Genomic DNA, 144,179 nt, shown 5'->3' with positions numbered 1-144,179 from the left:
TGTCTCGCAATTTTTAATTAAATATACTACAACTTCAGAATCAGCGTTTTTCGATCTATATGAATATACGTTTTTAAGCCATAATATTTTCCACTGAAATTCATTTTCCTAAAATTTTCTAAAACGTAATTTACTAACTCTTTACGCGTTACTAAGTTGGTATGGCGTTTAGTTTCCACCCAGGAGTCGCGTCGTGTGTTCCCCATCACGACACAATCAACATTTTCCGCTAACTGTGAAGCTAGTATGAGAATTTCAAATATCGTCAGGTTATTCGTAACCCGAGTGTTTGTATTCTAAAAAATATATTCATAAAAATATTATCTAATATTAATAGTTCATAAACTGCGCTTAAAAATGTGGTATATACCTCTATGCATATACGTACCTGCATGCCATTAATTGTACCTATATAAATTTAATTTGAATAAACACCTAACCATGTAATTTTGCGTTAATGGTTTCATAGGCGAATATTTGATAGTAAAATTGAATCCTGATAACACGTATTTGAGTAATCGTGGCTTCAATCAAATCGTGTCTGGCTTTGTTATCGGTTGTTTTTTTTAATATAAAACATATTACACCTACCCTATACTTAATATGGTTATTAAATCATTATCTCATCTCCAGCTAGTCGTGGTGCATTTTAATACTTTTAAATCGAGAACGTCTTACTTACTAGATTCTTACGCGCCTGTTTATGGTTGGAATAGTCAAGCCGGCCTTAAGCCCAGTTTAACGCCTTGGTAGGTAATTAGTCGAGCTTTTTACTGTTCGTAGTATGTACATACGCCGCGATTATAAGTAAGGTGGGGAGTGTGTTGTAGTAAACTATTTAAGAGCATTAAAGAATTTGAAGAGTGATGTTTGCTTTTAGACCGAATTCAACTATTGGGTTAATTAATATAAAGCAAAAAAATATACATTGTTAACGGTGATCTCTGGCTTTATTAAAAATGCACAGTTTCTGCTGTCTTCCAGAAACTTCCAGGACAACTTTCTCACACATGTTCACGCGGCGTTATTTAAAAAAATATATTACAAATACAGAAATTATTTTACACTACATTGAAAAATGTAAATGTCCAACTAGAAAATTTCCATCTTGTATAACAGTCAAACTGATGATATTAGTACTTATTACGTATGAACAAACATTTACACTACATAAATTAAATTATATGAGTTTAACTATGTACTATAACAAAATACTCTGTCGTACTATGAAATTCAATGTGTGTAAGTTTATTTTGATAAACTTTAAGAAATGTAAGATTCGGCCTTTCTTCATGAGTGTAATACATAAATAAAGCAGAAATAAACTATAATAATAATAAATTTACTTAATAGGTACGTACCTACGAGTACTTGTGATTTTTTCAGAAATTTGTGACCCCACAATAGCAGAGCCAACATATTAAAACACGTAAAAACTATACCTAAATAGTACATAATTATAAATTACAACAACAATCTCACCATCGTGAGATAGGAGCTTTGAAATATCAATTGATTCTTCTTCTGATGGTACTCTCTCCAAATCGGAAGCTGCATTTCAGGGCAATTCTAACCATACAAACTGCAGTTCGGAATAACTCAGCGGAACTGCAATCGTACCATTCACTGGATTTTTTTACCGTGAAGTACGGTGTGTAAGCTATTTATCAGCTTAAAATTCATTGGAATAAGCTCAAAACATGATTTTCATAACAATAATTTCTTCTGTCAATCATCTCAATTACTTCATAAAAATTGATCAAGAGAAATAATGTCAGGTGAAACTGGGTACTTAATAATAGAAGGATCCCTGTAATTTAAAAACGTGGTATTTTTTTGTAGAATAACCTAGAAGGTACATGTCGATAAGTAATATTAACGTAACATTTCAATTACTTTGATAAGATCCAAACAACTGGCCTCTTGGGTTCAATAAAATTAAAATTAATAACACTAGAGTAGTTGACATTATTTGCACCATAATAAAGACATGCCCAGCGGTTAAAGATTTAATCTCAAAAAACGTTAGCGAAAACAAATAATTACTGACCATAAAAACAAACGATGTCGAAAAACAATCACATTCTTCAAACAAAAATTGATAATAATTGCATGAGTGGAGATATGAACTTTTTTTAAAAACATAATTATATAATAATTCTGTATTCATAAATCTAAAATATGATAACTAGTAGTTCAGTGAACAGAAGACCAAGCGTCCAAAAAATAATGCTTCTAATTTTCTCTTATTTAATACATCAAAACCAAAATATTTTTTATCCTCTATAATCATAAGATTTGTAATTAGGTACCCAAATACCTGCCCACTTAATTATAAACCACAAATATTTTAGGTGACTTTAATTTCAAATAAGGAATTATATAATTTGTCCAAAGAAATGTCACCACCTCATGACAATTCTTTTTACAAACTTTTACAGGCGGTAGGTACCATAATATTGATAACTCGCAGTAAGAACCATGATCATGCGAACTCTAGCGGGATAAAAAGGTTGTATCCAACACGCAACCATCTTGAACCCGAACTGGAACAAACAAATTTACAGACAGTTGAAATGATAAATGGTCAAGTTAAATAGGACTTCAACGCTTAATCAATAATACACGATTGTAACGTATCAAACAGTTTAATTTGCAAGTACAACCGTGTATCCATGAAAAACGCGCCTTCTAACACTTTCAATCTCTTCACCATCGACCAGTAGGTATTTAATTCGAAAAGATTCGATATTATTGTAACATTAATTTTTCAACAATGTCATTGTTGCTAACTTACATATAGGTATTTTACTTACTAATGATATATTAAATATTCTGTAATTTTTTGATGAAATAAATAAATTTAAAATTACGTAAGTTGACTATTTCGTTAAAAAGGTGTTAATTTAAGGCCAGTTTTATTGGACAAGGGTTTGCCATGGCTGCTGAAAGTGGCGGCTCAGTTTTGTGGCATCCAGCTTTGGACGTGGCCTCCCTCAAATTACTCCAGTTTTGCCGTGGGTGGGAGTAAGAGTTAAACAAGAATTGGCCAAAGCGGAAGCATTTGGAGAAAGTCTTTATAAGAATATGAAAACATTTCTCACTGATCAGAAATAAAAATTAAGAAATGATAAACTAAAATGGACAAATGCGAAAGCTCTACAATAACAGTTCGACTCTAGACAACCTATAAAAATATATTTCTCAAGTGAAATCTTTGAACAGGCGGCAATAGACTGGTAGACAGAGGGGATGGACCACCAAATAATTCAGACTTGGCACACACTCCTTACTTCTTACCATTCATACATCGCTTTAAGCATACACTTATGTTATGCAGACATGACCGTACTTAAGTATTTTACTTGCTTGATCGTGCGACGTATCAAGTTCAAATATCGACTAGTAGACAACAGTAAAGAAGAGAGGTAAAATCAATTGAAAGGCCCATCACCAATATTGAATACAAAATTGCTGAATATACTGATGATCTATTCTTACTGGACAGTATGGCAAGTAACGCCCGAATCCGTTAAGGCAAGAAGAGTGGCAGAAACTTGACTCGTGAAGGACTTGTAAAGGACTACCCAGCAATGGATCAACAAAGACTATAAAAAAACACTAACCTAATAGTTTATTTTGATAAATAATAAATGATTAACCAAGTTATGGCGTAACTAATCAAGGCGGATTATTAAAATATTCATTATTCCGGGTGTACAAATAATTGATTACATTTTATACTTTTAATAATTGAACCAGTTTTGGCTATCTTCAATTAATCAACAATGATGGAAAATTATACACTTCGACACCATTTCAATTAAAATTCGTCGCCTCAATCAATTTCGTAGAGTCGTATTATATCTAGGTGCAGGCAGTGATTGAGAAGACACTAGATAGGATCTATCAACAAATATATCATATAGACCTTTATCAGCAAATTTTCAAAATACTGATAGAAACTAGAAACAGATGCAGAGATTAGTATTATATCTAGGTGCAGGCAGTGATTGAGAAGATACTAGATAGGACTTTATAGACTGAACGATACCTCGTACAGGTAGATAAAATACTGGTGGAAACAGACGTAGAGTTGTATAAGGATGAGCTGATGCAAGGATTGCGAATGACACAAGATGGTGAACTCATACTAGTAAAATCTGACCCATTTATGTTAATATATTACTGCTAGAGGTGAGTTTAGTTGTGGAAACTAACAATAACAATTATTTGGTATTTGATGAGACAAGGAATAGAATATGTCATTAAAAATTTAAGTAGGTTTTGATATTTTCATCTTTGTACATCTTCCCGCGGCCTCAATTTTTTCTCGAATAGCTCTGTCCAGGGCTTTTTTGGTTTATGATGTACCATATAGTGCGTATTGTGCTTATGCGGGTCACCGAAGTTATTTTAAGATTCATGCTCTACCATATAGTGCGTATTGTGCTTATGCAAGTCACCGAAGTTATTTTTAGATTCATGCTCTACCATATAGTGCGTCTTGTACTTATGCAAGTCACCGAAGTTATTTTTAGATTCATTTATTTATTTATTAATTTTTAAAAAAACATTACATATTACAGTGATCTTTGGCTGTCCAACTAGGAGATTAACCTGTTTTAGGACAGTCAGAAATAGGCAGATTTATTAAATGCGATTCTTGTTTTGTCTAGTGTATTGACTTTTACTTAACTATTGCACTTTATAAATAATTTGAAAAGTTTTCTTGGTTGATTCAAGAAGTTGCTGACTATATATTTTAAATAATATAAACGTAGAGCTCTACCATATAGTGCGTCTTGTGCTTATACAAGTCACCGAAGTTATTTTTAGGTTCATGCTCTACCATAAAGGGCGTCTTGTACTAATGCAAGTCACCGAAGTTATTTTTAGGTTCATGCTCTACCATAAAGGGCGTCTTGTACTAATGCAAGTCACCGAAGCTATTTTTAGATTCATGCTCTACCATATAGTGCGTCTTGTGCTTATACAAGTCACCGAAGTTATTTTTAGGTTCATGCTCTACCATAAAGGGCGTCTTGTACTAATGCTAGTCACCGAAGTTATTTTTATATTCGTGCTCTACTATATAGTGCATCTTGTGCTTATTCAAGTCACCGAAGTTATTTTTAGATTCATGCTCTTCCATTAGTGCGTCTTGTGCGTGTGCAAGTCACCGAAGCCATTTATAGATTCGTGCTCTACCACATAGTGCGTCTTGTGCTTATGCAAGTCACCGAAGCTATTTTTTATACAAAATTCAACCTATTCTATTATATTACAATGTGCATCGATTATTATTTAGTTTCACATTTTGTATTGTGTTGGTTATTATTATTATGAATTGATTGGTTTTATCCCAGTAATATTATCTATTTACAATCCAGTAAGTACATACTTCTATTATATGGTATGAATAGTACTCTAGTCTAGTAAGTTAACAACATTATGAATTCATACGGAAGACAAATTTTAATTACTCATTACTTTTTTATGCAAATAGTGCGTAGGTTTTGCGGAGGCCCAGTATCCTTTAACCTTTCTGATCCGTGTGAGACGGACCTTCCAACGATTAAAAGTTTATTATTTCCTTTTATATTTTGCCTCTACAATACAGTTGAAAGTTGTAATATAATATGGCATCGTCTCTCCTATAACATATTGCGTTTGTAACAATAATTCGTTAACAAATTTTTGATTTAAGTTGTAACTTTTATGTTCTTTATCACATTGTTCTTGTCGCTTTTTCGGAAACAAATAATAATAATATGATACATGGCTCCTGGAGGTAGAAGCGTTTCAATAAATATTAAATGGTGGAGAGACAAATGATGAAAAACTATAGAGGATGTTTCATTCGCTGATATGAACGCTTTGTATTGAACATCTGTTACATCGGGCGAAAACCCCTCAACAAACATCAAAATGTATAGATTTTTTTACTTGATTTTGTAACTAACATAATCTAATAACCACGTTATTTATTTATATCTAATCTTTTTTATGTACATTTACATCAGTTTTGTTGACACCTCACTAGGAGAACCTATTCTGAGTTGTTCGTATGTATTTTGAAAGTGTTACTTTGCCGTCATAAGTAAAAACACATCATCGCCTTTGAGGAACTCAAGGAGGATACTGTGGTTTCACCTATGGCGGCAGTATACATAATAGATTAATAGTTAATAAAACAAAACAGAAATAGATGATAATCAATGCAAGTATTTAAAACATTACCAAAAATTATACAACAATAATCTACTTAGTAGAACTAACAATATAATATAACTATCAAAATTTTATGAATATTCAATTTACAAAAACCAAAAAAATAAATAATAATAATAATTAAAATTAAAACTTGTAAAAAATAAAAACTTTCTTCTACAACACATAAATACTTGTCACACCTATACATAACCACGTAAACACCTCAGCACAGGTTCTCCTAGTGAGGTGTTCACGAAACATACAATATTAATCACATACAGTTTCACCTTCTCAAACCTACCTTTCACACAACATATTATAGTTATAAGTTTGAAATGTATCATGTACAAATATAAATAATTATCACTGTAAAAATCATATAGAAATAAATAAAGAAAAAATAAAAATATATATGTATATATATATATATACTTGCTAATTAAAACGTGTTATGTTTGGTTTGGGGTGAGCACGTTTTGGAAAAAAAATTATCTTTTTTTTATTTAGTTCTTCTTTTGTATCAAAATACCTATTTTATATCAAAAGGTACATTTATCTGGTAATTTGAAATGATCACTATCATCATTGCTGGGAATGAGTTTTACAATCATGATATATGTTTTCGACTATGCGTAGTCTGATATTAGATAAATATATACCTAATATTAATCAAATAAATGTACAATCATACTAACAGCAAAACAATCGATTTTATTTATATCAGTTGCTTTAAGTAGTAGGTACTTTTAGTTTTCATTGAAACTAAGTCTTTTGGCATGGCAGGATTCTTTTAGAACCCTTTCGTTTAAAATTCTAACAGTACCTACTACAGTTCCCATCGTTGATCTGCATACTACGAAGTTGAACAATCCAACGAGTATAGAAAAGTGGCCGCCTGGCCATAAATATCCATCAGACATTTTTTCCCGCCCGGGGATGCAGAGCGCGGGAAATTTGAAAAAATGGAACTCCGGAAAAAACGCCGCCATAGACAAAAGAAAAACGGCAAACAGATGGGCTTAAAACGTGATATTATTATTATTTGTGGTAAAGTTTTTGTGCCTGTGAATTTTTATGTTGATTAACTGCACAACATAATATGTTATGAATTCCACGGTATTGTAACTAAAACCCCTGATTTTACCAAATCAAAATTGTGGATACTCAGTATTATTCCCCTGGTAAAAGACGAACATTTAGCATCGAAACTAAATTACTTTAAAGCAGTGTGAAGTGACCTGGTGTGATACCTAATTACCAACCTTCCTTGTCTCAGCTCCATCCCCTTAGACTTAGCGTTCCCGTCAGAATCACAACATACCCCAAATGGGGACGTCATAGTAAAAAATTACGGAGCGAGGTATATTAAATTAATTAATGTGATCTGGATTTGTTTGCACCGGCGTAGGATGTGCTATCTGAAAATAAAATCATAATAATTGTTCATAAAAGATGAACCGAATAATGATGATGTTATCCTTAATATTACACGGAACTTGTTTTTTCAGACGAACGACCCATACTTACGTGTTTTATTTGAATAACCGACGTATTGTGTTACAATTACAATATAATGCATTATTCAAATACCATTATAGGCTACCTACCGTATGATCAATAATACATTGAAGACAATATTAGCGATTCTCAAACGAAAATTAGAAACAGAAAAATTAGAATTGTCTATTGAATATTACAATTTGCCAATTAAGAATTTCTTCAAATTATCGGTAGCAATACGGTTAACAACGGGATTGCAGGCCTATTTAATTACTTTATTATTTCACTAAAAGTTTATCAGGAAACCTGTTAATGTATTCGTTGAGGTGTGAAATGTGCATTCCCATTTTTAACCGAATTACCAATAATTAAAGAGATTCTGAATAAATTAGCAATCCTCATTTTTCTACGTGCATATGGTAAGTAATGAAATACCTTAAGAATCAGTTTTTTAGAACTTTGCCTGGGGTAATCAAATGAACGGCTTCCGTGTAATATTTAGTAGTGATTTCTATTTGACTGTCTTCAACTAATATCCTAAATACAAATTTAAGAGACTTTTTAAGGATAAAATGCATATGTAATGAATCAAAGCCAACCAAGTAGGCCAAGATAGAAAAGCTTTTAAACGACTTGCTGAAGCAAATCCACTGTAATAAGGTGATGAAAATGACTCAAAAGGTTACAAACCTTGAATCTTTCCAGTTGAATTTATTGTAGAGAAGTAGAGACACAAAAATTTATAGTAGTGAAGTAGAGACACATAAAAATTTATAGTAGAAAAATAAAGACACATAAATATTTATAGTACAGAAGTAAAGACACATCAAAATTTATAGTAAAGAAGTAAAGACACATAAAAATACACCCTAAAACTGAATAATTCTTACACACGCGGTTTTGCTTCTTCGCGTTCATAAATGGCGCCAATTAAAATATTTATGAAAAAAACACTTTTGGGCCCATTACGTTTTGGCGGGGCCTGCTTCATACAAAATTTTGATTTGGACTTATGTTTGGGTTCAGGTTGGCTGGTGTAGATACATACCTACAGAATATGAATACGAAGAAATAGTCTTGTCCGTATAAAAACTCAATTCTTTCGAGAAACAAATACAATATTTGATTGAATCCGGGGACTTTTAGACTTCTCGTGAATTGGAGTGGTACGTTTGAAAAATACAAAATTACTGCTGTTGTTGTAGTTGAAAAAAAACTTCCTTTCAAAATTTTAATCTTTTTCTGCAACAAAAACCTCAATAATGTCATATTTTTCTACCACTATTTATTTTATTTTTCTCCGTTTTTTATCACTCTAGCCCACTGAAAAGACACGGACCACCACTGATATTTTATAATATCATTTATTAACACCGTATGATTGTAGAATTGTCAGCTGATTTTCGTTATTCACACGTTATTATGAATCAAGTAATCTTCCGCTGTGATTTAAATGGGCGAGATAACGGGTCGTTATCGGCGCCGGGCGATAACGGAAGGTGCTGTTGCGGTATGGAGGTGGAACTGCGTCGCCAACGAACAATTATAACGGCCGTTAGACGAGCAACCTGCCAGTGCCTACCTCTGCTGCTTGGTCGTTATTTATAGCATATTGTTTCTTTATTACTGTTTAGAGAAACTCGTTAATTGGTTGTCTACATATTAACGACTAACTAACTGCAGTTTGTATTTAACTAATTTAGGGAAAAATAACTATGTACTTTCTCTTTTCACGTGAAAAATGAGCTAGTTGTAGGTATCACACGTACCAATAAGGTTTTAAAAGAAAATTTATTTATGATATATTATATACTATTTGTATAAATTCATGAACTTCTTATGGTAGATTTTATACTATTTGTATAAATACATAAACTCCTTATGATAGATTATATACTATTTGTATAAATACATAAACTTCTTATGATAGATTATATACTATTTGCATCAATACATAAACTTCTTATGATAGGTTATATACTATTTGTATAAATATATAAACTTCTAATGATAGATTATATACTATTTGTATAAATACATAAACTTCTTATGATAGATTATATACTATTTGTATAAATACATTATCTGGCAAGACTGTACAATTTACATAAACATCATTTTGCAAAAAACAAATCAGTTGTTACGAAAATAGAATCATCATTATCTTGTCGTCAATAGCAATAAGTCGGTGATGAACAAGCCGTACAATTTTTTTTTTTTTTTTTAATTATATTTATTCAATAAAAAAATTTACAATGTGTGATATATATTTCACTAGTAATAAGATAAAAATATATTATTATATGATTAATATTTATTATTTTTCAATGTTCTCCCATAATAAGCAATTGCTTGTGTGTATGGGATGAGGTATTATTTGTTTAGTTTCTTAGATGTTTATTTTATTTTTTAAATAAAAAAATACCAGCTGGTCTTTATTAAATTAATTTATTATTTATTTAAATTGAGCTAGATCTTTTTGATATGACTCCCTGTATGAATGGTCATTATAATTATCCAAGTATTACATACTCAAAGACGTGAATGACATCTGATAGTCCGACATCTGATCTTGGACATATGTACATACACCCAATAACTACCAAGCATCTTATTTTTCTCGTGGTACGAGGCGGCGTACCGGTACCAACAGTGGTACGATCATTCATACGCTTACGCTGGGGGGCCGGAGGAGCCGTATCGGGCGAGTATTCTCATTGCTCATGAGCTTTGAGTTCACAGGTTCTGTTCAATTGAGCCATCGTTCTTTGAGCCGTACGATATTATTGAGCTGGTACAGTGGCTCCGGCTCTTGACAAGATGAGTCATTACACAATGCGATAAGCACATGCACATGATAAATCAGTTGGTAAATAAACCTGTCTATTATTTGATCATCGTCATCGTCATCATCACGGTGCTACATTCCAGGGTGGGATTTGTGATGGCATTCTTCTTCAGTCTTTAGACCTTGTCTCGTCCTCCCTAAACTTCGTCCACGCAGACACTTCATATGTACATCAGTCTGCCTCTGGATTGCAGGCCTTTAAGGAATAAATTACCCCTTAAAAATATCTTAAACATCGAGTTGGTAATCACCGCATAATATGGATACGTATACTCAATGATAAAATATGGAATAGTTTTTTGGGGAAACTCAGTAAACGCCAAAGATGTTTTTATCATCCAAAAGAGGTGCCTACGAAAAATTACAAACTCTGATCACCGGGATTCATGTATACCAATTTATAAAAATCTCAAACTTCTGACAGTGACGGACATATATATATATATATATATATATATATATATATATGTAATGGAGTTATGCCTGTTAGTTTGATCATCTCCGGAAAAGTTCCCACAAAAAACATAAACACGCTATAAGGTTCACAGAAAACTTAATAATCCCAAAAGCAAACAAAACTATATTTCAAAAAAGACCACACTACATGGCCATTAAAGTATATAACAACCTTCCACGTGGCATTAAACAAATAACCGACATACTTAAATTTAAATCAACACTAAAAACATTTCTTTTAAAAAAATGTCACTACACCTTAAATGAATACCTTTGTTTTTATTTATTATTTATATACATTTGTTAACATGTAATTATGTATATGCGTTATGCATTTTCGAGGACCGGAGTAAAACCGACTCATGACCGTCACGAAAAACCGTGATCATTTCGCTATAGGAGCCTAGATAATATTATATACCTAGTTTAGGTCACTCTCCAAACTCAGCTTCGCGGTCTAGAGGCAGAGCGCCCGATTGTCGTCGTGAAGAACCGAGGTTCGATCCCCGCTTTAACTATTTTTTTTTCTTTTTGTGATTTTTTTAATACGAATAAAAGTGATAAAATGCTCTCGTGCTGCGACTTTTAGATATTTTGACTATATGATATTTTGGTCGAAATATAGCTTACAAATTGAGCCGGTAGAGTCGCTCGGTATTTTGATTAATTATTTTTATTTTGAATAATTAAAATTACTAATCAAGGCTGATAACGTGACTAATTACCCTCGCAGACGTGCGTGACAAGTTTTTTTAGTAAAAAACACAGCCGTAAGTGAGTTTTTCAAAATTTAGAAATGTTTTTCAAACTCAGACTCCATACGGGTATGAGACTGTTAAAACACTATAGATCTTTTCCGAAACGGATAAATATACGGTATATATCTTCGATTCGACCCTATATAAAGCGTTAACGAGACGTTATGTGATAGGAGTACACGTTGTATACGCGGTTCTCGTCGCCCGAGATACCTCTCCTCGCGGTCTAGAGGCAGAGCGTTCGACACTCGTTATGCAGGACCCGGGTTCGAATCCCATATTTTTATAACTTTGAATTTTTTTTTATCACATGCTACTTATAAATATGTCAATATTAGGAATCTAGTTAAACGTTCATTTGTTAACAACACGCCTATAAATAAATTTATGCTTTTTAAAACTATAATGTACAGCATTCTGAATAATAATAATATGAAATGAAAAGAGAGAGAGAAGAATACTAAAAGTTTCACTTCCGTCGTGCGTAGGCTTGCCACACACTGTATTTTTTATTTTATTAAATTTTTGTTTTTATTTGTAATTGAATGTGTATTTGTTGGATTAGCTGAAAAAATAGGATGTAACCTGTAAGCTATACCCTTTGTACACTTTGTGTACAATAATTATTTTTTATTTTATTTTATTTATTACTTGTAAATTAATTAACATTATAAATGATGACAATATGCAGACTTATATATATAATTTTTTCGTTATTATTCTACTACTCCATAATTTGAGCTCCAGGAGCTCGTGTTTATGGGAGGAGTATTTACCTTTAGTTCTAATGATTTTTTAAACAATAATCGAAAAAAAATTATATAAATACAAACATAATATTAACATAGGTACACAGATTAGAAAAGTGTGTTTTTAAAGATAATTTAAATAATATTGTTGCGTGTATATTATATTATTATTATTGCGTGTTCGATTCCTCGGCTGGCTAAGTCCTCCACCACAACACAAGTAACATTTTCGGCTTTCTGTGGTGGTAGTAGGAGATTTTCAAACATTGTTGGGTTATTCGTAACCTGGGAATGTTTGTCTTTCTTTTAAAAAAAAAATATATATATATATCTTTTTACAGATTAAGTAAGCGTGAGAAAATTAAGGGTACAATATATCAGGTAAACAATAATTTAATTTTTTTGAATTTGAATTAACGGGTTTCCTGATAAACTTTTAGTACATTACTAATACTTTATCACGATTTCGGAACACGTGTTCAGTGTGTATTAACTTGTTCATAATTTTCGGTTTCCTATCATCTGTCATTCTTTCCATTCATTTTTACTTTGTACCTTAAGAATCTTACTTTGGTTTCATGCCGATGAACTCATATAAAATGTGGTAAAAGAAATATTGACTTTTCATATACGGAGTCTTTAGGGAACACCTTTTAACCTTATTAACCCGGTTGTCACTGAACTAAACGTAGTTGTAAAAACTTAAACATGAAGCGGCAAAAATTCTCGAAATGCGATCTCTGGTTTTATGAAATTTGCGCAGCTATTTGAATGAATTTCTTATATCAACACATTATTTTCAGGTCACAATGTCATTTTTGTTATGTGTTATGGAAATTTCATAAGTACGTTGTTTCAATTCATGCATATTTTATAAATTGTCGGTTTACTGCCAGAAGTCATTAAGTGCCATTTTTGACAAAACTGCGTTAGAATTCCAAATCTACCTATGTTGTCATGCTTCATTCAGTAAATAAGTTATTATTTCGAATAACACATTTTTATAGCTAAATTAAGCACCCCGTTAAAAGTGTTACTAAGAATTACGCCTGAAAATTACTAAAAAATCTTGATGATTCGTTGTCAAACGATGTTTGCAAAAAGTCATTAATTGCAATTTTTTACTATTAATATGATAAAAAAACAAAAAGTTAAACTCCCATACGAAATCAGTTACAATAGACGAATAAAAGTGCATTTAAATATCGACTTTGTTATTATGTCAGTTAGGGTATAACTAATTAAAGGTAGCTGACATTTTAAAGTCGATTATCTGAGAATCAACGTTAGGTCACTTAATGACTTCTGACAGTAAACTGACGAAATGTTGAAAAAAAATCGATGGAAAAGGGTGGAAAATGAAACATGAGCGACTCCACACAATTACCTTCTGCGTAATACTAAATAAAATAAAATTCCCTGCGTCATGTTTACTAGGCCTAATCTTATTTGCCCAAATCAAGTTTCGGCTAATTGATATGCACATTTTGTTAATAACGTTTACGCAACAATGAGTGTTTGATAAATTTATTGAATCAACATTGGGCAAAGGTACACCCCTTAAATATGTGAGTCCCAACGTACCAGACCAGGTACACGGGTCCAATCAACTATCAACTGCTCCAGATAAGGGAATTAAGCAATTACAAGATTAACCACTAGAGCACATCGCGTTAATGGGTTAGAACTATGCAAACAAATCTCTGATTATAATTAAGGCCACTTGTGCGGAGATTTCTGGAAAATCAATGATGCATCATTTTTAATGGGTACTTGGGAATATTTTGTATAACATAGATATTATCTCTGAATATTCTTCTAATTATTCCACGATATGCATTATCTATTTACAACAGCACCATTCTTTAACCAAATGACGTCTGGACCAGCTGGTATTTTTTTATTTGATAATTAGCAGCAGATATTCCCAGTAATCCTGGTCGAAGACCAACTTTCAGATTCAAATTATTTTTGCTTGAAATGTCTTTAGACGGGTTTATTGATTAGTGGCCAGATTACTACGTAACCCACTCTACCCTTCTCCCCCCCCTCCCTTCCTTTTTTTTCAACGTCACAACATTATTTAAATACGTCCAGACAGTTCGAACTCATAGGAATTACTGTTCACCGTCAAATTCTTATTTTGATAAACGTAGACATATTTCAAAATTTTCGATGCTAATTCTATATACCTGATGGAAATTAATTACCACATCACGGTCATAAATATCCACCATCCCGTTCCCATGGCATTGGACCATAAGGGAAGGTGCATATCATAAGGTGCAAGCGTGCTGGCATTAGATTCTTGGCGACACGTGAAATCATTTATTTATTTTTTTAATTTAATAAAATATTATCATTGGTGACGCAATCACATTTTAGCTCCAATCAAACTCGCTGGTTAAAATCTACGGTTAAATGATACGTCCTGATGCACCATGTAGGTATAACCTCGGATGTTACGTGTAATCGGTATATTGGAATCACCCCTATTCCAGATTACAACTAGACTACCTACCTGGGGGTGATATCGCTGGGGGTAACTTACCCCACAAGGCTGATAACTCGGTAATTAATCAGATCAACACTGATTCGGATATCATTAGACTTTACTGAAAGCACAGGAATTTGTCTTTTGTAGGTACGATGTTATGCATTTGAAGAAAAGCAGGAAAGTAGATTTATACAATTATCTATGCAGCCAGCTAAAGGATGAACTAAAAAACATTTCTTGCATTGGTATCCCCAATATATTCTGTATGGACGTCTGTAATTGTACAAATGAGTACTTACCTACACCTTTTGTAAACGTAATGCACGCCGATATCTAGGTATATAATATATATATTTACATTCTCTTTTGATATTTTTCTTTTAGGGTTATAATTATATTTTAATTTTTAATTTTTATTTTAAATTTATTTTATTTTAATGTTGTTTTTCTTTTTTTTTAAATGTATAAATTCTTAAATTATAAAATGGGGGCCTCAGCACGGGTAAACAACCCAGTGAGGCCAACATTACTGAATTGAAATATGAAATATTGTAAAAAAAAATGTATCAACAATAAAAAATAAAAAATAATAAAAATATTTAGTATAAGTCAATTACAATAAGAAATTTTATCGTGTACATTAAATCAATTTAAACAAAAAAGTATGTTTCTAATTTTCTCTTATGTAACGTTTTTTTTTAAATTTCAAATAAATAATTTTACAATTTGTCCAAAGAAACGTCATTATCCAATGACAATTCTTTTTTTTAAATTTCCTTCGGGCATCTGCACCTGCCACAATATTGAGTAACACGACGATTTCACATTTGAAAAATTTTTCTTTACTAAGCAATTAAAACGGCCACCATCTTTAAACGGAAGCGGAACGTGCAGACGAATTTACAGACAGACGAAATGCAAAACGATCGAGATAAAATTGTCCGGAGCCAGTTAAACTATGAACTTGCCGATTTGGGAATGTTAATTAATGGAGTATATTGGGACAGAATAGAAAGAGATGAGAAAGTTTGGTAAAAATCTCGGAATTCAGATATTGTTTCTGAATTTTGGTCTCTGATTTGAAAGAAAATAGATGTCGCCGATTTATATAAATACTTTCTTTTTTTGCTTGCACCCATTAGGGGTGATCTTGGCCATATACAATTAACATTTATTCTTATTAACAAATACAACACATCCTAGAAATAATAAATAAAATATAATTACAACAGCCAATTAAATTATTGAATATCTGTACAAGAAAAAAATTCTAAATTTGAAAGAATTTTGATCAATTTCACTAGACGTAAGAAAAATTTGACCACACTCCAAAAACACCATACTTGCCTATAATGAGCTCCTACCCGATTTTATTTTCAGTATCTTTAACAAACAAAACATAACTCTCAGTAGAAGCACCTATATTTTTTATAAAATTTTATTATCACCTGGTAAGATACATTTTGTGTTGAAACATCCTGTATTCCCGTCAAATACTTATTACCACATTCCCATCCATTGTCATTAATGAAAACGTATTATTTAAAACAAGTTTACATTTCCCACTTACAGTAACACTTTTACCCATCCTCGTAAAACAATAATTTCCCACAATCACACCTCCATTGATAGTTTCACCTCCCTCCCCCGCACAAAGACCCCACGCGCCAGAGCGAGAGGGCCATGCCCCCAAATCTCAAATTGCTCCATCTAAATGCTAATAGGCGGATTAGTCTACCAGCGCTCCCAAATTGTTTAGTTCTAGAACACATTTTTTAAATTGGTTCGGAAATTCGGTGTTCTGTTCTATTTTTGAATTCAGATTGAAAAAGCAACACGCTTATCCCCCTGGAGGGATAAATTCAAAGATTTAATTTGACACCACCGGTTGAATTACAAAACTAAACATACAAAGTTAAATAGGTATTAATTATATATTATGTACAGAAAGTTTTTTTATAGATTGATATGATAGTTACTATCCATACCCACTGATACACGCCCGTGTGAGTACGCATGTGTGAGCTACCTAGACAAATTTATATATGACCGCTTCGTGCTGGAAAGTTAAGCAATTGTGTACATAACTCTTGGTCTGTTGTTTTCTGTCATGCTTTTATAAACATTGTTTTTTTTTTACCCCAATTAAAAAAGGGTTGTGATTGGGTATTTGTCTATGTGTCCTGGTTCGGCAACGTGATTTCCCATTCTTACATATACGGTGTCTGGAAACTCGTAGTACAAGCGGGAAACTAGAAATCTACATCAGAGATATGATACGATACGATTAGAATGTACCACTCGAGCCAGGAGCACTCGTATCCCGGTGCGACCAGTACACAAAGAGGAACCAATTTGTTAGGAGTTCGAACATACGCTCTGAGGATAGGAAGGATGTTGGAGTTCAATCGATCGGTATAGATGACAACCTAATAAGCCAATATTGGAAAAAAAATTCGAGCCAGGTCTGCACTTCGACGCACTTTAAAAGACATTGAACAACTGATAATATCCACCTAACGACCGAATTTCTTCCAAAAAATTTGAACAACGGACCAGGTTTACACGAAAAGCCCCTAAATCAAATAAAATTCCATAAAAGCGTTTCCAAAAGTGATGTAGACCAGTCTGTGTTACGAGTTTCCGGACCCCATGTATAAATTCCGATATGTAGTTATATTTAAGCCATTATATCATCAAAGCAGGACATTGTCAATATCTGTGAATTATCTATTCAATGAACAATTAGTTTTTTTTACATTAACCCCACACAGGAGGCGCTGAGGAAAATAATTTCCTTCAGGGCTTATGTCATATTTTGGGATGCTGTGTGGAGGGTCTTTTTTAAGGAAAGGAAGGAGAGGAAGTTCTGAGAAGGTAAAAGGTATGAGGGTTGGGTAGGAATCTAGGGATCAGTGTGTGCAGGAGTGATGGACATATGAATATATACCTCCGATTGCGATGCAAGGCAATATCAGTTGGAGAGGTCAAAGGGTCTCCCTAAACCAACCTCCCCAGATCTGGCAACACACGCAGCTGGTGGGCAGGCGGATACTGAATACGGATATTTATTAACTAACCTATATTTTTATTACTTTTATTGTTATTTTTTGGTAAATTACTAATATTTTTTGTTTAATTTAAACAAATGTAAAAATATTTTGTTGTCCTCTCCTAAACACAAGCAGCTGCTTTATTAGGAGAGTGATTGAAATATTGGTGTTTATATTTTTATAAAATTGTAACCTTGTTTATATGTTTCAATAAAAAATTTAAAAAAATAAAAAAATTTAAAAAAAATGTGTAAAACTGAATATCCCACAAGAGTTACAACTGCCCGATTGGGATATATTGTGATGGTGAAGGATGTGGGGAGGGGACGGAGATGAGGAAAGAAAGATTGAAAAGTATCTGAATTTTCAGATCTGGTCACCAAACATAGCTAAAGCCACTTCAAGCAACCTTTCAATCATTAATATTGGTCTTTCACCAGGGCGATACTGAGAGTATCTACCACTCTGGAATGGGTCACAAATATAGTATGTGTTAATTATCATGCATATCGTCGTTGCGCTTACAAAAACAGCAATGTGCAAGATTTCAGCAAAAATTTTTTTTACACCAATTTTTTTTTCAAATCAAGGATTCGTGCTCAAACTCGGCCAGTGTATAAATTTAACACTTCACCCGATGAACCCGGGCACCCCTGCTAAATCACCAAACGCAGCGAACCAGTTGGGGTGACCTATGGCAGAGGTGTTGGTTATCCAATAAATGGTTCCCGGTGCATCATCCTCTTTAATCCTCTCCAACTTTCCTAAATCTAGTTGTTATTTTTTTCCACTCTCAACACCCGCACGTGTCTCCTGAGGTGGCAATGTCTTGTTTCTAGTCCTACTAACTCCCTCAGTGGACATTCTTAACATTATTTATATTTTCTTCTAAGTTGACCCTTAAATTCGACGAGTCAAACATACTAATGTTCTAATATTTTTCTAATATTTTCCCTAGGTTCCCTCTCAGTAAGCATAAAAGACATAAAACGATTCCGCAGATAGATCTGCAAACGTTTAAGTGTTGTAAAATGGGAATCAAGGAGGTTGTTGGAGGCTCCACAAGCAATCGACGATATCTTGTATCTAAACGTTGTTACAGCAAAGTCGCTAGTTAAAAGCAATGTCTTCGTTTCCACAATCGCACCGAAACCGGGCTTAAAGAGCGAAATGTATATTCAAATTAAATTAGATATTTTGTGGTTGGAAAACAAACCTCCCTTCTATAGATGTATAAACGTGCCTACCCACCACAACAAACACATTAAACAACAAAACAAATGCCGCAGCAAACTCACCAATTTCCCGTATTCTCCAAACATTTAATAATCTTTGTCCCAACTCAATTCTTTGATTCAAAAACATTATTCGTAACTTAATCAATGCGCACTCACAACAACCCTCCACTACGTAACACAATTCGATACAAAGATACGCATTCACGTTCACATACACACCCACAAACATTTTTTATACTATATTATATCGTTTATCTTTAACTTTTTCCCAAATCATTCCTTTGCATGTACTAAACCCTCCCGGTATAATGTACACTCACTAAATATTTCATAGAGATGTGTCATTGGTAATAATTCCTATCCCCATTCCTCTTCCCATCCCTGTAATAATTTCTAAAACCTTATTAACTTCATTTGAATTATATACTGTTCGTTTCTAAAATATTTAAATTACATCATATTTTTTTTTTGTGATTTGTTTTTGGGGTGTTATGCCGTGTTGCGCTAACTCCTTCTTTAGCCTAAAGAAGGAGTTAGCGCAACACGGCATAACACCCCAAAAACAAATCACAAAAATACTTTTGGCCGTGAAAATCTTAAATCATATTACATCATATATGTTTTTTTTGTATTATTTTGTTTTACGCCCAGCTAGGCTTTTACACGGATTATAAGGGCAGAATATACTTAGTGAGCTATCGAAAGTTATACACAAAGTTTTTAAAGCATGAAATAACATTAAACTGATAAACTAAACATGAAACAATATTAGTAAAACATGTAACAGTGACATAAAACAAAATAGATACTAGAACAATGATACATATAAAACAAATCACGAAGGATGTGTTGTTTCATAAAATTTGAACAATTCATCAAATTTCAACGTCAATTTTCAAGTTCTGTGAAAGTCCAATAAAAGTTTTGTCATTACATCTCTATGAACCGTTTGCTTCACAGAGCTGAAATAATAATAGAGCTTGCTTAGGACTTTCACAAAGCTTGAAAATGAATGTTGAAATTTGATGAATTGTTAAAATTCTGTGGAACAACTCTTCAAGCTGAGGGTGTGCTACAATAATGCAATGCATACAGGCAGCTCATGCAACTACCAAGGTTCTGCAGTGCCTCCACAATGTTTACTGAAGGGAGGGTGCACTCATTCCCCGCCTTACTTCGCCACCGACTAGCCAGCTTCTGGGGTAGGACTCGGAAGTCAACCAACATCATCGTTGTGGCTGCATCCGAGTGCCTCAGTTCCCCACTCAATGAGCGATGGATGCAGATGATGCGGCGACCTCCCTGATGGACAGTTTCATTTTATTTAATCTAATTGTTTTTATTGTATTACCTATTTATATGACTATTTTATTTTTGATTTATATTTTAATTTTATGTTTATGTACCTGCCTAATATTTTTTTTTCTCTTTATTTATCTTATTTCCATTTTTTTTTTTTTTATTGTTTCCCTGTTTTACTGCATTTCATGTAATATGGCAGACTGGGATTGTACTATCCTCCCAGTCCTGCTGGATTAAAACTTTATTAAAATAAATTTTTTAAAATACTATATTACCAACGCTACTATAATTTATAGAATTCAATAAAGTGCTGGTATAGTTTTGTTCAAATGTATGCAGTTGTAGGCGTTGATGCTGGGGATGTGTAATGTGAATGCCAAAAGCAGTGCAAACAAATTAGTTAGTTTTTTTTAAATTTGTGCTTGTAATGATGGTAGAAGGATGAATTCAAATACTGTAGAGTTATTCGTTATCTGGAAAAGTCTATCAGTCGTTCTATAATAATGAAATAAAGTTCCTGTTTTAGTCGCCTGCACAACTTAGTTTTGTTCATCTGTACAAACAAACAACTATGAACCCAGTTTTGTACAAAAATAATCTTTCGAAGAATGGTTCTTCTAAAGGTAGGTTTATACTTTGTGATAAAATCATTTTAATTAATTAAAGTCAAATTACTTTGTTTACACCACTTTTTTAGATACAAAATCTACACGTTTCGAGAACGATGTGGTGTAAGTAAAGTCATTTGACTTTAAAACCACCGGGTCACTTAAAACTCATTATGTCTCCTTTTCTATTATGGTGAAACATATATTATAGACAGATTTAGAAAGAGGGAGTACCAAGCTATCATTTTTCGTTTAAAAGTTTACCACAGACGCTCCTGTATAATTTTAAATAATTCTATAAAACAGAAAATCGCTAAAGGTGTTTTTTAGCGACGTATAAATTATCTGAACGAAATATACAGTATTAAATTTGGGATACGTTAAAAAACAGCGAATCTTTTTGAAAGTGAATTTCGAGCGGGAATATTTTTTGATGGCAATATAATTTTTTGTCTAGACCTGAGGGGATAATTCATATAATAATCAAACAATAATAAAAATATCAAAAATTTCAGTAATATAGATAAGAAAAACGTATGAAGAGTTTCATAAAAAAATTACAATATTTCCTTAAAAAGTATTTATCTATAAAACATCATGCATTTGTGACAGTTAATATAAAAATACGCTCAGTTGAGTTGGTGACACTAAGATTGCGTGTGTTTACTGTTTGTTGACCAGTATTTCTTCTTATGTCCTACACAGGAAAGGTGCTTGAAATGGCTTTATCCGTTTTTAGTAACTATCTCAAAATATCTAGACACTTCAAAGACTTACTCTTCCTTATTTCTATCCCCTCCCGCTCCTTCAGCCTCAGACCTTCCCCAAATTGACAATGCCTTAGTACATCATAAAAAACCTTATTACTTACTTAAATTTATTTGTTATTTGCGCTATACGAATAACGATACTTGTATAAAAATCTTAAATTTAAAAAACAAATTCTAAAACCTTTTAATACCTTATTAACCGAACAACACTATTTACTATCTCATAAATAATTTGTAAAAAAACCTCCCCTAAATCCACAGATTTATCTGTTAATTTCGATCTTAATCGATTAGATTTGGTCCATATCCATCTGCGCAATCCTACTCTATGCTCTTTTGTAAGCTTTTGAAGAGCATAGATAAAAAAAATTATCATGTTAATTGCGCGGGAGAAGGTGACAGATTACAGTCCTAATGCGCGCCAATATGTTACGATTTTTGAATTTACAACGGGGAATGAAAGAATTAGGGAGTGAAACAAAATACAACGACGCTTCTACTGCTTTTATTTGAAATATGATGCTGCCACCGATAGATCCGTTCCAACCCCTCTTTCTAATACATGTGTCGTATATGAGAAGAGGGAGAGGTTACACCTGAGATATCAGCGGTATGTCTTTATCTACTACCCCGCTTGGCCCGAGTTTCAATATGTTTTTTCGAAAAAGTTTTCTTTCTTTATGAAAACGTCTTGTTTTATTTTTTAAATGATATTAAACAGATTGAAAATAGATTCGTTTACCTGGAAAATCTAAATAGAAAATCTGTGAAAATTTCATAACGCCAAAGTTCGCCGTTCAAGTTTAAAGGTTATAGGTATTTTCTAGTTGAAGATGTAGTTGCCAACATTACTAACTTACAGATCAGAGGTTTTTTGTAGTTGTCTTCCCCTACTTATAATTTTCCATTATGCCATCCATCTTACTATATTCCCTAAATTAGGATACCATAAACCTACTAGTTCCTGACAGTGAGACTCAAAAAAAAATTCAGTTACGTTCTCGCATTATTTTTTTTTAAATAAACCAATTAAATTAGATTAAATAGCCTACCATTTTATTAGATACACATTTATATACTTAATCGATCAGCAATTGGGTAGACACCATCGATTACCGACATGCGTTTAAGGTATAAATAAGGTGATAAAAACTAACGATAATTTATTATTCGCCCACTTACTCGATTATGTATTTATGCTATGTCCGTAATTAAGTTATAACACACGTTTTGGATTTAATTTTCATGTTATGCTACGCTATAACCTTTTAATGATCAGCTATACATATAAATATGCCTGCCTGCAGTGCTACCTAGAGCGTTTACGTGGTCAATTACGTGGGTAGATGTACGTTGTTCTTTATCATATAATATTATCTTATTGAAGAAACAGCATTATTTCAACTGAAATACTATCACACAAAGAATGTTGCTTTCGTGAGAGAAACTAACTAAACATCGGTCAGGTGGCTGATTTGACATCGCGTTTGGGTCCCACCCAGGCGTAGTGTGTTCAATTCCTCGGCTGGCTAAGTCCTCCATCACAACACAAGCAACATTTTCAGCTTACTGTGGTGGTAGTAGGAGATTTTCAAATATTGTCAGGTTATTCGTAATCTGGGAATGTTTGACTTTCTTTAAAAAAAAAACCATCCCATCACCCAGCAGGGGTGGGAAAAGAGGATGAAATAGAACGCCGGCTCAGAATATGAGACTTAGTCTGACTCGGGTATTTTTTTTTTTTGTTTGTGTTTTATGATCTTTTTTTTTGTGTAACAAATAGATATAATGATATCCTCACTGGGATCTCCCGTGCTGAGGATTTCATTTACATATTATGTATAATTTAATTATAAGAAATTTGATTCCCTTGATCGCTTAATCATGCTAGGGTAGACCGAGGCTATTCGGATCATTTTTTATGTTTTCTTGAAAAAAATTAAAATTAATGCATTTTCGGAAAAAAAAATTATTTAATTTTAAGCATTTGACATTTTTATATGTTTTAATTTTAATGATCATATCATAAAGTAACTTTAAAAAAACATATGACTATTACTGTAGACCTCTCCACTGATCCGAATCACCACATATATATGTGGTGATTCGGATCAGTGGTGGGGCTACTCGGATCAAACCCGAAAAAATAGTTAAGTATGAAAAAAAAACAAAAACCAAAAATAAGTTTTAGAACCCATAACTTTTATGAAAGTATCATGACTCTTATTACACTCTTATTGGCTTACCCACCGCACAAATAAAAACTTTATTAAAAACATTCTTGTCGTAACATTTTTCGTGGCACCATTCTTCGCAAGAAGAACATTGAATCCAATCTTCCTTTGGAGGATGTACAAAAGCTTCATTGCAATAAATGCAAAACCACTTTCTTGAAGCCCCAGCCGATGAAGAAGCTGTTACGGAAGATTTTTTAACTTTAAATCCCGGGGTACCTTTTCGTTTGAACTGTAATTTTGGGTGGTTTTTGGCGAGAGATCTTTTGATTTCCTTTACGTTCGAGGCTTTTATTTTTTCTTCAGTATCTTTGCGCAATTTGGAAACGTTTACTGGAGATGTAATATAAAAAATTGGCACCTATGCAACGCGGGAGTTCTTTTTAGTTGGCACATACTTTTCAGGAGGATGTGTCAACTAAAATTGTCGTGTATGGGATTCCGTAGCTCACAGCAGTACTGCGTAATCCAATTTCACCGGATTTTACTTTCCTAACGGTTTCATCCATTGCAATTTTCGACCATGATTGATTAGTCGTCTTTTTCACATAGTTGCGCACCATCTGTTTCAAATAAAAATATAAAACAATTAACGCATCGAATTTTAAAAGCATTAAGATATGATCCAAATAGCCCCCCCACCGTCGGTCCGTTTAACCTCACATTTATTAATATGATATTTATTCAAAGTAAAGTACAAAAACATACAAAATGCAATTTATTGCGCTTTAATTCTGTTTACTGTGCATTTGATTGATAAATATATAACATATAAACATGACTGAATAGCTTACCTTTTCAGAAAAAAACACTAAGAACGCAGAGAACAATATAACATCAGGCATTTATTTGAGACGTAACTTGTACGATCTTCACACATATCGATTTTTAGCAGTCAACGCACGCAATCTGTAATATCGGTAATTTTACTATTATGACATACGGTAGATGGGGACTCTATGTCCAAATTCTTTCATTTTTATTTGGTTACAATAGCCGAGATATATCCATATTGCTTAGCTTGATCCGAATAACTCACCCGATCCGAATAGCCTCGGTCTACCCTACGTCTTCCTGAATATGTATTTTCAAAGTTCTATTGCTCACAACGTATCGCGTACACCTATAAATTCAATTGATGCACTTTACATGTACATTGCAAACTTTATGACGCCAGCGCTCCCCGATAGAGACTTTTTAGAGAGACACACGACTAAGATAAATAGGTGTTCATCCAAACATCAAACTCTCTTAGAAATGGCCTGATAACTTAACTCGGATTAATATTAATATACCATTAAAAGTTATATCGATTCTTTAATGAATACTGCACGCCGTCCCGGCTAGCAGATGGGGGCCAGTGGCGTGCCCGAGAGAGGGCCGGGGGGCAGCGGTGACTAACGTTGTTTATGAGCCCCAGGGGCCCGCGCGGGACCCGGGGCGGGGGCTCGCCACCCCCAGTGGCGTGATTTTCGCTGTCGATGCAGTGATCGGGCGGTAGATGGTAGATGGCAGTGTATAATACCTACTTGTATCTGTCTAGTACTTGTAGTTTGTATTTCGTAGTTGCTGCGTTATGTATGGTAATGGATTGTATGTAGGGGAATGAATATAAAGGAATTTTTATTATTGATAGATGAATAAATTATTATTTCATGATTTATTCGTCTTTTTTATGATCTATCAAATATTAATATATACAAATCCTGTGGTAGAAAATATCGCTTTGATAAGAGAACACCGTTTTGCATTGAAAGGTTGCTTTGATTGGCTTTAACCATAGACATATGAATATTAGTAGACCTGCCCTAAGTGATTAAAAGCGTATTATTCCCCACTCCTCATACCGGTTCCATTGGCGCCGGCTGTGCTCGCTTATGGCCTCAAGTGAATTTAGAAAACGTGACGTCATCATTCTTGTGCGAACTATGGTCGAGGCATCATCGGTTCATTTTACGAAATAACACGGCAAAATGGTGGCTTCTGGTATGAAAACTTGTAAAAATAGATGTGAAAAAGAGAATAAACCCAATTGTCGTATTACATTCCATATATAAGCAATATTTTACTTTATTTTAAGCATATTCATATCGTATAATATGGATCAGTTGTAGAAACATATACTATCACACCGAGATACGTCTGGACGCGAAACACAAAGCTGGTTGGTTGCTGGGAAGTAAATTATGAACATTTATAAAAGTGTCTTAACTAAATACGTAAACGAAATATTCGACTCTGAAAATAGAAGAAATTTATTTTGCCGAATTTGGACTTCGCAAATTTGTTCATAACGTGGCGAGTAATTTGCGCTCCCATGTAAAAATGTCTATTCATTCAAAAGCAGATTTTACTTTTAAGAACTAAATGGTGATATTATAATGCGAGATGCCTATATACTGTCAGATTGATTTATTGACGAATCACAGTCAGCTTTACCCCCTTCGTTCTTCAACAGTTGATTTTACCCCTCACCTTTAATTTCTAGTCTATATATTCATAAGTCTGTTGCTTTAACTATGTTTAGTGATCAGATCTGAATAATCAGAACTACTCAAATTTCATCTTCCTCTTCTTCTTCAACATTAATATTGAGGATTCCATAGTCTCACTGTCTCTGAGCAGTTGACTGAGGATTGAACCTTTCCCAGGGACTGGAGTAAACAAAGCTAACACCTAAGTCAAATCCTAATTGGATAGTACTTATACTTATTTTCTAAATTAACTGCTGTCATTTTGTAATTATTAAATTTAATGTTTATATAATTTCCACTTCCAAAATTCCAATTCATTTATTCAATCAAGAAAACAATACCAGCATTCAAAAAGATGTATTTGAAAAACATTATAAAAATCACTAACTCATAATTTTCAAGTCTACAATTATTATTACTTTATTAAAGAATTACCTAGAATTGTGACAACAACATTCTTTCTACATAAATTGAGATTAATACTTGTTTGATCAACACAACTGATTTAAAATCTAATTTGAAATAAACAAAATGAAATAACCCTCCCGTTAATGACTGCTCATAATGAGGTAATCTAACAATAATAATAATTGTACATTCAATTCCATCTCCCCTCGCAACATTATTTCGACAAGATGATCTCGAGTAGTTAGTGGATCCACATCCCCATCAGGGGTGTATCTGCCTGCCCCGTGAGTGACGCAGTTCCTGATTAAGGGTAACCCTCCCCGGGGAGGTGGGAGGCCATATATCACCCAGCAGCAGCGCGATTCACGTGTTATTATTGGTGTTACACAATGTAGATGCAGAAACATGCAATGGATTCTACAACATTTGTCAAGTGGAATGACAAGTTTTGTGGAGAAATGATTTTTATAATGGAATTATTTGTGGATTTTATTTCAATAATCCACTTTACGATCTTGCTAATAAACGTGGTGTAAATTTTATTCAATTTATAAACAACCGTATATTTAAAAACCTTACTAATAAACTAAAAATCAGTTCATATTAATTAACAGCCGTAAAAAGTTATACACTTGTTTATACAGCGAAAGAGGGTAGTTTATTTGTAGTAAGAACTTAACACTTCTTATCGAATTTCAACACATTTGTAAGGTATTTTAAATGTTCTATATATGTCTTCGTTTTGAAGATGTCATAAAAACAAATACCATTTTTAGAAACTAGATGAAATTACCTTTTAAATTTTTGTATTTGAAATATACTTTAATATTTTAAAATTGGAATATTTTAATTTAAAACATCAAAAAAGAATTAAAAAAAACACAAATTTTCAATCCATAAATCGAAAAAATTTATTCATCATTTTTATTTAGGGTATCAGCAAGATAACTGTCTCTTTTTATCTCTTTTATACAATAAAAAAAGTTATTATATTTATTCAGTATATGAATACTGAATAAATATAATGATATTAGAGCAATATTAACTTTGATTTCTTAGATTTATATTTACCTACACAAGCATAATCTTACTAAAAAACACCACTTTTATGGAATTCTCGTTAAATTCACGCAGTAACAGGCAATTAAAAAATAATATGACAGAAATATCTTTTTTTCATGATGGGAATCCCATGTGTCTCTGCCAAAATACAATGTTGCCGGCTCTTTCACAGCCAGTTAAAGATATTTTTCATAAGTAAAAGAGTTCGAAACAGAAATTGTACAGTCTTTATTCAGTTTGCAACTAAACCGCTCAACGGTTGACAAGTATTTTGTTTATTAGTTAGGCTGCTAATGTTATGTTTGCGGTTAGTTTAACAATCTCTGAGGGAGTAGAATTCTCCATTATTACTATTTTATGTTTTTGTGATTAGTTACCTACGACATTACTTATTTATAATGGATTACGTAAATGGAGTACGTGAACACATAAAATAATTGGACATAGGATTAAGAATATAGCGTAAAGATTGAACATTGGTGTTCAATGGTATTTAAAAAAAAAAAAAAAAAATCAGTGTGAATTAAAGATTGGAGTAAAAATTTGTCATTGGGATATGGACATTTGAGTAAGAATTTAAACATTGAAGTAAGAATTTTGGATGAAGAACCGGATAAAACATTAGCCATAAAAAAATTTTGTTTTTATACTTTGATTTGACCGATACAACCGATTTTGTTGTCCGGGTTAAATCTTCCCCATAGGAAAAACTAAACCCTTCCACTCACTTTTCCACAAATGATCAGCTAGTCAATCAACACTATGTAAGTGCATTATATAAGTAAAATAAATACAAAACAATACAAGAACAACAACACGTCAACTCACCAGATATCAAATGGGAAAAAAATTCACCGTCTCCAGATATTTTCATATCAGAGGGTTCGGCTCGGTAGAACTTCTAACAGGGCCTATAAATCCTACTGATCCCTCAACATAAATATTTAAAAAATCTTTTGTTATCCTAGATGTATTCAAAATGACCGACTTTTGCATCTTTATATATAAATTTTTTGATAGATCTAATACGCCTAAATTTTTAATTAGAGAGCTAGGTATAATGCCAGTAGCCGAAATAACGAATGGTAATATTGTTATAGTCTGAGAATGCCAAATTCTGTTTATTTCATTTCCTAAATCTGTGTATTTTCTTATTTTTTCGCTAACAGATTTTTGAATATTACAGGAATTTGGTATAGCGACATCAATGATATGAGTTATTTTTTTAATTTTGTCATGTAAAACTATATCGGGTCTATTATGACTAATCGCTCGTACTGTTAGTATAGTTTTATCATAACATATTTTATAAAATTCGTTTTCTAAAAATGAATTTGGTTCATATTCATAATATGGTACTATATTACGGCAGTCAATCAAGTTATGTTTACCAAATTTTGGTGAATTATTTTTAAAACTTGATTGTGCCTAAATGTATACTCGGACGGTGCTAATATAGAACATCCCGATATAATATGTTCTATAGTTTCCTGAAAAGCCAAACATTTTCTACATAAATCATCAATTTGATTTTTATTTTTGATTATATGCTTTCTATAATTTTTAGTATTAATGACTCTATCTTGAATGGCAAGCATAAATCCTTCTATTACTGCGCTCAACTCTCCAATACTCAACCATTTGTTTGACGAAAATTTGTCAACATACGTTTGATAATAATAATTAAATAATAATAATTTTAAAAATATTTTTATTCTAGGAAATGCAAACCTATATTACCTATAGACAACTATGTAGGGCGTGGTCTTGAGTGAGCTTGGGCCCAGCGCTCACTCAGGAGTGGCGCATGGTGCTGGTAGGCTGCGGTCACCACCGTGTTAAAAAAAAAATACTTATATTAGAACGATCATTGAAGTGAGAATTGCACATTGAATAAAGAATGAGATATTTTTAAGTAGAATATAGCTAGAATGCCAAGAATTGTAAATTGGAATGAATATTCGATTTTGGTGTATGAATTAACATTTGAGTGAGAATAACACAAACGTGAGAATAGTATATTGGAATCAAAATGGACATTAAAACAAGAATTGTAAATTAGAATAAGAATATTAGGGTAAAGATGGGCGTAATATAGTTTCAGCTTTACTAATAAAAATCACTTCACAACCGTTAAACCGGTGTTTTTGTTACACATTGTACAAATTCTAATTCGAATTATTACTGACAGCTTTGGTTTGCAACTTGTAATGTGTGATTTAAAACATGGTTTCGTTAATCATTTCAATTATAATGACCGATTCACTATAATATTAGTATAATTCAATATATTTACTATTATTTGTTAATTCATTAATTTATTATTCTTTAATAATGTCACATTGTGAACATAGTTTCATATTACCGGAAAAGGAAGGTTATTTCGTACAACTTATTTTTAATTGAATTTTACCCCGCGAAGTTAATAAAACTTCCACGAAAGAAATGTTTCATTAATAACATAAATGCCTTCTACATATGTATGTAAAAAGGGTTAGATTTCTTCGATTACCCTCTGGGAATTATTATTATAATTTGTAATTGTATGAACGAGATATAAAGTGAAATGACAATTTTCTTGCAAATTCTTTAAATAATACGACTGCGTTTTTTTTATTTATTAACTCTGAGAAACTTTTCGACATTTCGATCAAAAGTGAACGTGAGAATCTTTTTTTCAACATTTTCATGTTTGAAATTAAAATATTCCACTTTTTAAATATGAAAGTATGTTTCAAATTCAAAATCTAAAGGGTAATTTTATCTTTTTTCTAAAATGGTATTTGATTTTAGGACATCTTCAAATTGAAGAAAAATTTAGAAAGTTTAAAATGTGTTTGGAAAAATTCCGAAAATTTTTTAGAAATTACTAGTATTTCAAGTTTACACAACAGATAAACACCCCTTTGACTAGATAAGCAAAAGTTTATCTAATGTATATTTAATTGAATAAAATTTTCACTCCGTTTTTTAGTAAGACCGTTAGAATCTAACGGAACGGTGGAGTAAATATTTAAATAGGAAGTAAGAATCAAATCAGTCAGAGAGTCGAGGAGAATTCGTAATTGGAGACCAAAATGACACAAATAGTTGTCTGACCGTTTTTTTACACATTATCTACGTGGCATATTTTGAAATACCTACTTAAGAAAACTCAATCGCTTTGTTTTACGTAACATTGGAGAATTGTCTATAGATTATCTCTCCCATTATGATGTCTTTTTTCAACATTGGATGACGTATCACCCTTTCGCCACGTGGCAGCCAACAATCCCCTAAAACCTTTCCCACCCCATCCCCTCAATAAGCACGGAGCGGATGCGGAAGTCGAGCACTTCGGGCTAATGGCTACTCAGCACAGAGTGACATCTGTGGAACTGGAGGTGAGGCAATTAACAAACAATACCCGACCCAACACTTTTAGTGGAGTGGATTATACCTTGCAGTTACGCTAGACATCGACTGAAGTTTATTATTTAATTTTTATGTCAATTTTTTAGGATGCAGTTACTTTCGTGATTTTTTAAATTGAGATAAGGAGACTAATAACGACATATAACGCAATTTTTTACTCAAGGGTGTAGAGAAACGAAGATTTTTGCTTTGGTAACTAGTAGGTACAACCAAAAGATGCTGCAGGCAACTAAACAAGTAAATAATATATAAAATTTACGAATCCATTCAAATTTTGATCAACGATCCGTTATGAATTAATTATTGAAACAAATTTAATCTAAAATAATGAAAATTTAATCTGAATAATGTACAGTATTATTTTATCTTCCCGTTTAACCGAATATTTATAACTACACAGATTAGACATAACTACACAGACACGTGAAAAATCACGGGATATTATAATTGTGGGATTTAAGTGAAAGTATTTATAAAAAAAAGGTTATGGATCATTGCCTTTAAAAAGAAGAAATTTACGAATGTTGGAGAACAAAAATACAAGACATTTTTTTTATTTTTTTTTTTATTGTTTAACTTATAACATTGTTACATTGTACATAAAATTAGGTAATAATAAGTAATAGTGTAAAACATATGTTGTTGAATTTCTACTCCAATGAAGAGTGCTAGCTCTTGAGCTTGGCGTAGGAGTTATTTGACAATTATTTCATGTTTATATCAGTAATTAACATTATTACAGTACAATAAATATAAACTTAAAAGAGGATTGTGACGTTAATTTTGGTTGTAACATGAATTGAAGTTATGACATTTGATAGGTGATATTAATTTTTTTTAAAGATAAATTTGACCTTCTTTTTGAATAAAATAAAATCTGGTATTTTTTTCACTTCTTCGGGAAGACTATTAAAATATCTTATGCCTTTGTAAATGTAGTTATTGTGCATTTGTTGTGTTGAAAATAGAGAAATTTGGATGTTAAAATTATGCCTTAAGGATGAGTTAAATTTAAGTTTTTTTACTACAGTTTCTTTATATATTTGTAATATTGCATCTTTTTTATAGAGGTCTTCAATTTTTGGTACTTCGAAATATTTGAACAATGATGCTGAAGAGAAAGTTGTTTTTTTTTTCAAAATTACTTTGATAATTAGTTTTTGTACCACTTTAACAGAGCTTAAAAATTTTTCATATGCACCTCCCCACCCAATGATTCCATACTGAAGTAATGATTGGACTAGTGCGTAATAGACTTTTTTCAGGTTGTTTATCTTGAGAACATTTCTTAATCTAATGAATATGTAGATACATTTTCTAATGCGTTTAACAAGTTCACATATGTGTCTGTTCCGTTTCATATGTTGGTCTACAATTACACCGAGGTATTTTATTTCAGTTGTTTGGTTTAGTATGGTACATGATTTATTACAAACATCTTTGTTACATTTTTTGTTGTGTATTATTATATGAATGTTGGGGTTAGTTTTGAATTTATTTATTGTGAATGGTATATAAACTGTTTTTTTGCGTTAATTGTAAGTAGATTTGTATCGAACCAGTTTTTTAGGATTTGGAAGTCATTATTTGCATTTTCATTTACAATTTTCCAGTCATTACCCTTAATTATGATAATTGTATCATCTGCGTAAGATATAACTGTTCCACTGAGGTTTTGTTTGAAAATATCGTTTACGTACACGATAAAAAGTAAAGGACCTAAAACAGTACCTTGTGGTATCCCAAAATCACTTGTGAGTGGTAGACTAGATGCGTGATTAATTTTTACAACTTGTGTTCTTTGGTGAAGATAACTTTTTAGCCAACTTAATGCTGTGTCATTAAAACCTACGATCTTTAATTTTTGTATTAGTTTGACATGAGATATGCTGTCGAAGGCTTTTTGGAGATCAACAAAAATACCAACACATTTTAAGGATTTGTCTAAAGCGTCTTGTATGGTACTAGATAATTTAGCAATGGCGTCTTTTGTGCTTTTGTTTTCCATGAATCCAAACTGATTTTCGTGAATTATATTATTAATCTTTATGAACTGAGTTATTCTTTTTTTGGCAATTTTTTCAAATATTTTTGCAATGTTTGATAGTAAAGAAATAGGGCGGTAATTGGTTGGTTCTTCCGGATTGCCGGTTTTAAATATTGGTATAATTACAGATTGTTTGTACATGGATGGAAAAACTCCGCTTTGAAAACTTGTATTGATTATATGAGTTAATGGTTTTGATACTTGTGATTTTATACATTTCAGTGTTTGTATTGTGACCCCATCAAAACCAGGGGCAGAACCTCCTTTCATACCTGTAATAATTTGTTCAATTTCTTCTGGTGTTGTTGGTTGAAATAATTCAAATTTATGCTCATTATTTACTGTAGTATTTGGGTCATTTGGGGTAAGGCCTTGTTGGATATTTTTAGCGAGGTTTTTTCCTACATTAGCAAAAAAATTGTTAAATACATTTGCGGCTTCTAGAGGTTTATCTTTACAGCAGATTTTTGAATCATTATGGTTTACATTGTTGATTGTTTTATTTTTTAAATGTTTTTTATCGACAATTTCATTTATGATGGACCAAATTCTTTTACTGTCATTTCCAGATAATTCAAGTTTTTGTTTGTAGTAGTCATCCTTTGTGTTTTTTATTAGATATGTAAGTTTTTTTTTATAAGCTTTGAAATGTTTTTGTAATGTTATATTTTCCGGTTGTTTTGTATATTGTTTGTAGAGTGTTTCTTTGTGTCTAATTGAGATGATTAATCCGTGAGTTATCCATGGTTTGATTGGCTTTAGTTTTGAAGATGTTTTGTTAGATTTAATATTTCTACAAGCATTTATGTGAAAACTCAGTTTTTTATCAAATATTTTGCAGCATTCTTCTACATCGTTACATTGATATATTTTTTGCCATTCTTTTTCGTTACTTAATATTTTAGTGAGAGAATTTATATTAATACTATAGTTGTATTTATCAGTATTATTAACGGCCGTTGTGGTTGGTAATGAGAGGTTTTGATGTTTGTAGTCATATTTAAATATACATGCAAAATGATCCGTTACAGATGTTTTAATTACCGCAGATGATATATTTTGTATATCTTTGGTGTTTGTGAATATGTGATCGATACAAGATGGTCGTTGTCCGATAATGTTTCTGGTGTATGAATTTATACATGAAATGTAATTTAATTCTGCTAACATATTTAAATAGTTATCTTTATCGTTAGAGGAGTAGTCATTAGCGATATTTAAGTTAATATCTCCAATGAGTATTGTTTTTTTGTTTCTACGATGTTGTAATATTTTTTTTAATGCTTCTATGTATGTGGTTATAGCAGAAAAGTGTGTCCGATAAATAGCAATGATATTAAATGAATAATTCATAAAATTTATCTCCAAGTTTAATAAATTGACATTATTCACCATTATTTCATTTACACTTGTGACAGCGTAAATATTTGATACAAATATGGCGACGCCGCTATTTCTGTTAATTTTATATTTTGTTGCATAGTACGAGTAACCCGGTATATTATAATTAATTTCACTCGATGAATGCGTTTCTGATAATATTATACAGTCAAGTCTATTTAATTGTTTAATAGTTATTAGAAATTCTTCGAAATTTTTTTCCAAAGATCTAACGTTCATGTGTATTATTATTAGGCTGGCTGTAGGTTTTATATCTATAAAATCGTTTGTATTATTTACCGTGTCAAAAATCCTTTCGTCTATTTTATATGAATTATCTATTGCGTTTATTATAAAGTCGTTCATTTTGAGGTAGTAATAAAATTAACAATAATGTTGGCGCTGGGAATACACTTCACATTTGCAATTATAATATTATATGTGTTGGCTTGTACATTATCACTGCGTGTTAACACTTTGCGGGCGGGCTTTTCGTAATATTTTTTTGAAATATTGTGCATATTATTTAGGTTTTCGTTACACTTGTAATTAATAATATGCATCATTAGTCATAATCGATGCGATCCCTCGCAATTTTCAGCATTTTGTTTCTATAGTTGCACCTAATACTGTTGGCTGCGTGGTCCGTGGTGTTTTTTTCTCCATATTTAGAATTTTGTCTGGTGCAGTTTACACATGCTGGTACTTTTTTTTTTTTCTTCCCGGACATTTTGAAAGGATGTGATCGCCCATGCAGTGTGGGCAAATTGGAGGGCTGGTTCGGTGTAGGCATCTTTTAGCCGTATGCATGAACATACAGCAATGAAAACATTGAGTCAGTGGATCGCAATCTTCAATTTTTACTGGTTGAAACTGTATATTTAGTTTACCGAGTGCAAGGAGACTTTTTCGCATTTTGCCACTAGTTTCCATGATGTAGCTAGTGAACTGGCGCTGCTTTTCGTTTATGTTTGTGTTTTTTATCTCCGTTATAAGTGTGATTTTGTTGTCTTCACTTTCCTTGTAAAATCTTCAATTCCTTCGTTCTGGGTAATTATTCCGCAAACTATTTCGTCTTCAGTAAGATTGGATTTTTTTTTTTTTTATGCTTCCGATTTTGTTGTCCGGGTTAAATCTTCCCCATAGGAAAAACTAAACCCTTCCACTCACTTTTTCACAAATAATCAGCTAGTCAATCAACACTATGCAAGTGCATTATATAAGTAAAATAAATACAAAACAATACAAGAACAACAACACGTCAACTCACCAGAGATCAAATGGGAAAAAAAATTCACCGACTCCAGATATTTCCATATCAGAGGGTTCGGCTCGGTAGTACTTCTAACAGGGCCTATAAATCCTACTGATCCCTCAACATAAATATTTAAAAAATCTTTCGTTATCCTACATGTATTCAAAATGACCGACTTTTGCATCTTTATATATAATTTTTTTGATAGATCTAATACGCCTAAATTTTTAATGAGAGAGCTAGGTATAATGCCAGTAGCCGAAATAACGAATGGTAATATTTTTATAGTCTGAGAATGCCAAATTCTTTTTATTTCGTTTCCTAAATCTGTGTATTTTCTAATTTTTTCATTAACAGATTTTTGAATGTTACAGGAATTTGGAATAGCGACATCAATGATATAAGTTATTTTTTTAATTTTGTCATGTAAAACTATATCGGGTCTATTATGACTAATCGTTCGGTCTGTTAGTATAGTTTTATCATAATATATTTTATAAAATTCGTTTTCTAAAAATGAATTTGGTTCGTATTCATAGTATGGTACTATATTACGGCAGTCAATCAAGTTATGTTTAATTACCAAATTTTGGTGAATTATTTTTAAAACTTGATTGTGCCTAAATGTATACTCGGACGGTGCTAATATAGAACATCCAGATATAATATGTTCTATAGTTTCCGGAAAAGCCAAACATTTTCTACACAAATCATCAATTTGATTTGTATCTTTGATTATATGCTTTCTATAATTTTTAGTATTAATGACTCTATCGTGAATGGCAAGCATAAATCCTTCTATTTCTGCGCTCAACTCTCCAATACTCAACCATTTGTTTGACGAAAATTTGTCAACATATGTTTGGTTGAGATAATTGAAGTGTTTTGCGTGTAAAATTTTATTTGACCAGGAATCTAATAATTCCTGGTTGGGATTTATAAAAATGTTGGCATTCTCATCGTATAAATTTAAAGGTGTAATATTTCTATCTGCCTTGCAAATTATTTTGTGCATTTCTGAGCTATGAGCTTTCCTATGGAAAAAAGTTCTTAGCATTTCTACCTGATTATGTTTTAAAGAAGTTATTTTGACTATACCTCTACCTCCTAAATTTCTAGGTAAATTAACTCGTTCTATAGCTGAATTTGGATGATGGCAATTAAACTTTGTTAGCGTAGTTCTAATTAATCTTTCTAAGTTATCTAAATCTGTATTAGACCATTTAACTATGCCAAATGAGTACGTTAATAGAGGTATTGCCCAAGTATTTATTGCTTTTACTAAATTTTTAGCAGATAGATTGCATTTTAAAATTTTCCTGATCCTAGTTTGAAATTTAATCCTAATATCATTTTTAATACTAGTATGGTCTAATCTATTTGATTGTGGGTATCCTAAATATTTATAAACCTCATCCCTTTTCATACTAGTAATTTGAAAATTTCTAAATATACTCTCGTCCCCATCTACAATTTTGCCTTTCTCTATATGGATCGTTCTACATTTATCTAAACCAAAAGTCATTTTGATATCATCTGAAAAGTTTTTAACTACCTCAATCATTTTCTCTAAATTTTGTTCAGAATTCGAAAATAATTTTATGTCATCCATAAATAATAAATGCGAAATTGTACTACTCTCCCCTGTATTACCCTTAACTTTTATTCCAAACATGCTTTTAATTAACATTTTAGATAGAGGATTCAATGCTAAGCAAAACCAAAGAGGACTCAATGAGTCTCCTTGAAAAATTCCTCTTTTAATTGAAATGCCCGGTATTACTATTTTCTTACCTTTTAAATTGATAAGTAAATTGGTATTCCAAAAGGACATAATATTTTCCAAAAAGTTAATAATAATGGGGTTAATTTTATATATATTTAATATTTTGATCAGCCACGAGTGCGGGACACTATCGAAAGCCTTTTGGTAGTCTATATAGCAAGTATGTAAATTACGTTTTCGAGTTTGAATCTGTTTTAGAATTACAGAATCAATAACTAATTGTTCTTTACATCCCATATGTTTTCTGCGACAACCTTTTTGTTGTTCAGATAAAATATTTTTTTCATCTAAATGAGTATATATTAAATCTGTTAAACAAGAGGTCAAAATTTTGTATATTGTCGGTAAACATGTATTATTATTTTTGGTCTTTTCTTTTGAATTTCATTTACCACCAAATCGGTATTCAGTTTTTTTTTATTTCGGCGGTTAAGGTATTTGCATATTCCTTTTTTGGGCATGATATTATTATTTTTTCTTCTTTTGTTTTTCTCAAACCATTTATTCCTATCTTTATGTTGCTTAAATTTATTTCTTTTTTTATTATCTTTTCAATTTCTTCTGCTTTAGCATTATTTTTGGTCGACGAAATGATGATTCAGAATCTCTCTTCTTCTCGAGGAGTGACTTTGGTTGTTGATAATACCTGTGCATAGGATGGTGTTGATGCGCTTTTCATTATTTTTTCAAAGTTTCCCACCAGTTGGTCGTTTTTTTCGATAAGTTTGTCTTGTAGTTGAATTATTTGCTGTTGCATTTTTAATATTTCAGATTTCACTTCATTGTCAAGATCAATAATAATTTTTTCGATATTAGTTTTGGTTTTCGAGTCTTTAACGGTTTGTATTTTTTGAACTTCATTTTTTAGCGTATTCAACAACTCTTCTACCGTCATGAAAGTGTTACGTTGCGGTGTAACGAGAGCGCGAAGACAGTACCGTGCGGGCTGCCGTTACGAGCGTAAGATTAATACTGATGTAATGGTATATATATACATTTGCGAACCGAAACCCGAGCCTAGCCACGAATTACGGGAAAGGAACAAAGCAACTGCAAGCGGTGTATCGCGCTATTTGCGGTTTCTTCGTTCCCTTCCCATAAGTTGCTGTTCAGCTCGGTAGTTTGGCTCGCGTGTGTATACGTAGCTTTATATTAAAACTAATCGTTCCAAAAATGTAACACTGTCTATGAAAAGCCATTCAAATAATATGTCCACTGGATCTAGTTCAGTGAAACCACGCGAACGTATCTTCATTATATTAACCCGTCGGGTGCCGACGCTAAATTTTGCCATGCGCCATCTGATTCTATTTTCACCATAACTTACTTGCTTTTTTGCAAAATTATGGTTTTGTAAATTGTATTGTCTTATCAGATATTACATTTTTTATAAAAGTATGTTATATAAGTATTGTTTTCCCTAGAATAGCTACTTATATGAAGAGAAATGCTTTTTGTATCTTGCCTATCGGCTACTGCAGCAAACAACTGGTTAATTCATATAAGCATCTGTCAAACTTAAAAAAAAAGAAATACCTACACATTTCGAATAAGAAATTATTTATTGATAAAATTATTTTAGTACCTATTTGATCGCTTGTCTCGTACGATAAGGTAGTTCAAATTTTGAATTAAAAGTTTACTGAACATGAATAATGTTACGCATTACGCATAATTAGTTTATATTACAAACCAACTCACCAACATCCGAAATTGAAACAACTCACAATGAAAGCGTAAAATCGAAAAGCGCCTGGCGCTGATCAAAATGTCGCACAACATGCTAACCGGTTTCGGTACAACTATACCTTTACTATGTGAACTACACGGAGAAAAATGAATATTGCTGATTTATTAAAATCCTGGACAGCAGCCCGTTTCTTAATAAAATGACAATAATTTCCGAATATATCGGAACACGTGTTCATGTACCTGCGATTGTTAATATATAGAGACGAAATGACAAAAACTATAACAATGATTTTTTTATGAACACGTTTTCCGACGTCGCACAGTGTTTCGTTTCATACAAGCTAGACGGAAAAAACTTTTTTATAATTTTAAAGTATTTGGAACCCTCTTGTGGGGAGTATTTAATCTGAATATATAAAAAATTTGGGTTGAAACTGATTAATTTAATTTTTTTCTTATAAAAAAAAAATCTTTTAAATAATTAATACAATATTAATTCAGTATTTGAGGTTATTAAAGAAAAAAAATTTAAACAGTAAAAAATATGTGTATTTTGAGAATAATAAATAGGTAAAAGCACAGTCAGAAAATATAATACAAATCACAAAACAATTGCGAAAGTATAAATAAATGATAAAAAATAGCTAAAAAATAATCAAAACAATCATTATTACTAATCTAGGAAAACAATTTTAGTCATATTTAGCAACAGAACTTAATAAAACAAGCATTAGTTGCAGAAAGTACAGTCAGAAAATAAAATAATAATATCAAAAGTTATACAAGCACAGTAACGAAACGAAAAATTAGTGATATCTGAGTCATTTGCGGCGAGAGAAATTAACTGCACATAAACATCTTTAATTTTTTTAAGACAGTGTACAGGACCAATAGATTTGTGAGAAAGTGCTTAAACATAATGCTTATTGAAATTAGATGCTATCTGAGTTATGTTCAGAGGAGTCATCAGAGGAGACATAAGATCGCAAACATTGTGTTCTTGACTCGGAATTGGATGGAACAAGTAAATTTAACACTTCAGAAGGAAGTGAGCTCGATTTTTTTTCTTGGAACCTCTCTAAATCTTCTACAGTCTTTATTTCGCGCCTCTTCTGACAGCTGCCCAATAGGTACAATGCACGAACTAATCACATCAAATGAATGGTATAATAGTTTATGAACAGTTGGTGGCATGGTATATCAATCATATAGGTTAAGATATAACTCCTTAGTGTCATGCACATACTGTTCAAAATGTTTGATGTTAATGCTATACCTAGAAGCTATTGCACGCAAAATTATGCAAAACCTCTTGATGAGCCCCGCATCTACATCCGTTATCTCGGCACTCTTTTTGTGCTATCGAAAAAACCGCCTTGCCGTGTTACCTCATTTGTGTTGCCAAACCCAGGTTTTGGTTTATCTACAATTAATCCCATTTCACTTTTAAACCGTTTCTGTAATTCTTTTTTTCTAGTATTTAAAATTAGTTTATTTGCATCTCCTCTGACTTGCCAGCATTTGAGTTGTATTCGGTAAGCGATATGTAAAAAACATTCAAAAAATTTTATCCAGGCATGCAATGTAGATAAGCTGAAGGAATAAAATTCTTGTCGTGGAACTCTATTGATAACCGTAGTATTCATTTCACTGGGTTTGGCACCACAAATATAACACGACATAGTCAACTTGTTTCCAGTCATAACATTGCAAATTTTGCCATCTACCATAGTGAATAACATTTTAAATTTTACATTCAAATCTACACCTTCAATGTTAATTCTAAAATTTATCAAATCCGAGAGGCTGCGATCCACTTTGTGGTTATATTCAAAGATATTTACTCTACTTGGCTTTTCAAATTTTTTTCACAACTTGCACTGAGATTTTGACGTTCAAATTTACTTAAAATATGATTATATATTCCCTGAAACCTTTCTTTCTTGGGTAAACTTCTCCACGTCTCGAACAATTCCTGCCTGGAAATCTGGTATGTGGTTCCTGGGAAATGACAAAATATGATTGGTGAGCATTAATGAGCAAAAATATCGAAACTGATTTGAATAGAAAATTAATTGCTAATTCTACAAAAAAAAAATCACGGAACCTTATTGATACTTTATCCGAAATAAATTCTCGAGAAGTTAGAAATTAAATATTTTTAAACCACAAAAAAATACACAAGTTAAAAATTATTTTAAAAAAAAACTGTTATGTTTTATATTAAAATTTTACAATTATAACATACATTATAACATATACTACATACCTTCCAAAGTAGCCTCCATTTTTTTTAGAACCAAAACAAAATACTTTAAACACATAAACAACCTTACAGCTCGCGCGACAAGATGCGAATAAAAGCAACTGATAATTCATTAATTAATTTACCTTATTTTGGGGCTCTGTCAACCCGTGCATTAATTACCCCAATTACAAAAGCATTTGTCTCACTAACTACCTGTTAATACCCACATGACGTCATTTTTCAAGAATTCCAAAGTGAGTTTTTTCCGTCTAGCTATATGAAACGGAACACCGTGCGTCGCGTTAATACATTCTTTTTTTTTTACTTAAAGTTTAACATCAATTAATTCGTTACGGACCTGCAGTCCCATTTTTAACAGAATTACGAACAATTTTAAGAATTTTTTAATGAATTAGCAATATTTTATATCAGTAAGTTTTCTTTGTGTATAAATATAAAGTGTTTAGGTGTATGACGAAGAACTACATATACAGCCGAAACCAGTTGGCATAGTATTGCTATTTAAAAGCAATGTGCAAAATAAGCAAAAGCAAATAAAATATTTATTGACCTTATTCGCATTATTAAATTATGGTTGCAATTTGGACATTGGCGCCACTTACCGCGAGCGATACCCCTAGCACAGGCCACATCCGCATCCGGCGCGGCCATTACGGGCCATTTGCCGCCATTTCCCGTTCGCTTCCGGAATCACTTAGGCGCCATCTATTGTCAACAGCAGTCAACTGCGATCACAGGAAGCGCGGAGAGGAAAGGGAATGGGATAGAGAAAAGTGCCACTTTCGATGGAGTTGATGTTGTTTATTCAATATCACGTGGCTGATTCTACCCCCAAGTGGTAGGAAGAATGACTCTATGAAATTGCTAAGTACATATTTACGTGCGTACAGAAGTGTCAATGTATAATGTTTTACAGTATATTAGAAGTATAATGAACAAGAAACGTGTAAATGGTTTTAGGCATATATATACGGTCCTGCCGCTTAGATCTCCACTGTAACACTCATTATTTCCTAGCAAGGTGATGGTTGGAAAAAGGTTAACTTCCATAATAGTTCGATTTACATCACTTTAAAATAAATGTATCGTCGCCACTTTGCATAAGGCGAAGCTTAATGCTAAATCACTATTTTGATTAATCTTTATAACGACTTGGTGTACATTATGAATACCAAAAAATATGCTTTAGATAAATTGAAGGTTTTACTATCGCTTCGCTTGAGTAGAATACAAATAAAAAAATAAATTACTCGATAAAAAATTTAAATGTAAACTACTAAAAAATATATATTTTTTAATAGAAATGTATGAACGCGTAAAGGAAACAACTTTTGAAAAATATAGTATTATAGCTGAAATTATCTGTGACAGTTTGACTTGATTAACTTTTTTGCTTTCTTATAAAATTACTTACAAAATAAATAAAAAACAGTTTTGTGCTTGAAATCGAACGTTTCTAGACTCCGTTTGTCAAGCGATTTTAATGCCTATTACCTATAATATAAGGTATACCAAGAATATACACATTTTTGGCTTGTAGCTTCCTCATAAGAGCAGCGCTATTCGCTACGCATCAATCTATCAGTTTGACCAACCTTGCAGTTACGAGGTTGCTTTAATTTGGCTTATTGCGTAGTTTTCTCTAGAGTCGATCTCAGGTAATGACAGAAATAGGGGAAATTCAAATTTGATATTGTCACATTATTTGTGACGCCGGAATGTTCATCTTATAAAAAAAATCATAAAATATAGGAAGAGTTTGCAAAGCATCGGCAGGGCCGGCCCTACATGGGTGCAATTGGAGCAGTCCGCTTCGGGCTACGAATTACCAAAGAGCCAAAGCGCTAAGGCACTGATAATACCTAACACCAAATAATACATCGCCCTTGACAATATTTTTACATAAAAACATCGCTACACAAAAATAAAAATCATCCGAATATTAATCTTTAATATTGTTAATGTGTTTGATGTTCGGTAGATACACGCAAAAAAAACAATCCTCACGCACCTTTATACAAACATACACAAAGACTACACACAATTTTTAAATACTCGCTGTGCTCGAAACAATATCAAAAATTTACTCCAAATTCCTGTAATGCATACTTCTTTCGGTCAAAGAAATTTTAGGTACATTGCAACAAGATTGCACAATACTCTTCCAGAGAACATAAAAGATTTGATACCCAAACAAATTTCAAAAAGAACATTATAATTTGGATAAAAACTAATAATAGGGCCTTTACCAGTGCCCTCACCCAAATTCGAAACTATTGATGCAACAAAAATATTGAGTGTTTATATTATAATATACGTGTAGGTATACTCATAAGTATTGAGTATTAAAAGTAGTAAATTAACCATTAAAATAACTGCTTCAACACAGGCTAGTGAGGCAGGTTATGAGAAGCCTCAACAGTATTCCACACACTTTTCCACAAATAATCATCTAGTCAATCCACATTATGCAAGTGCATTATATAAGCATAATAAATACAAAACAATACAAGAACAACACGTCAACTCACCAGAGATCAAATGGGAAAATAATTCACCGACTCCAGATATTTTCATATCAGAGGGTTCGGCTCGGTAGAACTCCTAACTGGACCTATAAATCCTACTGATCCCTCAATATAAATATTTTTTTTTAATTAGTAACCCTACATGTATTTAAAATCACGGATTCTTGCATTTTTAAATATAAATTCTTTGACATATATTAATTTATTATTAATATTATTGATTACAGTGATCACCTCCCTAGGCGTTTACTGGTTTTAACAAGGGGCGCAATAGTTTGGCTCAAGGCCGGCCCTGAGCATTGAACAAGCCTCATCTATCTTATTATTGGCTCATGACGCTTGGCTCTTGCCGATTCTGATTATGTTATTTTGTGTGTAGATTCAGATTTTTGCCTCACTTACATTGTGACCGGAATTTTATTTAAATCAATAAATGGTAGGTAATTAATTTTTAAATATTTAATACTTTCCAATGACGATTATGTTTTAAAAATTGTATTCATAGCCTATAACCAGGTATGCGGCAATTTTTTTAACTCCACTTGGTTAGTTTAGTATCGAACACGTTTGTTGCAAGTAGTATTAGTCACGCAATTTATTTTATTTTTTACATATTATTACACTTAGTGTAGTGTTTATTTAATATTTATGTACATCGTCTAAAATAATTTTATATTAAAAACTAACTAAAATATAATTTTTTAATTATCTTATAAATCTTGCGATATTGAAAAATTATTCCATTTCTCTTGATTGTTCCAAATGTCGATAAAAATAATGTGGGTATAAGATTATGGGCGGATAGCAAGAATTCAATTTGAAACCATTTGTAGAATACGTTCTTGAAAAATATATGTCATGATGGATTTTTATTCGAAAAATGGTAATGTATTATGAAAAGGTAAATAATTTTAAACAATTTTTTTGTTTGTTTACTTCTGTGTCCGATACTGCAGGTATGTATTGATATCCTCCAATTCTACACAATTCTTATAATAATATATTTTTTAATTTCTTCCTGTAATCTTCTTGTATGTTTATTTTCTTTGTTTACAATATATTTTCTTTGATAATTGATAATCATTTTATGTTTGGCATAATAACAAATAATTCTTCCAAGTCATTATTAACTTTTTTTTTTCTTATCTTTTGTAACTACTTGTTTTTTATTACTAACTTAACTTTATATTTAACCTTACACTTTACACCGTAAATTATACTTTATACTTTACACTTTATACTTAACTTTATATTTAACCTTTACACTTTATACCATGTATTGTACTTTAAACTTTATGCTGTATACTTTATACTTTTAAAGTGTATTTTTATATTTATGTTAATGACACATGTCGTGCCGTTTGTATTTACATAAATATTTTTTTAAATAAAGATGTTGTCTTGATTAATAATATTTATCTTGATCGTTTATCATTGTAATCATCATCAGGTACGTAGTTGTTGTATTATAAAGCTTTATGTGATAGAAAATACTGTTGATTTGTGCCCTACCCGGTGTTGTCCGATATTATAAGAAAATGTGGTTATTTTTAATAGATATAATAGGTAATGATACAATAGGTAATAGAAACCATATGGGTACATTGAACAAAACTTTCTGCATATGCTTAATTCATAAACCATTAAAATAAAATTAATAACAGGAAAATAAATCTAAAAACGCATTGCGTACGATAGTAGTAATAATATTTGGACGATTTGTATAGCGCCGGTTTTGTGCAAAATCACCTCAAGGGCGCTGTACTATCTGCCCTCCCCCTACTCTTGTCCAAATGTCTTCCCATCATTGATCTTCGGCTCTTGGATTTGATATCGCAGGTTCAAATCCCAGTCAGGGCGAAAAAAAAATCTATTATTGAGGGTTTTTTTCCAGAAAAAAAATTCCACCAAATCAAATTGTTGTTCAATCGTGAAAGGAACGCCTTGGTGAGAGACCACTATTCAAAATCTAAACGTGTCTTGAAATTGCTATAGCAGTGTTCAGTAAACCGATCTGATTAAGTAGGTAGCTAGTTCCCAACCTTCATCTACCTCTCCTCTTCCCGCTTCTTTCCACCTGACAACTTTCCCCAAATTGGAGGTGCCGTAGTTGTACTACGGAATAGAAGATAAATGTAAAATCACATTTTAAAATTAATCTTATTAATTGTTGTAAGAATAATTCTGGCTCTAGATTGATAGAATGGTCATAAATTGCTTTAGTAAAATTTCTGACATTACAAAATAAGTGTTTCGTGTGAAAAAAAAGGAAAACTTTTGTATCGGCAGTCTACGGACCCAAGTGTAGGTAATAAGGGCCTAGCGATATCAAACTTTATCCATTATTTAACATAATTGATGTAAGAAAGCGAGGTAAACTCCGAAATGGTCATATTTGCCTATAGTATGGTTTTTGATTTACACAATCCAAACAAAAAAAAACGTTTTTCCATTCGAACAAAAATTGCTAATTTCCTAAACCAATAAATGATAAGTAGTAAATATAATAATGTGGGTAGGACCCTTGTTCCAAGAACATCCAATTTTCCTGAACATGATTATTTTTGTATCGAGAGAAACTTTTTCCATTACTTTACATATTTTTGAGAACGCAATAATAATATTTTGATTGATAAAAAAATACTGGTGACTGTTGGAGATATTCCATTCGGTACTAAATAATAGTGACTTAGAATGATTGGATGATATTGTGTTGGAGATAATATATTATTACTTACGTACGGTCAAAAAAACAACACACGGATAAATTATAATTTTCGTGAATAAGTGATGATTTTAAGGTTCCATGCTAACTCAACACAGTGGCTATTCAACACACATTTAAAAAGTGATATAAAGTCATTAAAAACGATGAAATTTTTTTTAACCTAACCTACTTAACCCAGTTAATAAAGTTTTTTTTCATCACTTTCCATGACTTTATATAACTTTTTAAAGATGTGATGAATTATCATTTTGATGATTTATCCGGTCACTAATATTTTTATTGCAACACAATAAATACGTTAGTGCCATCTGTTGGTGGCTAGAAAATAAATCCCATCGCTGTATTACTGCCACCTATAGGTGAGTAGTTAATGCACAATATTTGCTAAGTGCTTTAGTTTTAGGACGATAGGTGGCAGTAAACAAATTAGATAAATATTTCGTTTATTGGAAAACAGACATAAGTAAGTTATTTATTGCGAGATTATCTATTATTTTATCTTCTTTGCTCATATTATCTGTATGATTTCCTTTCACAGATAAAATAAAATTCAGTTAAAATTATTTGCTTGTTTCTGTTGGATTACTTCCAGGAAAAAAAAACATTTGATGGGTTTTACGTCCAAGGGACAAATTATTATGAACAACGTAAAATGAAAATGTTTTTTGTGAAATATCTACATACAGTAGACGGCAATCCAACACCGCGTAAGTCATATTTGGCCACTATTTAGGAGAGACAAAAAAATAGCGATGATTTTACCAAACAAAAGACAATTAAGATGCGCAGTGATTATTTTTTATTATAAAACCTCTTACAATGAAAACATCCTATATCAATCCAACTGATGTAGGTTTGTTACCGCCGTCAAATGGCATTGCAGGATGACTTACGCGGTGATGGATTATTCAGTCAATAAAAAATAATATCTAATTTGTGCTAGTTTACCCAGCTAGTAGTCACTAGATGAACTATAATTCTGTAACTTGAATATGTAAATATTATCCTTCTTTTGGTAGTTTCAAATTCGCAAAAATAGTGCATGTCCCTAAATCTCTTGAGGGTTAAATTCTCAAGCGTCAAAAGTACTCATCAGATAGAAAGATTGAAAGCGTATCCAACTGTGGGATTTTTATCCTCGGCACGCGGGAGGTAGCATTTCAGAGGTTAATCATTTTATTTTGTTAGTTTCAGCTCCAATTTTCAGGAATAGTGGAAAAATAAAGAAAATATTTCAATGTATGTATAATGTATTTATAATAATAATAACATAGCATTTATATAGCTCAGTTTAGTGTCTTTTCACTTCAACTGCGCTTTACTATAACAAACTTAAAAACGGTAATTTAGTATTAGTGTTCATGTTCTTAAAATTATTCCTACAGTGTGCCTTACCCAATACAAATCTAATAATATAACACTAAGGATGGGATGTTTCGGAGAATTTGAACAATTCATCAAATTTCAACGTTCATTTTCGGGTTCTGTGAAAGTCCTATTCAAGTTCTGTTATTATATCATTGTAGGCTAATTGCTTGACAAAACTGAAATAAAAACAGAACTTGAAAAAATCTTTCACAGAACTTGTAAATGAACGTTGAAATTTGATGAATTGTTCAAATTCTCCGAAACAACCCGTCCTTAATGTACACTTTATACAAAGCGATGACAAAACAAAGAATAACAAAAACAGCAGGACAGGACAAAATAAGAACATTAAAATTAAAACATAATATAAAACAGGAGGCAGTTTGTTCTCAGAAATGAGAATCTTCTGAGTAGACATTTAAAAAGGAGGCAACCGAAACCAAACAATTACTGGAAATTTGAGAATATGGCATACTATAAAATATTGAAAAGAAGTTAAGATTTATGAATGGTAGAATTTTTTTAATCAATTTATTTTTAAAGCCCGTTTAAATTTAGCCAAATTCTGGAGATTAATAAGAGTTGAGGGAAGTTTATTGCAAATGAGCAGGCTTGTTACACGAAAAGAGCGATCATAGTAAACGGCTTGATTTGACCTAGAAAGTTCTATTAGACGATTACTAACATCTAGATCTATTGACCTTACGAGTAAGCTGTCTATCGCTTAAGTTTTGTCAGACACATAGTTCCGATATATAGGCTGGCGCTATTCCTTGCAATGCTTTGAAGGTCATTAAGCAGATCTTAAACTCTATTCTTTCAAGGCATCGAAGCCAGTTGAAGCAATCCCTTATAAGTGGGGTTTTAAAATAATTCACAAAAAAATCATTCTCGCCGCAGCATTAAAAACAGACTGAAGTAAGCCGGCATATGCACTATTGCAATAGTCCATACGTGAGACGACGAACGAATTCATGGGTGACTTTGCTCCATCAGAGGGAAGGCATCTCCTGATTGATTTTATCTGCCTTAGATGGAAAAAGCCAGAACTCACAGATTTTGAAATTTCTGATTCAAGAGAAAGACTATTGTCCAGAGTGAAACCCAGAAATTTTATTTTTGCAGAAGGGATTATATCTGTATTCTGAATAAGTCAAGGATGGGTTGCCTTTCAGGGGAAGCTATCCAAATAAATTCTGTCTTTGTCGGATTAAGTTTAAGTTTATTAACATACATCCAACTTGAGACTGTGTTAATGAAGCTAAGCACCTCGTTTTTAAGAACGTCTTTTTCGTCCTGAGAACAACACATGAAAATCAAACGATCATCTGCGTAGCCTTGTGATTCAAAGCCAGCTGAGTGAATGTTCAAGACGATTTGTATAGAGAATGAAGAGAATGGGACCTAGGACAGAACTCTGGGGAACTCCAAATTATGTACATTTATTGAATGTTACTGAGGCTACTGGTCCAGAGAGGTACAATGTCATCCATTGAAGTACATCACCACGATTGCCAAATTCGGTTTCAAGCACATTTAATAAAATACTATTAAAATTAAATTAAAATTAAATCTACTGTGTCAAATGCCGCACTCATGTCAAGAATAGATAACAAACCCAACTTACTCAAGTCTGAAATTACCCGCGAAAGAACGATTTCTGTTGAATGGAACTGTCGATAAGCGGATTGATTTTTGGCAAACGGACCAGCGGAGTTCAAGTAACCCACAAATTGTTTGGCAACGATTTTCTCAAGCAGTTTTGATAGGAATGGTAGGTTGGATATTGGCCTGTAATTATCCGTACTGTCAGTATCATGATTTTGTTTTTTTAGTATTGGAGTAATAATTGATTTTTCAGGTGTTCCCGGTACAAGTGAATTTACTAGAGACTTTTGGATAATTACGGTTATTACAGGCGCTTTATTGGAAGACATTGTTTTAAAGTGGATATGGGGTCTTGAGCGCATTGCTTGTTTGGGCAAGACTTCACAGCACGCATGACATCTTCTTCCGTTACTGCTGCAAAAGTAGAGAAGTTACCAGAGAGCGGAGTTGGTGCTGCGACAGAAGGCGATCCTACCAGAATTTTTTCAACTTTACTTCTAAAATATGTCACGAGACTATCCACTTCAAGAGAGGCATCAACCTTGGTTTTGTTCTCTCCAGATGAAGTCTTTATATTTTGAACAGTTTTCGAGGGTTCTTTTCTGACTCAATTAGCTCACACTAAAAGTTAGATTTTTCTGCCTTGTAAGAATTTTGCTTCGCAATTCAAAGTTGCTGAAAGTCGGGTTTCATCTGTAAAACTTCTCAAATTTCCGCATTTCCCTTTTCTTCTTGAGACATTCACACAAACTCGAAAGTGGTATACACCTAACGTATCCCTACACTGTCTAAGCGAAGACTATTTTGCATTACAATTGCAACTCCTCCGGAATTTGAACATTAATATTGGTTGTATCAGTTTTAATGGGCCTTGCAGCTTTATATACCGAGAACCCGCTTGACCGAAGGGTTTTTGATTGACTGGGAGTCTGCATTTTCGTGCCAAGTCTCCGATAGTGCCAAAATGTGGATACCTTTGCCACGTATCTGATCCACAATATCATCGTGTTTGTTTGCAATGGATCGCGCATTCCAGGTGGTGAGGATTAGAAACTTAGGCGGACGAGCATTCTTGGTTTGTGCTAACCGCAGGATTTTGACTAGTTTAACCTTCCTCCCGGCTCTACACCCTCTTTTTCATCCCTTATGCCATAACACAGATAATTTGGCATATTTCACTTATAAGGATGCACTTTAAGAACACTAGTATAAGAACTACCCTTTCAGGTGAATTAAAATCTGGGACCTTATAAAGATACGTGTCTGCGGCTTCCAAGCGCAAACAAGATCTATTTGTTGAAGATTAGTATTACATATTGCAATCATTTCTGTTACATAATTCAATGATAGTAATAAACATGCAAAGAAGAGCACTTTATTATGTCAGATAATTTATTTAAAGCCCAGAACTAATTCATATTCCTGTGACGGTAAAAATAGCAAATTTGTGAGGAATCCAAATATTGAAATAATTTTCCTTGATAGATATAATTTATAAAACACTTTATTTACACGGGTATTATAAAACATAAACTTATTAGATTTTACTTCTGTGCAATTTTGATTACTCCAATGGCAGCTTGCAACAGTCACAATGCTCATGCGCTCTGTAGGAATAAAAAGGTACTATCAAACACGGCTACCATCTTGATAGGATTGACCGAAATTTTCAGACAGATCAATAATGCAAAGTGATCGGGTCAAAATAGGACTTCGCTACACTCAAACAATTAAAATATGCATTTCTTAAGACAGGTTGTTTCACGGAGTTTGAACAATTCATCAAATTTCTAAGTTAATTTTCAAGTTCTGCTTTATTATATCATTATGGGCCATTTGGTTAAAAAAACTGAAATAATAACAGAACTTAAAAATTAACTTTGAAATTTTATGAATTGTGTAAATTCTGTGAAACAACCCGTCCTAAGATTAACCGTGATAATGTATTATTATAATATTCAGTAACAAGTTAGGAAAATAATAATTCTTATCAGTAAACTATGGTCCAATAGAAATATTTTATTCAAAAAAAATAATAATAATAGTCACAAATTAAATTTTTGGTCAGAATTTTGCATCTGAAAGGCACAATTACATATTTAATTCGTTGTTTATATGTATTGCATATCAAGTCATTATACATATATATATTATATACACAAAAATAATAAATTCAAACACTTTCAGCACACATTAGAACTTATTTTTAATTATTAATTTGTATACATATTACATACCAAGAATGTAATATCACAGATAGTAATCGGTGGTATGGAAAACAATCTGATATACAGTATGAATCGTGACATTTTTTTACCAATCCTATCCAAGAAATAGTTCATTAAACTGAACTTGAGCAGAATAATATCATTTTTATTCTGATCCACACATAAGACAGGATTGTTCAGAACTTCAGATAGGATTCTGTCACCAGATTTGATAACCTTATATACTATCTAAGAAACAGTTCATTAAACATAACTCCATTATAATACGGTGAGATTCACCAGATTTTATGAACTTATACCACTCTATCCAGGAAACAGTCCATTGAACTGAACTCCGTGCAGAATGACATATTTTTTATTCTGATCCATACATCTGACAGTCTTGTTCAGTCGGATGGCATCTTCAGATATAATTCTGTCACCAGATTTTATGAACTTATACCACTCTATCCAGGAAACAGTCCATTGAACTGAACTCCGTGCAGAATGACATCTTTTTTATTCTGATCTATACATCTGACAGTCTTGTTCAGTCGGATGGCATCTTCAGATATGATTCTGTCACCAGATTTGATGATCCTATAATCCTTTGTCTCCACCAGATTCATGTTGGCCATCATGATTCCCACGTCATCCGCGTTGGTGTCATACAAAATGACGTGAAGATCGTCTACTTCGATTGACCTAAAATTAAAAGAAACTTTTATATTTGCAGTTTAAAACGCAACCGGTGCAGTTCATAGCCACTGTACGTATAAGATGCACAAATGAGGACTCCACATTGTGTGGATATGGACTAGTTCAAACTGAAGAGCGCAATGTAGAAGATTGTATTCTCCAGTTCCTTAAAGGCGCAATATGTCTTTGACCAAAAGACAGTCCATAAGTACGCTAGTTCAGATAGAGCTCACAAGAGAGCTACTACTAATAAGTGATAGAACTGTTCAAGTACTGAATGATATGTACTCAGTTGCAGAGATGTACTTTATTTGAAATAAATCCATTTCAAATGGAAATGCAAAATGCAAAATGGTTATTTTCCATTTTGCATTTTAAATGCTTTTCTAAAAACCATTTTGCATTTTGCATTTTAAATGCTTTTCTCAATGCATTTTCCATTTTAAATGCTTTTTGCAACATTCTTCCTACAATCTCCACTCTTTTTTTCTTTGAAATAAGAGGTAATTCCCATTTTTTTTAGTTGCTGAATTCGGGAAAATTATCAGAAAAATTCCCTCACGTAAGGTTTTTCCGCAAAACGCAAAATACTGTGGGATTGCCTATCTTAAGGCGCAAAACGGGGTTTGTTGCCGAAATATATATTTTTTTATTATTTACAACTTATTATAAGATAATTTTAAGTTTTATAGACTGAAACAAAACATTTAGTAACTCATGACGATAAAATTAGTCAGCTTTGAGTCATATACGAGGGTGGGTCAATAAGTCCTTAGAAAAAAGCATTAAAACAGTTTGTATTTTTGTATTTTTTTTTTATTTCTCAACATAATCTCTTTGGAGCTCAATACACTTGGTTAGACGTTTCTCAATTTTTTTTAAACCGTCAGAAAAATAAGTTTTCGGAAGGTCCTCAAAATAAGCATTTGTCCGATCGATGACTTCTTCATTTGAAAAAAACGTTGTCCACTTAGCCATTTTTTTAAGTTTGGGAAAAGGAAAAAGTCACTGGGGGCTAAATCTGGCGAATACGGTGGGTGGTCGACCAATTCGAACTTCAATTCTTCAATTTTAGCCATTGATCGTAAACATGTGTGAACACGGGCATTGTCCTGATGAAAGAGGATTTTTTCCTGTTTAAATGAGGCCGTTTTTCTTCAATTTTGTTTTTTAGCTGGTTCAATAAAGATGCATAATAATCCCCTGTTATTGTTTTTCCTTTTTCCAAATAGTCAACGAAAATAATTCCACGTGCATCCCAAAATAAAGTACCCATAACCTTACCAGCTGATTTTACGGTTTTCGCCTTCTTTGGAAATGGTTCGCCTTTCGCAATCCACTGCTTTGACTGTTCTTTCGTCTTGGGAGTATAGTGGTGTATCCATGTTTCATCTACAGTCACAAAGCGACGAAAAAATTCATCCGGATTGCGTTGCATGAGCGACAACAGGGCCAACAGAGGCCACCACCCTATTGCGTTTATTGTCGACTGTGAGCAAACGCGGCACCCATCTTGCAGAAATTTTTTTCATGCCCAATTTGTCATGTAAAATAGAAATGACGCTACCTTTTGAGATCCCTGTAACCTCAATTATCTCACTCAACTTTAATCTTTGGTCACTTAACACCATATCGTGGATTTTATTGATCATTTCTGGTGTAGTCACCTCTACAGGACGTCCTGAGCGTGGTTCATCCTTTGTTGATGTACGACCACGTTTAAATTCATTTAACCAGTTATAAATAGTTGCAAGTGAAGGAGCAGATGTGTCGTGAACTAAATCCAACTCATTTTTTATTTTCTTTGCTGTTAACCCTTTTATATTAAAATGTTTAATAACAGCTCTAAACTCAATTTTCTCCATTTTTGTAAACAAGCAAATTTTTTTTTTAAATGTACGAGAAACACGCAACAACCCGACCAATCTGCTTGAAACTTCGCAGCATACTGAATCGGTAGTGCCTCTGCATGAAAACAAACCGCTTACAGTACTAGTCGCGCCACCTGTCGGCTTTTCTAAGGACTTATTGACCCACCCTCGTATATTGGGATTTTCCATAGTAAGTATTATGAGAGAATGCCGGAATTCCCAAGGTGCCCACTCCCTTCTATGCCCTTTCATTAATTTATTTCTGTTCCAACTTTCGTAACGTGCGTTTCAAAAATGACTTCAAGAGGTTGTGTAAATTCTTCTGAGAGTTTTTGCTATATTTGTGGTGAATTTGTAGTGAAAAAACAACAACTAAATATTACTGATTTCATTAAAAAACGTATATTTTGGGTATTTTGGTGTGAAGATAGGGGACCAGGACAAATCTTGGGCCCCGCATGGAGTTTGTTCAGGGTGTGTTGAAGGACTTAAAATGTGGTCAAAAGGTAAAGTTAAATCTTTTCGTTTTGGTGTTTTCTTTGTGAATGGGATAGTCGTGCCAAAGCTAAACACTGGAACCAGAAAGTGTGGCCGAAAAGAACAATGAAGGTCGGAGAGAAAAACGTGCACTTTAAATCTTTGGTTGATCCTAAAAAGGTTCTTCTACCACCGCTCCATATCAAACTTGGGATGATGAAGCAGTTTGTGAAGGCATTGCCAAAAGATGGCGAGACATTTAAATACCTTTCAAGCAAGTTTCCTGGTATGTCTGAAGCAAAGCTGAAGGAGGAAGTTTTTGTTGGTCCTGATATTCGTAAGCTGATGAAAGATAACAACTTTGAAAATGTGATGAACGTCGTAAGAGGTCAGCATGGAATTCTTTTAAAGATGTAGTTACGAAGTTTCTAGGGAATCAGAAGGATCCGGACTTTGAAAATATCGTAGAAAATATGTTGTTCAATTTTTAAAATCTGGAATGCTCAATGAGTTTAAAACTCCATTTTTTGAACTCCCATTTGGATTACTTCCCGGAAAATGTTGGTGCAGCTAGTGAAGAGCAAGGTGAGAGGTTTCACCAAGATATCAAGGAAATGGAGAGAAGGTATCGAGGTCGATGAGATACAAATATGATGGGCGACTACTGCTGGATGCTGCATAGGGAAAATATAACGTCCCACAAACGAAAAAGCACAAAACGAAGCTTCCAAACTAAAAAAAAGCAGATTTTATAAAGATTTATAATTGTATATAATGTAAATAAAATATTTATTGTTATTAAGTTTAATTTGTAGAACTGATTTCTTTCAATTTAATTTCAATTACTGAGTAATTGAAATTAAAATACCTACCTAGAAATAATATAAATGTATCGTCTGTAAGTGGGCTACCTACAGTTTGATAATGCCTTTAGAGGGCGAAACAGCTGTCACGCGTAATAATAATTACACAGCAGAACTTGTTTAAAAATAAACTGTTTTTATAAACCCAATAACAATATTATTGAATATATAAAAAAAAAGTAAATAAAATATATTAAGACTTAAAATTAATTAAATTTGTATAATTTCATGATTTTTTTTCTTTTGAACATTCCCTACAGAAGTTGTGTAAGGCGGGTTTTCCCTATATTTTAATTTCCACTTCCTTAAAAATCCTTACGTGATGGGTCGAAATGGATGGCATTCTCGAATTCAGCATACTGACATACCTACATATAATTCAACCATTACCATTTAGAAAAAAAAATAAAAATGTCAATTTGCAGACCTGTGTAATTTACATTTGTCAAGTTGCTCCCTGGTAGAAGCCCTGGCAATTGAGTGATACCATTACAAAAAATACTGATTCAAATACTGAACACGGGGCCATGACGCTGTAATATTAAATGTTAGATAGCAGTTTCTATGTTTTTACGTTGGCAACATTTGTCCCGCGTAAATTTTTTGTGGTTTATAATCCGTAGTCGTGGCATTTTTTGATTTACCATCATGTAATATGTCTGTTCTACATTGATGTCCATTATTAAATGACAAAACTGTTTAAAAATTCTATAATTATTTTAATTGTTTGACCTGAGAAACCATTTTGCATTTTCAATGCATTTTTAAAATAGGTATTTTGCATTTTGCATTTGAAATGCTTTTCTAAAAACCATTTTGCATTTTGCATTTTCAAATGGAAAAGTTTTGACCCATTTCCATTTTGCATTTCAAATGGTTTTGTGTACCCATTTTGCACATCTCTGCTCAGTTGCAATAATTGCATTATTAACAATAAGAGTATTTAGATAATTTGTATTGCAACATTTTCTGGTAAATCACCCCAAGGGAGCTGTACAAATTTTACTTACTGGGCTTTATCTTAGTATGTAGAAACAATTATATACATATTAATACTCACTGAGGAATACTAGGAACAGGTGGATGAGTTTGTGTATTTAGGAAGTATGTTTACGAGAGATCAAAAGGCTGACAGAGATATTGAAAGAAGGGTAAATGCTGGTAACTCCATTAATAGAGGACTGAACGCAGGAGGCGCTGACTAAAAATTGTCCAAAGAAGCGAAGTTAGAAGTCCACAATGGAGTGCTGGTACCTACCCTGATATATGGAAGTGAGGCATGGAACTGGCAGAAAAAGAATGAAAGTAGACTGAATACTGTTGAAATGAGATCCCTGAGGTGTATGTGTGTAAAACCATGTATGATCGTGTGAGAAATGTGGAGATCCGCAAAGAGTGCAAGGCTGATGTAAGCGTAATGAGTAAGATTAAGAAATGGACGATTAGATGGTTTGTAGTTTGAGTGTAAGGAGAATATATAATGCAAACGGGAATGGTAGCAGAAGTCGGGGACGCCCGAGGAAGACATGGCACGATCAAGTGAATCAGATACTCGATCATGTCAAGAGTCAGAATAATAGAAGAGTATGTATGAGACGATGTATGAAAGTGAATGAGACAAGAAGTGTGTCAAGACCGAGTTGTTTGGCGGTCCGTCCTCTCTGCCTGCCACGTGTTTAGTTAGTTAGTTAATACTCACAATACCAAAGCGCAGAGCCGCTTGTTCTGCGTCAGCTCGAAGAACGCCTGCGCAGCGGTCAGGGCCTTGGTGGGATCAGTCGGTATTCGCACGTTTCCGAGCACAAATCTTACAGCCTGCACGGGCAGCTCTCCAAACAGCGGTTGCAGACGAGCAATCTGCTCGTATTGAAGGCACGCCCGGTTTCCAAAGTCCACATACAAAACCTGGAAAAGATATATTGATTCACTAATCGAAACAATTAAAAAAATATACTGTTACAAGAAACGAGATGAGAAACAGTGTTTATCAGGGAACTGTGCAAATGTCAAAAATTCAAAATGTTGATGTTGTGATTGAGTTTAAAACATACCAACCATGTATAAGAAAACCGTGTTTGTATTCGGGTCACTGTTAACTATTCATTTTTAGTTGTTACCTCGACTTCTTGGGCATCAGCCTCCAGTACCCTGGCTCGGTACCACAGCCCGTCCGCGGGGAACAGGGCGGCCACCAGTTCCCCCAGCCCGGGCAGGTCCTCCAGAGTGCTGTAGGGCTTCAGATCCTTCAGTGCCGCCTCGCCGTTCATCATCTTCAAGAGCTTCTGCAGCGGCTCGGGCATTCCATGTGGATCATCGCACAATAGTTCTTAAATTACAAATGAAGAATGGTTAGAGAACATGTGCCGATCCGTAGCTTTGTAGCTATAGATTCAATTGTGGTGCCTTTCAAGCATCACATCAAGTTGCCGAATGAAATTTTGAGTGGAAGGAGTTATAAAACATGATCGAATAAGAAGCTTGATGATCCAAAATGAACTTAACATTGAATCCCTGTTTTTCTTCATAGAAAAGTACCAATTGAGATGGTTTATTCACATATTAGGAATGCCGAGGACTAAATTCCGCTGAAAATTCTGAGTGCAATGCCAAAGGGGTGCAGTGCAGTGCAGGCCTCCTCAGTTGGGAGAAGCAACTCCAGAGGATGTGTGAGAAGAAACTGAGCCTACTATGGGCTGGGGCCGCTGAAGTAGCGCAGGCGAAGAGGTGCCTTATCGAGGCAATCCAAATGTGGTGTAGGATCACCAGTTCTCCGCTTTTACAGTGAGATTTTTTTTCAGACCCTTGGAAAACTTCTTAAGACAGTTTCACTGTATATGAGATTAGAGAAATATTTGTTTTGTGTAACACAGCACAAACATAAAAAAAAACATGAAGAAATAGAAAAATAAAAAGTAACAGTCGCAACTGGGAAATGAATCAAGATACTCTTACTCTAATACTCTCCCGGTAAGACTAGAGATTCTGAGTTCACGTCCCAGTTGCGACCGTTACCTTTTTATTCTTATTTTATTGAGAATTGTCAATAGTATCTTCATCATTGATAAAAGTTTACAATGAGGTTTATAAGCTTCAATAAGTATGTAGTTATTTCTAAGGAATTGAATAAAAAATATAATTGGATGGAAAAGAAGTGACCCCTTACGTGATCCCGAAGTGGAAGTCTCTTTTGAGTCGAGGATATGGCCGTAGAAAGAACAGCAGGTCTCCACTTGAGTCATGGAGACGGTGATGAGGGTGTCAGAAGGTGGGAGTTTCAGCTCATTCTTGGTATCCACTATCGCAGATATCTGTTTTATGGTCCAACCATCTGAAATAATAATAACACATATAAATATATATATTGTTTTTTTAAATTTATTTATTTAAGTGGAGACGGTTTACGAATAGTTCCCGTGAGTACTCTCATTTTACCTCTTTCGTTTGATGTAAACTAAGATGTTTTCTAAAAAAAATAAAGAACCAAACTATGAACCTTAATTTTATAATAATAATAATATAATATTTGGCTAATTTATAAAGCACAGTTTTCATGAAAAATCACCTCAAGGGCGCTGTACAAATATAATTCTTAAATAATTAATACTACAACTACTGACTTAAAACTAGTGACATACATCTAAGTCTTATATCAAGTGACTTACGACTAAGGCCTATAACTACATACTATGTTAATGACATATATATTTACATATTTAATAACTTACAACTAACATTAATATTAACAATCTAATTTTACTAGCGCCAGAAGAAGAAGGAAGTTCTATTATATTATGGTGTTTTTATAATTAATTTTAGAACACGGGTGCAAAATGCGCTCAATGGGTTAGCTGGATATGGATCTTAAATGAATTAATGAAATTAATCATCGATCTTTAGCGCATTTAGATGATTCATCTGCCAACAATTAAACCGTTTGACTTGTTATGTTCCTGCTGATATTTTTATGTCCTTTGTCCATTGGTAGGCAAGTCAATAGCATTTTGACTTTATCTTAAGTAGTTGAACGGAATCGCTAGAGAATTTATGTGTGTGAATCAACAATTGCGGTATAACAAAAGGAAAAAAATGCAATATTTGGATAGAATGACGGATTTATGGAAATGAGTGTCTGAAAAAGTGAGTTTTTAGTTTGGATCTAAATTTTGTTGGGCTGGTTATACATCTCGATTCAATAGGAAGTTTATTCCAAGCCTTAGGGCCGGATACTCCGAATGCACAATCACCAAACTTAGTGTTCGGATTTCGCTTAGGCTCTTTCAACTTTCCAATTGCAGATGATGTCGCTGATCTAACCAGTATTTTCCGGAATGCATAGCTCAGAAATATACGGTGGCGCCATTTCGTTGATAGCTTTAAACACCCTCCAGCATAGCTTGTACTGGATCCTTTCAGGACACTTCAGCCAGTGAAGATTTCGGAGGTGCTCCGAAATGTGCGAATTTAGGTACCCCGGTGATTAGCCTTGCTGCGGCGTTGAACACTGATTGTAGTTTATCAGTTTGGAATTTAGGAAGATTTGCATAGATGCCGTTGCAGTAGTCAAGACATGGTATTATCTATGAGTTCACAAATAGTTTAGTTGCCTCTGTTGAAAGGTTCCTACGAATCGACTTAGGTAGAAGAACCTTGTGCTAACGGTCTTATTTACCTTTTTAACGAAAGGTCTGAATCCAGATAAACTCCCAGAAGTTTGACGGTTGTTTTAGCAGTTACGTTGCCGGAAATAGCAATTGGTGAGTCTATTAAATTTTGGCATCTATTTTTTGCTGCCCAGAGAAACTCTGTTTTTGAAGGATTTGGCTTTAGTTTATTTGAGGACATCCAGAGAGTGATTGCTTCTAGACACTCAGCTGTGCGAATTTTAAGGCCATCTATCTCATTTGGTGAGCAGTAAAAGTATACTTGCTAATCGTCAGTATAACGGTGAGATAATAGACCAAATGACTCGATAATTTTTGCGACGTCATTCTTAAAGAGAATGAAGAGAAGTGGACCCAAAACGGATCCCCGGGGTACCCATGAAGAGAGTTTTGTGAAGTTGTACTGTTTATTTCCAATCTTCACTGCTTGCGAGCGATTGGATAGATAGGATTCTAGCCAATTTTTGATATTAGAATATAAACCAAACGTTACTTGTAGTCTCTCAATGAGAAAGTCATGGTCAACGGTTTCAAATGCAGCGCTCATATCTAAAAGTGAAATAAGTGCTAACTTACCTGATTCTACGGCAAGGTTTATATCTAACAGGTCACAAAGTAATCCGGTTTCTGTTCAGTGGAACCTCCTATATGCAGATTGATTATTGGTAATTAATTGATTCAGGTTTAAGTGGGAGGTTATTTGAGAAGTCACAATTTTTTCTAGTAGTTTAACTACGAAAGACAGATTTGATACAGGTCGATAATTACCCAAGTTGTTGGCATTCAGCTGTGGTTTTTTAATAATTGGGGTAACTACCGCAGACTTAAGTGGCTTCGGGAAGTCACCTGTGCTTAGGGACTTATTAAACACGTGAACCAGGAAGGGGGCTAACACGTTGCAACATTTCTTGAGAAGCCACGTTGGGATAGGGTCAAGAGCACATTGTTTGTTTGGTGAACTCAGGATCAACTTTCCTACTTTTTCCAGCGTTGTAGGTTTAAAGGATAACAGTATCACTGTGGAATTGGCTGTAAATATTGGCGGAGGGGCAGAAGATGTGGAGGCGAGTATGGTTTCTATTTTTTCACAGAAAAACTTAGAAAAGGCCTGCGGTGTAATTTCTGTAGCAGCTTGAACAGTATTATAAGCGATGATAGTTTTGACTGAGTTCCAGAGATGTTGTGGATTTTTCCGCTCAGAGTCAATTTTGTTGATTCAATAATCGGATCTTTTGGCACTTATTTTGCTTCTGTATTCATTTTGAACACTAATCCACTCATCTCGTGTAGTAACGTCGGGGTTTCTTCTGTATGACCTTTCTACTTTCCTCATTTGCCTTTTCTGGCTTCGGCACTCTTTGTCGAACAAACCATCAGACTTCCGAACTTTCCGCATTTTCAAGGTGGTTGGAGCATATTTTATTAATAAATTTGAAAGAGTTGTGTTATACTCCTCGATGAGATCTGTTGTCGTCTTAATTTCCCAGTTGCTTTCTGTGCATAGAGAAGAATTTTAAGTTCTTCAAGGAAATTGTCGAAATTAAATTTACCCCATTCCCTGTGTTAATAATATAAATGACGATCCCGCAGAAGAAACACGGCATCCAATGTACTCAAACGTACTGAATGTGCCATTTTCCACCCTGGTAAGCCGAAGTCCTTGTCGGGCTATTATCACGACACCCCCATGATTTACATGCGATATACTATGAGAGTGTTCCGTAGCTCTGGGTCGAGCCTGCTCCAAAACAACATACCCAAGAGCTTAAAGTCTCTTGATCAAATAAGACTCACTGTTTTCATGACAGCTGTCTGTGATGGTGAGTATGTGGAGTTTTTGATCTTTAAAAACATCATCCACCTCCTCTAACTTGTTGTTCAGAGAATGTGCATTCCAGGAACCCACCGCAAGCCATCTGCTTCTAAAATTGCAATGTCGTTCTGATCGAATTTCATTCAGGTTCAGGTTGTCGCATTTATCAGAATCGCATAGGGTTTCAGAAGCTAGGCTGCTCCGTCCGTCAGTTGGTATGACCACTTGAATACCATGTTCTGATAGTTAATATTATTACAGTTATTGTTAGTTTCAAAGTCTTGTTCCCTCCTGCATAGATATTTTTTCCTGTTTTGTCCTCCACGACAACCCCGATACCTAGCTTTCACTTTTGGGTCACGCACTAGGTTGTACAAAGTTACTTTTTCGGCAACCAGAGGGTCTAACAATGCACTTTTATTTTTAAAACTTAACAGTGTTGCCCGATTATACCCAACAGTAGTGTTTACATTATGCATTGCATAACAAAGTAAACATCGTAAATCACTGCACTAAAACTGAACACTATGGACTAGCTGCTGGGTCCAGCCACATGCGGTATGCACATGCGGTATGCACATGCGGTATGCACATGTGTCCAGTTGACCATCCGATGGAAGCGGACTGAGTTTTACGAAACATCGCGAGAGTTTTAAAATAATATACGAGTTGTTTTATTAAAAGTTCAATTAAGCTAGAAACTGTTACACTAAAATGTGATAAAATGTTCTAATTGGTATGTTGAAGGTGATTAGGCTTAGTAAATCAGGGCTGTCTATAATTCTATTAATAATTTTAAAAATAAAAGTAAAGTCAGAAACAAGTATTCTATCTGAGAGTTTTTATATTTTAATTCTTTCATCGAGTAGTTGTAATTTATAGTTTCTATAGGAAGACCGAGTTTATAGTTAATAAATCTTAGAAATTTATGCAAATTTTTTTCAATGGTATCAGAGTGAATTTTAAAGTGAGGGAGGGAACCAGATAGATTAATTATATTCGACTTACAACATAAGATTTTTAATATTTATATGTTTTTAAAGTCTCTGCCATTACAAAGAATGAAGCCAAGAAATTTTAATTATTTATTTGTTACTGAATTGATGTGAGAAAGAAAATCAAATTTGGAATCGAAAATAATTCCAAGATCATTAATTTCATCGACAGAATTAAGGGAAACATTGTTAATTTTATATTGATAGTTGAAATATTGATTTATTCTGAAAAATAATAATATTGTAAGGTTTGATCAAAAATAACTGTCAAATGTCTCGATTTTGCACATAAAGCGACATGACTTGAAACCTACGTTTCGCACAATGTTTGGGATAGTGTTAATGGGTGAGCATGATGTTGCAGTTTGTACACGCGATTCAAATCGTAATTTACTATGCGATCCAAATTCATTTTATATTTTAAATTCTTGTTTGCATGTTAGTTTTCATGCTTTTGATGGATTAAAAAGATATTAAAAAATTTTCTGTTGTTTTAAATAATTTAAATTATTGTGATGCATTTAGCGGTCGCCGTGTGATAGAAAGAGGGTTTGTTTACCTACTTTTAGTCTCTTCAGCAAAGTCATTTTGACTGTTTTAATTTGAAAAGATTCATTTCAGGTACCATGACATTAGTTTCCGTTTATGATGATTTTACGGCCTAAATTCTAAAACCGCATCCAATGGGATGCAGACAAAAGTAACAAAGTCAAAAATTTTATTGCTTTCGGCAAAAAGGGACATTTTTGAGTATATTTCGCCACTAGTTTTCTTTTGTCATGGATTAACTACCGAACTTTAGAAACTTCTTAAGCCGAAAGCAGTTTTGGCTGCAAAACTTCTTTTCCTGGGAAAAAAATCGTTTTTTTGCAATTTTTTGTATGAAATTTCAAGGGACTGAAAAAAAACTTCTTAAGCATGAAACTTCTTAAGTGGGAACATCTTCACCTGTTAACCGGGGAGTTCAGTTTTGAATTACGCAGCATATGGAAGCAATCTTCCGAACAGGCCTTCCATTGATATGCTTGGTGTAACTATAAGTGACCAGCTCAGGTACGGGGGCTCCATCGAAGCTAGAGTAAAGTTGGCCTCTCAGAAGCTGGGCGTACTGTACAGGGCCCGCAGATACTTTAATAGTACACAACTGCTCACCCTGTACAAATCGCAAGTGCGCCCTACTGTCGAATTTGGCAGCCATCTCTGGTCTGGAGCCCCAAAATACCTGAAAAAAACCCTTGACTCTGTGCAGAAACGGGCGGTCCGTTTGATAGATTCCCCAATCTTAACAAACGGACTGCAATCTTTAGAGCACAGGCGTCAGGTAGGTATGCTGTCCTTGTTCTATCGGTATTACAATGGAAGATGCTCTGAGGAACTAGCGTCATTGATCCCTTCGGCACCGGTGCGTAGTCGGGACACACGCCAAACGCGCGCCCAACATTTGTACACAGTTGACACTTGTCACATGAGAACGGGTCGCTTCTATGATTCGTTCTTAAGTTCAACAGCTCGGCTGTGGAACGAATTGCCGGCCTCTGTGTTTCCTCCCTCCTACAACATGGGACTCTTCAAGACCCATGTTCACTCCTTCCTCTCCACAAAAAGACCCTCCACACAGCATCCCCAAAGATGACATAGGCCCTGAGGGAAATTATTTTCTTCAGGGCCTCCTGTGTGGAGTAAATATAAAAAAAAAAAAAAAAAAAAAATATAACGGGCGCGAACCTCTTCACTAGGACGTATCAGTACGTCACGCCCGGTGGACGTAATTTCATTTTTTTTTTTTTTTTTATTTATGCATCAAAAAAAATTAAAACATTGAATTAAAAAAATAGAATATTTACAAACAATTATAAAGATTACAAAAAATATAAAAAAGGTTATAATTACAGAACAATAAATAAAAGCACACAGATAAAAGAGAAACATTGAGTTTAAAAAATTAAAATATGTAAAAATTAAAAACTCAATTTCCGTGTGATATGCTCGGAAATATACGTCCCGCTCATTCCAGGACGCAACATATATTTCAAGAACGTATTCATACGTCCTACCCGTACCCGATACTGTTTACGTTTGACGTACTTATACGTCCCGCCCGGTTAACAGGTTAAGAGAGTTTCACTGTATAGTAAAATTATAGGATGTATTGGTATTCTTCATATTCCTGCAAAACCTATAAACATAGCTTTATGATGACATGGTGGAGTATATCTCAGTGATCCTTCATGGTAACACAAGTTTTATTTGGCACCTTGGCATGTCGAAGGTTAATTTAGATGCATATTGCGTTTAGCTAAAATCAAAAAGTTCCAATTGGAAAATGAATCCCTTTGAAAAAAAGGATTTAGAAAATTCAAGTGAAATAAATAATATGCAGAGAGAACTGACCCCGGTGAAGTAATATGTGTTTCTTCTTGCAGCCGGCCCCCTTGAAGCAAGTGGTGTCCGGGGGACCCTTGTAATGCGCGCATACCTCGGCCTCGTCATTGGCGGTGAACCCCTGAGCAGCCCTGGACAGGTTCAGATTCTCCAGCTCTGAGCCCATCGGCTGATCTGCAAAGCGGTAAGTTTTCAATGTGATTCTTCATACGGCTGTCACAGATATAATCCATCGGCGGCTATCCCTGCTATCGGTATGAGGTAGTCGCATATCTGATCCATGAAATTTCACTGATTGTGTCAAAACATACAATGTGGTGGGATAGATTGCGTTGAAAAAGTTAGTTTTGAAAAGGTTAAAATATATACTAATAAAAAATAAAAATATTGTGTATGTTGTTCAGAAGTTAATTAACTTGTAGGTAGCACAATTATTAGGGTTCAGGTGACCAATACATACTTAGGATTAGACAAAAACCCCCTTACTAATAAGCGTGTTTTAAATTTTACAATAAGTAATAAACATCCATTTACCCTACATTATTTTTTTTTTAATATGAAACCGCACAAGAGTCCCAACTGTCTAGAGCTAGTGACACTGATGTTGTGAGGCTGAAGGTAGTGGAGAGGGGAATGAGATAGGGGAGAGGAAGGTGGGAAAGTACCTGGCTATTCAGATCTGGTCACCAAAACACGGCCAAAGCCATTTCAAGCGACATTTCAAATCTGAATGGTTGTCTTACACCGGGGCGATACTGAGAGTATCTTTCACTCTGGAAAATGTCACAAATACACTATTTATTATTTTAAATAAGCAATTTTTTTTATTTCACAATAAAATTTTGTTGCGCACGCCGGGATTGAACCCGTGACCTCCAGATATCTGCCAAGACTTTCTCGACTGAGAGCTTTTCCCCCCAACCACGGAGGCCGTGATTAATGGATGTTTATTAGTTGCATAAAACTTAAAACATGTTCATTAGTAAGGCCCCAAGTGCATAAGTAATAATAAAATGTTAATACTAGCAAAGTTTACAGTGTGTTCTTTTTATTATATTATTAAATGAACTTTTATCTATTTCATGAGAATTTTTTTTCTGAAGTCTAATAACAAGTTTTAAAAGTACTATACACAAGCAATACATCTATGTAAGTATTGTGTTTCCATCAACTTTCGCTCTATACTTATACTAACTAACGAACCCTCACGCCATTTGTCAAAATATATGGCGTATAAAATCATGGTCAGCAGAATATCCTTGTGAGTCATTTGTATATTGCTTTCTAAAATCGAACTCTATTTCAGCTGCCATAAAAGCCTTTAAAAAAGCCATAAATCCATAGAAAAAACATAATAATTCCAGTGTGTAATTCTTATTCTTTAGAAAAGTTTGTAAATGAAATCCAAAATTTTAAGACCTATGGGAAATAGCAGTGGATTATTGACCCTTTAAACGAGCGTTAAAAATTGAAGAGTTAAACACTTACCCAAAATACTGTAGTCAATATCATCCACTGGCATATTGACAACTCTTGCAGATTTAGATACTAATGTTGTTTTTGGAGGTGTAAAATTGTTTTTTACTAAGCCAGGTGTAACATTGGCTTTTCCTAAATTAGATGTTACACTGCTTAGTCCAGATTTGGGTGTAACATTGGACTTTTTTGGTGTTGATGTTGTACTGGTTTTTCCTTTAGAGTGTGATTCTAATCGTATTCCTTGAAAAGCAGCTTCTAAGGTTTTAACTGGGCTGCTATTCAAATTTAACATATTTTCGTCGTTTGCTTTTTTAATAGCTCGATCTTGAATAATGTTTTTGTTGTTCTCCAAAGTACATGGCAAATTATTTTTAATCGATGTTTCGGACATTGTGTATTTACTGACAAAACCTCGGTTGTTTTTGGAAGCTCCTCGTGACTATAACAAAAAAAAAGCTATTTTAAGTGATGATATTTAAAATACAACAATATGTATTAAAATGAATACCGGTTAGGTAGGATTTTTCACCTTTGGAACACCAGAAAAAAAATGCAATCAAAAATGAACTCTAAAGTGTTTAAAAGTGGAAGCGATTATGTTAAAAAAATTTTGAAATCTCTCATGACAAACAGGTTTAAATCGCATGTAAAAAAATTCCAGCTAGGGCGAAATTCCAATGCCAACAGCGCATGAATGGTTTGTCGGCGGGAAAAAATTCTTGTCACTGGTACACAAACCGTTTTCCAGAAGTTAACTTCTAAACTAAAGGGCTAAGTATGCCTCAATTCTTTTTTTTATTATTTTCCACACAGGAGGCGCTAAGGAAAATAATTTCCCTCAGGGCCTGTTTTATTATTGGGGATGTTGTATAGATGGTCTGTGTAGGTTCAGCTGGAATGGTTTCATGAAAGCTGGTCCTTTGCGAGAAGCGGATCCTACTCGTTCAAATCAACTACTCGGACCTGGACCTCGACCCGTACTCGGACTCTACTGCCTCTTCATTTGCCCCAGGGCCCGGCAGTAAGAGTAGTTCTGTGTTGCGTGCCGGCACCCACGTTCCCATGCGTGTTCATCACTCGCGGGTTCTCCCGGTGAGTGATGACACGTCAACCTTTGCTTATATAGCGGTCGATTGTGTTTACAGACTTTATGGTGAATGAAAGTTTAGTTAATTGTTCAATACTATTAGAGTTACAAGCAGTTGTGGGTTTCTTTTTCCGTACTTATGAGTTAATTAGTCAAATAATAATATCAACTTACACGGACTTATGATTCAGTACTAGCAATAAATTATTTGAGTTTTTTTCTGTTTCTTTTGAAAAATTTTCGGTGTCAGTTAATACTTGGTAAATTTAATTGAGTTTCTGAACTCTTGGAATTATAATGCATATAGCTATGGTCCTAGTCCGAGTTCGGGGCCAGAACTGTGCGTCTCGCCACCCTCCACTGCACCCAATTTGTACCAAAGAACCAGGAACCACTTCTAGGACTCTAATTATTTTAAAAGGAAGCACTCCTAGTAGGCCTCCAGCAAAACGCAGCACCCACTCATCTTGTCTTGAATAGACACCGCCACGTTCATTAGAAAAAATCGTTCCACAGGTAAGCTGTTGAACTCAAGAACAAGTCGTAGGAATGACCCATTCTGATGTGACAAATGTATGCAGAGTACAAATATTGGGCACGTGTTTAGCGTGTTTCCCGACTTGGCACCAGTTCCGAAGGGATCAATGACACTAGTTCCCCGGAGCATCTTCCATTTAAATAGCAGTAGAACAAAACAGCATTGCCACCAATTCAAAGTGTTATTCCAATAAAACCATGATACCGCCAATTCCAACAACTGAAGTGTTTCAGTTTGAAATGGTGAAATTGAATTATTTACTATGTTCTTTCTGAATTGATTCTCCATCGTCTTGTTTATACAGAACAACATTAGAAATGAATGCCATCTGTATTATAAAATGTTTATCAGATCATTGCTTTTATTGATAATTGTGAATGATATGTAACAAAATTCTCATCAATAATAATATTATACGAGAGTATGAATGGGACTTCTGTTCCAAGAAATAGTTCATGTAGGGTTTTGACTAGGTGACCATTGGCGCAGCGACGATGAGATTTTTTTAACACCATATTTGTATGGAATAGTATTTTGCAAGATTCAAAAGTTTATTTTCTGCGATTATCGTGTTTTTAATAAGTTAATTACTGAAGATGTTACTTTTTTTATAAAAAAATAAACATTTTCTTGTGTAAATTGTGAATCTCGTAATTAAAACTATTTTTTGCTACCTACGACATTATATTCTTCTGCCAAAGATGTTTTATATGCTAGCTGTCGCTAGGTTTCTAATCTCTGGTCAATTGAATTCAAAGATATTAGAAGAACGAGATGTGCTATGAGCAGTTCATACTGTGTGGAATTGTTTTGCCCAGTGTCGCCGGTTTTATTCACCAATACTACTGCACACCTTCGCTTACGCTAAGGTATCCGCACTAATACATAGAACAGATTTCTGTGCGTACACGTCTCGATAGTATTCAAAGTACCCTAATTAGGTAGTACTCCGCCTACGGTCCGGCGGCCAACATCGCATATCTCGTTCTTCTAATATCTTTGATTGAATTAATGTGATGAGATTTCTTTAGAACTATGGAAAAATATCTATAACATCGAGACCAGCATAGGATTTTTTCATGTATCTCAGGGAATTTTTTTCTCCCTGTTTTAATCTCTGATTGAACTCCCATTGAACCGCCATTGTTCTACATTTAAGCAACATTTTACTTAATTTTAAGCTTATTCATTTTAATAGGAACCGTTTTTGAGATGTATGGACAGGGAACAAAGGAAAAACGGATTTCAAATATCCCTGATAATTCCAGCTTTTTCAGAGAAATTTCCACATTTTTCACTGATTTATTTTATTTGATATATGTATCTTCCAAAATTATATTTTAGAAAATGCAAAAAGTTACATAGTTTTTGATATTTCATCGTACCACCAAAAGATTCAAATAAATCAATATAACTTGAAAATATGCGTTATTTTAAATTTTTTTCCAAAAAAATCCTCAGAAAAACAAAATCACAGAATTTTTTTTTAAACTGTTAATTCATAATTTGAAATTTATTAATTTTTCGAAAAAATTCAATTTGTGCGAAAACATTTCATAATATTATTTTGTAAATCTGGATCTGATAGGACTAGCAACTTCCCCGACAATTCCCGGTTTTCCAGGTCTTTGGTCACCCTGTCATGCTATTAAAGTGTGTATAGCGATGCAAAATACAGTGACAGTTTAGTGCCGTGAGTAAATTACACGATAATTGCAAAAAGGAAAACTATTCAGTCTCATAAATATTCGGTTTTTGAAAATATTTCAAACCCACAGAGTAAGCATTAGACTGAGCTGCCCATAAGGGTGAGGTTAACAAACCAAGTTCCGCAGAGCAGCGGGAGTGGCTTGTCCCTGTTAGTGATTTGTCAGTAAAGGAATCTGACAGTGTACAAGCACCTCAAATTGTAATATCACCATTTAGTGCACGAAAATAAAATCAGCTTACGAGCTACTAGTGGTTTTTACAATGGGGTGCAAATTGCTAGCTGCGTAAAAAACTTAACTACATATTACGCCAAATCGGGTAAACAAAGGTACAGGCTTGTTTTCAAAATTTCATATTTTTTATACTATTTAGTTAAACACTTCAATTTTAGCGTCTCTATGCCAGGCAATTCGTTCAAGAACAAACATTCAGATCCTGCTTTGAAAAGCCTCCCAAAAAGGACTGCAAAAATATGGTCACCTGGTTTTTCTCAACCTCAGGCCCGCGGGCCATAATGTGGCCCGCGAACGAATTATAAGTGGCCCGCGTGAACCATTTTCAAAAAACCCGCCAATCCGCCAATTTGAAAAAGTGTCGCGGGCCCGCGGTAAAACAAACAATGCTGCTTGCGCGCGGTCACCAGTGTTTCCAATGAAGGCGATTTATTGCTATTTGGGCTACTCAGAACGAGAATCAGCGACGAAAAAAATCTAACCTGTTGAACTTACTTTTTAAACAAAAATACACCGGTTTTGATATAGTATTTTTTGCGTCCAAAATGGAATCTTGTAGCCACCCCCCCCCCCCATGGAATTCGAAAAATTGTTGTGGGGAATCATATATATATATGATGTTTTCTTCCCATGTCCATGTTTCATTCCCAATTTTTTCCCATGGATTTCATAATATTTGGTGGGGAGCACTCATTTTGAATTTTTTTTGTGAGGAATTATGAAATTATAGAAATTCTCTAACAACCCCCCCCCCCCATGGAAATAGGAACCGTCAGGTATTCAGTGGCCCGCCAGTGATTCAAAATCATCAATTTGGCCCAACTGTTAAAAAGGTTGGGCAGCCTTGCTCTAGACGGTCGAATTCATTTGTTGACAAATCACTGAAAAGGGCACGCTTACGCCAATTTGGTTTGTTTCCTCACCCCTAAGGGGATCTCTTTATATTCTCTTCTCTGTAGTTCCACCCTAGAACCCAGCAGTTTCCAAGAATGATAAATAAATTAATGTGTGGTTTCAAATTAGATTTATTTGAATGGTAAAGTGTGACTAACATGTATTGTTTCAATTACAAATGTATTAATTCTATAAAACAGGTATTGTAAAAAAAAATGTTTTGGTGGCAAAGGGGAGTGCTCTGATTTTTCAGATTTTCCAGAACAAAAGGGGAAGTTTTTCCAGTACGAAACTACCATACATACATACATATTTTTATGTCAGTATGATACATGAAAATGAGTTTTTTGTTAATATACAAAATATGCACCTGGTCCCTATGGGTGAGAAGTCCACAGAGACTATAAAGCTGTACATGCATCAAGAAAATATGTAACATTTTCCACACTAATATTAGATTTTTTCTTTGCGCAGCACAGCCTTACAACTCCAATGAAATGCACGAGACTGGAGACTTTTTTGCACTAAAATTTTTTTTTAATATTTTTTTTAGAGTGACTTTTTGAAATAAAATTTTGGCAATGACATTAACGATTTAGTGTTTTTCAAACATAGCACTCCAGAACAAAAACAATCACAAACCGTTCATTAGGTGGGCTATCAATATCAATGCCAAGAAAATAAACCTAAAATCGACATTCATAATTAAGATTTTTAAATATAATAACTAGAATCTTAACACACTTCTGGCGAGAAGGGTAGTCTACCTTTTACACCGGTCCTACTTACATGGCGGAAAAGGCATTGCTGTAGGATAATAATATAAATATTTTATATAAATATTATATAAATATTTTATATCAATCTCTTTGTAAAGGTCTCAACTAAATATATGCATATGTATTTAAAAATATGAACCAAGTCTTCCTATCTCAAATTCTTGTCTTTTGTGGGAAAATATTTTATCAAAAGGAAACTATATTTAAACAAGTAGAACGGGTAATACATCCTTACATTTATCGCACCGCAGATATGGAAGTTTTTTTGTAATGATTTGTGCAATTTATGTGAAAATACATACATTTTTTACAAATAAAACCACTAAATGGCCCAACACTGATTTTAACTTCACTTTATGGAGTCATATTACAAAAGTATGTTTTAATTTCAGACAATAATTTTATATGTATAATAGAATATAATATATATGTGGTGAGAACTATGTAAAAAAACTGTCATTAAAATATGTATTATTTTCAAAGATATAGATATTTAAAACAAAATCCATTTTCTCAAATGGGACCCTTGTTTTCGCCCAGTTGAAGTATGTTAATATAAATCTTTCCTCTTTGTGTTTTTTAAAGTAAGGAAGACAGTTTGATAAATGATAAAATAATAAAAATATAACAAGTCTATAACGTATTAAAAAATAATATATCAAAATAGTCCTAAAGATATAAAGCTCCCAACGTGTTTTTCTAACCAAATGACTACCTCAAAAGTGTCTCTGATGCTCGCCACATCATTTTTTCATTGGGGTAGAAAAGACAAGCTTTTCACTCTGAGTTTTGAAATTATAATTAATAACTCATTTATTTACCGCGGGAAGGTCTAAATCGAGCACCTGGCCCATGAATTGGTGGCGATTTATTTCAGTTCTCTTAGGTGACCCCAAAGTCGGCCAGTTGCAGACCAATGACATCAGTGAAGGCACTTTAACATCACTGAGTGGCATCTTTGAAGGCGATGTGCCAACATTACAAAAGTGGGGTAGCAATGAAGGCACTGTACTAACTTTACTATAAGAAGACTTTGGCATCAGGGCACTAATACTATTATTTGGTTTCTTTGTCAGTTCTGCGGTAAAATTATTTGTCTCCATTGTTATCGCATTTACATTGTCAGCATCATCTATTGGCACTGAAGACATTGCATTAACATTCTTATTAGGTAGCAGTACGTATTTCGCTTTACAGATATTATTACCGTGCCGTGGTAACCTTGGCAGGACTGCCTCAACCTCGCCACAATCAGGCACTATTGGATTGATGATACTATTGTTACGTTCGTAGAATGATGTCACTGATTGGATATCATTACTAGACATCACTATGTCGTCATTACTGTTGGGCACCATAGGACTCTCTCTGCTAACATCATTCACAGGATGGTACCTTGACGTCCTCCAGTTAACATTATTATTGGGCACCATTGAGCTCTTTCCATTCACATAATTCATAAGGTTATGCATTGACATGTTAACTTTATTATTAGGTACCATTGAGTTCTCGCTACTAACATCATTAACAGGGTGTTGCATTGACTTTCTTGAGTTAACATTATTATTAGGCACCATTGAGTTCTCGCTACTAACATCATTAACAGGGCGTTGCATTGACGTCATTGGGTTAACATTATTATTAGGCACCATTGAGTTCTCGATACTAACATCATTAACAGGGTGTCGCATTGACATCCTTGAATTAACATTATTATTAGGCACCATGGAGCTGTCGTTTACTGGTCCACACAATGAAGTCCTTGAGTTAACATAATTATTGGGAACCATTGAGTTCTCTCTGCTAACATCATTTGCAGGATGGTACATTGACGTCCGCCAGTTAACATTATTATTGGGCACCATTGAGCTCTTTCCATTAACATAATTTATAAGGTTGTGCATTGACGTCTCTGAGTCAACTTTATTATTACGTACCATTGAGTTCTCGCTACTAACATCATTAACAGGGTGTTGCATTGACTTCCTTGAGTTAACATTATTATTAGGCACCATTGAGTTCTCGCTACTAACATCATTAACAGGGTGTTGCATTGACGTCATTGGTTTAACATTATTATTAGGCACCATTGAGTTCTCGATACTAACATCATTAACAGGGTGTCGCATTGACATCCTTGAGTTAACATTATTATTAGGCACCATGGAGCTGTCGTTTACTGGTCCACACAATGAAGTCCTTGAGTTAACATAAATGTTGGGCACCATTGAGTTCTCTCTGCTAACATCATTTGCAGGATGGTACATTGACGTCCGCCAGTTAACATTATTATTGGGCACCATTGAGCTCTTTCCATTAACATAATTAATAAGGTTATGCATTGACGTCTCTGAGTCAACTTTATTATTACGTACCATTGAGTTCTCGCTACTAACATCATTAACAGGGTGTTGCATTGACTTCCTTGAGTTAACATTATTATTAAGCACCATTGAGTTCTCGCTACTAACATCATTAACAGGGTGTTGCATTGACGTCATTGAGTTAACATTATTAGGCGCCATGGAGATGTCTCTACTGATATCATTTACGGGTTCACACAATGTAGTCCTTGAGTTAACATCATTGTTAGGCACCATTGAGTTCTCTCTGCTAACATCATTTACAAGATGGTACATTGACGTCTGCCAGTTAATATTATTACTGGGCACCATCGAGCTCTTTACATTAACATAATTTATAGGGTCATTTGAGTTCTCTCTACTACCAGTGTATTGCATTGACATCCCTGAGTCAACATTATTATTGGGCAGTAACACTGGGGGCATTTTTGTACAATCATAATTGTGAGTCAAATCTGAAGGAACCGTTTGTACATTATTGTGAGGCGATATTTGCTTGACTTTACCATTATCCTGAGAGTGCGGTAATGTTGATGGTGTCTTGTAAGGGCTGACATTATTGTAAGGCGATTTTGACATAGATGGAGCTTTATTTATGCTTCTATTGGGAGAAAACATTGATGACACTGATCTATTAGGAGATTGCATTTGAGGCAACTTTGGCGGCGTTTTATTAATATTATTTTTGGGAGAAAACATTGGTGCCAAAGTACTCGTATTATTATTGGGTTGGATTTGTGGCACTGAACTATTGGGAGAGTATGGTGGCGGAACTGAAAAATTGAGAGAATACATTGGCGGTGGCACTGAAATATTTTGAGAATGCATTGATGGCACTGAAATTTTGGGAGAATACAACGTTTGCACTGAATCATTACGAGAATATGCTGGCGGCGCCAAAATTTTGGGAGAAAGTTTTGGCGGCACTGAAATATTAGGAGTATCATTTGACGTCACTGTACTGATGTTATTTACTGGCAATGTTGGGATAGTTGAATTAAAATTATTATAAGGTATTGATGTGTCTTTACTAACATTGGTCAATGAAGGCGGCAGTGTACTAACATTGTTTTGAGGCAATATTGAAGTAACTGATTTATCAATCTTGATTTTTTCTGGTGTGTGAGCTGCAATTTGCACTGCTTCTGCCAGGACTTCTTGGATACTTGTATTCGGTTGATTCAAGTTTGTAGACATTAATTCAATATTTGATTCTGGTTTAGCGCTCGATTCATCTGGTTGTTGCGCAAAATTCTTGACAACAAGTGTGATGTTGAGGGTTATTGTGTCTACAATGAGTATGACAGCGTTCGATACCTCAAAACCTTTAGTTTGAAGACTGGAAAAAAAACAAGAAAACAGAATTAAGAAAAAGCAAAACTTTTATACAATTTATGAACTAACAAACTAAACATCATAATATTACTCTACTCTAGAGGAAATAATTCAATTCATATACAGCAAAACTCTCTTAGAAGGTTTTCCAGACTGGAAAAAAAACTTTTATGTGTGATAAATTGGGCTATTTTTTTAAATTTCTGCCTTCAAAAGACTGAAAAAACCAATCATCTTAAGCCGACACAATACTCTAAAATAAAGTCGGAATCTTAACGACATAAATGAAGAAGGCGTCTACAAAAATATTCAGCACATGTGGCCTGGCGTATTCGACAAACCTACGGTCGATAGAAAATTATTATTTCCACAGGGTTTATTGAAATTAATTCTGAAAATCTCAAATGTTTCTAACTGAATACATCGGGAAGTTACTAAGAGATATAAAAATAAAATCTGGTGCTTACAGCTAATTTTATATTTTTATAAATTTTATGAACCATTTTATGTAAAATATTTTAAAGGTACTTTTTAGTACTGCCTCAAAAAATGTACTTAATAAATTAGACAAAATTCAATCTAAATCTTTGCGAATAATAACTGGAGCGATGCAATCGTCACCCATCAATTCCGTTCAAGTAGAATGTTCTGATCCTCCTCTTTATTTAAGGCGTCAACTATTTGCTGACAAATTTGTTCTTAAATGTTTAAATTCTAAATGTCATCAGGTTATCCCCAGCGTCTCGTTGTTCATTGACTCAAACCATTCATCTACAATCAGAGCTTCAACTAAACCTATTCCTGACATCTGTAAAAATTTTAAGTCTCTCTCAGAGCTCCACATCATCCAAAATGATCTACTTCCCTTATACAAACTAAAATATAGTCACGTCACCCTATCCCCAACAATATTAGAAGGGATTGGAATCTTTAAAAGTCATTCCAATCTCCCGGCCCGAACTGTCAATAATATGTTCAATGACATTATTTTATCTAAATGGCCCAACTTTTCTCTTTTATTTACTGATGGATCCAAATCTCCCGACTCTCCTAACTGTGGTATAGGTATTAACGTTTACCACAATAATTCTAATGATAGAATATTTCATTCAATTTCAAATCAATTTTCAATATTTTCAGCTGAGTGCATTGCAATAATAGAATCTCTCAAATATATAATCAAAAATAATTTTGAACATTCCCTCGTTCTCTCTGACTCTCTCAGTTCCCTCCAAAAACTTAAATCCAGTCCTCTTCTTCATCCTGATGATCATTTTGTATGCCTTATTCGAGAGATGATAGCATCCATTCAAAGCTCTGGTAAATCTGTAACTCTGATTTGGATTCCTGGACATGTTGGTATCATGGGTAATGATATTGCGGATGCCTTGGCAAAACAAGGAGCGTCCAACCCTGTTGTTACCCTCGTAAACCACATTCCCTTATCTGACATTTTTTCCATCATCAAAGAAAGATCCCGCAATGTTTGGTCAGAGTATTGGCACATTGCTAGTCAATCCAAGGGAGCCTGCTATGCCTCAATACAAAGGACTATACCATCAAAACCGTGGTTTCAGCAATTCCCTCATTTTTCCAAAAAAGAAATTTCTTCACTCATTCGAATGAGGATCGGTCATTGTTCCGTTCCTTCCCATCTTTTTAAAATTCACGTCCTTGACTCCCCAGATTGTACATGCTGTGGTCTAGAAGTGGGAACTTTAGATCACATATTTTTTGGTTGTCCCTCTCTAAACAAATATCCTCTCTTCTATCAAGCCTTAAATAAAATTGCCTCCCCTCCATTCAACATTTCATCTCTTTTAAGTCTGAACTCGACTCCAATTTTCATTATAATTTTGAAATTTGCCTATTTAAATAAAATTAATATTTAAATTCACCTTTCAATACACCTTTCTCAATAATTTTAAATGATGGCCAAGAACACCCTTGAAGGGTGAAAGCCAGAAATAATGGAAAAAAAAAAAAAAAAAAAAAGTAGGCTAGAGATAGAGGCGCTCTAGGGGCGGCCGGCTGCTTTTTTAAGCGCTCCGAGTTTATTTTGAAAATCTTGGGAAGTTCTCAATTTTTACGGTGTAGATAAAGTGTAAAATAAACGCAATAATTTTTAAGTTAGATGTATAAAAATAATATAATTTTAGTGTCGCTGATTCGAGATTAATTCAAGTTTTAATACAAAATTTCAAATATTTTAAGTTCAAATCTGCCACGTTGTTCTAGAAGAGCATAATAACGCTGCAGCATCGGTAATCGGTCGAAGGAATTGGCCACATGTGCAGTGTGAAAGACAAGCGAGCAACCGTGTCAAGTGTAAATGTGTCAAGTGATTTATAATGGGTATTCTTTGAACTATGGTGACAGTAAACAATATCCGATACGACAGGGCGACACTACTACATCTCAAAAGTGAAAGTGTTTTTTTGGACCCTAAATTAGCTGCAAAAATATCATTATATGACCTTGGACGCGATAATAATACTACTCGTAAAATTAGATTTCGTGGTTGCCGTGCTGGACGCTATCATAAAAAACATACACTGTGCATCAGAAAGGAACAATATGACACAATACTTTGTGATGCAGCACAGGCCGAAAACACTCCTGCTGTAAGTGATCGGGCTACACTCCTAAGTTTTAAAAGTGATAGTGTGTTGAACCCATCAGTGACTGCAAAAACAACCATATACAATCCAGTCCGTGATCCGAATGTGAAATTTAGATACAGGGGGTGTCGCGGTGGACGAAAAACAAAATATTTATGCAGGGAGGAACAATATGTTCCAAAAATTATTAATAATAACTGTACCGGACAGCAGGCGGATGGAAATAATCATTAAAATAATTAAGGAAATGAATATTTACTGTTATCACGTATCTAACGACGCCGAATCCCTTTTTGAAGCTTATCACCGGACACGTATCATGTTTCAAATGGGATTTAACCGTAGTAATTAAAATTTGGTTATTTTTCTTGGTTCCTTAATGCTCTCATGCATCCTGTTTAGAGATAAGAATATTTGATGTACATTAACACGTGTTCAATTCGAACTCAATAAATATGCAAACAACTGCCACAATCAGTCAGTTGTCCGACGACATTCGCAAGTTGTGTTTCTTTGTAAACCCTTACCTAAGGTACCCCCCAGAGGAAAACCGGCATTTACAGTCGATGTTACTGGCGTAGGTGTCCAGTACATTTATGGTCCTTCGAGCCGGATTTTCCTCAGATATCAAGAAACATGACACCGTCACTGCGCTCCTGGAAAGGCGCCGAAGCACCTGCTTCCAGGAGAGGATTAGTGCCGGCACCCGAAGACAGTGGCAACTCACGCTCTACTTGGGAAACAGTTAGAGCACTACAGGAGGAGAATTGGCGCTTACAACGCCAATTAGAAGAGGATTGGCGCTTACAAGGTCAACAGGAAAAGACTCGGTACTTACAGAGTCGAGAAAAAGAGTGTACACCATCACTGCGCTCCTGGAAAGGTGACGAAGAACCTACATCCGGGGGAGGATTAGTGACGTCACATCAAGACAGCGATAACTCACAATTTATAGAGGAAATCGCTAGACCGTTGGGGGCAGAGCTTCGGAGACAAGAGCTGTCGTTCAATCGTGGACAAGAGGAGGCTGCACGAAGTTTCCACCGCCTACTAGAAGAATCTACTCGGCGCTTCCGGCTTAATCAAGGTGAGCAAGAGGAGTGCATACGGCGCTTCCGGCGTCTACAAGAAGAGTCTACACGGCGCTTCCATAGTGAACAAGACGAGGCTGCACAGAAAATGGGTGCAGTAATGGCAGCTTACCTTTGTAGCGTCCCGTTGCTCCCCCACTTAGTACCATCTGAGGAAAAACAGCAGACATCATTCTCGCCTCAGCAGATTACGCCAGAGGCATCCATGGATGTGATGAAAGTTCCACAGTTATCGTCGGCCTCTGAGCAGATGCTTCATAAAAATGAAGAAAATGAAAATGCACAGAGTGCAACTGGTGGTGGGAATACCACCCTCACATTACTGCCTGATGATATACTGCAGACTTCGTTCTCACCTCAGCAGATTACGCCAGATGGATCCACGGCTGTGATGGACATTCCACAGTTACCGTCATCTTCTGAGCAGATGCTTCATAAAAATGAAGAAAATGAAAATGCACACGGTGCAACTCGTCAGGGTGGCTGGAAGTCCACCCTCACACTACTGCCTGAGGATATACCGGAGACACCGTTCTCGCCTCAGGATCCGCCAGAAGATTCCACGGCTGTGATAGAAAGGCCACAGCTACCGTTAATCCCTGTGCGGCTGCTTCATAAAAATGAAGAAAATGAAAATGCACACGGTGCAACTCGTCAGGGTGGCTGGAAGTCCACCCTCACACTACTGCCTGAGGATATACCGGAGACACCGTTCCCGTCTCAGGATCCGCCAGAAGATTCCACGGCTGTGATAGAAAGGCCACAGCTACCGTTAAACCCTGTGCGGCAGCTTCATAAAAATGAAGAATATTATGAAACATTGTCGCTAAATAATGTTAGCGAAAAGAAACGACTCGCAAGGAAAGGGGTCGACAACCAGGCACATAATATGGCGCTGATGAAAAGTGAAATTAATGATGCCGCATTATCATCCAGAGGCGTATGGAGCCCCGGAAACACCATTCACGAGGACGATTCAAGATTTGTAAAAATAGTGAAATCTGTGAAAATTGTGACATCTTTGAAAATTGTGAAATTTATAAATCTGCCGACCGATACTTATCAGCAAATTAATCCATGTGAAATCGGAACACTAGCGGCACAAGAAGTGTATCCACTAAAAATATTAATCGAACGAGATAATGGTGACAGCTTTGTTACACGAGAAAACAATGAAGATAATATTAATGTTGCGCCCATCACGGCGCTCAAATGGAAAGAATCAACTCGGTTCCCAGATACGGGACAAAGAATCACCGTTGCTGTGAACATGAAAGAAATATTTCTCCAGGTGGAAATGAAAACAGAATACCAGAAAAGGTTATTTCTGCCAGGGGAGAATCACCTGGAAGAACCGTGCACATATAATATGACGAAATCGAAGTTCATTGGCATGCCAGATGGAAAAAGTGAATTTTCCGACGCTACTGCAAATACTTGTAGTCCTTATGTTTTCCTGTACTTCCCCTCCAAATCTACCGCTGAAGTTATCCAAATGGCACGAGAGTGGAAATCATTCAAGAAAAAGGTTATTGCTGTACAAGCTGCTAGCTTCATCCTCTAAGCCGATGAATAAAAACTATACAAGGCGTAATTGAAATAAAGATAAGAATAAATTATAAGGAAACAGATAAAGTTCAGATAAACTCAATTAAAGAAGAGTCACATGAGAGACACTAATAACAATAACACTGATTCACGAACTTGAACTACAAACGAAAGATTTGTTTATTATAAACAAATACCTCACATGTAAACACTTGACATGTGGGTCACATAACCGAAGGCCGCCCTTTACTTAACAGGCGATTCGTTCATTCATTCTGCTGAAATATGAAAGCTGATTACTTTAACGATCACTTCATGCCGTCAAAAGATACGGATTTTTAATTGACATTGAAGAAAACATAGCAGTACCTCTCAACGACAGAAACTTCAACGAATATCTACACTTGGAAGATACCAACACACCTGCTGTGAAAACCATTGTTCTTCACACCTTAAGAAGATACCTTGCTGTCCGAGGAAACTATTTGGTGAAAAATACTTTTTCACGTTGGGGGTGTACCGGACAGCAGGCGGATGGACATAATCATTAAAATAATTAAGGAAATGAATATTTACTGTTATCATGCAATTAACGATGCCGAATCCCTTTTGAAGCTTATCTCCGGACACGTATCATGTGTCAAATGGGATTTAACCGTAGTAATTAAAATTTGGTTATTTTTCTTGGTTCCTTAATGCTCTCATGCATCCTGTTTAGAGATAAGAATATTTGATGTACATTAACACGTGTTCAATTCGAACTCAATAAATATGCAAACAACTGCTACAATTAGTCAGTTGTCCGACGACATTCGCAAGTTGTGTTTCTTTGAAAATCCTTACCTAAGGTACCCCCCAGAGGAAAACCGGCATTTACAGTCGATGTTACTGGCGTAGGTGTCCAGTACAATAACAATAGTAATGAAAATAATAATAAGTCTCTGTCAGTACAGGATGTTCAAGTAGTCGAACCGATCGACAAACAGAATTACCTACCGTCTAAAGCCCTTCGCGATTCTGATAAATTCCACAACAACTTAAATGAAATTAGATTAGAACGACATGCCAACTATAGGAGCAGACAGCTTGCGATTGGTTCCTGGAATGCTCGATCCCTTAACAACAAACTAGAGGTGGTGGACGATATTTTCAGAGACCAAAAACTCCATATCCTCACTGTCACAGAAACTTGGCACGAGAACAGTAATTCGTACTCAATTAAGAGACTCCGAGCTTTAGGGTATGTGGTTCTTGAAGAAGCCCGACCTAGTGGAGACCTACCACGAACCAATATCTCACACGTGAATCACGGGGGTGTCGCGATAATAGCCCGACCAGGATTACGGCTAAACAAAGTAGCACTCGGTACATTTACACGTTTGAGTATATTGAATGCAGGGTTTCTTCTTCAGGAACGTCGTTCATGTTGTGCACCCTTTATAGGCCCGGATCGAAACCAATCTCTGTCGAATTTTATAATGAGTTTTCACAGTTTTTGGAAGTTTCAGTCGGACTCTCCGACACACTCATTATTACAGGCGACATTAATATTCGTCTCGAGCGCGTGACATCACCAAACACTGTTAAATTCTTAGATCTATTAGCCAGCTTTGGATGCTACCAATGGGTCGACGTCCCAACTCATGATTCTGGTGGTACATTAGATGTACTAATTTCAAAGAACAGTGATCCACCGCTTTCAGCAGATATAGGACTGTCAGACCATCGGCTTGTTTGCACTGATATTGATTTTAACCCACCTAAAGTACCATATACAACAATTGTATCAAGGGAATGGCGTAAATTTAGCTTTAGTGATTTTCTGGAAGAGATACAGACCTCTCTCTTATGTACACCCAATGTTTGGGAAACAAAGACCCCTACCGAACTTGTCAAGACATATAATAAAACACTTTCATGTCTGTTAAATAAATATGCCCCGAAATCATCAAAAACACGGAAAGTTCGAAAGTCTGACGGCTGGTTTGACGATGAATGTCAAAATCAGAAGAGACTTTAATAATATGAAATTTTAAAAAAGCATTTTGATATGCTTAAATTTAAATTACAAACCACCAATTTACTTCGGAACAAAAATTTGTAATGTGTATAAATTAAAAATTTCAACTCAAAAAACAACTTTTTTACAATGTTTTATTTATATTTCATTGTATTTACATAGTAGGTTGCGAAAGATTATTTTTTTAATAATTGATGTTAAGTCACAAAAAATTGTCAAAGTTGCCTCTAAAATCGCATTCTTTAACCCCTCCGACTTTTCGCGAACTTGAAGCTAAGATGTCTTTACCGAAATGTCAATTTCACGAAAACGTTGTGTTATTACCGCCTCACAATCAAAGCTCTATAAATGAAACATTACTGAACGGAGCCGAATAGTAAAAACTGTTTTAGAAAGGTTACAAAATAGGCTTTCAAATTGTTGTATCATAAATAAATATTAACATTTGTAAATATTTAAATTTAGAATGGAAACATGAAAAAATTGTAAAAATGACTCACTTGTAATGTTTTATGTAAAAACGATACTAAAATCACGGATAATGTAAAAAAAAAACACTTATTTCATCGTACAAATGTACAATAAACAATTCTGTCACTTCACTTTTTGACCATTTCATACAAAATATATTTTTAAAAAAATAATTAAACTTGCGAGGCGGGTCGGCACGTCAAACGGCTTTCTTGGCGTCGTTTTACGATTTGGCGGGTAAAATTTGCTTCCACTGAGTAGGTCTTTTTACGGGTTTCTATGGATAACTTTGAATAGAGATGTGAAGCTTCATTCAATACGAATATTCTACTTTTTGTTTTAGGGATGTCACTAGAAGAATAACGGAGTTATGACGATTTTTGTGGAAACACACGCGTTGACGTGTAAACACGCTTGTACTTGACTGCTATCGTTATTTTATCGTGTATATCTGCTTACGTTGCTGACCGGTTAATAACCTATATATTTTATAATTTAAAAAACAAATAATGTGGCACATATCCGTATTTGGTATTTGCTATACCTTTTGATTAAAAAAATTAAAGTATCTTGGCCTCAAATCCAAATTTAAGTTTTGTATGAAGAAGGCAGCGCAGCCGTTCCTCTTAACCTTTCCCTTACTGTGCTAAAAAAATCCACGCGTTCCGGTGCTGTGTAGTCAATACACATCTCAAAATAAGCGATTTAATATCGGAAAAATATGAATATTCATAGCTAATCGCTTATGTTTATTATATATTATATCAAAAGTAATAATTGTAATTTAATTGCTGAAAACATGAAAAAACCATCGGCAGATGCTAAAAAAACGTATGAGGAGTCCACATCTAACGACGATCCGCGACCAAATGGCTGGCACATAAATAAACCACTCGGCTGGCGGCTGGCACACACACAGCTATGCGGTCGTAGGTATCGATGGTCTAAATCAAAATACAACTGCGGACGTGTGGATTTCTCATGGTCCCGCATAGTGAACTAAAGTGGGACATCAATAACGTGTCATGTCCTCGCACACTCTTTGCATAGCATTGTCACACGGTTGATTATATTGGTGTATTTGTTCCCATTTTTTAACAAAAATCTCTGATTTTTAATTGAATTTGAAAACTATGTAAAATATTATTTTTTAATTCAGTGCATAAATGTATAGCGGAGGAATACCTAAAATCTGAACCCAGAATTTATTATATTTATAGAGTTATTAAAGTTATTAGAAGCAATGTGTAGTAAATACACACCACAGATAAGGAAAGGTTAAGCAAATAATGGTCAGACTTTTTGGTCACTCACGCCCCCATGGCATTTCTCATGTTTTTCTTTATTCTACTGTTTCACTATATGTATACTCGTCTATTTACGCCATGGTGTGCCATATTTTATGTATATATGTATAAAGATTGATTTACTTTTATAATATTTACGTTACAGTTAAAAGGATAGAGTAAAAACTTACGTATTAGTATACTCAACACAAAGTCGACCTTTTTTGTTAAGCGTTTTTCGTTTCATAAATTTTATAGCCTTATCTGTCCATCCGCCATTTTCTTTAAGGGGCTCCACCTAAAATATTAATAAAAATTGAAAACAATTCTAAAATTAAATATTGTAAAATTAAATGTTGTAAAATAAAATATAAAATAATTTAGTAACTTTAGTAGGTGTAATAGATAAAAGGAAGAATTACAAACCCTGAACAAATGGCACAAAAATGCCTTTGGGGGGACATTACAAAACTCAACAGCCAAAGGTCTCACATTGGAAACATTTATATTTGTCTTAAGTCCACTATCCAAAAAGAACACCGTCAATTCGTTGGCAGACTAGAAAAAATATAATAGCGACAAGCACTTTTAGCAATCATACACTGCATTAACAAGCTGAATATGTATAAAAATATTAGGTTTTTGTGGAAAGCTATCACTTTGTGGTTTGTGTGGAAAGCTATCACTTTGTGGATTGACATTATAAAATGAAACAAACATTTTGCTTTTAACCACTGATTTATTTACTTAAAACAAATTATAAGGAAAATAAATTAGTGGTTAAATTGGAGGAGGCCGACCCCTGCAATTGCAGAGCTGAAGAATTGGGCCCGTGGTAAGAAACCCTGAAATTGCAGGGATGACCGTTACATTCATTTTACCTTCGAATAACCTCATCTTTTACTAGTTAGTTTAAGACAATGTAAAAATGTCACCTCATCAATTTATTTTAAAAAAAATTACATCAACCCCACACCTTCTATGCCTATGTCATCTTTCGGGATGCTGTGTGGAGGGTCTTTTCAAGGAAAGGAAGGAGCCATTAAACTATTATACATATCTCTAGTAAGAAGTCTAATTGAATATAACTCAGTAGTTTGGTCTCCATCTTACAAAATTCACATTAACAACATTGAGCGAATACAAAAAAATTTCTACGTTTTATAAATTTTAAATTAAATATCCCTGTCGAAGACTTAAAATACAATTTCTTATTAAATACTCTAAAGATACATACAATAGAAGATAGACATAAAATAAACGATTTAACGTTCTTATTCAAAATACTTAACTCTAAATTCGACTGTTGTGAACTCCTGCAACTTATAAACATACATACACCCACAGTAACAACACGACAAAATACAATATTCTACAGCAGCACACATAAGCGTAACTACATTGCCCACTCTCCGATACAACGACTTCACACCATGGGAAGTCATTACTTGGGTGATGTTGACATATTCAATACCAACTTGGCAAGTTTTGTGGTTCATTTAAAACATTTATTTCAACAATACTCCTAAACACATCATGTAAACCTACAAATAGCTGTAATTTTCTGTTTTTGTTTCTTGTGTTTGTATGACTTGTTGCATAGCTCTTACCAAATGTAATTTTATTCTTATTTTTTATGTTTCAAAGTATCTGTCAAATTAAAATTATACTACCAACCATGTAAAAGCCCTCTGGGCGTTAAATAAATAAATAAATTTAAAAAATAAATAAAATAAAATATTTTTTCCTAATTTTAATGATAGATGTTTATTACCAATAACGTGTTTTACAGTAGTGTTATGAATGTCAAAATTTACGCTGTTCCAGGAGGACAGCAATCAAGACCCTCCCAACCTCTGCAGGTTAAAAACAAAGCGTTTGTTTCATTTATGTAATATAAAAATATTGTTCAATGATAATTTCATCTACAGGCTGTTAACGGCTTCCATAGCAAAGTGGTCTAGGCACTTGACTTTCAGTTGTGAGGATGAAGGTTTAAATCCAAAGCTGGGCAAAATTAGCTTTACACAACAGCAGGCAATTTTTTAAATCCTTGGATTTTTGACAATCATGAAAAATCTATTTCTTTAATGGCCTATTATTTATAATTTAAAACACAAATAAATAAAATAGCTCATATTCGTATATGCTATACCTATTGATTTAAAAAAATATAATCAGTGTGGTTAGTTTGGTCCTCAAATCCAAAATTAAGTTTCGAATAAAAAAGGCTGCGCAAATGTGCCCCTGCAACTTTTTTTTTATTTTTTATTCTAGATAAAAGAAAATTACATTTTCACTTATTTAACTAGAAATAACATATATATTACACACCGATATTATTCACTTTCATTGTTTTGTTGATTGAGCATAAAACTGAACAATTTTTTTTTTAAATGTACCTATACTTTGCCTTCATTAAACGCGTGAAGTTTCGATGCTAAGTTCTCCCCGGTATACGGCACTTTTTCATTAATATTTATTCACGGCATAGCTAGTGAATCGATGATTTATAAACAAAGATTATTAATTCTCACCGAAAAAGTTCTAAGCATTGTGGCAATAAAAGATGAACAAAGATCTCGGTACAAACAAACTCACATTCCAAGCCGATATCTTCCCCAGGGCCAGACGGCTCGTTACATTTTGAGCGAGCATGGACACTGCGCCGATTAACCATTTCTCCTACACTTTAATACGTCACAAAATATTAACCGTAACCAACATAATATTATTATAACATTGTACAAAATTACCAAATATAAAGCAATGAAGAGTGTTTAATAAAATAAACAACTCCTTAATATAAATACACAAAAGTTATGCACATTCACGTAATCGAATTACAGAACGCTCAGTAAGAACTCGGTTGATCAAGTGCGCGGGCGCCCAAGTTGGCAGGGAGATTGGTGAAAAGTTTTAAATGTTTACAAGAAGGGAAACCATTTTACTGGCTACGGATATGAGAACATAAACAGAATTTTTCTTTTCAAATGATTAATATTTAAACATTTCTACGATGGCAACATCGAGACAATGTGAATTCTGAAAGGCCGCTCGCAGCCCAACTGCCTTGACGCCCACGTACGAGCTTACATTGTAGCTTACGTTTTTAATATACATAAACAAACAAATTTAAAATACTCACAGATGAAGCATCAACCACCAACACCCTCCACCACACATCTTCGTACAGGCAGGCATAAAATGACTGTGTGCATTCAGAGGAATTTTTAAAAGGTGGTTTATGATTTTGGTAATAGGACTTCAGTTTTGCAGGCATACTGAAAAAATCATAAATAATAGCCAATCAGCAAATACAAAATGTTACTTATGGAATATTAGATACATTCACTGTCGCCCTGGTTAGTTAAGTATCACAGTTTAAAAAATATATTTACACGTATTATTAATTCACCAAATTCCAATTAACCTTTGACACCAATGTTCTGCCTTGATGGGAAGAAGGCTCATATGCCTGGGAAGGCATGTGGTGGAAACAAGAGACAGCCAAATACTCAATGACAACCCTGAGGAACTTTATTAAAGGGAATTTTTTTATATTAGTTCCACACAGGAAGCCCTGAGGAAAATAATTTCCTTCAGGGCCTATATCATCTTTAGGGATGCTGTGTGGAGGGTTTTTTTAAGGAAAGGAATTAAGAATCTGCGAAGGAAAAGGGTATGAGGGGTGGGTATGTCCAAGAGCGATGGACGTTTGAGCTCAACCCTCATACTGTGATGCAAGACGATGGGTCGATAAGTTTCCTGCTGGAGGTTTCCATACCCACCTCCCAAATCGGGTAAATCATGGGAGATGGCACAATAGGCCTATGTTCTGAGATAATAATTCATCAAACTGCCAAGTAAAGATATGTTCAGTTAACACTTTCATAAACTGTATGTAATTTATGCATCTTTTTGTGTGTCTAAGCCAACAAAGCGTCCATTCCTTCAATTTAAGAATTGATTAGGCGTTAATGGATTAGCAGTGACAATATAAGCAAGAGATATAATATTTACCTGTCCTCTTCTGCCCGGGTAACATAGAAACTAGAAGGGCTCTCAACGTGTGTCACAACACACTCAATAAATTCATTCTTCAGAAGAACTTGGGTGGGCGGTATATTCACATGCGCTAAAACAGTCATAAATAATACATTACATTCAAATTCAATAGAGAAACGCCCCAGACTAGCCTCGCTTCAGTCCATACAAATAATATCTCGTGTAAATACCGCACAAGAGTCCTAACTGCTCCCAACCTCCTGAGGCTATGACATCCCCAATTGGGATATGCTGTAAGGCTAAAGGGTGACCACGTATGTCATCAAAATGACACATCTCACAACACATCTCCAAAAAGTGATGAAACAAAAACTAGGTTAAATAGGTTACATAGGTAACTATTAAACCTAGTTTTTGTTTCATCACTTTTAATGACCCTTGTACCGGACAGCAGATGGGTGTACCTAATAATTAATTAATAATTAAGAAAATGAATATTCTGATATCACACATTTTACGATGAAGAATCCTTTGTGGTTTATCTCGCACGATGAGTCATCTTGCTAAGAATTTAAAGCAGCGTACACGTGTCATATCGCCAGTTCAAGGATGAATTACTCGCACGACAAACCGTGGGACTTCAGTATATGTTTATTTAAGAATAATTACTCCACATTAACACGTGTAGAAATAAAGAATTCTGTAGACGGTACCTACCAGCGACCTACCAGCGAACAGCACAAAATAATTATTAAGTTAATTTCCGTATTATGGCAACATTCTGTGTCCAAGACAACGGTCTGTCAGTCCACCGACCGAATTATTCTTGATTTCCCTTTTGTCTCGACTGGTTGTGCCCTTTTAGAATACCGTCTACATTCTAGAATCGTCCATGTAAAATTTATTGTCGCGTATAACAATGTGTTCAAATAAACTCAGTGAATTTCAATATTCTTTCATTAAAAACAACCTTCTGATATTGAGAGTCCTTTAGGATCTGTTTTACCCAAAACACATAAGTAATCCTAAATTGGTGACCCCCGACGTTTCACGCGTATTAACATTATTGTCATCTTAAATTGGTGACCGCCGAATTTACACATAACAAATTTTAAACTTTTACCGTCGTTTCACACGTATTATTATTGTCATTCTAAATTTTACGCGTATTTATTATTATTGTCATCTGCCATCCAGTCGAGTACAGCGTGAAATCAAGGATCCTGAGATAGCATATCCCTCCGTAAGTAACTTTAACTATTATTATTTTCTCATAATTAACGAAAATAAATGTTCTCAGTATCGTTTAAGATAAAGCGCATCGCGCGACCTGCTATTAATAGCAGCCCAAAACCATGGTGTTTACAAGCATTAATATGCAGTCAATTGTACGAAATACCTACAAATGATTAAAGTCTTTCAATTTCTTTAATAAAATGTCCCAACTAATCATACAATATACTTGTTTCTTCGAGCATTAAGTGCGTTTTAAACTTAATTCCAGGGAAGATCGACCAGCTACATCCATTGGAAGACGGATTGCGTCATGACAACCGCTTCAAGGAGTTGCAAATACGACGTCACGATACATTTCATCAGCGGGGCGAGGTTCCACCGCATTCCATCCGCCTACATGCAGAAAGACGATTTACTTGGCGAATTCCAGTTTTCCTGAGTCATCCTGGGATTACAAGTTCCAGAAAGAAGAAATCATATTCACGTCACGTAAATGTTTAAACAGTTTTTACATATTCTTCATTTCCACATTTTTAAAATTAAAGTTAATATGTTGCATTGATTTGACGTAAATAATAATGCATTTCAAATAATATGTTGCATTGATTAGACGTAAATAATAATGAATTTTAAATAATATGTTGCAAATCAGCACATATTTGAATAAAAAAATCTTCTAGAACTTTTGGAATATTGTAACTACAATATTAGAGTCATACCTACAGTTGATTAACATGAAACTACATAATAATATAAAAGATTTTAATAATTTTATGCAGTTCCAAAAAATATTTTATGATTAACGTTGATTGTTTTTTTAAAAATAAATTCATATTTTGCAAATATTCCTAATGATTTTACAATTCTTGCAATTTTAACAAATCAGTTATCAATTTTAAATAATGTGCATGAATCTGAAAAACATCTTAACAAAAACATGTATGATTCTTGAATTTCATTATATTATTAATTATTTGACATTATTGATTTAACATTATTATTCGAAATCTTTGAAAACTAATTAGTGTGGACTACCTACGTTTACATTTTTGGTTTGCGTCTTTGATTATCCACGCAGTATTTACAAATATTTTCAACATAAATACATAGATGGTTCTAAACATATGTATTAAAGTTTTTCTGATTTTTTTACTTGATAGTGAATGGTTCAAGATAATCTTATGTTAACTAATTACATTTTGCTTAAATACGTATTTAAATCTTAAGCCTTACATGCATTAAACTTGTCCATTTAAATACTACGAAAATGTCAGAATGATATCGGATGAAGAAATTCCAAACTTGAAGAAAACATTTGAACCAACTACGAATAAACTGGATACAAAGAAAACCGAAAACACGGAATCGTCAAGCGGAACTAATCCCGATTCAAATATCAATTATGTAACAGTCAGGTTACCACCATGCTGGAGAGAAAGTATATTGCTTTGGCTAGTACAGACGGAAGCGCAATTTGCTAATTCACGTGTTAAGGACAACTTTACTAAATATAACATAATTATTGCAGCGCTAGATTCTCAAACTTTACAATGCGTTAGCGATATTGTCACAAAACCACCCGCAACTGACAAATATTTAAGCCTCAAAGCGGCACTTATTGACAGACTGCAAGATTCGTCTGAGAAACGACTCACCCGACTACTTACTGGAATCCAGCTGGAAGATCGGAAACCAACCGGACTCCTCCGACACATGATAGAACTTGCCGGACCAGCTTTAGCGGACAGTGCTATAGTGAGAACACTCTGGTTGCAGCGTTTACCGCAACATGTCCAAGCAATCCTGTCAGCTTTAACCGACAATGACATGAATCAGCTCGCGTTGGCGGCTGATAAAATAATAGACGTCTACCAGTCATCCGAATGCAGTGCTGTAGACCATCAAAATAAACCGGGTACCTCAAGAAAGGAAAATACGGAAAATTCTATATTATTACAACTTCAACAGCAAATTTCCGACCTTACACATGAAGTGTCACGTTTAAAAATGTCTCAAAATAACAACTTTACAAACTTCCGTGGACGACAAAGTCAGAGCCCACGTCGAAATAATTCTTACAACAATTCATCACAACAGAATCCCGCTGGAAGGCCGAGGTCCAGGTCTCGCGGTAGATCACCCAAGAGGAATCCTGATGGATTATGTCATTTCCATAGACGTTATGGCGAAAAATCTTTCAGATGTTACCAACCATGTAATTTCAAAAACAAAAATTCGGGAAGCGACAACCTCTCAGTAGGGACGTGCGAGATTCCGAGTAACACATGTCGTCTCTTTGTTTATGATCTACAAACTAGACAAAAATTCCTAGTGGACACTGGGGCGGATGTTTCTGTCATTCCTAGAAACCCGTCATACAACAAAAATAACATCACTTCTGACAACTGTCCAGCTACACTATATGGTGCCAACGGAAATCCCATCAAGACATACGGCACAAGAACTGTAGAACTCGATTTTGGCCTACGTCGAGCACTAAAATGGCAATTTATTGTGGCTGATGTATCAAGACCAATCCTAGGTGCAGACTTTCTTCATCATTTCAACCTGACGGTGAATTTAAAAAAGTCAACAATCGCAGACCAGTCAACAGGATTAGTCATAAAAGGAATAACTCATAAGGGACCTACATCCGGTATTTCTACAATTTCTTCATCGCAAAAATACCGTGATATTCTAAACAAATTCCCAAACTTAACAAGACCTATCATGAAGACATCAGATGCCAAAAAACACTCAGTGACCCACTGCATCGAAACCCGAGGACCACCCGTTACCGAACGAGCCCGCAGACTAGCACCAGCCCTACTGGAAGCGGCGAAGAAAGAGTTCAAATATCTGATGGAACAAGGGATCTGCAGGCCTTCTAAAAGCAATTGGGCCAGCCCGTTACATATGGTAAAAAAAACCCAACGGCGAGTGGCGTCCTTGCGGCGATTATCGTCGTCTTAATGCTAAAACGATCCCGGATAAATTTCCAATACCTCAACTTCATGATTTTGCACATAAACTTGCAGATGCAACCATATTCAGCACAATTGACTTGACCAGGGCTTATCATCAAATACCAGTGGAACCTGAAGACATTCCGAAGACTGCCATCATCACACCATTTGGATTATTCGAATTCACATCCATGCAATTTGGTTTATCAAACGCAGCACAAAGCTTTCAACGTTTCATGTATGCTGTGACAAGGGATTTGGACTTTTGTTTCGTATACCTTGATGACATCCTGATTGCTTCTAAAAATGAAGAAGAACATAGAAAACACTTGGAAATATTACTCAAACGCCTTGCTGAATATGATCTAGTAATCAACATTAACAAATGCCAATTCGGCGTACCTACAGTCAACTTCCTGGGTCACACAATTACACAAAAAGGAATGTCGCCTATCAAAGAAAAGGTGAATGCCGTCATAAATTTTCCATTACCTAAAACAGCAAAAGACTTGCGACGTTTTTTAGGCATGTTGAATTATTATAGAAGATTCCTCCCTAAGGCTATCAACACTCAAACTAAATTATTTGATTGCATTGCCGGTTATAAGAAAAATGACAAGAGGGAAATAACTTGGAATCAAGAACTGACTGACGCATTCAAGGAATGCAAACAACACTTAGCTGACGCAGCATTACTCGCACACCCAAATACCGATGCTAAAATAGCTATAATGGTTGATGCTAGCGACATAGCTATGGGTGCGTCATTACAACAGTCAAATGGCGATTCTTGGGAACCTTTAGCATTCTTTTCCAAGAAATTTTCACCAGCGCAGCGAAAATACAGTACCTTCGATCGAGAACTTACTGGTGTTTTCGAAGCGGTAAAATATTTTAGAAGTCACATTGAAGGTCGAAATTTCACCATCTATACAGATCACAAGCCAATCACCTTCGCTTTTTGCAAGAAGCGAGCCTCTAGCTCTCCACGTCAAGAGAGACAGTTGGATTATATTGCCCAATTTTCAACGGACATTAGGCATATCTCTGGAGAACAGAATATAGTAGCGGACGCACTATCTCGAATCGATGAGATTAACAGCCCTACTTCTATTGACTACAGGCAGATGGAGAAAGCGCAGTGTCAAGATGACGGACTTAATGTATTCCTCAGAACTGACGGTGGAAGAAGACCACTGCAGAATCCGTACGAAGGCCCATACAAGGTGGAAGAAGGGAATGAAAAAACATTCCTAATTACTGTAAAAGGAAAACCTAAGCATGTCACAATAGACCGCCTAAAACCTGCTTTTGTTCCTGCAGAAGAAAATGTATCTGTTCCTACATCTGTTCCAGTATTACCAGAAATAATCAGAACCACAAAATCTGGTCGAAGAGTTCATTTCCCAGACAGATTAGGACAGTTTAAAGCATAAAAAGGCATTTCTTTTCCTAAAAAATAAATAAATGATCTAACCTATGTACTTAGATATGTATAAGCAAATCTTATATACCTATACTTAGAAATGTCACACCACGCTAATGTCCTAAATATATAATAGCTTAATAATATGACTTATATTGTTCATGCAAAACAATGTATCACATATTACGAAAATATATAACTGTACAAACATGTTTTTTATAATTTTAAAAATATTCCGCAAGCGATAATAGTTGTTAAGTTTTTTTTAATACTTTCACCATTCCGCAAATAGCGATGAAATTGCAACTTGCATTTAAAATAATTACGCTTTACGCGTTGAATCCTTGTATAATTTTAAGCACTTTTAGGCTATACTTTTTAATATCAAATTCACATATGATAAAAAAATTTAATGAAGTAATATAATATAACATGTGATAATTCAAATAAACTCAGTGAATTTCAATATTCTTTCATTAAAAACAACCTTCTGATATTGAGAGTCCTTTAGGATCTGTTTTACCCAAAACACATAAGTAATCCTAAAATTCGAACCCAATAAATACGCAAACAACTGGCTCAACCAGTCAGTTGTCCGACAACTTTCGCAAGTTGTGTTTCTATTCAAATCCTTACCCAAGGTACCCCCAGAGGAAACCGGCATTTACAGTCAATCTCACTGGCGTAGGTGTCCAGTACATTTATGGTCCTTCGAGCCGGATCTTCCTCAGAAATCAGGAAACATGACACCGTCACTGCGCTCCTGGAAAGGCGCCGAAGCACCTGCTTCCAGGAGAGGATTAGTGCCGGCACCCGAAGACAGCGGCAACTCACGCTCTACTTGGGAAACAGTTAGAGCACTACGGGAGGAGAATTGGCGCTTATAACGCCAATTAGAAGAGCTTTGGCGCTTACAACGTCAACTAGAAGAAGATGGGCGCCTTCAGCGTCCACAAGATGAGGAGACTGCACGGCATTTGGATGCACTGATTGCAGATTTCCAGGGTGGCCGGATGTCCACCCTCACAATATTGACTGAGGATAACTTGCTGACTTCGTTCTCACCTCAGCGGATTACGCGAGATGGATTCACGGCTGTGATGGACATTCCACAGTTACCGTCGACTTCTGAACAGATCCTTCATAAAAATGAAGAAAATGAAAATGCACAGAGTGCAACTGGTGGTGAGAAGACCACCCTCACATTACTGCCTGAGGATATACCGGACACACCGTTCACGCCTCAGGATCCGCCAAAGGATTCCACAGCTGTGATAGAAAAGCCACAGCTACCGTTAACCTTTGTGCGGCCGCTTCATAAAAATGAAGAATATTTGGAAAGAACACTGTCGCTAAGGAATGTAAGTGAAAAGAAACGACTCATAACGGAAGGGGTCGACAACCAGCCACATAATATGGCGCTGATGGAAAGTAAAATAAATTATGCTGCACTATCATCTGTAGGCGTATGGTGCCCCGGAAACACAATTCACGAGGACGATTCAAGATTTGTAAAAATAGTAAAATCTGTGAAAATTGTGAAATCTTTGAAAATTGTGAAATTTATAAATCTGCCAAGTGATACTTATCAGCAAATTAATCCATGTGAAATCGGAACACTAGCGGCACAAGAAGTGAATCCACTAAAAATATTTATCGAACGAGATAATGGTGACAGCTTTGTTACACGAGAAAATAATGAAGATAATGTTTATATTAAGCCTATAACGGCGCCCGAAGACACAAACCATGAAAAAATAAACAATAATAACGAGATTGCGCTTGAAGGAGTTGTGCTTGAAGGAATCTTCCAATATAAACAATGGAGAGTGTCAACTTGGTTCCTGGATACGGAACAAAGAATCGCCATTGCAGCGAACATGAAAGAAATTTTTCTCCAGGTGGAAATGAAAACAGAAGACCAGAAAAAGTTATTTCTGTCAGGTGAGAATCACCTGGAAAAACCATACAGATACAATATGACGAAATCGAAGTTTATTGGCGCGCAATACGGAAGAAGTAAATATCCTGACACCATTGCAGATACTGAGAGAATCATTTGTACTTCCCACTACTTCGTCTCTAAAAATATTGTTAAAGTTATCCAAATGGCACGAGAGTGGAAATCATTTAAGAAAAAGGTTGTTGCTGTACAAGCTGCTAGCTTCATCCTCTAAGCCGAGGAATAAAAACGCACAAGGCGTGATAATGTAATTGAAATAAAGATTGGAATAAATAATAAGGAACCAGATAAGGTTAAGATAAATCCAATAAGAAGAGTCACATGAGACAGTAATAACAATAACACTGATTCACGAACTTGAACTTCAAACGAAAGATTTGTTTATTATAAACAAATACCACACATGTAAACACTTGACATGTGGGTCACATAACTCGTTAATGGGTTAGAGGGCCTGAAGGCCGCCCGTTACATAACAAGAGATGTATTCATTCATTCTTCTGAAATATTTAGGACGATTACTTTAACGATCACTCGATGCCGTGAAAAGATATGGATTTTTAATTGACATTTAACACAAAATAGCAGTACCTCTCTACGATAGAAACTTCAACAAATATCTACACTTGGATGACACCAACACACCTTTCGTAAAAACCAACGTGTTCAACCCCTTAAGAAGATACCTTGCTGTCCGAGGAAACTTTTTGGTGAAAAATACTTTTTCACGTTGGGGTGTACCGGACAGCAGATGGGTGTACCTAATAATTAAGAAAATGAATATTCTGATATCACACATTTTACGATGAAGAATCCTTTGTGGTTTATCTCGCACGATGAGTCATCTTGCTAAGAATTTAAAGCACCGTACACGTGTCATATCGCCAGTTCAAGGATGAATTACTCGCACGACAAACCGTGGGACTTCAGTACATGTTTATTTAAGAATAATTACTCCACATTAACACATGTAGAAATAAAGAATTCGAACCCAATAAATACGCAAACAACTGGCTCAACCAGTCAGTTGTCCGACGACTTTCGCAAGTTGTGTTTCTATTCAAATCCTTACCCAAGGTACCCCCAGAGGAAACCGGCATTTACAGTCAATGTCACTGGCGTAGGTGTCCAGTACAACCCTTATCACTTTTGAAGGTGTGTTGAATTTTCATTTTGATGAAATATCATAGAACCAGGCAGAAGATAGTGGGGAGGGGAAGGATAGGGGTAAGAGGAAGGTGATCAGATCTGTTCACCAAACACGGATAAAGCCATTTCAAGCTACCTTTCAATTCTGAATGGTGGTCATACACCAAGGCGATACTGAGAGTATCTTCCACTCCGGAACGTGCCGCAAATAAACTATATATCATTTTAATTAATAAGTTGTGAAATAACACAAATTAATCAAATAAAATTTACTTGTGCATTCCGGTATTTGAACCCGCGACCACCGGATTGCTAGTCGAGAGCCTTACCCTCGACCACGGAAGCCATCAAGAGGGAGTAGAACAATAGTAATGTACAATTATTATTATTATAATAATTGCTACTTACCACTAGTCAACTGATCTTTGGACGGAGTTTTTGGAGAAACTGACCTTACAGGGGTGTCATTCAGGTCATGAGCCAGATTTTTTATAATCATTGTAAGATTTACTGTTGTAGATTTATTATCGTTCATACTCAGTAAAACTCCATACGAGTCACTGATGCTAAAAGTAATTAAAAAAATATGTTTTTAACAGTTAACAATAAAAAATTTCAGTTTAGAAAATCAGTTTAGTGACACCTTTCTATACAGGGTGTATCGGCACGTACCCGACAAACTTTACCCTGCTATTCCTTAGCACATTTGGAGTAAAAAATGTTATGTTACACACTCCGTCACTGTCATTGGCATTGTTTCTCATGTTCAACAGCTGTTATTAGCAAGTGTGTCAAAAAGCGTCCTTGCTTTTTCTTCACTAAATAATAATAGTTAAAAATGAGACGAATGGTGCCATGCCATTTCGTTGTGATTGTAAAAGCGCGCCAGTGTAGGTACGTACGTACATTATTCAACGAAACTCAAATAAAATATAGCCAGATGGGTTTTCAAACTTTGACAAAGGATAAAACATTGGTGAAATGTGGTGAAAAAAGGAATAGTAAATTTTTTATTAAAAAGAAATATTACCGGACAGCAAAGTGCCCATAACAGTTTTTACTCCAAATGTGCTAAGGAATAGCTGGTTAAAGTTTGTCGGGTACGTGCCGATACACCCTGTATACTAAGGTAAATTTGGAGACATGAAGAGCCAAGTTATGGATGTGGAATAACACTTACAATTCTGTAGCTATAATTTTACCAGGAAAACCTAACACTTTATTTTTCATGTATTTCAGTGCACCAAAAGTCCATACTCCATTGCTTGTTGTAAGCGGCATCACCTAAAAATTAAAAAAAATTATTACATATATGTTTTTGTTAACATAGCAGGAATTCCAAAGCCCATGTTGGATTGGGCTGTGTTATGTCACAACAAAATGTATTACCTTAAAAAGATGACAGAGATATGCTATAGCTGGCAAACTATAGAATTTCTCGTGCAGCGGGGTCAAATTGTAATATTTAACAAACTCCTTCCTTCCCGTGTCAATGAAAAATACTTCAACATCGTCTACGTCATTCTGTAAACCAACAAATTAAACAGTCATTTTTAGATAATATAATTCAAATAAAGCGTATTTAACAGGAAATTGAAATGAACTTACTTTTAACAAGTCAATCAGTTGGACACGAGACCAAGTACTGTAATAAAAGTAAGCGTATGTTTTATACGACAACTCACACTTGGTAGTGTAGCTAGACCTTTCATCAAATTCTGTATCTTTTATCAAAATGCTGAAATAAAAATAAAAAAATATTTTGTTTTATAACTTGCTGGACAAAAATCTGACAGCTTAACGTCTGTTGTACACACTTGTTCAACAATCTAGCTACAAACAGAAGTGCTGCCATCTATTAAAAAATATTTAAAAAAAAAATATATATATATATATATATGTATACATAGGGGCCGTTCAAGTATTATGTAAGCACTATAGGGGGGCAGGGGGGTCTTTGCTTTGCTTATTTTTGATGACATGGGGGGGTGGGGGGGTCGAGATAGTGATTACGTCAGCACTGCTCAGCAGTAGTTATTTTTTTTTACACATTGGCAACCCACACATTGAACTGATGTGCATTATTCAAAATTTAGAGCACCAAGATGTTGAATGGTTTGATGAGAACGATGTATACCTTCCAAAATCGGATGAAAGTGAGCAGATACACAACATTAAGCAGCAAACATCCAATGTAATCGAAAACTTAGAATCATGGATTCGGGTGTCATGGACTGAAGACTGTTAATTGGAATTAATATGTATACCAAAAGTTCGAAAGAAGTTTGTTTTGTTCGTAATAGTACTTAATAAGATTATAATATTTGTACCTTACTCTATGTTGAATACAGTGTCAATAAAGTTTGTTTAAATGAATATTATGTGCATTAAAGTCCTCTATCCTAAGTCTATTTGATAAGTGCTGCTTATGAATCAATAAAAAAACAGAATACATTAACAGAAAAATGCATTTAGGTACCAATTTTTACGTAAGCATGGGAGGGGGGGGTAAGAGCTTTGCTTACTTTTGGTGACAAGGGGGAAGAGGAGGTAAATAATTGTAATAAATCTGCTTACGTAATACTTGAACGGCCCCATATATGTGATGATATTGTGCAAAATCAATTGAAAAAGGGAAGAGTTAAGATGTTGAATAAGTGTTAAAAAAACCTGATTTCAAAAGACATTTAAGGTAAGTGCTTATTTTAATTTATCAGTGTTGTTAATTTCTTACTCGAGTAATGATTTTTCTGCTTTGGATACCACATAAAACCTCGAAGGGCTCTCTACGTGTGTTACAAGGCAGTCCATATATGTGTTCATTTCCAGAGGGATTTGTGGAGGAATATTTAACTCAACTGTAAGATCAAAACAACACTTATTAGAAAAGAGGAAGGAGAACCTGAAAAAAATGGAGGGCACAATAAACCCATGTACGTGCATAAAACTTCTCAGTGGAAGAATGCATTTAAGTGTGTTTATGATAGATGAAGGAGAACCTGAAAAGAATGGAGGGCGTAATAAAACCATGTTTGTTCATGTATTGCATAAAACTTCACGGTGGAAGAAGGCGGTTAAGTATCTTTATGATAGATGAAGGAGAACCTGAAAAGAACGGAGGGCATAATACAGCTATATCTGTTCGTGTCTTGCATAAAACTTCTCAGTGGAAGAAAGTAGTTAACTGTCTTTATGATAGATAAAGGAGAATCTGAAAAGAAAGGAGGGCATAATAACCATGTTCTTTTTATAAAAGGCCTCATCCAGCCCCGCATTAATCAATCCCTTATAACCCGCCTCACAACGCTGCCCAACCGCTTATAGTTCCTCGATTGCAACATAGTTCCTCGTCTTTACACCTTACAGACAGGTCTTGTGAAGACTCAAATTTTGAAAAATTAATTGTTTGCTCGTGTATGTGCACAAAACTTCTTAGTGGAAGAATGCAATTAAGTGTCTTTAATGTTGATATTTTCTCAAAGCACCAAAAGCATAGTTAGAATAATGAATAATTTTACCTTTATCTTGAGAAGCAGAATTTCCTGCGAAATGGTAATCAGGTAAAGACTCTGAATGCACCCAAGTATCAGTTGAATCTGAATCGGTTTCAGGAATCGATTCAGATTCTCTAGCTATCAGCTCTACCATCGGTCGACATTTTAAAATAGGCATTTCATTTTGGTTTTTAACTGCCAAATCATTTGTAACTACTGATTCCTCACTATTGTCAATCTTAACTGAGACTTCACTAACATCAACAATTTGATTGATAGATCTTTCAGCATGCTTTTTTAAATCTTTACTTTCAGGAGTTGAGTCCCGACGATCTTGTAAGACTTGCAGTTCCTCTTGCAGGTTGGACGATAACTCCTGAGGGCATTTGTCACTCTTATTTATCCACTGGTTGACGGCGAGAGTTTTCAGAGATGTTTGATCGAAACAAGAATACAAGGATTCTGAATCACTTTCATCAGGATCAAATTTATTTTCATCTGGAACTGAAATTACAAAGAGTTTTAGAAAATATTCACATATTCACTCATCAAAAAGCCATCATTATTATACATATAAAATTATACTGAAAGTCTCTATAAAAACTAGCACTGACGAAATCTTCAACAATCTTACATCATGTCAATTTCTTTGATTTAAAGATTTTACACAGCCAAACTGAAATATCCTGAAAATCTTCATACAAAAAATCGAATTTTCGAAAAAGAAAATATTGTTTTCAGCTACTCTAGTACACCCAAAAGTCACGAGCCGCCATTGCTCGAGAGCAGGGGTTCCCAACCCCGTGCCCACGGGCACCATGGCGCCCGCGGAACGATTCGTATGTGCCCGCCACTATTCGACAGTGAAATAATTTTGTCGTAAACATTAATTAAAAATGTGAATTATTTTTATTTATTTGTTAGAGTTTTAATTTTTTTCAGTACCTAGGTTTATTAAATACGTTCGTATATTTGCGATATTGTATATATGAGTGGTTCCTTTGCTGACAGTACTTGTCGCAACCTGTCTAGCGGCGAGCCAGACTGCACTCTTCACGCTAGCCTGGAACGGAGAGTTCTATTTGCACACCACTTCTTGTATACGCAGAAAACCCGAAGTAAACGAACGCCACGAACTGAGCCGATGAACGCCGAAGGCGCCAAAACACATGGCACATTACTGCCAGCTCTGTCTGTCAGTGAAAGCAATAAGCATGGCCCCGACAGCCAAACTGACAGGAGTCACGTGCTCATACCTTCCCGATCAGTTCGGCGATCATCGGCTCACTTCGGGTTTTCGTCGTGTACAAGGAGTGATGTGCAAATAGCATTCCCCGCCTGGAACCACGTTGTTGTCATTTAGATTGCGATTGCTGCCCCGAGTTTGTCGATTAAAAATAGGTGGTGCCCGCCACCGTACCGATATTTTAGAATGTGCTCTAGAGTACAAAAAGGTTGGGAACCCCTGCTTTAGAGCCTTTAAATGTTGCATAAAAATTAATTTTAAAAATAATGCATAAGAAAAGTTTTTTTGCATTCGTCACAGTTATTATACAGTGAAAGTAAAATTAGGTCAGTAAGGCAGTTGTACATAATACTGGCTCTCTGTAAATTTTTCAACAACATTGATACCGCCAAAAAATCACAACAAGTGCGCTACACTAGATTGGGTTCTTCTTTAATGTATCAGCCAGTGAATACCAGAACATCCTTTGGACAAAGGAGTTTTTCTTATTAAGTTGCGTTGCTTTATAATGCTCAGTGAAAATATAAAAACTATAGGTTCGTTAAATCTATTCAAGAAAATGGCCAAAATTCCATACTAGCTGAGAGTGGTGATTTTGGATTACCCACATCATAGCTTCTGTCATAAATCACCTTAGAAACCCCATATTCAATATAATCCATCTATGTATGAATTATGTACTTTACTTAATTGGTTAAATATAATTGTAAAGCTGCCCATCTCGACACAGGAATTCCCTAGTGAGATGAGCAGGAAATGGAGGAAAAAAAATACCTCTATGCATTCATAAATACAAGAAATTTTTAAAGAAAATAACATATAACAATAACATATTCAGCAAGTAACTACTAATACAACATTTGGACAAAAGCTTCTTATACTATTGTACTAAACTCTACGTCAAAATCCCACTCTCAATCAAAGATCACAACAACATAATCACATTAAAAACTCAAATAAAATGTTGGATATAAAACATAAGGAGATCTGAAATAGTAAATACAGTAACACCAAATACAAATGGTGACCGGGTATCTCATCAAAATGACAATTCAACACGCCTACAAAAAGTGATATAAAGTCATGAAAAGTAATGAAACAAAAACTAGGTTAAATAGTTTACATAGTAACTATTAAACCCAGTTTTTGTTTCATCACTTTTATTGACTCAATATCACTTTTTGTAGGTGTATTGAATTGTCATTTTGATGAAATATCATGGAACCAATACAAATACAGACCAAGACACAAACCACACAACTACACTAGAAACATAACATAAACTAATAAACCTATATATACAGGGTGTAACAGCAGGTACCCGAAGGATTTTAACCGCGATTCCGAGCATACTTGGAGTGTCGTTTGTTGTAGGATACTATTTTTTTTCAAAATCTTTCAATCACACGTCGCCAGTGATTATACTGCTCACACGCGACCGAAACACATGATACGCGCTCCCTTTCGGCTGTTATCGTGCTACTGGAACGAGACGGAGTGTGTATCACGTGACCATCTACTCAGTTGCGACGTTAATAAAGTATCATCGGACAGCAAAATGATATCCACATTTTTTATTCCAATTATGGTCAGGAATCGCTGATAAAAATTCTTTGGGTACGAGCTATTACACACTATATATTATACAATACTCTCTCACTAATTAGCCAACCCAAAAACCGGGCAAGTGTCCAATTAGTGAAAGGGGAGGATTGTAGAACATCAATACAAAATATGGTCAAAATTAAAACAGGTAGAGTGGTATTCGCTTAAGAAGTTTTCAAGGTGGGTGCCCATGATATGTTTCCTTGTAATGTCTTATACAGGATTTTCCGATAAGAGGTGTTATTTTGAATAGCCCGCTATTTCGGTAGATGTTACTTTTGAAGCTGTCATTTTTTGACATTTGACAAGTAGAAACTACGCCATTAATAAAAATGAAACGATACACGCTTCAACAACGCATTGAAATTATTAAAATTCACTTGAGTGAATCAAATGCAAATCATTCGGCTTCGTCAACAAGCAAAATTGTCGCATCTGGGGCTCGGAAAACCCAAGAGTTATTGTTGAAAAGCCTCTCTATCCTCGACGTGTGACTGTTTGGTGCGGTTTATGGTCCGGCGGAGTCATTGGACCTTTCTTTTTCGAAAATGAGGCTGGAGCAACAGTTACGGTGAATGGATTGCGCTATCGAGATATGATTAATGATTTTTTATGGGCGGAATTGGATGGTATTGATCTGGACAACGTTTACTTTCAACAAGACGGCGCTACGTGCCAAGCAAGCAACGAAACCATTGATCTTTTACGATTGAATATCAAAATAACACCTCTTATTGGAAAACCCTGTATGTGGTATGTATATTTAGAAATTACCGGGTGACGTGAGTAGTGTATAGGTGAATGTGTATGTAGGTGTATGTGTGGGTGTGTGTGTTTGTGTAAGATATTTTACAAATTTGTTTTAAATACGTTCTTTGCTATCGATGTAAAGTTTATATTGTGGATTCCAAATTGGCGATGCATATTCCAGTGTACTTTTGACCAGTGACGGCTCGTGACTTTGGGTGTACTTACTAGAGTACTAATGTGTTTTTGTTAATATTTTATATAAATATTTATATATTTGCATGAACCAGTAAAGTTTCCACGAAAAAAAAAAAACCAATAAAAAGAAAAACAAAGTGAAAAGATAAAAACAACTTAATGAAAATGAGAAAATAACTTTGAATCTTACACACAGCGGGGGGGTTCATTCATAATTAGAGGGTTCATAATTAACAATTTGATTTAATTTTCTCCAACAAGCATTTAGTAAATAAACTGAACTAAGGACAAATGGAAAATATCAGCATCTGAAAATATATTATCGTATTTTGTGCTTCTCCTTCAGTCCTTCTGAAAAATGAATGTTGTGTGTAGTAAGTTTTTGAGTGTGGGATGTGAAATAGTATGTTTGACCGTGTGTATCAGAGTGGAAACGAACTTTTTCCAGAAGTCAAAGAAATCAAAGAAGAACTTTGTCAACAGCGTTGTGGATAATTTTGAATAAAAAATTTTGGCCGGATATATCTCTTCTATCTTCTAATGTTGATAGTTTGTGGAATGCTAATGAGTCTTTTAAATGTTGGGGTGATCGGAAGGATTTAAAGTCTAAGGATGGGTTGTTTCACAGAATTTTAACAATTCATCAAATTTCAACATTCATTTTCGGGTTCTGTGAAAGTCCTATTCAAGTTCTGTTATTATATAATTTATAGGCTAGTTGCTTGACAGAACTGAAATAATTACAGAACTTTAAAAAAAACATAACTTTGAAATTTGAATAATTTTTCAAATTCTCCGAATAACCTGTCCTTAGGACGGGTTGTTTCGGAGAATTTGAACAATTCATCAAATTTCAACGTTCATTTCCGGGTTCTGTGAAAGTCCTATTCAAGTTCTGTTATTATATCATTATAGGCTAGTTGCTTGACAAAACTGAAATTAAAACAGAACTTGAAAAAATCTTTCACAGAACTGGGAAATGAACGTTGAAATTTGATGAATTGTTCAAATTCTCCGAAACAACCCGTCCTTAGTGTTTCAGAATTTTTTTTCAATTCCTTCTAAACTTTCAATATTAACCGGTCAGCAACGTAAGCAGATATACACGATAAAATAACGATAGCAGTCAAGTACAATAAGCGTGTTTACACGTCAACGCGTGTGTTTCCACAAAAATCGTCATAACTCCGTTATTCTTCTAGTGACATCCCTAAAACAAAAAGTAGAATATTCGTATTGAATGAAGCTTCACATCTCTATTCAAAGTTATCCATAGAAACCCGTAAAAAGACCTACTCAGTGGAAGCAAATTTTACCCGCCAAATCGTAAAACGACGCCAAGAAAGCCGTTTGACGTGCCGACCCGCCTCCCACATATCCCAGTTTTTTAAAAATATATTTTGTATGAAATGGTCAAAAAGTGAAGTGACAGAATTGTTTATTGTACATTTGTACGATGAAATAAGTGTTTTTTTTTACATTATCCGTGATTTTAGTATCGTTTTTACATAAAACATTACAGGTGAGTCATTTTTACAATTTTTTCATGTTTCCATTCTAAATTTAAATATTTACAAATGTTAATATTTATTTATGATACAACAATTTGAAAGCCTATTTTGTAACCTTTCTAAAACAGTTTTTACTATTCGGCTCCGTTCAGTAATGTTTCATTTATAGAGCTTTGATTGTGAGGCGGTAATAACACAACGTTTTCGTGAAATTGACATTTCGGTAAAGACATCTTAGCTTCAAGTTCGCGAAAAGTCGGAGGGGTTAACTTTATATTGGGGATTCCATATTACTGATCCAAATTCTTATATTGAGTGAACGAAAGAGACATATAGTATATTTGTTAATGAGGTGATCTGAATGGTTCTTATGGATGAATCCTAGAATTTTGTAGGTCCTGTCACAGATGAAATTTATATGTGCACTGCCACACTGAAATAAATCAGTCTGTCTAATACAAAACATTAGGATTACAATTGCACACAGATTAGTGAACACTTTGTTTGTGGCGTTACACAAGGTAGCATCTTAGAACCCTTATTATTCTTCATATATATTAATGATCTATGCAACCTACAAATTTGTGAAAAAAACACAACTTTTGCCGATGATACGAGGGTGGGTCAATAAGTCCTTAGAAAAAAGCATTAAAACAGTTTGTATTTTTGTATTTTTTTTTATTTCTCAACATGATCTCCTTGGAGCTCAATACACTTGGTTAGACGTTTCTCAATTTTTTTTAAACCGTCAGAAAAATAAGTTTTCGGAAGGTCCTCAAAATAAGCATTTGTCCGATCGATGACTTCTTCATTTGAAAAAAAACGTTGTCCACTTAGCCATTTTTTTAAGTTTGGGAAAAGGAAAAAGTCACTGGGGGCTAAATCTGGCGAATACGGTGGGTGGTCGACCAATTCGAACTTCAATTCTTCAATTTTAGCCATTGATCGTAAACATGTGTGAACACGGGCATTGTCCTGATGAAAGAGGATTTTTTTCCTGTTTAAATGAGGCCGTTTTTCTTCAATTTTGTTTTTTAGCTGGTCCAATAAAGATGCATAATAATTCCCTGTTATTGTTTTTCCTTTTTCCAAATAGTCAACGAAAATATTTCCACGTGCATCCCAAAATACAGTAGCCATAACCTTACCAGCTGATTTTACGGTTTTCGCCTTCTTTGGACATGGTTCGCCTTTCGCAATCCACTGCTTTGACTGTTCTTTCGTCTCGGGAGTGTAGTGGTGTATCCATGTTTCATCTACAGTCACAAAGCGACGAAAAAATTCATCCGGATTGCGTTGCATGAGCGACAACAGGGCTTTAGAGGCCACCACCCTATTGCGTTTATTGTCGACTGTGAGCAAACGCGGCACCCATCTTGCAGAAATTTTTTTCATGCCCAATTTGTCATGTAAAATAGAAATGACGCTACCTTTTGAGATCCCTGTAACCTCAATTATCTCACTCAACTTTAATCTTCGGTCACTTAACACCATATCGTGGATTTTATTGATCATTTCTGGTGTAGTCACCTCTACAGGACGTCCTGAGCGTGGTTCATCCTTTGTTGATGTACGACCACGTTTAAATTCATTTAACCAGTTATAAATAGTTGCAAGTGAAGGAGCAGATGTGCCGTGAACTAAATCCAACTCATTTTTTATTTCCTTTGCTGTTAACCCTTTTATATTAAAATGTTTAATAACAGCTCTAAACTCAATTTTCTCCATTTTTGTAAACAAGCAAATTTTTTTTTTTTAAATGTACGACAACACACAACAACCCGACCAATCTGCTTGAAACTTCGCAGCATACTGAATCGGTAGTGCCGCTGCATGAAAACAAACCGCTTACAGTACTAGTCGCGCCACCTGTCGGCCTTTCCAAGGACTTATTGACCCACCCTCGTACGATGATGGTCTTGCTAAATCTTGGGATGAAGTCTTTAAAATAGCAGAAAACGGCTTTCGTACCGTTAAAAATTGGCTTGATGCTCACACATTAACCCTGAATACAGATAAAACAAAAAAAATTACATTTCGAACATCCAATAAGCTCTTACCCTCACATCAAAGCCTCAAACCACACAGCTATAACCCCATTTTAATCCCATGTACTTGTCCTTCTATAAGAAGAGTTGATAGTATTAAATATCTCGGTATTCAAATAGACGATCTTAAATGTAATGTACATGTTACAAACCTAACGACAAAACTGAGAAAACTCATCTATTTCTTTAAAAATGTCAGGGATATTTTAAATAGAAAACAACTGAAACAAGTTTACTGTGCTCTTGTACAATCATCCCTTAAATATGGAATTATCAGTTGGGGTAGTGCAACAGATACTTGCCTGGAGCCTTTAGCAAAGATTCAAAAACTAATTCTGAAGGTTATTCTTAAAGTCCCATTGAGGACGAGCACTGATTTTATTTTTATGAAACTAAGGACGGGTTGTTTCGGAGAATTTGAACAATTCATCAAATTTCAACGTTCATTTTCGGGTTCTGTGAAAGACTTATTCAAATTCTGTTTATATATCATTGTAGGCTAGTTGCTTGACAAAACTGAAATAAAAACAGAACTTGAAAAAGTCTTTCACAGAACTTGAAAATGAACGTTGTAATTTGATGAATTGTTCAGATTCCCCGAAACAACCCGTCCTAAATGTTCCTAACTTGAAAAAATTGTATTAAAAAAATATCCTGCTTCATCAATATAAAAATACACATACTTTGAAGAATGAATGAGCACTAGACTTAAGACAGTCACATGTAAAATCTTTTAACATCCCAGTTTTTCAAACCTCTTACAGGCAAAGAAGTTTTAAATACAATGCTATTAAGCTATTCAATTCTCTGCATACTGAACGCAAATCAAAAGTTCCTTTAAGGCGATGCACTACGTCGTGTAATATTTTAAATTGAGCCGCTATCAATAATAACCCTTACGTAGATGGCGATACGGTTTAAATTCCCGCTTAACACCATCCGCCTGTTTTGATTTATGCAAGAAAAAAACATGGCCAAAAAGTGCCTTTTATTTTATTTTGTGGATGTTCAGGCATAAATATTTCTTTTTTTTTCGATCATTTTATAAATAACTTAATTTGCCACATTATACAATAAAATCATAACCGAAAATGGGTTCGTAAGTAGGAGATTTTGAACTTTAAAGCAATTTTCATAGGCCTTATACATAATTTTTTTCTGGGCTTATAAAAAGACTTATCTAAAAAATACTCGATTATTTCAAAGGCCAAGATGTATTCTACTCACAGTATTTAATTAAAGCATCTGAAACATTTCTAGGCGACCAAATTTTCAAACCAAAAACACATGATTTTGCATTACTACGTATGGCATCGCCTTAAAAGTAAAATCATTGATTACCTCCAATAAACATATACATTAGGAGTATTCCATAACATATTTAAATTTGTGCCTACTGTGTGTATATATATATATATGTGTACTATGTACTACATGTGTGTGCATTTGACTAAAGTTTCACCTGCTTTTTTGTATGCCTTTTTGTCAAACTGAAATTTTATTACTTAATTACTTAAAATTATTCTAGCTTCGTCTTAATCTTCTACATTCATACTTGAATTGTATAATTTTTAAAAAAATACTGATTTTATTTTATCTGTAATTTTCATAATATTGTGTAACAAAAACCTAGCTAACAACCACTCTGTAAATTGCCATCTCAACACGGGCGTTTCAATGGGCAATACGTCATTATTGTAATTAAATGTAATATTAAAATAAATAAAAATAAAAAACTTTACTTATATGTAGGACAAAACCAAGCATTTTATATGACATATGAACAATTGAGTCAATGTGCTTATTAAATATAAGTTTGCTACATTCAGTTTTAGAGACGACTGGTTCGTTGTCGAGTGAATCAGATACTAGTACTTAATTAGATGTTTATTTCTGGTGAATATCATAGTGTTACTGTAGTAGTAAAAGCAGTACTAGGAGTAGTTATTGTATTTGTCAAAACAAACAAACACCGCTATTGATCTTTCATAAAATTTCCATTTATTGGTTTAAAGTTAAGTTGTCATGTTTATGCTTGCAGGAAGACTCTATTTTGTAAACTTATTCAAATAAAAAAGTGGCAGAAGGAAGTGAACAGAAAAACATGCGACAGTTGCTAGAATACACAGAGGATTAACCCAATTAACAAGAGCGCCCCTGTCTGTACAGTATGAATGCAGGGGAACTATGTCCCCACCCGGTTGGGCAGCCATGGGAGGCGGGTTAAGGTAGGGGCTATAGGAAGGGATTTATTGGAGGAAAAACAGATGCCGGTAGGTCTTCCACACACGAGCCGACTTACACAAAAACTAGTCGAAGAAACGGCCTGTTCTCATGAAGCCAACATCAACTGTGAATGCGTGTTCCACTTGTGTCTGTGGAGTTTCTCGCACGTGCACCGGTGCACCGGGCAGGCTCCAATAAAATACCTGTAGAACAGACTCAGCATTTCCATATTGCGTCTGTGCATTAGAGATGGCAATAGGTCTGTTAACAATGGATTGTCAATCAGACAGACTGCCGTCCTTTGCCCAGAATCAAATAGGTTTATAAGTATTGCGGGGCTCCAGCCCCGAGGTGGCTCCCAAATTCAATTGCTGGGCATACTTGAGATTTATATAGGGTTAACAGCTGGTCACTATTGAAGAATCTGCTAGCCCTATACAAGACACCCAGTTTCTTGGAAGCTTAATTTTCTCAGGCTTCTATAGGAGCCCAGATAGTCATTGATCTCCCTCTTTGCCGAAATCAGACACGCTTAGGTTTTTGAGACATTGAAACTGACCAGGATGTTCCTTACCTCAGGCACAAACCTTATCGAGGTGGTGAACTTTTTGTCTCAAAACTTCCCAAACTATTCGGACATCATAAGTGGGCCTGTCAAAAAGATAACCCTCTAGAACGATGCTCGATATCATCAGAATAGCAATGAATTGGTGCACATTCAAAGAGATTGTTGATGTGCAACAAAAACAGAGTTGGTGACAGCACAGATTACAGTGGTACCCCCGCATTGATTTGATGCAGAGAGGAAGAAGAACCGTCAACAACGGTTTGAATTGTTCTTCCCTTGAGAAAGCCCACAATCCAACTAAGCAGGGTTGATGGATCCCATATGATGGTAACTTCCCGACAAACGCCCAGTGCCAGACCCTATCAAAGGCTTTAGAGATATCCAACCTGATGGTTTGAGTTTCTCCAAAATGCTCCAAGTACCGCCCCCGAATATGCGCCACATATCCGATCGGTTTTAACGAAATCCATATTGCCGATCGCTTAGTGTTATTCTCTTTATATTCTATGTGAGCAACTTGTTATTAACCACCGTTTCCTAATACCTTTGAAAGTATGGAAGTGTCGGCTATGGGGGGGTATTTGGAAGGATTGGAAGGGTTCCCCTTCTTAGGGATTGGGTGGACGATTGCCTTTTTCCAAAGATCTGGCACCTTTCCACTTTTGAGTGAGAGTTTAAATAATTTTTCGATGTTCAACTCGTTCAGGACCTGGAGAACCTCCTTGTACAGGTGGTTACTTCATTTGGAAACCGCAGTGCGGAATGGAAGGGGGAGTCTCTCCATCATCTTGAAGAGTTCCTTGAAAATTTTGCCTAGTCACTGTGCCAGCCGACCAATGGGGTTGGCCAGAAGTGGAAAAGTAGTTATGCAGAAATTTCTCCCGATTGAAACAGCAACCGACCAAAAAGCACGGCTACGGGTGGGGCGGTCTGTAAGCTTTTTGGCAAATCGTTGGTTGGTCGCTTTTAGCTCTATTTAGAGTTTTCTTGCAATCTTTACCCGTTTACGAAATGTTTTTAAACAGCAATATTAACCCTGGTGACTGCTAAAATGGTGAGCGAGCTATAAGGCCGCGGCAATATAGTAACTGAGTTAGTAAGATTGATAACCCAACCCATCGGTGCACAAAGCTAAGGTTAGACACGCGGCGTATTACTGAATCTGACATACGAATACGAGTGAATTATAGAATTTGATTTTATTAGTACAAATAACAATTAATTACATCTCTTACATGCTTTCATTTTAGTAATAGTAATGGTGAAAACGACTATTAACCACTCGCTTACCCCGGACCACAATACTGGACCTACGCTGAAAATCCTTAAAGCAGCATAGTCCACATTTGTGGACTTGCGAATGCGCATAAAAACATACTATTTATTTCTTAACATTTTATGTATTATAACTACACATGGAAATAAAACCTCTTGCCCCGTGTAATCACTGAATTAGCCTTTCTTTTACAGTGGCAATTCTTCACATTATTGACTTATTAAAAGACAAAGTTTACTGACATTTCAAGACTTTTTTTTTGTGTTTCTGATAATTTGCAAGTACAAAGAGGTACATATATATTTTTCATATTAACATTAAAGGTTAAATTGTTACTTATTCTCTCCGCTTCCGTTAATATAAAAATTATTAATGTGTTTTGTATTTTGTCTGAAAAAATTAATGAACTTGGACGTAAGTGAATCTTGTTCCTATGCGGTGAGTTGTTTTTTTGCATAAAATAACAAAAAGATAATAATTATTTATATTATAGTATCAAGATTGTGTAAGCATAGATTTCTTATTAATTTGATGGCAAAAACATAAGAATTGATTCATTTTGTGGTGAAAATAGTAACATTTGCCGAGAATTACTTATGCGCTGACAGTTGATATAAAGCATGTCCTACAATGTATCGCAATATAAAATATTTTGTGTGAATATTTCGTTAATTATGAAATATATATCTTTAACTTTTAATTCATTTTAAATACAGTTGATGTTTCAAATCTCATTGCAAGATGATTTAATGCTTGAACTTTGTAGATTTAACACTTTGGATGAAAAAATATTTATAATTTTTTTTGATCATCGTAATTTTTAATTTTTTTTTTAATTTCTACAAATGTTTAACGACATAATATTATTATCAAATTACTAATCTAATTAGAGCTAATTTGGTAAACAAATTATTTTTTTCTTTAAATAGGTGCTATTCAGTGATTTTTTCGTTTGTTAGGCGATGAAGGCCATACTTTCACTATATTTTTATAATATTTTTGTTTCTTCGGTGAATGACTTTAACTAACTCAGTGTGGATTTAACACTTTCGATGCCAAATTTTACAATATTTTATATTTGTTTATACTGGTTTTCTCATTGTTTTAATTTTTTTGCGGAATCTTTTTAGACTAACATGGAAGACAAGAGGGGAGGGGCACACATATCACACGGGGAGGTGCTGATGGTGCTCACTGTGTTCGAAGCGGACCTGAACCACATGCAAATGGAATGTTTGTACCATGCCGCTGTGTTTGGATTGCACTAAATCTTACCGTACATAAATAAATTAACTTGAGGCCAGTCTTTTGTAAACGGTCTTCTTTATTTTTGAATACTGCTTATTGAGAGTGGTATACATGCACGGCATCCGAAAACTCATAGCACAAACGGTAAAAAGGTAAATCTACATCACATATAAAATTTTAAAAAACTGTTCTTTTCGATTTGAGCATATCGATTTTTTTCTTCAAGTTTTTTAATCCTCGATTAATTTGAAGGGTAAAAAAACTTTTAGAGCCGGGTTTACGCTTCAGCGCATTTCAAAAGACATTAAGAGCGGGAGCACACAGAGAGCGGTCAGAGTTCTGCGTTCTAGTGACCGTTGACCGCTCAAGAGTTCCAAAGCACACAAGCGGCGTTCAAATTCTCGCGTTCTAGTTTCGTTTGGGTCTTTGCTTATGCAACATGTCACTAGAAAGTTCATCATCCGATGAAGAATTATTGCTCTTGTGGAGTTTAGCAGCTTCTAAAAAGAAAATGAAGTATTGGGTGCACCCAATCAACGCGAGAAGAACAAGGCGAATTTACTAGTATTTTTCAGGATTTACTTAACCCCTCCGACATTTCGCGAACTTGAAGCTAAGATGTCTTAACCGAAATTTCAATTTCACGAAAACGTTGTCTTATTACCGCCTCACAATCAAAGCTCTATAAATGAAACATTACTGAACGGAGCCGAATAGTAAAAACTGTTTTAGAAAGGTTACAAAATAGGCTTTCAAATTGTTGTATCATAAATAAATATTAACATTTGTAAATATTTAAATTTAGAATGGAAACATGAAAAATAGGTTAAAAATGACTCACGTCATGTTTTTAGGTGAAAATGGTACTAAAATCACAGATTATGTAAACAAAAATATTTATTCTATTGTATATATGTGTAATAAACACTTTTATCACCTCATTTTTTTATCATTTCATATAAAAATATTTTATAAAAATTTAATATGTGAAGCGCGCGGCGCTACCGGCAGACATTTTGCGCGGATAAAAATTTTGTGTCAATTATGCGACTGTCAGCAGATTCCTGTTTTGTATTTCCATAGACAACTTGGTAGTGATGTGTAGCTTGATCTATAATCGACCTTTTAGTTTTTGTTTGAGGGATGTAACTAAAATAATAACGGAGTAAGAACGATTTCTATGGAGAGACACGCGTTGACGTGTAAACACGCTTATTGTACTTGACTGCTGTCGTATTTTTAACGCATATATCTGCTTACGTTGCTGAGGGGTTAAAGATGAACAACGATTCTATATTTATTTTCGAATTTCGATTAATAGTTTTAATGAATTGTATAACATTATACAACCCGATATCGAAAAACAAAATACTAACTGGAGGAACTGTGTTTCATCAAAAGAAAGGCTGGCTGTATTTTTAAGGTATGTATTTATTTATTAAGGATAAGAAAAGACATTAGAATATTTAGAAATAATAACAAAATATGCGTAGCAATTTCAAACCAAGCTTCGGCTTTTTTGTCGCAGTTTTTTTATAATTTACATCACTTAAATCGTATAAAAAACTCCTTTCCCTAACCAATTCAATTAACTTTTCCGTGTTTGTAACCTCAGACATCGCGGCGTTCTGGCGTTCTCTGCCTCAGCGGGAAAAGAACTCTTAGAACGCGACGTTCCATTTTGACCGCCGCAGTCTGACTGCCCGCTGTGTGCGTTGTTGTTATATATTTTTTTATTTTTATTTATTTATTAGATACAAATAATTACATACATATTAAGGAAGCTTTGGCTGTCCAACTAGGAAATTTTCCCGTTTTAGGACAGCCAAATTGCCTGGTTTAGTTAACATTTGTACACGCTGCTGTTATGAATTATATTTCCATACTTTACATTAATAGTTACGCTAGTAATATAGTCTATATACATATATATTTATCAAAGTAATAAAAATAAAAACTTTTTCAGACATATTTGTACACCCGAATATTAGTTTTTTTTATGAAAACACCTGATAAATTTTATCAAGGTACATGTAATAATATGCAATTAAGGAACACTGTATCAGGGTACATGATAACATATTGGATTAATTCAATTTATAGTTACAATATAAGAAAAATATTAGGTGGGTTTCTTAATTTGATCGCTGTTACTGTGCTGTGTATTAATTTACATAATCAAGGTACATATAATATAATATACATAATCAAGAAACATATAAGCAAGGTACATGAAAACATATTGTATAAACATTATCAATCACAAAAATTATCAATCGCATTGTATAAATCAGATGCATGGTAGGAATTTTTTATTTAACTGCCAATAACAATGAATAAATGTGAGTACAGAACATTTTTGTTTATCTGTTGGTCATCATAAGTTCGCTTTCGACTCTTCCCAAGTCTAGAAGCCAATAATAAACTAATTTACGCAGAATGCTTATGCTTTTCGATTTCCATAAATCGGGTAAGAGGTTGAATAATTTTGGACCAAGGTAATAGAATTGTCTTTGGGCAAAGGATGTCATAGTAGTAGGTGGAACAACTGGATTCCTCCTTGAATGTCTAGTGTCGTGATAATGATCAATGGAAGGGTAGTGGTGACGTTGTTTTTGAGTGTGTAATATAATTTTTTTTATGTATAGTTGCCTGACATCAAGAACTCGTATCTCTTTGAATAATACATCACTGGGGTACCTAAATGGTTTTTTTAGGATGACCCTTAGCAGTGATTTCTGTGCTTTTGCTAAGGGATCCAGTATTGTTTTGGTACATCCGCCCCATCCCAAAGATGCATATTCAAGTAATGAGTTACACAGAGCATAATATAAACATTTAAGATCTTTTATGCAGAGAATATTTCTAATGCCCAGGAAAAGATGAGTAAGTTTTCTGACTTTTGTGGAAATTGAGTCTATATGTAGGCCCCATCTCAGAAATTTGTCTATCATAATTCCTAGATATTTTATACTATCTACGCATTCTAGGGTGTTACAATTACAAGTAGTTAGGTTATTGCAGTGGTGTATAATAATGTTTTGTGTTTCTTTCGGTTGTCCCGCTTGAGTTGCACTGAAGCGGATGAATTTTGTTTTCTCCGTGTTGAGTGTGAGTAGATTATTATCAAGCCATTGTTTAACACTGTTTATACCAGCTTCTGCTTTACTGTGAACTTCATTCCAGTTTTTACCTTCAAATAACAAGACCGTATCGTCTGCAAAGGTAATAATGTGGTCGGCAAGGGAACTGTTACATAGCTCATTAATATATATATTAAACAAAATTGGCCCTAGAGTACTTCCCTGAGGTACACCAAATTTAATATTTGCTGAATCGCTTAGAGTATCATTAATGTTCACTCTTTGGCTTCTGTTTTCTAAATAACTAACCATCCACTTTAATAGTTGACCCTGTATTCCAACGCACTGTAGTTTTTTCAACAGAATTTTATGTGATATAGTGTCGAACGCTTTGGCTAGATCCAGGAATAGTGCAGTACATTTAATTCCTCCATCGATATTATTAGAGATGATTTTTGTCAGGTTAGCGATAGCGTTTTCTGTGCTTAAACCTGGTCGGAAGCCGTATTGTCTATTAGAAAGAATGTTATTATCTTCCAGATATGTGCTAAGGCGATTTTTTACAATTTTTTCAATAATTTTCGAGACCGAATTTAGCAAAGAAACTGGCCGGTAATTATGTACATGCGATTTGTCACCATTTTTTTGAAGCAATATAACTACTGAATGTTTTAAATGATTGGGGAATATTCCTGATTTAAAGCTTAGATTCGAAATGAACGCGATCGGTATTGCGACTGAGTATTTAATAAGTTTTAACAGATTTGATGAGACTTTATCAGGACCACAAGCATTTGATGACTTAAGATCGTCAATTATTTTCATGACTTCGTTTGTCGTTGTTTGTACATTGTCTATTTTATGACCGAAATTAGAGGTAGTAAACTTAGCGAGATCAATTTCAGTAGTATTAAGTTTATCAAGAATTTTTTTTCGCAAGAGTGACTCCCACCGAAGTGAAATAATTATTGGCAAAATTTGCCATAATTTTTGGGTCTGAACAGTTTATATTATTAATGTATAACGATTTAATTTCGGAAGATTTATTAATTTTTGTTTTAGATATATTACGAAAAGTTTCCCACAGACGTTTTGGCGTACAGTTATTTTCGTAAATAATTTTTTTATAATAATTTTCTTTGGTCGATTTAATTAAATGTTTACATAAATTCCTATACTTTTTATAATGAGCTTGTACTAAAATATTTTCAGGACATCTTTTCGCCTTTTCGTGTAATTGATTCCTTCTGTGAATAGATTTGACAAGGCCAGGGGAGATCCAAGGTGTGAGTTTTACTTGATTATTTGTTATGTGTATGTGACTAGTGTGTTTAGATATATATGAATGTAATTTTGTGATAAATTCATTCATTGCTGAGTCAGTATCAATTTGGTCTAGAACGTTTTGCCAGTTTTCTGATCGCAAGTCTTCGACTAAGTTATTGTAATTTGTTCGAGGGACATATTTAATTTTAGCATCAGTGGGAGGTTTGTTTTTAAGACAGAGAGCTGTGGTGTAGTGGTCTGAAATTGTAGTGTGAAAAACAAATGAGTTGATTAGGTTAACATTTTTAACATTGATATGGTCTAGGCAAGATTTACTCATGCCCTGTTCTCGAGTAGGGCTATTAATTGTCTGAATGAATCCATTTTCAGTAAGCAGGCATAAATAATCGTTATATTGACGATGGTATTCGGGAATAGTATTAATATTGAGATCGCCTATGATGATTCGACGTTCTATTTTTTTTGAACTATTGATGATTGCTTGAAGTGAGCTCAAAAAAGTGTCGATGTTTTGGAAAGCGGGTGATCTGTAGATTGCAAAGATACATAAGTTGTTGTTCAAAACAATTTTCAGACAGTTTGCTTGTGATAATAAAATTTCATCTACTTGTGCTTGTATTCCGTCTCTGATGTAAACAACGATTCCACTTGATTTATTTAAACTTATGTTAGTGTGATATTCAGAGTAATTTTGTATAATTTTGGAGGTGTATTCTTTATTTATCCAACATTCCGACAAAATTATAAAATCGAATGAGTAATTAAATTGATCAAGAAATAATAAAAAATCATCGATTTTTGAAATGCTTCTGATATTCTGATGAATGATTTTTAGACTATATGAGCCCCAATTGTATTTGTTTAGATTATTTAGATCATAAATAACATTTGTGTTATAATTTATATCGGAATCATTATAATTATTATATGGTAAACGAAACATATTTAGTATATTTTAAATAAGTGTAGTATTGCGTAACATAGTTATTATATTTTAGATTAACGTGGTGCTGTGATAAACTTTCGCATAATATAAGTTTTAATACAATATCTAATTTAGTTTTATTGACACCTAAAATTACTATGAAGCTGGTGATAATACAAGTTCCTAGCAGGTAGTGGAAAGCAATAGACTTGATGAAGCGGGAACAACGACTAAATATAATAGTAAACAAGCGAGACGAAATATACCTCGAGAGCGAAATTGGTACAATTTTATCACAGTGTTGACAATTTTGATTCATCGGAAATGAGAATAGCATTTGATCCCGCCTCTTTTCTAATATATATGTTCCCTCCTTTAACCCACGCGAATCGAAACATACGTTCCTTGGCATATTGGCGTGTCTTAAACCAGAGCTGCTTTGATCGAAAGGTCAGTTGTTCGGAAACGTAGATAGGCGAGCGAGGACCGGCAATTCCAATGTTCAGTGTGTTAAGTTTGTCTTCGGTATTTTGTTGATTTTTATTGTAATTTTTCACATCCGCTAGCAGCTGATCTCTAGCTAGATTCGTCTTTAATTTGATAACTATTTTTCTCGGATGATTCTGTTTATTATTTTTTTTAGCTGACCGATAGATAGAGTCGATATCTTTAGTTTGAATCGAGGATTTTGTAGTCTGGCAGATGTTGAACATTACGTCTTGTAAATTTTCCCCGTCGATTTCAGGAATGCCTCTTATTTCGGCATTATTTGCTTTGAGGGCACGCTCTTGAAATTCTAGACCATTCTCCAGGACCGTAATTCTGGCTTCCAAAACGGCGTTCTTCTTCGTGAGCTCATCATTCCGTTGCTCCATGTTACGAAATCTGGCAAGAAAGTCCTCATACTGCGCACTTATGAATTGGATATTTTCTAGAATTTTATTATTTTGGTCCAAAATATCATTTTGTTTTTTTTCCAAATTAGTCGTTTTATAAATGACTAACTCTTGCAGTTCTTCTAGATTAGTTGATGGTTGGTAGGTGGGCGTTGAAGCTTTGTTGGTCACTTTTTTTGATGGTTCCAATATTGCGGTATCACTGGTGGTCTCCGTTAAAATAGTAGCACTTGAGGCGGCTGAGCGAGTATCCTTTTTGCACTGCTTGCACTTCTGTTGGGCACGCCTTTCTTGAGTAAATCGACGGTATGTATTCTCATTTATGCCTCCACAGGCTAAATGATAGGTGCCTTTACACGTCGCACACACAAATATTGAATCGTCTGAAAGGACGGCTTCTGGACATACTCTGCAGTGCATCTTGAATAATATATTTACTTCCCGCCTTATAACGACACTACGATGATAATCGAATTAGGTATATTGGTTGAACTTTATAAATTATAAAATAAAAATAAAATAGCTTTTATTTTATTATTCTGGATTTGGTAAGATTCGATCCTAGGATCATCAAATGTCTGCACCAAATTCAGGTGACGCCTTAGACCACTGAACCAACCAAGGCTTGCGGCAGACTGTGGTTTTAACGGCTTATAATATAACCGAGCACCTGTAAATTAAATAATTTACTGTTCTTTTCAATATTATCAGTTCACTTTTGTAATTTTATTATTTTTAAACACTATCACGGGACAAATAATTATGAACACTTTGATAATTAATTATATATCACCAACAGATTGAATTTCAAATTAAACTGGGAGATAATGTGACAAATTCACTGTAAAATGACGCTGATCTGTCACCTCACTTCAATATTTGTTCTTTTTTAATCACTTAATTGAAGAATATTTCTTTGTTAATTAGATGTGACACTATAATCATCTGTGGTAAACACGGATAAAACTTAAACTTTGTTTTATAAGCGTTTTAAACTTTATATTTTAATTGTTTTGTTCGGAGCGATTGATTTGCGTGTACGTTAGTTAGTAGGTAGATTGTTAATATGAATATAGTATAGTACATTCTAATGAACGCCGAACACGGAACTCCTGACCGCTCTCTGTGTGCTCCCGCTCTAAACTGCTAATATTAACCCCCTTGAGAACGATTTTTTTAAAATTTGTCCTAAAAAATTCCAACTTCGGACTAGATTCGAAAAAGAAAACTCAAATCAAAAAAATTTTTACCACAAAATTGACTCCACATGTGATGTATCCAGTTTACCGCTTATACTATGAGCTTCCGGACACCGTGTGTAAGTAGCTATATATATTTTTTTAAATAAGCACTGAAAGGTTTAAATCCTAAAAAGTCTATCTTTTGTATGAGTAGGTACTGATAGATGTATTATTTGATATTATATATTTAAATATGATGTATTTCATTTCGAAAGGGTTAAATCTGAATAATCTTAGTAGGTATCTCTTGTATTACTATTATTATGTTTAAAATGTTAAAGGACGGAGCATACAACAGAAAACAATTTTTTTCAGTCTTCAGAGAGGCGCCATTCATAAATATCAAAACTGGAATCGAAAGTTTTATATTGGCCCAAGTGGTGCCGATTTTGTATTTCATACATTTTTATTCTAAAAGGGAAAATATTAGAATGCTCGCATGTTCTCGACATACCCATCGGCATTCCATTAGTTAATCAGATGTATTGTTTCAAAATTAGGTGAAGAAAAAAAACCTTTCATTAATCCAAAAAAGTCTTTCTTAGAATATCACCTTTACTGAGAACACCAATAACTTTTTTTACTATACCATTGTGGTTATTATTTATGTTATATAATACAGATACCTAAAATAAACCTAAATTTACAAACAAACAAAAAAATATTTATTTAAAACATGATTTTTTTTTATTTACCTTTGGAAAAAATCCCATCAACAAGTCATGTGTGAGCACAACTTTATACTATACGTTTGCAGAAAATGTCGTTTTTTCGAACAGCCTAAGATTTAATGTCTGTAACTTATAATATTTCAGGCAGACTATAATTGTTTTTAGCACCAATCGAAAGAAGAAAAATGAATCTATAGTACTAAAATTACAAATAGTCTTCATATCTCACATGAAATATTAAAAAAACCTTTTAAATATTTAAAAAAATAAACTAATTACGATAAAAATTAACAATTTTTTTTTTTCATGTTGTATGTTTTTTATCTATGACAAAAAATTATTATCTTTATACACCTACATAGAAAATAATGTAATTACGGTAGATTCTTGGTAATGTGTTCACGTGTCGTGCGGCCGGCCGTTTGTTCTGGGGCAACCCAAAGTGTTTTTGTTAAAATGTGGGGCAAGCGAATGGTTAAAAAAGCTAAGATAATCATTATTGAGGTAACAAATAAAAGTGAGCAACTACTTTTGGAATTTAGTATTTTAACAACATTGTTATATTTAGATACAATCATTTATATATAAGTGTTTCTTACTCTCAAAAGCCTTAAAGTTAAATTTCCATCTTTGCACATAAACATATATACATGATTTTCTTTCTTTACCTACATTGGATATGACACATTTACCATTGTGTTGATTTTGACGGACAATACAAGAATGATGAAAAAAGCCTTTATAAAAAACAAATTATTAAATATTTACAAAATAAATCAATTATTCTCACTCAGTTTTTCAACAGTTTTGTTGAAGTCCATAACGGTGAAGATGGCCGCATTAAGCTCTCGCATTTTCTTCATAAAACTGTCTGATGTTGAATTATACGACCTGTTCAGGAGCTGGAAATCAGAAACATGAGAGATAGTTAGTTTGGATATGTTTTCGTGCTGAGACACGTTAAATCTTGGAAAATTAAACAACAGAAAAGTTTTCTTACCCCGCTTACCTCTAAATACAACCAAATTATTGAAGTAACACCTCATTTCAACTTAATTATTACCAGAAACAACTATTTACGTAGGAGGACATGCACAAAATAGGTTATTAGTTTTATGGGTATGGTGTGTGTGGTAGCGATATCAAATAAAAGTTTAGATAAACATCACAAGAGTATTCAAAAATTCAAATTCAAAATTTAAAAAAAATATTTATTGCACAAAAAGAGTACAAAGGGTATAGCTTACAGGTTACATCCTATTTCTTCCAGCTAACCCAACAAATACACATTATATTACATAACCCAACAATTAGATGTTAACAAATGCATGTAAATAAAAAATAAAAAACAGAGGTATTTAATTTATGTAAGGTATTCATTTAAGGTGTAGTGACAATTGTTTAAAAGAAATGTTTTTAGTGATGATTTAAATTTAAGCATGTCGGTTATTTGTTTGATGCTACGTGGAAGGTTGTTATATACTTTAATGGCCATGTAGTGTGGTCCTTTTTGAAAAATAGTTTTGTTTGTTTTTTATTTTATTTTTTTTATTTATTCACTAACGTTTCAAGTAATTGAATACTGAAGTTGCACAAAGAGAATGATACGTGGCGGATCTTATCAGTGCGGCCGGAGACACAAGTGAGTCTCAGACGGCGGGCACGGCAGGTCTTGAGAATTCCCAAGACGCGGTGTCTCGGAGTGCAATTCCGCTCGTTCTGGTAACTGTCGAGGGTCAGATTTGATCTTGGAATGTCTGATTTCACAATAAATTTAACAGCAATTGAGTTGTGTTAAATTTAAAATAAGTTAATCCTATATTCTTTCTAAATAAGAATCTATTCAAGCTTTAAATTGGTTTATATTAGTAGAATCGATGATATGTTGTGCGGAAGTTACTTAGTTTGGGTTATTCAAATAATTTCTGCGTATTTACATTGAAGCAGAACCTTTCGACAAACATCACTTCATACTAACAAAATCCATAATAGCGGCCAAATATTATTTGAAACAATTTTAACCTTTCCCTTACTGTACTAAAAAAATCCACGCGTTCCGATGCTGTGTAGTCAATACACATATCAAAATAAGCGATTTAATATCGGAAAAATATGAATATTCATAGCTTATCGCTTATGTTTATTATATTTTATATCAAAAATGATAATAATTGTAATTTAATTGCTGAAAACATGAAAAAACCATTGGCAGATGCTAAAAAAACGTGCGAGGGGTCCACATCTAACGACAGTCCGCGTCCGACTGGCTGGCAGCTAGTAGACTCACAGCTATGCGGTCGTAGGTATCGATGGTCTAAATCAAAACACAACTGCGGACGTGTGGATTTCTCTTATTCCCGCATAGCGAACTAAAGCGGGACATCAATAGGGTGTCATTTCCTCGCACACTCTTCGCGTAGCAGTGTCACACGGTTGATTGTATTGGTGTATTTGTTTCCGATTATTAATTGAATTTGAAAACAATGTGAAATTTTATTTTTTAATTCAGTGCATAAATGTATAACGGAGGAATATCTAAAATCTGAACCCAGAATTTATTATATTTATAGAGTTATTAAAGTTATTAGAAGCAATGTGTAGTTAATACACACCACAGATAAGGAAAGGTTAAACCTTGATTATTTTTTAAATTGAACTAATGCATCTTTTACAATCTCCCCCGATGTAAATATTTTTTTCTTGTTGTAATTAAGTCGAAACGAATTGTTATTTAAATAATTTGTGCGTATTAAGAATTAAATGGAGTAAGGAAACTTTACAAAAACAATCTCTTGAACAATATATTCATAATATTTTTTTTTTTTATTTTTTTTTTTATTTATTTAATTCAAAAAACAGTTTTTACATAAAAAGCATACTCTGCACATCTCACTAGGGCATTCCTGTATCAAGATGTGCAGCTTTACAATAATATCACAGCAAAAAATGCTTCAACTAGCTAGGGAGCGCATCGACTATGAATAATACGGTAAATTTCATTTCTTTAAACTCTAATCTAAAACTTAAAAATGAATGATTTTTTATGTAACGCATTAGATAAAAAAATGTATATTGAAGAAAATTTATGTCAATCTATGAAAGATTTTAACTTAATTTGCTCTGAAAAAGGATTTACCCTATTTCATGTAAATATTAGAAGTTTAGAACGAAACATGGATGAATTAGTTATAACATTAAAAGAATTAAATTTTTTCCCGGGCCTGATTGTGTTAACAGAGACACACTCTGCAGGCGAAATCAATTACACTATTCCAGGCTACACATACCATGCGACAATAAACAAAATAAACAAAAACTCAGGTATCGGATTATTTATTTCTAACCAGTATAATGTTCTCAATATTAAAGAAATAATTAATGTTAGTAATGTTAACATATTAAATATAGAATTTAAAGACGTAAATAAATATTATAACATTATTGCTATTTATCGTACGCATACATCGATAATACCTCAATTTATAGATGAATTAAAAAATATTCTGTTAAATTTTAGAAATAAAAATACTATTATTGTTGGAGATATGAATTTAAATATTGCAAACGACTATTCTAGTAAAGATAAAGACACATATCTAAATATGTTAGCAGAACTCAATTATTTATCGTGCATAAATTCTTATACTAGAAATGTTAAAGGTCAACGCCCCTCATGCTTAGATCACATTTTTACAAATATTCCTGATATCCAAAATATAAAATCAGCTGTCATTCATACAACTATCACTGATCATTATTCATGTATTTTTAACTATAAATTAACCAATCCAACTTTGCCATTATTTAAACAAAATAATTACTCAAAAAAAGTACTTAATATGGATACATTAAAACACCAATTAGAATCAGAAAATTGGAATAAATTATTACAATGTAATGATGTCAATATATGTTGTAAAATGTTTGAAGAAAAAATATCTAAATGCATAAATGACTCGACAAATAATAATATAATAACCAAATCCAAAGTGTCGAACTTGAAACCTATAAAACCATGGATTACTCATGGTTTAGTAGTATCTGTACGACATAAGCAAACTCTTTACAAATTAACTACTCAACAACCAAATAATAAAAATTTACTAAATCATTTTAAAGCATATAAAAACAAACTTTCATATATTATAAAAAATACAAAACAAAAGTATTATAAACAAAAGTTGAATCAGGCTGAAAATGATAGTAAAAGAGTGTGGACAGTTATAAATGAAATAATTGACAAGAAAAAAAACAAGAATAACGACATCGCCACTATATTTCATGACAACATGAAAACATGTTGTAAAGAAAATCCCTCAAAAGCTGCAAACATATTTAACACCTTCTTTGCGAACGTAGGGGAAAATCTTGCCAATCTCATTCATACTGACCCAAATATAACATTTCCAGACTGTAGTATTGATACTGACAATAATATAGCAACATTCCAAGTCACCACAGAGAACGAAATAATATCAATTATAAACGATATGCAAGGTGGTTCTGCCCCGGGTTTTGATGGAATAACAGTTAATATTTTAAAAAATATTAAAAATCAAATTTCTAAACCGTTAAAACACATAATAAATGTAAGTTTCCAAAGCGGAGTGTTTCCATCAATCTACAAACAAACTACCATTACTCCAATATTTAAATCTGGTAACCCAGAAGAAGTTAGCAATTACCGACCCATATCAGTAATATCGGACATAGCAAAAATTTTTGAAAAGATAGTTAAAAAAAGGATAAACCAATTTGTAAAATGTAATAAATTAATTAATGAAAATCAGTTCGGTTTTATGGAAGGTAGAAGCACTCAGGATGCAATTGCAAAATTAACTAGTCTTGTTCATAATTCATTAGATAAATCATTAAAATGCATTGGAATTTTCATAGATCTAAAAAAAGCTTTTGATAGCATATCACACGACAAACTTATAAGTAAATTAAGAAATATTGGATTAAGTGGTACAGCTATAGAATGGATAAAAAGCTACCTTTTCAAACGCCCTCAAGTCGTAAAAATCAACGATGTACTTAGTCAACAAAAAACAAGTCACTTCGGCATACCTCAAGGTACAGTCCTGGGACCGTTACTGTTTATCATTTATGTAAATGACATATTCAATCAAAGATTAAATGGAAAAATAATATCTTATGCTGATGACACTGTCATAATAATTGAAGGTACTGATTGGAATAATGTTAATAACTTAGCAAATACTGATATTAATATACTAAAAAATTGGTTCGATAAAAACCTCCTCTCATTAAATACTGAAAAAACAAAATGTATCCCATTCTCTATCAACAAATTTAAATTAATACCAGAATTAAAAATTATAATACATCAACTTAAATGTAACAGAACTAATTGCAATCAAGAATGTTCTATACTTAGTCTAACTTCTGAAATTAAATATCTTGGTATATATATAGATCAACATTTTAAATGGAAAAAACAAATTTGTGAACTTGTCAAAAGAATTAGAAAATGTATTTATACAGGGTGTATCGGCACGTACCCGACAAACTTTAACCAGCTATTCCTTAGCATATTTGGAGTAAAAAATCTTATGTGCACTTTGCTGTCCGGTAACGTTTTTTTTTAATAAAAAATTTATTATTCATATTTTCACCACATGTCACCACTGTTTTATCCTTTGATAAAGTTTGAAAACCCATCTGGCAAATATTTTATTCGAATTCCGTTGAATAATGCACGTGTGTACCTATATTGGCGCACGTTTACAGTCACAACGAAATAGCACGGCACCATTCGTCTCATTTTTAACTATTATTATTTAGTGTGTGCGAAAGAGCGAAGACGCTTTTTGACACACTTGCTTATAACAGCTGTTTAACACGAAACGCAATGCCAATGACAGTGATGTAGTGTGGAAATTTTAAATTTTTTTGTTTTTAATTGAAAAAAAAATGCTACCGGACAGCAAAGTGCCCATAACATTTTTTACTCCAAATGTGCTAAGGAATAGCTGGTTAAAGTTTGTCGGGTTAGTGCCGATACACCCTGTATATTTATAAGACTTAGAAATATTCTTAGACTAGAAAACCTAAAAAGAGTGTACTATGCAATTGTACAATCTATATTACAATATTAAGTTTTTATTATTTTCCCTTTACACACGAGTTTTAAACTCTTGTAAAGGTAAACATGTTAATTTTTATCGAAATATGTTCTTACTATGTAAATTTAAACATTATACTGTATTTTATAAAATAAATAAAAAAATTAAAAAAAAAAAAATAAAAAATTGGCTGGGGAGGAACTTATAACAATATATTAAATCCACTTAAAATAGTTCAAAGATTGATAATTAAAGTAATATTGAAAAAACCATCCAAATTTTCTACCGAGATTCTCTTTTCAATATTCAACGTACCCACAATAGACAATATATATAAAAAATATTCAATTCTACAAATTTATAAAGAAATACAGTTAAATAACTTACAATTCAATTCATCAGCAAGATATCAAAAAACTATCAAAATCACAAAAACTCAATACAAAGCACACACAAAATACCTATCTCTATCTAGGTATAACATATTTTAACATCCTTCCATTATATCTAAAAAATATTGAAGATATTCAGGAATTTAAAATAAAATTAAAAAATTACCTAAAACTACTATAAAAGTCCATATCTTACTCTTATTATTATTTCCTTCAAATCTTGAAACTGTATTATTGATAAATCTTGCCTATTTCTTACTTATCCCTTTGGTTTTGAAAAAATATTATTTACTTACTTACATGATTCCATATAATTGAGCTAGGATTCACTCACCAAACACAAGAGCCTCGTCTCTTTATGGTGAGGAAAAGCTATTATTATTCACCTTTATAACACTGTATAATATGTATAAATTGTATATTTATTGTAAAAAACATACAAATATTAAATAAATAAAAAAAAATAATAAAAAAAAATACATATATGTAAATTAAAAATAATAACAACATTAAATTAAATTTAAACAAAAAAAGAAAAGTTTATGACACGGACGTTTCGAGACCGGTAGACAAAAATAAACAAAATTTTAGTAACAAATGTATGAAAAAAATAAAAACAAAAAACAAAAAAGTCAACAAAAGAAGCATTATTAAGTAAGTTGGCAACAATAATATTCTTCTGTTAACTAAAGTACAAGGTACCTGTGCTGGCTTATCAGACACAAGCATAGGGTAACCATACTAACAATTACAACATGGATAGTATGAATAATAGATTATAAGAAAAAATAAAAATAACTAAATAAAAAAGGTAAATAATAACCGATAGGTAAGTAGATAATGTTATAATAAAAAGTAAGTATTTTAGCTAGACAATAATTAAAGTAAATATTAATACGATAATTGTAGATAATAATAATAATAAGTAACATAATAATAAATAACCAAAAGTTATTTTAGAAGTAAATAAGTGCATGCGCAGTAAGTAAATAAGGATTGTATCGAAACAGAGCTTCCACAAGGAATTATGATATAAGCGACAACATGGGTGATCCAAAATCATCATTCTCAGCTAGTACGGAGATTTTGACCATTTTCTTGAATGAATTTAACGTACCTATAGTTTTTATGTTTTCTCCAAGCATATTATATAGCAACGGAGCTTTATATGAAAAACTCCTTTGTCCGAAGGATGTTCTGGTATACACCGGCTGATACATTAAAGAAGAACCCATTCTAGTGCTGCGCACTTGTTGAGATCTTTTAGCAGTAATAGTGTTGTTGAAAAATTTACAGAGAGCCTGTATTATGTACAACTGCCTTATTGTCATAATTTTGCTTTCACTATATAATAACTTTGATGGATACATAAAATTTCTCTTATACATTATTTTTAAAATTAATTTTTGCGCAACATTCAAAGGCTCTAAGGTAGTCTTGTTACAAGAACCCCAACAGACAACATTATATGAAAGCATTGATTGAACTAGAGCATAATATACAGTTTTTAATGTAACTTTGTCCAATATGTTTCTTAGATTTTTGAAAATGTAGGCTAGCCTTCTTATTTGGTTTCTTAATGTAGTAATGTGATTGTTCCATTTAACAATAAGAATAATAATGGGTGTATATTAATTTGAGCCCGTGAAAACTTGTCGAAAATGTAGGTATATCCCGTGAAGGTACAGACGAAGGAAATTATGTTTACATAATTATCAATCTTAAAGTAAATATTTATAATAAAGTGAATAATAGCAACAAAAGTGGTTATAGAGTGGTAGTAGATCTTTTGGTGGTAATAGATTGGTAAGATAAATAAGTTAGCATCAAGAACGCAACTAAAATGACAAATACATTCAATAACATTAGAAATACACAGAATGTGACTAAAATAGTGCGCAGGTATTTGCAATGATTTTATGATATTAACAAAACAACAATTATTAAATGATATTAACAAAAAAATATAGCTCAGAGCATGGAGCGTACTTAAGTTGTAAAGATGTTGCAAAGAATATGTTGACATAAAATAAATACATACAAAAACATTTGAAATACACAGCGATGTGGCCAAAATAGTGCGTAGGTATTTGCAATGAAAATTTTTTTTTTTTCAGGTATATGCACAGTTGTTATTTGTATGTTATTACCTAATGACAAATTATATGTGATAACAACAGCTAAGGGTGGTAGGTAAATATAGAATACATCACATTGCTTATTCATTATCCTATTGAAAATTATGAAATGAGTCTTAAATGAACAAGTAATGAATTTCATAATTGCCGACTTATTATTCTTAATCAGAGCACGGTGAGTACTCAATCTGTAAATATGTAGGTGCGACGGGTGTGTTGCAATAGAAAAAGAAGTTACAATTACCTGCGAACTATTCCAGAATCTGACCATAAAAGGAATATAGATATATTCATTTATTTTTTTCCCAGATTTATATAGATTTACTAGAAGTATGAGGTTGCATGAGATCTTACTGATTGTGATATAAATAAATGAGTATATAAATATTCTATAACAATATATTACAATATGAGAACATGAAATGATATCTTCATTAACAGCCATAATGACAGAGTGAAATAGAAGTCAGATAGATTGACTTTTTAAACGTTGCAGGTCATTGGCATTATTTATTGTTATGATTTTTGAGCTGTCAATTTTCTTCAGTAAGATACGTCCTGAAGATGTCCATGCATATTTAAAATTGTTTTCTCTGGCGAATCGTTTAGTTTGTCCTAGGAGGAATTTTGCTTTTTGTGTTAAGTGATCCGATATATATATTCGTTGGGCATCTTGCGATACTCCTAGATCATATGTATTTAATTTATTTGTGCTGGGAGTTGTGGCCTTTGTGTATGTTTTTATTTTGCATAAGAAATTATCTCGATCTAGTGTGTTATTAAAGGTCGCAATGATTGATCTGGGATTTTTTTCAGCAATTTTAGGTCCCATTCTATAGATTTTTTTTATTACCGAGTTCACATTTCCTGAAGAGTCCTCAAAGTTGATAATTTTTGTTATTTTATTGAGAATTTCTAAATAGTTATTAGAGATGGATTCTGGAATGCCTCTTATTTCAATATTACATATTTGAGACATATATTCTAGTCTGTCGATTTTGACGTCTTGTTGTGAGATTGTATTAATTAAAATGTTGTTTTGGTTTTTTAATTCGATTAGATCAGCATTATCTTTAACCTGTAATTTTTCCATAGAAGTCACACGCTTTTTTAGATCTTCCTGTTGATCCGCCATGAATTGGAATGACTTTAGTAGATCATTGTTTTGTTTTAATATTTCTTCATATTTTTGATCATAGATGCTTAGTTTATTGTCTACAAAAGAAATCATTGTTGTTTTAAATTTTTCAAGTTCCTTCAAGAATATTTCCAATGTTAACGGCTGATTAGAGCCATCTGTGAATGATGAAGCTAGATTTTCACTGGTTATTGTAGGTGTGGTTGTAAGCTTCGCTGTTTGTGCAATTCGTTTTTGATTTTTGGCAACAGATGTCAGGTCTTGATTGAGTTCATTCATGTTATTATCGATAAGTTTCTGTTTAGTTGATTTTGGAATTTTAATGCACTTCTTACATTTCCATTGTTGCGATTGAGATTGATTTTTTGCACCTCGGCGAGAAGTTTCCACTATATCCGCACACAAAATGTGATATCCATCTTCACATACAGAACATGCTATAAAGTCGGCCGGAACTTCAATGTTTTTTTCGCATGCAGTACATTGAGTATTCATTCTAAATTCGCTGAGCGTGAAATTCACACTAAAAGAGCACTATTGAATAATTGTTTCCTTTAAGGATGGATAACTTTGCTACACTTGAGATCTTCACTCTTTAATATTCAAGAACTATGGCACCGATTTTTGAGTTTATGACACAAGCTCTCGAGGAAAAACAAAAAACTCTTTTTGGTGCAAAAAACACACTTTTTGTGAAAAAAAAAATACACTGGACAGTGCGCAATCTTCGATTTAGATGAATTGACCACTTTTTAGCTATTTTCTATTGTTGATTTTGTTAATTTTTTGATAATTTGAAGGAGATACAGAAAAACGTCAATACTAGACTTGACAGTGTTGCCATGTTTTATGATACAAGTAATATAATACAAGTGCGTATACACAAACCTGTGAGTAGTCTCATGTTTGAATTTATTTATATTATATGCCCATACAAGCTTTTACAAACATGTGATATATATAATAATTTAGTGGAACATTATTAAAGAAGTAAAATTTGTTAAAAAAATTATAAAATCGAATGCATGCAAAAGAATGATAAAAGCTAACATTATATTTATTTATGAAGTATGTTATTATAGTCTTCGTGTAACTAAATTCCGGGCAGTTGAACACATCTAATAGTTCTGAGAAAGTATTGCCAACTGCATATAATCAAAACCTCCTAGATCACAAGGCCGGGACACTCATTCAAAGCAGCCTCCTAACTTTTATAGGATTTTACAAAAAAAAATTTTTTTTTTTTTCAATTTATTCTTATTTATTAAAACATCTTAAAATGTTTTAGTTAATTTAAAAAAAATAAATAAAAATGTATTTTTTGGAGGTTCCTAAGTTAGGAGGCTGATTTGATTCAGTGTCACGGCCTTGTGATCTAGGAGGTTTTGATATAATCCGGATACAAGAGAATATCTAAATGATTCGGTCCTAGTATTGTTGTTGCAATTAAAAATAAATTTTGATTGAGTATTTTAGTTGTTATATGTAAGGTAATTAGTCTAAATAAATCAGGGCTATCTATAATACCATTAAAAAAAAAAATTATAAAAGTCAAGTCGGAAACAAGACTTCTATTTAAGAGTTTTAATCATATTAATTCTTTCATCAAGTGGTTTAATTTAAGGTTTCTATTAGCAAAACGAATTTCACAACCGAAACTCGAGCGATGGGTTATTTACAAAATAAATTCCTTGAGCGATCGAAATTTCTGGTCCATTCGGTTTTGGATTCGGCAGCGTTCATTTAAAAAATCATACCTCTAAATATTAATATGGAAAAATATAAACATATTTCATATTCCTAAATTTTATAATTTATCCCGTATTTGTAGGTTTGAGCTGAGCCACATTTGAACCATATTGAATTTTTAATGAAATAAATTCGAAAAAATCGTCTACGATAGGCCTAGATGGATGAGACCTAAATATGGGTAGCCATCGTTCGACTGATTAAAAACTAGTACAACATATAACCATAATCTAGAATCGAAAATGTGCAAAATGCTTCACATTATGATAAACTTATCGAATTCCGCTGCAGGCTCAATACGCAAAAAATATATAATAATAACACTTGGTTTCAACTTTATAACTACAAAAAATAACTATTTATGTGGTAGGAGATGATAAAAGATGCATTAAAGTTCCATTTTTTCTCAATTAAATTTAAGTTTGATGGTTAGGAAATATGCACAAATTATTTAAATAACCCAAACTAAACCCTAAAAACCTGGTTTGTGTATATGCGACATAAACCCCCAACTCTCTCCATTCGATATTTAAGTTGAAATCAAGTGTTGTTTTTTTAAAGATACAGCGGAATTCGACAAGTTTACCCATTTTGTTGTTAAAACAACTTTGATTGTGTTCTAAAAGACTTGGAGTAGAACTACTTTTCATTTTACCTTCTGACAATTTTTACATAGATATTTGAGCTGAGATACGGAGTTTTTTTTTATTAACATAATATACATTTATCATTAACATACATAGACGTGCATGGTTTCAAATGACTATGTGAATTCTTACGTATTTTGCGAGCTGGTCCAGTAAAGAGTGAGCATCGATACACTCTTTTTCAAATGAAGATGTCAGAGTAAGTACTCTTGAAGGCCATCTATCAGCGCTCTTCGCTTTGAAGAGTTTTCCATCTTTTTCACTCATTTTGACTAGAAAATAAACAACAAAAAAGACATTTTATAAGCGTTATCTAAAATCGGTAACAGACAACAGAGAAAAGTCAGGGAACAACAATGTCACCACCAAGTATCTACCAAGTTTGGAGTCATGAAACAACTGTCAACACGTGTTTGATTATTGGCATAAAACAGACTCATAGAACGAGTGCTCCTAAAAAGAAACACGGAGTTCCTAATTACTAATAACGTTGTTCTATTATTGTTGTCTTATTTGGAACAAATTTGATAAAATATCGTACGCACCGTGTTTTTATTATCCAATTACTACGTACGATGACAACTGTGTGAGCTCAGTCAGCTTGGTCCATAAATAAACTACCTTGGTCGATAAGTCTGGTGAATAGTAATAAATTTGTCGATGTTGAAAAATATTCCTATTCACAGCACAGGAAAACTGAAAAATTCGCAAAATATTTTATGTAAACATAAAACATACCTTTGTGATGTCAACACACGAGCGTTTAGTTTCAAATTCAGTTGTTAGCAGGGTTTGGCAGGGTTGCCGATGAATACATTCTAAAATACCCACAATTCGTGTTCAAAATAACCGAATGGGGAAAACAAATTTCCCGAAATAAGTAATTCTACCGGCGAAAAAAAAAATCCATTGAAATTAGCATTTCTCTTTCATTCAGACTTTAAATCTTGAAATTTGTCTTAAAATTATAGTAAATTCTCACAATTATTGTGAATATTTTTTAATATTTAAGGATAATCTATAAATGTCCAGAAACTACGCAATTTCCCCGCAAAAGTTTCTCCCCGCAAAATACTCAATTCTTAAAAAAATCTCAGAAATTCCCGCGATTTGGGAAATTTCCCACAAATCTGCAATCCTGGTTACCAGCGTTACCAGTTGCTACCATAGATCATAAATAAACCACTCACCCATAGATCATAGGTGCACTTTTCATTAGTGATGGTCAGGATCGAAACATTTACATGATCGAAATATTTTTATCGAAAAATCGAGTGATTAATCGATTAAATATTTATATATCGGGCCGATTTCATCTTTCTCAAAAATTCCAACAAATACCTTACAACATATATAACCTTAAGATTCTTTATGGAGCACCCTCGAGGTGATTTTTCACAAAAACGGCACTATAAATATGATCAATTATGTTAATTATTAAACTTCCAAATTAATGTCAGAAATGTAACCATAAGTCAGAATGCCATTTTATACACACACTAAGTACACGGGCGTCGTAAATCCCACCATAAAATTTGTTCACATACTCGTAGCTTCTTCAGTTTGTAAATAATATAAAGATTAAACATGTGATAATTAGTAAAGAATAATTGCGTAATCCCAGACCCAGTAGATATCATATCATATTAGGTAGTATGTAACGTATTACCTAACTACTACGTAGGTATGTCAAGAAATCCGAAATATTTTGACGTTTCTCGGAGTTGGGAATCGATTTACGTTTTTGAGTGATTTCTGCCCAATGACGTGACGGCTGTGGTTTCGAATGATTTTTAAAACGATTGCCTCGGACTGTGTGATGATTTTTGACAGAATCGATTTGTCCATGATAATTAATCGAAATATTTCGATAATGAAAAAGATCGAGTAAATCAGCGATGGTTCATCGATTCTGCCCATCGCTACCATTCATCATACAGCTTTTCTACTTTGCAATAATGATGCGCACTATCGAAACGTTTACATGATCAACATATTTAAATCTAAACATTAAAAAAATCGAATTTTTAATTGAGTTCGGTGGGAACACTAGATGCAGATGCAGTCATAAATAAGTTTGCCGATCCAAGCGTTAAAATACCAACAATAGGTGCTCAAAATCCCCAATTTGGGGAAAACAAAATATCAATTCCCTACAAGTTCCATACGTAATTCCACCTCCAAAATGAAACAAAATTCCATGGAAATTAGCATTTATTTTTTATTATCTAGTCATTTACGGATTTTCTCTTTCGTGTAGGTTTTAAAAGTAGACATTTTTTATGAATTTGCTGCTAAAGAAAACTAAATTCAAGCTACAATAATTGTGAATATATATTTTTTCAATATGGTAGGATAATCAAGAAATGTCCAGAATCCCCGCATTTTCCTCCAAGAAGGTGCTCCCCGCAAAATACGTAATTCTTAAAAAATAATGCAAATTTCCCGCAATTCGGGGAATTCTCCACGATTTAACCCTGGTCGCAGGCAGCATTTTTATTTCGGGGGCGGCCCATATAGACAAAATATGGCGCATTTGTATGACAACATTTTGGCAGGTAGGTACTGCATTAGCACAAAAATGGGCAAAACCAATGTTTTCATACTGGCAATTGCATATTTATTGTTTACTAAAAATAATATATCTTCTAGAAATAAATAAATATGTGATTGTTCGTTTGTTCAAAATCTTAAATCTCCGAAAGTAGTTTATTTATGCACCGAAAGTTCTTCACCAATTGCTTTGAAATTTTGATAGTTGCTTTCGAATTCGCGTGTGTTTTTATATAGCTATAATCACTGCCATATAATATATGTGTCATATGTGACAGATAAAAACATGTAAAACAGAGCCATCTGTTGAACGTAAAAACATTACGTACTACTGTTTCTCTATCTGCCCAGACTGAGCCACAGAAATGCGTGGCGGGGTACAGCTAGTAATAATAATAAGTGTTTTATTTATTTTTTTGTAACAAATGCTGAGGATAGATTTGCAGCTAGCAACATATTTATAATTATAAAGGGAAAAAGCACAAATACCTGGGAATTTCTGAAATGTTTGCTACATTAGGTCAAAAACCTGTGTAAATTTCAAATATTCTACCGAAATTATTGTCTAAAATTCTCTTAAATTCCGCCCTTGTTCCCCGGATTATTATTAGTGCCAAGTGATTATTATTGTAAAGTAATTTTTACATACATATATTTCATATTCGAGCAGTGAAGGTAATACAGACATCTTTCACAACACTTAATTATTGTGGCTATCTGTACATAGATGTCACCCTACGTACCATAATATCGCATTGTAAATTATACAAAAATTTCCCGGCATTCCGTGAAATAGGAAAATGGAAACTTTTTAATTAGCCTGTATACAATGGATAGAAAATCGTATTACGTAGACCCATTATTAAAATTATGTTTGTCACCGATTTTCTAACCCAGGAAATGACGTATATTGCTTTCTCCGTCATAATAACATTTTAAAATTTCAGATGGGACCAAAATGTTATAAATATGCTCGTAAGTTAGCAGAATGATTTTTTTTGCATTCTTAAATTGATTTAAAAACAAGAGTAAAAAATCGAAGAGCAAAAATACAACGACCCTACGATAATAATCACTGGCCAGAATATGATATTTCGAACATATGATATGATATTTCGAATCCTAGGCTCAAGGTTCAAGAAAGAATTTAAACATTTAACTTGTTTCAATTCGAACAGAAGTATGGAAAATTGAGTATATATCACACCACCATACACTTCTGTCGATCTTTATCTTCAGTGTATATAATTGATGATGCGCCTATATGGATTGTCCCAAATTCCAAACCAAAACAAAAGTGTGTTAGTCAATCACAAATAATTGTAACTTTTCCAAATGTCCTGTAAAATTACGTTTTGAAACTTGAATCCTTTTGGTTTGAAACTGTCGATATGATAAATCTTATAGCGTCAATTGTGCTAATTTCGATTTCGGTACCTAATGATGTAATGTTGATTATTATTGTTAAGTTCGAAGTAATAAAAAATAGTCGCATAGTTTTTTTACATTAACTCCACACAGGCGAACCAGAAGAAAAAAAATCCCTCATTGCTTATCCATATTTGGATCTATTGAACTCCAGAACGAGCCGTAGAAATTACTCGTTCTCATATGACAAAATTTGTCATTGTTGACATTTAATGTCAACTGTGTGCAAGTTTTGGGCTATTTGCGTGTTTCTCGATTACACAAGTGACGGAGGGATCAATGACGATAGTTCCTCGGAGCATCTTCCATTGAAATACCGGTAAAACAAGAACAACATTCCCAACCGACGCCTGTGCTCAAAAGTTTGCAATCCGTTAGATGGTAGAATCTATCAAACGGGCGGTCGTTTCTGCACAAGTCAAGGGTTTTTTCTGTTATTATGAAACTTCAGATCAGAGTTGGCTGCCAAATCAAGATTGGGGGCGCACTTTCGATTTGTACAGTGTTAGCAGTATCTGGTAGTATCTGCTCCACCAGCTTATCAAAGGAAGGCTTGTTGTATACTTGTCATAATTGAACGACAACATTCATTTGCCTTTGAAAGTCAACTTCAAAATTGACCCAGTTGTCACTGTATGTAAAATTGACCTTAAAACATAAAGCGACGTGCACACAACATCTACGTGAGGAAATTAGGAACGCCAACGAATCTCTGTACAGTTATTATTGCGACTTCTCAGAACCAATAAACGCAAATCTCTGATACTTCATCTGAAACCATTCGCGTGAGCGTAAACTGAATTTCGCGGAATCCGAATATTGATCATCGTCATCAATAGAATAAAGATCCTCTATTCTGTTGTGTCTGGCAATGTTAAGTCTCTAAATACGTTTGGTTTTAATGTTGAAAGATACAGCATTACGATGAAAGATCATTTGTGTAATTAACACTATGTTTTGGTAGAATCTGAATTAGGCACTCTTGATCTATCGAAAATATTGAATCATAAAAGATAAACATTTAATAAAAAAAACAGACAAACATTTCCACGTTACGAATAAACTGAAAATATTTTTAATTTTTTTCTTATTTAATTAATTTATACCAAAATTTCCTCCGAAATCATAAGATTGTAAGTAGGTACTTAAATACCTGCCTACTTACAAGTGACTTTTTTTTTAAATTTCAAATAAGGAAGTTTACAATTTGTCCAAAGAAACGTCACTATCTAAATGACATTTTTTTTCAATAGGAACCACGATTAAGGGAACTACGGTGGGATAAAATGTGTCACCTACTCAAACCTACCTCACACCCAGCATAAAACACCAAATTAACAACAGTTCTAAATTTATGTATTATATACAAATGTAAATATTTGGTAGACACTGTAATGTATGTATAGAAATAAAATAAATAAAAATAAATAAAATAAAAAAATATTATCCAATAAGGCCACCATCTTGAACCGAAACCGGAACGTAACAAACAAATTTACAGACCGAAGTCGTTAAAACAGGATTGGATACGTTCAGTCCCAAAAAGAGACAAACATTCCCGGGTAAAGAATAACCTGACAATATTGTAATGAATTCCTCCAACTCCCACCATTATGAGCGGAAAATTTTGCTTGTGCAGTGATGGAAAGCTTATCTATTATAGGTTTGAATCAGCAACGGTACGCCTGGGTGGGAACCCAACTTTTTTGTCCACTCGATTTTAAACGTTTATTAAATTATCTTTTTCCCAATACATCAGTTTTCAAAAACTAATTTCTTATTTACAGATCCGCCGTAGTTATTTTATCTTTGTTTGTTATGATACGCAAAAAAATATCTTTCTACCACTTTCTAAGAAAGTTTTCATTATAAAGACGTGAGAATTCTTCGAAGGAATGTGTGCAAATAATTAAAGTGAAAGAAAATTTGATAAAACGTGGATTTGGAATTAGTAGCGAATTACCTTGAAAATTTATTGTAGATCGATCTTTTTAAGAATTGTCAGAAGTGAAAAAAAGAGGTCAAATGGTACGAGTAGCCACCTAATTAACAATGGATTTTTGTATGGAAAGTATAGATTGAGGACAGTGAACAGTATACCCCTAGAAGCGTGATCTAAGATTCGAAATAAAACTGAAGTCGTTAATTACATTATATAATACCATTAGACTCCCAGAGGAGTGATTCCGGTTCTATTTGGACAAGGAATTGTCTCAAAACCTTAAAAATAACGACTTAAAGAGGCGATTCTGTTTCTCCTAGGATAAGGAATTGTCATTAAACCTTAAAATTAACAACTTAAGGTTAAACGCAACGCTCGTTGTATTCTACGTGTTCACAGATGGCGTTAATTAATTAATTTTGTTTAAATACGCTTTTGCTAGGTATTGCTTTACAGTATTAAGACAAATTATTTGTTTGCGCCCTCATATACGCAATATGAATATGAATAAATAGTTTTGTCCATATAAAAACTCAATTCTATCGAGAAAGGCATACAAATACAATATTGGATTGAATCATCGGTAAAATATTGTATTTGTGTGCCTTTCTCGAAAGAATTAAGTCTTTAAACGAACAAAACTATTGATTCATATTCATATTGCGTATATACGGGCGCAAACAAATAATTTGTCTTAATACTGTAAAGCAATACCTTGCAAAAGCGTATTTAAACAAAATTAATTAATTAACGCCATCTGTGAACACGTAGAATACAACGAGCGTTGCGTTTAACCTTAAGGGGCTTTTCCGGTTCTACTAAAGGATGAGGAATTGTTCTCAAACCTTAATACTACTGACTTATGGGGCGATTCAGGTTCTGCTAAAAGATAAGGAATTAAACATTAAAATTAACGAATTTAACTGATTCCAGTTCTCTCGGATAACAGCGGAAAATTCGTTCACAATACGCTGATTTATATCCTGTTTACAGATAAGAATGTATCATTTATCATTTAGTGACGAATAATTATTTAAGTTTCTCAAGAATTAATACATTATTTCCCAAATTTGATTGGGAAAGTCGACCCCATAGTTAAAATTCAAATTGTGTTGGTACCGATACAAGCAGTAAATTTATTCATTTTTGTATGAATGATATGGAGATTAACCCACTTCCCGACATTCGATCGAGCTGAAACCCGGCAGAGAGGATTCGTTGTCGATGACAATGCATTCTATCTGCAATTGGATAACATTACAGCAGTTGATATAGGAATAAATGTCGGTCCTACCCAATTGGGATTTGGCTAAGTTGTTAGCGACTCCAGTACTTGGAGAGGAAGGTTCAATCCTCAGTCAAACAATTTTTTCTAATACATCTATTAATATTAATTAAAAACTTGTTTTTTACGGGTTGATTATCTTAATTTTTAATGGAATTATAGGTTTTACAAACAAACAAGTTGGTTATTATTACTTTGTTGTGCGTGTATTTTACGATCTTCACCATGCAACCCTATTCAAAAATCACATTTTCCTCGTCTTATTGTATCCTTTGTGAAAAAACAAGCAATACGAAAATACTCCGATTTCCTAGACAGTCCGCCAAAAATACCAAACGCCCGAGCCCACTATAAAATCCAAAGTGGTGTTTGACATATCCAAATTCGTAATTCTGGGAACCGCCGATTTGTTTCGTGCGAATTCTTCTAAGAAGAATATTTCGCAATATTAGATTGCTCCTATTCTTAGTCAGTTAGCACTTAGAAAAGATATTAATGATGATAATGTAACATGGTATCTTAATGCATCAACAGAAATATTACATGTAGGAATCAACACTCGCACTTTGGCACGTAGGTACGGATTACTGTCCTAGAATGAGATATTGTAACCAAAATTTACATAAGTCACGAAAATTTATATAAATACAAATACTAGTTCACTCGAATTTTTCTCGGTAGTGGTTTACAGAAGTTGAAGTACCTAATTTAATTACATTCTAAAAAGCTACAAATTTACAAAATTTACAACTAGCATGAGCAGGTACTCACCCGGCGAGATTTTGAGCAAGGTAACTTTCTAAATAGAGAAGAGCTGGAGAAAGGGAAAAGGTAAATGGGTTCCGCTCGCTGTATTTCTATTTATCAATCAATTACTTTAACTTATATCTTACAACAACTTGAAACTAACATATTTATACAATCGTTTAAATATGTTAGATTCTATCACCCTTAGAATCGTACCCTATTTATTGTTTATTTATTACTCTATTAACGCACTTTTTGGGGGCTTTCACAAATATAACATTAACATATTGGCTAGAACACTCCTTTGGGGTGAAAAGCCATTAATTTAAAAAAAAAAACATACGTAAGCAAGTACCAATTTATTATACGTAATTCAATTGTAGGGGTACCTTTTAGGGGCTTTTTCACCAAACTCTTATAAATTGATTATAACTACGTGTCACATAACATTATGCATAGGATAAACATGCTCATAAACCTGGATGCGTTTCACCACAGAAAACAAGGTCCCATATAGCTATTAAACGAATTTGTCTGGCAACAGCGCTTTTATCATTTCTAATGCAACGCCTGTCTTTAAAATGTGATTGTTTCTATGGAATTGCAAACGTCAAAACGGTAAACTACTAACCTATATATATTTTATTTATTTATTTATTCAAAAAACAGTTTTTAATATAAAAAACACACTCTGCACATCTCACTAGGGCATTCCTGTATCAAGATGTGCAGCTTTACAATTACATCATTAAAAAAATACATATATGTAAACTTAAAATAATAATAACATTAAATGTAAACCCAAAAAAGAAAAAGTTAATGACACGGTTGTTTCGAGACCGGTAGACAAAAGACATTTGTTACAAAAATATACAAAATTTTACTAACAAATGTACGAAAAATAAAACAAAAATGTCAACAAAAGAAGCATTGGGCAGTAAGTTTATAGTAAGTTGGCAACAATAATATTCTTCTATTAACTAAAGTGAAAGGTACCTGTGCTGGCTTATAAGACACAAGCATAGGGTATTGCTAATGTATACATTTACTGTATACAAGTAATAAGTAAGTTCCAACAAAAACGATCTATTTCCATTTGGTGTGAAAAAAAGCAAAAAGTTGTTTTACATATTTATTTTTAAATATGTAAAACAACTTCTAAATACAATGGATTAACCTGATTTAAAAAACGGGAATATCCAATAGTAAAAACTTTTCGCTCAATTTGCAATTTTGTAACTGGTTTCTGATTCACAATTCGCAATGCGGTTACATAGTAAAAACCTATTTACAAGTGATGATGTTTTATTTGGTTTCGTGTTACGTATTTATGACGCAAGAGACCAATGTTATTCTTCAAATACGTAACAAGTAGCGGAAAA

General features: G+C 33.9%; 1 protein-coding gene across 5 annotated transcripts; it reads right to left on the bottom strand.

The window, feature by feature from the left end:
• Positions 1–48,552: 48,552 nt before the first annotated feature.
• Positions 48,553–135,646, bottom strand: LOC149419324 (uncharacterized). 5 transcript variants are annotated; one of them, XM_089638217.1, is made up of 20 exons: positions 135,581–135,646; positions 134,975–135,114; positions 123,480–123,591; positions 101,938–102,417; positions 101,154–101,277; positions 100,028–100,157; positions 99,809–99,943; positions 99,600–99,703; positions 98,828–98,985; positions 89,695–89,809; positions 88,820–88,955; positions 86,098–86,229; positions 85,863–85,969; positions 76,335–76,638; positions 67,705–68,134; positions 66,226–66,390; positions 59,529–59,693; positions 58,483–58,691; positions 58,065–58,270; positions 48,553–53,160 (listed from the first exon to the last, which is right to left on the bottom strand). In XM_089638217.1, the coding sequence occupies exons 2-20, from the start codon at positions 135,107–135,109 to the stop codon at positions 52,923–52,925; spliced, it is 3,585 nt and encodes a 1,194-aa protein (XP_089494343.1). In that variant the 5' UTR covers positions 135,110–135,114; positions 135,581–135,646; the 3' UTR covers positions 48,553–52,922. The 5 variants fall into 5 exon arrangements, with proteins under 5 accessions (XP_089494343.1, XP_089494345.1, XP_089494344.1 ...); XM_089638219.1 differs by having other exon boundaries at positions 100,028–100,064; XM_089638218.1 differs by lacking the exon at positions 135,581–135,646 and adding an exon at positions 135,388–135,535.
• Positions 135,647–144,179: the final 8,533 nt, after the last annotated feature.

The sequence above is a fragment of the Hesperophylax consimilis genome, chromosome 12 (genome assembly GCF_061612785.1).
Source record: "Hesperophylax consimilis isolate HC1 chromosome 12, BYU_Hcon_1.0, whole genome shotgun sequence".
In the NCBI taxonomy this organism is placed as follows: Eukaryota; Metazoa; Arthropoda; class Insecta; order Trichoptera; family Limnephilidae; genus Hesperophylax; species Hesperophylax consimilis.
Note: the sequence above shows the minus strand (reverse complement) of the source record. Positions and strands in the feature narration are given on the sequence as shown.

Coding starts and splice junctions, on each gene's coding strand:
- LOC149419324 (XM_089638217.1), bottom strand. CDS start 135,109: ATGAGTGAAAAAGATGGAAAACTCTTCAAAGCGAAGAGCGCTGATAGA. Junction 123,592..134,974: donor TGGACCAGCTCGCAAAATAC/GTAAGAATTCAC, acceptor TCTGATTTCCAG/CTCCTGAACAGGTCGTATAA. Junction 66,391..67,704: donor TATTGACTACAGTATTTTGG/GTAAGTGTTTAA, acceptor ACCGCTTTGCAG/ATCAGCCGATGGGCTCAGAG.